Source organism: Sinohyriopsis cumingii, chromosome 5, assembly GCF_028554795.1.
Source record: "Sinohyriopsis cumingii isolate HCF-2022 chromosome 5, ASM2855479v2, whole genome shotgun sequence".
In the NCBI taxonomy this organism is placed as follows: Eukaryota; Metazoa; Mollusca; class Bivalvia; order Unionida; family Unionidae; genus Sinohyriopsis; species Sinohyriopsis cumingii.
In genome coordinates, this window is record NC_142965.1 from 37,384,209 (window position 1) to 37,528,387 (window position 144,179).

Below are 144,179 nucleotides of genomic sequence, written 5' to 3' on the forward strand. Positions count from 1 at the left end.
ACCATCAGCGACGGTCTTCGCCCACGCGTTAATTTTATTCAGCCTCAACTGGGTCAAACCAGATCCACGTCGAGCGTTTTTCATGTGTTCGATTACGCGCTCGGCCACGCAGTTTATCATCGGTGATTCTTTCATCGCAGGTAGATTTTTCACGTCCGGATTGTTATTTAGCCGATAAATTCCATAAACAACTGCACTAGATGGATATGCCCTGGCGTAATAAGGGCCATCGATTCCCAATAACAATCCAGGCTTAGAGTTATTATCGAGAATAACGTTTTTCTTACCGCCGCGCACTGGATCTCGTTTATCGCGAATAATCCAGGTATCATCGGGCATTTGTGCGATAAATTTTATTCCAAAGATAAATCGCTCTTCTTTATGCTCGGTTTTTATGTGCTCGATTATTTTCTTAGCTCGCTCCAGATTCATCGTAGCATCGACAGAGTTCGTTTTCCAGGTTGACCAAGTGTGAACAGCTCCATCGTCGAAAAATTCTCTCTTCGCTCGGTCAACTTCAGGTATAATATATTCTGCCTCATCAAGATCAAATGCATCCATTATTATATTTTAGACAAATGTTTAAATTATAATGAATCAATGCAAATGGATATTGATCGGCTCAACAAAATTCTGTGACAAATCCTGTAGAGGCGATTATTGCGGCGCTCACATACACGCGATTCGGCGTGGTAGCAAAGGACCGCAGCGGTGTTTAGTTTGTCAAGTTGGCACTCGAGGAAAGACTCGATTGTGTTTGGCTTGTGGAGGAAAAATTTATCGAGAGTTGCGACGATATTACGAAAAAAGATCCTCGTCGGTGATAACCTGCGAAGAAGATTATATTAATTGATTTCAAGCCAATAACGATTTAGACAAATAGATTATCATATATGAATCCAAAATCAACGATTACATGCGAGTTCAAATCTCATCCAACCATCGATGGATATGAGGCGTCGTCCGATGGTGTCGTTAGGCATATCAAAACGAAGAATAATGTCGGTAATGTTAATAAATTTGGCTATCTCAGATTTACCGTCAACAAAAATAATAAAAGAAGATCCGCAAAATATTTCAATCACAAGTTTGTATTCGAATGTTACAACGGACCTACCAAGGACGGCCTTGTCATCGACCATATCGATGGAAATAAAATTAACAACAAACTATTCAATCTTCGCGCGGTATCTCAGAGTGAAAATTGCATATCCGGCAATACCGGTGGTGTACGATCAGCTAAGGGGGTTAAATCGATAAATAAAAAAACAAACAATGAACTTATATTTACGTCGATGAATGCCGCCGCAAGGTATTTCGGTATTAATTCTCCCTCGGTACGATATGCGGCAGAAAAAATAATCAACGCGACGTTTTTCTATGAATTTAACGCGTGGATCGAGTTTTACTATATTCCGATAATTTCAGACTCAGAAAGTAAAGTCGAAGATTTTTGAAAATTAATTGAATATTACAAATTTGTATAATGAACGAGGAAAACGTAAATAACATCATCGAAGCCATCGAAGATTTAAAAAATAAAAATGTAAACTTATCTTCGGATTTGGACACAGGTAAAATCCGGTCCGAATTTGAGACGATTGTTCAGGGAAAACTCGAATACAGATACACACTGCCATCTGAATACAAGTTTATAAAGAAAATCCAGATTGCCATGTACCAATCGCTTGCGACTGTCAGCGATGATCAAATCGAGAATTTTGTTAAATTATCGACGCTGGTAGAAAAAGTTAGGTCGAGTTTGTCCGACGAGTATGAGTCGAGAAAAATTACAAGCTCACGCGTCAGGCAGTTGAAAAAGCTTGTCGATGAAAGCAGAATTAAGGAATCTTCCGATTCTTGAAGATTCTGAAGATTTTATCACAAAAAAAAAACAAATTTTTTTTTTTTTTTAATATTTTACTGAAATTGTACAATTTTCTTAATTTTGACGGGTATTTACCCCATCAAAAACATAAAATTATATAAATTGCTCAATTTGATGGGTATTTACCCCATCAAAAACATAAAATTATATAAATTGCTCAATTTGACGGGTATTTACCCCATCAAAATTAAAAAAATCTATTAATTTTGAAAAATCTACTGGTTTTTATTTATTTTTTGGCCCGTTTTTTTCTGGCGGACAGATTAAAAAATCTTCGATTTTCACGATCTCACTAACAAATTAATACTTAGTGTTTCTCCGCGTATATCAAGCAAATGTCCATTTTGATCCGTTAGTTTGAAATTTATCCTCGATAATAATCGATCGTGACATCGCAGATAAAACGGATTCACTGGTTCTTTTATTATCAAAAAACCCGGAGAGGCGCTAGGTGAAAACGAATATAAGATAAATCCCTGCTGTGCCTACTCTGACACAGACGAATCCACGTTGTAGCTACCTTCAACGACGTCCGCGTGAAGATAAATCGCGATAAGCTCCGTTATGTTAACGATACCTGGCGAGATATGCCGCCCTTGCCCGGCAGGATCATTATTGTGTTTGAGAATCGATTCTGATTGTATTTTTTTTAGTCCACGCGGCATGTAATTTCGGAAATAAATCATCGATGGTATCAACGACGGATTTTCTCATTTTATCAACATCATAATCGGGAAATTTGAAATTTGGTAGCGTTTCCTCCGTTAATCCAAATACTCTCATGAATTTTTGTTTTTCTCCTGAATTTTTGATCAACTCGAATTTGCTAATAGGAAGAACATAATCGGCAATTGATATATCGTCGATTATCGCCCGAATGAACATACCATGATAATATTCAACATCATTCGCGAGTTGATTTAAAATCTTCACGCGTCCGATAATTTCGCTACATGAACCTGATTTATTTAAGATGCATTCATGAAAGGATTCCCGCAATAAATTTAATTGTAATTTATGTTCTTGAATAAATTCGTCGAGGGTTTTTCTTACCAAGATACCGTCTATGGGAAATATTGTCCTGTTAATATTGGTAGCGTCGAAGATTTTCACGCCGGGGGGAATTTTAGGAAGAGGCAACCACGAGAGAATTCTTTCGTCCCTAAAAGTAAAAGCGAACATTACCAGGTTAAATTTGTGGTTATTCATGAGGTTGATGGCGCTGTGGATCAGAGGCTTGTGTTTGATATCTCCGTACCATCCTTCGTCGGTGGTAAAATCTGATTTTTTTGGCTCCGGTAGCTCTGGAGGAGCTTCTTCGTGCCAACCTGGAATAATAAAATCAGATTTTTCTGGTTTTGCCAGAGCCAACCTAGAACTGTCCTAATCGATGACTGGTAAATATCAACGATATATGGCGATTTTACCTCGATTATTGACGACAACGTTGGATCGTGCGAGGATATTTTTATTCCTGGATTAGCATCGCCAGTTATATTCGATATTCTACTGGTAAGTTCCTTATCTAGTTGCTCAATTTCGTAACTGCCTGTTGGTATGCCAACGACGATCCAATCGGGAGTTTTATCGGGGCGGTTTTTATTGGCAAAAACAAGCGAATTATTCGATGATAATCTACCAAATGATTTCGATCTAACATTGGGCCAGCTATTATAGACGCGTAACTGTGACAGCGCAATTTCCTTGACGCTAATTGGTATTGGAAAATCGATACTAAATTCCGGCCTGGTTGAGCTTGCCGATATCAGCGTCGTTATCGGTGGTGTCGTGTTTGTCACGATTTGAGTTAGTTCGGACATTATTGATATTCATTTGTTCAATCTCGGAGTAGATATTTACCATCACAGAAAATTCTAGATCGGATATAACGCCGTCGTTGAGACTCTCAGAAAGCAACGACGATAATTTCGAATACGCTTCGTTGACCTGGGATAGTTTACTCGTGTATAGAGACAATTTTTCATTCGTGCACGAGGATATTTTTTTCGCGATGATATTGAGAACACCGGCGATTGTCGTTGTCGACGAGATTATTATCGTTGCTGCGATCGGCGCGATTGTTGTCACCGCGGATAAGATTATACCTGCACCGGCAATTATTGCACTTACCGCGTACACGGCGACATCGATGGCAATTAATCTGCGTTGATATTTTTTTATTTTTACCTGATACTCGTCGAGGAGCTTTTTTAGCGAATCCTGCCATAAACGCGCCTGATTGTATCGGTAGTCCGATGCTGTCATTTATTAGTTAGTTATCTCAACAATTATCCAGTCGGTTTGACATTACCTATCTCAACAATTGTAGTTGGTACGGATTTATCATTTGCAAATGGTTTGGGTTGACCAACTGTGGTCCATACCGATAAATATTCGAAAATTACAAAATAGGGGATTGGTCCTGTGGTGGTTCTATCTGGTGGTTCTAGTTCGACTAATGTATCGCTATCTTCACTTAGTGAAATAATAAAAAATCCAGGATAAAATTCATGGATTTTACGATTCTGTCTTGGTTGTGCCTTAAATTTTATCTCCGAGATAATATATACTCGATATACGCCAGTAATTGGCGCGATGAAAAGAAATCCATTACTCAAGGGTGTCCAAGTAAAATTATATGTCCTTAACACAAATGGCACATGGCAAGGAATATTTTCTGTTTCTACTTCCGCTGGTATCGAAATACGCGCTAATCTTCCAAGATTCATTGATGATATTTTTGTGTTAATATCGCTAATTTTTGTAGTTGCGTCAAGAAGTTTCGCTCTTAAATCTCTAATTTCTCCGTCGTACACCGATGTATCGACTTTTTGAAGCGCCAATCCATGCACTATGTTAAGATCCCTGTCAATGTTGTCAATATTCTCGTTAATTCTTTTTATTTCCTTGTTGATATCATCGTGCGATGTTTTATCGCTTTTCTGACTCATTACGATATTTATTTCGGTAATATCGGCGAGAATATTAGTAATATCCTCGTTGATTTTTCTTACTCTCTCGTTGAGATCATCGTGCGATGCTTGATCGGCTTTTTTCTTTGCTAGTTCGTTTGCGGCGGAGGAAGTATCGCTGGATGTTTTTATATCTTCCTCGATTTTTTTACTAAATTTAGCTAAATTATCGTCGAGTTTTTTAAGATCGTTATTTAGCCTGCTAAGTCTCTTTGTCAATCTGTCCTGAAGTTCGTCGTGTGATGCTTTATCAGCCTCCAGAAGCAACATTGCTGATAGCTCGTTGTCTTTTTTTCCCACATCAGCGATATTGGCCTTCAAGGGTAACTTCGCTATAATATCGGCGATATCAGCGATGGATTTTGATACCGAATCTGACAGGCTAGTAAATTGATTAATGCGATCGTTATATTCGTCTCGCTTGATTATATCAGTTATTTTGACGTTGCTTGTTTGTAATCTCCCTTCGCGGCTCTGAAAAATAGCAACTTCGCCAGGATCCACTTCTGACAGCGATAGAAGATTGTTAATATCATCCCTTGTGGCGAACTTTGATAGATCGACGTCAGTCACTTCTGCTTCCTTCTTCCTGTAGATAAATCTACCGTAAATATCAACCATGATATTTATCTACGGCGTATTTAAATACGATCTTGTGATACGGATCGGATGATTTTGAAATTGCATCGAGGACGTTAATTGATTCAGGACCGCATATCGGTGGATCCATTAACGTCTGCGTCGGAAGTGTCGAATACCAAATTGGAATATTTAACTTTGACACGTAATTGATAAATTCCTTTGAAGGTGCTAGTCCGTATGAGTCAAAGTAAACAACTTCGCGAGGATTAATCGCGTAGGCGACCCAATGTGTGCCAGGGCCGGTATTTGAATCGAGATTTATTATTCCTGTCTCGGTAGGGTTTGGTTTTTCTGGTAGTTGATCCCGCATAAATACGCCTCTGAAAAATTTTATTTTTTTATTCTTTGCTTCGTTGAATAAATCTAAATTTGAGGCTGGTAGGCTAATTTCAGACCGGATCCGTACGGGGGTCGTCTTAGATAAAGGCCGGATCCGTACATGGGAGGTCGTCTTAGATAGAGGCCGCTTCCCTTTTTTTTACCGTATCGCCCTCCCATTACTTTATGCGCTAATTTAGCACCTGCGGCTCCAACCGCACCTAACCCTAACGCTTTTGCACCTGCTATTAACGCGGGAATAGCGGCTAGCAGAGGGAAAATTCCGCCCGTTTTGACCATGTCTCTGATGGCACCTATACTAAGATTCACATGAACGCCGGAATTCGCTGATTTTGCTTTGGTGAATCGTTCACGCTGATTTTTAGTTAGCGACAGTTTGTTAGGTCCGCCCTGAATTTGATCATTTTTCAGGGTTAATTTCGTACCGCATCGCTTTGCTGTTGCTGTTTGGAGTTTTTTCATCTGACCCGGGGTCAGAGTTACGCTGACGTGTTCGTATGGCATATTAATAATCGTTTAATCTAAATTTAGAAATCTTCGATTTTGTCACATTTTCTCAACAGGAGCATCGATGATTCTCATTCTACCGCTGATGCCTTCCAAGATCATTGTTCTATCGCTGAGAATCACCGCGAATGCCCTTGCTGGTCCACCTGTGTTAATTCTGGCCTTGAAATGGATATCGACAACGGATTGTTTTACCAAATCGAGATGTTCCAGGGAAAAGTAGTAGATAGGATAGCGAGTATTAAAATCTAGCTGTGATATTTGCAATCCGGTATCGATATTTTGATCGCGACCCATAAAACTTAGCAAGCGATGATATGCGCGTGCCGTCGAGTAATTTTCAAAATCAATCGATATTTCCTCTGATGGTTCTTGTTGGCCGTTTATTCTCAGTGATACGTTTGTTGCTGCGAAATTATCGAATATCATGTGACTGAGAGTTTGTTCGTATCTATCTGCAGATTGAAGAGCAACAAAGATATGTCTAGGTGCCGAGACGCCTTGCTGTGACGCAATTCGCCAGGTAAATATTCCGTTAATATTAACGTCGAAGGAGTCGGTCATGGTTGTCAGCCAGGACATAACGGACTTTCCGCCTTGATTCATGAATGACAATAATTTTTCCTCCTCAAGTATCGATGGGACTATCGCTGGCATCCACAAGGTAAATTTGTCAAGGACCACCTTACCGATATTAACATCATCCGCGATTACGTCTCGCCAGATGGCTCTGGTATTACCTTCGGTGTCTCGAATAAAAACGACCGTGTGTTTTGCTCCGTATATAACTTTCCTGAAATGCCTGCAAAATCCAAAAATGTGAGATAGCGGAATTGCACAGGAGAATTTTCGTTCATTTCCTTTTAACATAGCTTTCCGCGTGGCAAATCCAAGGTTGTAATCGATATTGGGGCCAACTACCAAGTTTTCGATGGCGGCAGCAACGGGAGGAACAGCGCGATTGTTAGGTTGTCTGATTTCATACGGGGAAGGATCAGCGAAATTGGAGTTATCTTTGGCAAACATCATACTAGGACCGGCTGACCTGGTAAAATCATCCGAGTATCTAGCTAGGCCTATAATCGTTGCTATATCAACGTTGTTCGTGATCGATTCGATTTCTCTTCCGTCGATCATGTAAGTGGCGCTCTTGAATAACGCCATGATACCGTTGTTGACGAACCCAACATTAAAATTTGCATCATAGTTGGTATCATTTGTCCTCACAATTTTACCAACAACTTCGATATACGCCTCAGATGGAAGAAAATATCTCGTTGTATCGTGAACTTGAATTTCAATACGACCAATCGCATTTGGTATCACTGCGTCGTACGAAAAATACTGGAAATCACGCACGGATGTGTCTCTACCTACAGGCTCGTCCATGTCGAACACTTCGTTTGACACTTGTGCGAACATTTATTAATAAGAATTTCATCTAAAACGAAGACCGCTACCTGAAATAAAACTTGTATTCGCGACTTCCTGTGCTAGATTTGTGTTAGCAACTTCCTGTGCTAGATCATTTATTTTTTTATTTGCTGCGTCGTTTATAGCTTTACTGATTTCGGGGGGCATTTCACTGGTGCTAGGTAATTTGACGGGTTGTTTTTTACGCGTTAAATTTGATATTCTACCTCTGACAAAATCGAATCCTTTAGTTGCCAGATTACCAATACCAGAGATGACAGTCTCGCCAATCTTTCCTATTGCCTTTGATGCGATTTGCTTAGCTGCGGGTCCTATTTTAGGGACTATCCGCGTAACGAAACTTTTGACGATGTCGCCAAGTCCATTGCCGTGAATATATTTGTATACAGGCAATCGAGAGTTAACTATGCGGACCTGTCTAGGTCTGCGCTGATGTTTGTGAACAATCATGTTATTTCAATTATGTTGTTTTAATCGATGAGTTCATCAATGAGCTCCTTGTAAATGTAGGAGTCGATGACGCCACCGCGGAATAATCGTTGACAAATATCTGAGGCTTCGTTGATTATTTCATGAGAATTATTTCCGGCTCGTTTTCCTCCGATTAATATTTCGAGGCGAGACACATCGTTAACGACGCTGTCAGGGCAAACGGTATATCCTCTTCCTGTCTTTGGTTCTGATGGTGTTGATGGCTCACTAAACCACTCCGACAATACATCTTCCTCCTCTTCTTCTTTTTGTTTTATTCTTTCTTCTTCTATTTCTTTCTCTCTTCGTTTTACTTTTTCTAAATATTCTATATATTTAGAATCTGATTCGTGAGGGTAGGGTTTTGTTGCAAAATACACCCAATCGATCCATTTTAATTTGTCGATATTTTTTTTTTGTGAAGTTCTTTTATTAAATATTCGTTCTTTTTATCATAATTTGCGGCAATATCGACTAATTTATCCTCGTCTTTGAGTTTTTCAAGAGCATCTTCGGTAAAATAACTACTAATATGAAATTCAGGTTTTTCAACTTTGGATGTTGTTTCCGGTAATTTTTCTTTTACTTTAGGAGAAAATCCTGAAGATGTATCTATCTTTATTTTTTTCATCCTAGGATCCTTTCTGTTACGCGCAGATATCCGAAATTTAATATACCTCGCCTCATTGGTGTTTATCCTGGATATTCCAAATTTAGCCCGATATATCGTTTTATACCATTTATCTCGCCCACTAATTTTTTTTAGTCCCTCCTTCGTTAAATATTTTATTCCTCTATCGGTGAAAGAATCTTCCGCAAATTCACCAATTTCATTGATATCATCCTTTTTATCAAGTTCAATTTCTAACGCGGCCCAGCCTCCAGGGGTAAAATATTCCATTAATTTACCGATAGGATCTTTCTCCTCCTCTTCTTCCTCCTCTTTTTCCAATAATTCTTCTTCTTTTTGTAATAATTGTTCTTGCAACTCTCGTTCTTGTGCTTGTACTTGCTGCAATTGTTCTTGCCGCGCTTGTGCTTGTACTTGTGCTTGGTGAATTTGATCCAGTCTATCTGGCACCACTCGAGTATGTGTCTCAATATCTCTCGTCATGGGAACAATTCCGAGTTTCCTGAGTTCCTTTTTTGTCACCATATGCGACTCTCTCGACTGTTTCGGTGACTGGCTTTAGCCATTTCGACGATATCTCGGTAATTCCATATTGCGTATCTTCGTGCTCACGAACTTTTTTCTTATATAATTCTTTTGCCGGGATAAGTTTCTTTAGTGACGCTAATTGCTCTCGCGCTAATCTAGCAGAATGAGGCTCTCCAACTGTGCTAGTTTTCCGACTCATATTATTTTCAAGTATATTATTTTAATGCGACGTAAAAGCAGCCCCCAAAGACAACAAAAAAATTAACACAAAAATACTATCCCGGTAATTTATTTTTCCTGTCCTGGACGCTATATTTACTAACACACCGGCGCGACCAACCGATGCATCCGGTCTGAAATGCACGAAAATTAGCTTCCGTAGAAGGCCGTAAAAGTGAAATCTGAGGCTTCTACGGAGAAAGTTCGCGTAGGAAGCTTTATTTTGTCTGTTCACGATGGTCTGTTAAACTTCCCTGCTGCTACATTGCAAAGAAAAGTCTATTCTCAACAGAAAGATATCAGCCCATAAAAATCGCAACCGCATTTGCTGATTTTGATAACACTTCAGGTTACTTAATGATAAACGTTTTCTAGTAAATTTCTCTGCCACACTTATATCATCTGCTTCAGCCAACAATTAAATCCCAGCTTGCCACGCATGAGGGCTTGACAATAATAGTGTAGTTCTACGTTAAGCTTGCTAAGCTATGTACATCTTTTGAAATCCCAACAGAAAGCCAAGGATAGGTATGTCAATCAGACTCCTACGTCAGATCACCCTGCTGCTAAGCAACACAAGAAATTTGACAATCCTTATATTACATCAAAATCTAGCCGAATTCTAATAAAGACAGGTTTGATATCGCTGTCAGATAATATATTTCAGGTGATATCGAAGAAAATAGATGAGTACACTACATCTGGTTCTGGCTGTAAATTTGATAAAATAACAGAGCTACTGTTCCACACTATAAAATATATTTCATTGCGGATTGTCTTCCCTGTTTCTGAATATCTGATTCAAAAAGTAAAATAAGCAGCTTTTAACAGGCGGTATTAATGTATTTAGTATCGATGATAAACAAAATATATATCCCAGATACATCAGCGATCTTGCATCACAACAAACAGTAAATTTACTATTTTATAAAGATCATTATGCGTGGATAAAATATTTAACGGGCTAGTCAGAGGTCAGTATAACAAGCATAAGAAAAGAAATATTTCTGTGTCAGGTGTTTGCACGGATGTAAATCTTAACATGTACTTGATAAACATCTCCAATACTGCTCCAATGTACGGAAAATATCTATGCCTGGCAAAGATGAAAAATATTACAATTTACAAGTTACAGTCAAAATATGCAAGTGCCTTTAATAGTACACGCAGATTTCGAATATAATGTATTTCCAGTGCAAGGAACAGAAAAAAAAATCCTGATAAATCTTCGACAAGAAAAATAAAAGAGCATATTCCTTGCGGAGCAGCGTATGAGGTCGTTTGTGCTGTTGATAAATCTTTATCAAAACCAGTAAAGATTTATCGTTGAGCGAATTCTTTTGTCTGGTTGCTAAGGAACCTTATCGACGAGACAAATGCTATTACGATGTTACTCGCTAGGACATAAAAAATGAAACCACTAACAGTAAAACAAGAAGCTGATTTAATATAACATAAATATGCTATATTTGCGAGGGGGTGCTTTTGCCTCAAGATAGATTAAAAGATCACTGCCATATTACTCGAAAGTATCGTGGTCCATCACATGATAAATGGAATTTAAAATATACCGCACTGAACTTCGTTCCTGTTGTCTTTCACATTTTCAGAGGATATGATTCTCATCTCATAGTTCAAGTATTCAATAATAAAGATACAATAAACCGCCTAAGAATTAATAACAACAATAAATTAAAGTACATCCCAAATAACATTGAAAAGTACAAGTCACTCATACTAGGCAAGTTAAGATTTATTGATAGTCTGTAGTTTATGGCAGCATCGCTAGACGAGCTAGAAAAAGGCTGCAGTAAACTTAATAATTTGATTGAACATTTCGGTGATAGATCAAGCCTGCTGACACGAAAAGGTATCTTTTCCTACAGGTATCTTGATAATTAGGATTAATTTAATGTAATGTGTCTACCTGACAATGATTAGTTTTATTCTAGGTTCAATCTTGAAAGTGTTAGTGATGATAATTACGCTTATGTTCGATCGATTTGGGTGTAAAAACTTAGGAGATCATCATGATTTATATCTTATCACATACGTTCTGTTGCTCGCAGATATATTTGAAAATGTCAGAGTTGTCAGCGCTGATAACTACGGACTCAACCGAGCTTGATACTATTCGGCATCCGGACTAAGCTGGTATCCATTACTCAAGCACAGTAAAATAAAACTAGAACTGTTAACAGACCCAGATATGTTCAACTCTATAGAACATGGAATCCAAGGCGGAATAAGCGTCATAACAAAAAATATACCCAAGCTAATAATAAATATCTACCCGACTATGATAGTACAGTTCCATCAAGTTGTATAGCGTATCTAGATGACAATAATTTATATGACTCTGGAATGTCCGACTCTATGCCATATGGTCCGTTTAGTTGGATCAGCAAAGAACAGTTTCTTAAAGAAACTGATAAAATCGTAACACACGACGATGTTAGTTATCTCACAGAAGTTTACATTTGCCATCCTTTTGAGTGTCATAATAAGCATAATGATTACCCATTTTGTTCAGATATAATGCTGATCGATTACAGTTTATTATCTGATGAACAGCGAAATTTTTCAAGTGAGTCATGAGATTAACTTTCTACCTCTTGTGAGGGTGGCCTTGGTTTCGGTTGTCCTGGGCTAGCTCGCCAAAGAACAGCTGCTTTGGGGTTTTGTTTTGATCCATGCAGATGGCATGGCCAGTCCAATGAATCTGGGCCTGGATTAGTTTGGCTTTGATGCTTGTTGTGTTGGCTCTACCAAGGACTTCCTGGTTGGTGATTCAGTCCTGCCACTTGATCTGCGTGATGGATCTCAGGGAGCACTGGTGGAATTGTTCCAGCTGACTGATATGCATTCGGTAGACAGTCCAAGTCTCACAGCCATACAAGAGAGATGTGAGGACAACTGTATTGTACACTTTCATCTTTGTTGACAGGCATATGTCCTTGTACTACAAGATCTTGGTCAGGAGTCGTCCGAGTGCTTGGTTGGCTTTTTGGATCCTCGCAGTGATCATTGTCCAGGAACCATCACTGGATATTGTGCTGCCAAGGTATTTGAAACAATCCACATTCTTCAGCTGCGTGTCACCTGATGCAGGGTTGTGATGGGACAGTGTTTGGGGCGGGCTGGAAAAGGACTTCTGTCTTTCCCAAGCTAACTGTGAGTCCAAACAGACTGGAGGCTTTCGAGAACCTGTCCACGATTGTCTGTAGGCAAGTCTCTTCATGGGCCATGAGGGCACAGTCATCTGGTGTACGACTACTAGAGACTTTAAACGCAAAAAGGTGTACGAATGAGAGCTTTCATCATATTTAAAAGTGGCAGCTTAAGCTTAAAGCACTTTAAAGATGAAGCGGTCATATCATGATGTCACCCAAATGTCACCCAAAACTTGTCACAGGTGTATGGCATTGTCCAATAAAATCTGATTGTTCCACTGTAAGATGTTTCTAATATATTACAAGAAGTTTCCAAGTGTGATATTTGATAAAAGAGCAACAGATATGTTATATTTATTGTTTGTTTGTTCATATATGACTATATATAAATTATAATGTATGATCCTGATATAAGCTAGTAATTACTTCATTTATTGACTTTAATTCACATATGAATAAGCTCACTCAGACATCACCTACTAAGACAGAATCACATGACCTGAATGCAGACATATGATTTACAGTTTCGATCTTGTCTGTCTGCCACTGGTGGAAATTAGCAGTTATAAATATTGGAAGCAGGTAATAATAATTAGGTATACAAAAAGAGGAGACAAAATACAACGATAACTTTAGTCTTTCTGTTCTCTTACATTTTCTGACTCTCGTGTTAAATATTTGGATAGTGGTTTTAGATGTCCCGCTCAAAGAGTAACAATCCAAACTTCTACCTTAGGATGAGAAAGCTTAGATGAATATATAATAAATCATTCTTGACTTTTTCTCTCAAGTTTATTTGCCCTCAAAACCATGTCAGCCTCAAAAATAAGCTTCTCAAACATTTAATGCACATGATTTGCTCTATGCTTTGTTTTCCTGGACACAAATCCGTCTGTACAATAGGTATTGCAAGGTACAAGTTACTACATCTGATAATATGCATCTTTTGGGAAAATAACATACATAGTTTTCAAGGAGAAACAAAATATATCATCGATAAAGCATACCCACTGGTATGGTGTAACTTCAACTGATGCTAAAATTTAACCCTCCAGTTTTCCCATAAATATATTAGCATACAAAGAGGCCATTTTTGTACCCACTGCATGCAGTTCCATTGATTTGGAGTTAGTTTTCTTCATTAAATTTAAAGTTATTTAGTTTTAGGACAAGCTCCAGGAATTGGACTAAGATGATTTCATATCAAAGGCAAACAACTTCCATCCTTCAATAAAATTCATGGCAGAAGTCTCCATCTCAAGGCTGATTTCATATCAAAGGCAAACAACACTGCATTAGGAACACCCCATATAGCCAGGCACTGAAGATACACAGAATTTGCTCCGACAATGATACATTCCTAAAAAGGTCTGAAGAGCTATCTAAACATTTAATTTACTGAGGCTATGAACAAAACCTGATTACAGAAGCAACCCAATGGGCTAAATAAACAAACATCGATGACCTACTAAAATATGGAAAGAAGGAAAAGGCTGATAGGATACCATTTATCCTGACCTACCATCCAGACAACCCCAAAGTAGGTAAAATCATCAGGAAACACTGGCCCATCGTGGAATCGTCGGATGTACTAAAGTTAATCCTCCCAAACAAACCTGTAGTAGCCTACTAAAGCTAACGCCAATCACTAATCAAGACCATCCTAGTCAATCTGGCCCCTGTGGTGATAAAAGGTGCAAAAACCTGTCAACATATGATAGAGACTAGGACATTTTCTAGCACAGTGACTAAAGAAAAACTAAACATCCATGTTCCAAACAAAACATACAAAACAGAGAATGTAATTTATCTCATCACATGTAAGATCTGTAGCCTTCAGTATGTCGGAGAAACTCAAAAGCTGTACAAAAGGATCAACCTTGAAGTTCAATGATCTGATCGGATGACAAAGAAGCTGTACAGAATACAGAACAGCTCTCCTCCCCTGGCCACACTTTCAGTGATATAACACTTATTGAAATTGCTCACAACCCGAATTGGAATTCTGAAATCAGGAAAGAAAAGGAATCTTACTGGACACGCCACCTTAGAACATTGAAGCTAATTGGTTTAAACCAAGAAGACTAGAGAAAAAAAACAGCCATGCACAAATAAAATTATCTTTGCAGCCGACACATTTTCTTTTAAATAATTTTCTAAATTTACTTAATAACCTATAATTGCTATTATAACCATGAAATATCCAGGATATAATTTGCACTTACATAAATTTACAAAAAACAACAGATGTCATTATGGCTGACATCAATTTCTAGGTCAAAAAATATTTTCTGGCATATGCAGCAAGTTGAAATAAACTAGCTGAAACATGATCAACTAAATGGACAGCCCCTTACACAGCTCACAAAGCTTACATATTGCCTTTCTGGCATTATTTGCTTTGAGATTTGGCAACTGACAGTTTATACCATGATAAACTCAGTAAAAACAACATTAAACTCTTTCATATTTTCATGTCAGAACTTGCCAACTTGTTGCCTAGGATTGGAATGGAAAGAATAAATAGTATTTTTACCTTAGGGAAATGGGAAATGCTTTCCATGAATCTCTGATTCTTTTTCCACTCTTGCTGCCACTTTTTATGGTTGTACACTGGCTTACAATCAATAACTCTATACAACATGGCTAGATTCTCTTCTGTTACCCTACTTAAATAACGTTGTCGTTTCTCTCTATTTAAACTGCAAAGAGAACATTTTATTTTATTTGGTTATTTTCAAATTTTAATAAACTATAAATATATAAGTAGGTAATATCATGGAACAACCCAAACCAAGTTACCAATGAAAATTATATTGCTCTTTAACTTGGACAATATTTTTAAAATAAAGGAATAAATGTTTTATATTATGGATTAAACTTTGATTACCATTATTCAGCTGGACATTACATTTTCTATAAACAAATATGAAGACGTATTTATATAAGTTGCACTTTTATATCTACATGTATGTACAAGAAAAAGAAGAAGCAGAAACCCACGTCAGTAAGGGACAATTGACTGGTTTACAATGGCCTTAAATGGTTTATAGTGGTATGATCCCTGTTAAGACTTCATGAAAATTGACCCAACAGCAATTGGGGAACAGTTGTTTTAAATGTGTTTTAATTCTTCCTTAATTTCAATGGGACCATTTTTAAAATGGCAGATTAGCATCACTGATACAAATCTGAATGGCCTTCATTTTTATCAGGATGTCTATAACAGTGAATATTTGATGGCAGACATGTATGAACTGTATGAATATAGAAGGCTTTAAATGTCAGACTGGTAATAAACTGTATGGATAAAGAAGGCTTGAAATCTCAGAGTGGTATCAACTGTATGGATATAGAAGGCTTTAATTCTCCAATTGGTATCAAATGTATGGATATGGAAAGCTAGCAATCTTAGATTGGTATCAACTGTATGGATATCAAAGACTTGAAGTCTCAGACTGGTATAAACTGTGTTGATATGGAAGGCTTGCAATCTCAGATTGGTATCAACTGTATGGATATGAAAGGCTTTAAATCTCACATTGGTATAAACTGTATTGATATGGAAGGCTTGCAATCTCAGATTGGTATCAACTGTATGGATATGAAAGGCTTTAAATCTCACATTGGTATAAACTGTATTGATATGGAAGGCTTGCAATCTCAGATTGGTATCAACTGTATGGATATGAAAGGCTTTAAATCTCACATTGGTATAAACTGTATTGATATGGAAGGCTTGCAATCTCAGATTGGTATCAACTGTATGGATATGGAAGGCTTTAAATCTCAGATTGGTACAGACTGTATGGATATGGAAGGCTTTAAATCTCAGATTGGTATCAACTGTATGGATATGAAAGGCTTTAAATCTCAGACTGGTATAAACTGTGTTGATATGGAAGGCTTTAAATCTCAGATTGGCATAAACTGTATTGATATTGAAGGCTTGCAATCTCAGATTGGTATCAACTGTATGGATATGGAAGGCTTTAAATCTCACATTGGTATAAACTGTATTGATATGGAAGGCTTGCAATCTCAGATTGGTATCAACTGTATGGATATGGAAGGCTTTAAATCTCAGATTGGTATAAACTGTATAGATATGAAAGGCTTTAAATCTCAGATTAGTATAAACTGTATTGATATGGAAAGTTTTAAATCTCAGATTGGTATCAACTGTATTGATATGGAAGGCTTGCAATCTCAGATTGGTATTAACTGTATGGATATGGAAGGCTTTAAATCTCACATTGGTATAAACTGTATTGATATGGAAGGCTTGCAATCTCAGACTGGTATCAACTGTATTGATATGGAAGGCTTGCAATCTCAGATTGGTATCAACTGTATGGATATGGAAGGCTTGCAATCTTAGATTGGTATCAACTCTATTTATATGGAAGGCTTTAAATCTCACATTGGTATAAACTGTATTGATATGGAAGGCTTGCAATCTCAGATTGGTATAAACTGTATTGATATGGAAGGATTTAAATCTCAGATTGGTATCAATTGTATGGATATGGAAGGCTTTAAATCTCTAACTGGTTTTAACTGTATGGATATGGAAAGCTGGCAATCTTAGATTGGTATCAACTTTATGGATATCGAAGACTTGAAGTTTCAAATTGGTAATAAACTGTATGGATATGGTAGGCTTTAAATCTCCAATTGGTATCAGCTGTATGGATATGGAAAGCTTTTCTCGTTAGTTTCTCACTATAATGATGTGGGAAATATACTGCATAAGTGAGATCCATTTTATTTGAAGGATGGTGCTGTTCTGGTGCATTTTATAGTGTGGATCATTATATGTAGTAGAAAATGATTTGATTTGATTTTAACCTCACTTTGTAAATCTGTAAATCTGTCAGCTACATACTATTACATCATCATTTTATACCAATTTACATCAGTTTCAACCAGACAAACATATACACACAAAAGATGATGCAAAAAAACATCATTTCAGACAATTAAAAATCATTATAAAAATAAATTGTTGTCTCATGTAGGAATTTCTAAGGTCAAAATGCTGTTGCTTTTTGTACATTTAATTATTGTATTTTTGATAACATTTTTGATAATCCCTTGAAAAAAAACTGCATTCTATTTGACGGGAAAATTCTTTTTTTCAAATGACAAACATATGTATATGTAAATTTTATACCTGAAGGAGTGTGTGTGTGTGGTTAGGATTTTAACATAGCTTTAACAATTTTTCAGTCATATTGCTACAATGTCTGCAGTGTGGCAGTTTATAGCGATGTCTAGCACTGGAGCATCATGCTGCAGACATGTAGTGTGATGTCCCCCACCCAGTCACATTATCCTGACACCAGGCTGACCAGTCCTAACACTAACCTCTTAATGCTGAGCACCAAGCGAGGCAGCTGTTAGTACCATTTTTGTAAGTCTTTGTATACCTGAAAGAATGTGTTGTTATGCATCATGGCTGACACAAATGCACACAATTCCATACACATTATATATATATATATATATATATATATATATATATATATATATATATATATATATATATATATATATATATATATATATTATATGCTCATTTTTTTTTCTCCGTTAACTTTACATTGTCAGAATCGTTCGGTATTTTACAATATTGCACACCTTCATTTTCCATTCACATGCATAAAGGAACTACTTTCTATTGTAAACAAACAATGGACGCAGATGCCAGCACTTTTGATTTGTAAACAAATCATGTACACTCGCATAGTAGGAGTTTTATGCTGTGGTTGTTTAAATTTGTTTCTGAATGAAGTAAAGCATTGTTTTGTAGATTGCCACATACCAGTTGCTTTGGCACATTCAGATGCAAGAAAGGGTCCTTACAAATAACATACAAGTGTCAAGACATAAACTGTCTTCTTTAGCTGGTGATAAGAATGGCAAAAAATACACTTACAGTTTTACATCCTGAATTTCCTCAAAATGTGCTTTCTTAGTTCTGCAAATCCGAAATACATTAGCCATGTCATAGGTTCTCAATCTTGATTACACATTTCGAAATTGTACTGTAATTTTGATGATAAGTGCAATTACATCCTCCTTACTGCACTCAAAATGAAATAAGCATTAAATTCCATAGCGTCTTTTTGATGCTTGCAATTGAAAGACTTCTTCTTTTTCCCACATTATGATTTCAAACATTCAATGACAGAAACTGAAACACATTTGCAGATGTCGACATGCTTCTCCCTCGCTTCTTCAATCCAATGTATTTCATGTGGAACTGTCACATATAAATCCAGTCCATAATCACAGAATTTCAAAGAATTAAAACAAAATATCAAACTCTATTCATTCTAGGTCAAACGGAAAAGTTGTTGCAATGTGCATTCATTCACAATATTACTCCAAATTTCAATTTTAACTAGATGTGCCATTTTCTTTTGAAAGTTATGTTGAGTGCACGACTAAGTTCAAATTTATCTGGGTGGAATTATGTGCGCAGTAATAATGTTGTTATTGTGTAATGATGAATCTGCGCTTGTGTATTTAGTTTGGAGTATGGCATACATTCAGTTATTTTGTTTCTTGTTGTGTATTTTGTTAATATAATTAAGCATTAGGTAGAATTTTAAAAAATTAGCATATAATAAAATGGTTACTGCATTTGTATAGGGAAAATATGAACTCGTTATGTCGGATGAATATACTGCACTCCCAAGGTCATGCAGTATTTACATCCGAAAAAACTCATTCATATTTTCCCATACAAATGCATATATATATATATATATATATATATATATAGGTATTATGGGATTCTGGGGAACTTAAATACTGAAATCTGATCCATAACATAGATCCTACTAAATAGAATATCTTTGATGAACACTTGCAGTTTACCATGGTAAATGAGTAGCTGAAATTTTTTACAGATGACTGATTTACTGTATATTATAAAATAAAAACAGATAAATGACAGACCTTTTAAATTCTGTATTTTTATTGCTATTGTTCTCTCCACTTCTTGTTCTCTTAACATATGATATTTTCTCCAGTAGAATTCTGTTGTGTCTTTCTAATGTTGCCAGTCTCTCTTCTTCCAGCTAAAATGACAAAGAAATATGTTTTAATTAAATATCTTGTATCCATTTAACTAATACTTATATTATCTGACTTACTGGGTCTATAAATGTATACAATATAATTGGTTTTCACTTGTTTTTTTATTTTATTTTTGGCATAGCCCTGGAAAGACCAATGAGGGGTTGCAATTTTGTTTCTTTCTTCCTTTGTTTCCTTGTGTAATTTTGTGTTTTATTGCAATACTGGCTTATATCATCAAGATCTTGGATGGATTCAGTAATGACCAAGATCCATGCATATCAATGATGTAATCTTACATAGGATTGACTGAGCTTGTTACCATTCTGGAGGGAATATTTCTCCTCTGACTTTGATCAAACTTGGAATGTATGCTAAAATTATTATGATCTCCTACAAGCTCAGTAATGAGAAAGGACTACTCTTGATAATGGGGAGATATTGCATTTGACTGACTGAACTTGCTACCCCTTGGGAAGTAACATTTCTGATCTGATTTTCATCACACTGTTATATAAGCTTGTGTCATCAAAATCTTTGAAGAGTTAGATAATGAGTGAGATTCATGGACGAGTCTGATAATGAGTGAGATCAATGGATGAGTTAGACAAAGGGTGAGAACCAAGTTAGGATAATGAATGAGATCAATGTATTAGATAATGAGTGAGATCCATGGATGAGTTAGATAATGAGTGAGATCCTTGGATGAAAGTAGATAAAGAGTGAGATCCATGAATGAGTTTAATAATGAGTGAGATCCATGGATGAAATTAGATAAAGAGTGAGATCAATGGATGAGTTAGACAAAGGGTGAGAGCCAAGTTAGGATAATGAATGAGATCAATGTATTAGGTAATGAGTGAGATCCATGGATGAGTTAGATAATGAGTGAGATCCATGGATGAAATTAGATAAAGAGTGAGACCCATGAATGAGTTTGATAATGAGTGAGATCCACAGATAAGTTTGATAATGAATGAGATCCATAGATAAGTTTGATAATGAGTCAGATCCATGGATGAGTTAGATAATGAGTGAGATCCATTCAAATGAATGATTGTGATGATCATACACCTGATCCTGTTATCATTCTGGAGGCCATAATTCTGATTTAATTTTGTTCAAACTTGGAATATATGTGTATATCATCAAGATCTCTGATGAGATAGATTCACCATACCAAAGAGGTGGTCTTACATTTGACTGGCTGAGTTGTTATCATTCTGGAGGCCATATTTCCAATACAAATTTTATTAAACTTGGAATATATGCCCTTGTACAAGTTTGATCATGAGTGAGATGCATGCATATTAATGGAATGATCTTAAATCTGATTGGTTCAGCTTATTACCACTCTGAAAGCCATATTTTTTATATGAATTTGATCAAACTTTATATGTATATATATATATATATATATATATATATATATATATATATATATATATATATATATATATATATATATATATATATATTTTATATTATTTTATAGATGGGCTCAATAATGAATGAGATCAACATGTTATATCTTTAACAGGTGTGATCTCAGAGGTCAAAAGTCAGCAGGGTGAGTGAGGATTGATAGAATTCCAAATTCCTGTGGATTACCTGAAAGTGATAATGTATAAATACATACAGATTTTAAACATTTTGTAAAATTAAGCAGGGGGTATCATCCCTCATGCCAGTTTATCTTGTGACAATAATATTACTATGGCAGGAGACCCAAAAAATAGAAATTACTTTATATTTCTTTTCATTATAAGTACATGTAGAATTACATCAAAATAACCTTTTCCCTTATAACAAGATTAGAAAAAGAACATATAGTGTGATAAATGAAGTGGTTCTCATATCATTGTTTCATGGGAGCCATGAAAGTTTATCAGGATATATGCGAGGTCAGGTTACATTTTACTGATATGCATTATATTGAATAATACAAGTCTGCTAGTACAATGGGATTCATGACTGTATGCATGGCATTCCATAAACACCATTAACTGAGTAATTTACCTGCCTAGATCTGATCAAGCAACCAGATAATTTTGCATCCCCTACCTCTGTTACTTTAAAATTTTCACTGGCTAATCCCAGTTTTATGGACTATTCTGTAAAACTAAGGACTATATTATAATGATGCACTTCATCATGAGGGACCACTGTATATCATGTGTAATACATTGCTCAGGTAATTTATAATGGGGGTACTGTATATCATATATAACGTTACTCGGGTAATTTATAGTGAGGAACAACTGCATATCATGTTTGATATTTGATTTTGTAGAACATTGTAAAGAGGCTTTTCATTATGGGGGCCAATGTATATTATATTTTCTAGTGTATAACATTATTCTGAGGAACTTTGTAGTGGGGGACAACAGTACATCATATTTACTTAAGTATAACATTATCTTGAGGTGAACAGTGTAAATTCAGATCTGCCATCACACCAACACTGTCCATGTAAACACTGCATTGACCCAAATCTGCCATCACATCTACACTGTCCATGTAAACACTGCACAGACCCAGATCTGCCATCACATCTGCACTGTCCATGTAAACACTGCACAGACCCAGATCTGCCATCACATATATACTGTCCATGTACACACTGCACAGACCCAGATCTGCCATCACATCTGCACTGTCCATGTAAACACTACACAGACCCAGATTTGCCATCACATCTGCACTGTCCATGTAAACACTGCACAGACCCAGGTCTGCCATCACATATATACTGTCCATGTACACACTGCACAGACCCAGATCTGCCATCACATCTACACTGTCCATGTACACACTGCACAGACCCAGATCTGCCATCACATCTACACTGTCCATGTATACGCTGCACAGACCCAGATCTGCCATCACATCTACACTGTCCATGTACACACTGCATAGACCCAGAACTGCCATCACATCTACACTGTCCACGTAAACACTTGCATAGACCCAGATCTGCCATCACATCTACAATATCCATGTAAACACTGCACAGACCCAGATCTGCCATCATATCTACACTGTCCATGTAAACACTGCATAGACCCAGATCTGCCATCACATCTACACTGTCCATGTACACACTGCACAGACCCAGATCTGCCATCACATCTACACTGTCCATGTAAACACTGCATAGACCCAGATCTGCCATCACATCTACACTGTCCATGTAAACACTGCACAGACCCAGATCTGCCATCACATCTGCACTGTCCATGTACACACTGCATAGACCCAGATCTGCCATCACATCTACACTGTCCATGTACACACTGCACAGACCCAGATCTGCCATCACATCTACACTGTCCATGTAAACACTGCACAGACCCAGATCTGCCATCACATCTGCACTGTCCATGTACACACTGCATAGACCCAGATCTGTCAATGCATTCACACTGTCCATGTAAGCACTGCACAGACCCAGATCTGCCATCACATCTACACTATCCATGTAAACACTGCATAGACCCAGATCTGCCATCACATCTACACTGTCCATGTACACACTGCACAGACCCAGATCTGCCATCACATCTACACTGTCCATGTAAACACTGCACAGACCCAGATCTGCCATCACATCTGCACTGTCCATGTACACACTGCATAGACCCAGATCTGTCAGTGCATTCACACTGTCCATGTTAAAACCATAGACCCAGATATGCCAATGCATTCACACTGTCCATGTTAACGGCACAGACCCAGATTTGCCATCACATCTACTCTACCAATTTTATTTGAAACTTCAACTTAACTATGTAAACCCCGAGCTGCCTGCAAATTGTGACAGCAATTATAGATCTAGGAATTTTATGTTGCATACAACTTTATGCCCAATATACATGTGTAAATAGACATTCAGGGTTTATTATAGAACAGAAAATTGAGGGAGTTAAATAATTTAAAATTGCTACTTGTCCCAGGAAAATAATGTAGTGTGACACTAGCTTTATTGTGTATAAACTGATACTCATCTTGTGGGATGTATGGTACTGTAATGTGACTCTAGCTTTGTGATGTTTAAATTGTGATTATTTCTTGTCTTTCTTTCTAAAGTGTATTCCATCTCTTAAAGCACCATTTACATTGTCTAAGCTATTAAATGTACTTAATATTAACTGTAACATTTGTTCTACAACTGATATCAAATATATATACTGAAGTCTCAATAAAATCAAATTACAAAAGTCTTTCTTTATGCATTAATTCTTTATGTTCAAATGACCATGCTGTGTAGCAATTAGTCTCCCTTTATGCACCAATTATTCCTGTTCATTGTCTATGCTGTGTAGTAATCAATCTCCCTTTATGCATTAATTCTTTATGTTCAAATGACTATGCTGTGTAGTAATTAGTCTCCCTTTATGCACCAATTATTCCTGTTCATCGACTATGATGTGTAGTAATCAATCTCCCTTTATGCATGAATTATTTATGTTCATATGACTATACTGTGTAGTAATTAGTCTCTCTTCATGGATTAATTCTTTATGTTTATATGACTATACTGTGTTGTAATTAGTCTCTATGCATTAATTCTTTATGTTCATAGGACTATACTGTTAAGTAATTAGTTTCCCTTTATGCATTAATTCTTTATGTTCATATGACTATGCTGTGTTGTAATTAGTCTCTCTTTATGCATTAATTCTTTATGTTCATATGACTATACTGTGTAGTAATTAGTCTCTCTTTATGCATTAATTCTTTATGTTCATATGACTATGCTGTGTTGTAATTAGTCTCTCTTCATGGATTAATTCTTTATGTTCAAATGACTATGCTGTGTTGTAATTAGTCTCTCTTTATACATTAATTCTTTATGTTCAAATGACTGCTGTGTAGTAATTAGTCTCACTTTATGCATTAATTCTTTATGTTCAAATGACTATGCTGTGTAGTAATTAGTCTCACTTTATGCATTAATTCTTTATGTTCAAATGACTATGCTGTGTTGTAATTAGTTTCCCTTTATGCATTAATTCTTTATGTTCAAATGACTATGCTGTTTAGTAATTAGTCTCTCTTTATCCATTAATTCTTTATGTTCATATGACTATCCTGTGTTCTAGCAAGTCACTATGCCTGAATTCTTCCTGTTCAAATAACTATTGTGTGCAGAATTTGGGGTCCATGGCTTTAGTTTTGGATGGAACTTGAAAATGTTCATCAATAAGGACTTTACACTGAAATCTAACAACTGAGAATAATGGACACTCAAAGACAAAGAATTGTCACTTCTGTACTTACAAGTAAACTTTGTATTTAAAAACACTCATAAATGGAAATACAACATGCACAGTGAGCAGTGTCCTGTTCAGTTAGGTTTCATGAGGCTATTTTTTACATTCTTACCTTCAGTTTTTTCAACTTTAAATGAACATGCATGTAAGTGGCAGGAGCTCTGGTATCCACCATGGGTTTCACCTCTCTCAACTGAAGCACATAAATAATCAAAATAAATAAATTATCACACCATAAGAAAAAAATTCTTAATGATGTAAATTGACCAAAACTAATCTTCAGTGCAGTGTTTCATTGATTTGAGAGAGCAATGTGTTATTGGAATACATTTTTGTTATATTGAGACACTTCATACTGCGAGACCACTAATTATGGATGTTATTATGAGACACTTTCATACTGCGAGACCACTAATCATGTAATATGGATGTTATAATGAGACACTTTCATACTGTGAGACCACTAATCATGTAATATGAATGTTATAATGAGACAATTTCATACTGTGGGACCACTGTAAACATGCAATTTGGATGTTATAATGAGACACTTTATATTGTTGGACCACTTTAATAATGTAATATTGATCTGAGCAATAGAATTATTTTGTCAGATAATAATGCCATATTGACTAATTGCTTATCCAAGTCAAGCAAGCTAAAAACCAAGGGATCCTAATCTGTCATCCCATATTGTACTAGCAAGTAGGGTCCACCGTGTTTGAAGTGATCATAAGTGAAACAAACTGATCTGTAGGTACATTAAGCAATGACAAATCCAAAGGTTGTTCTAGAACTGAAAGGTTGTGGGTGGGGATGGGTGGTATATCCCTCTAAATTTGAAAAGGTAGACATTTTCTAAAAAATAAAATGGATTTAATGAGAATGCAATTGTAAGTAATATGATTTTTCATGCATCTTTTTGGCACAATTTCTTTGTAATTTAGCACCACATACATCCTGCAGGTCTAGATCTGTGTTGTTTCCTAGAGGTACATGGTATTACCAGTATGCCATTTACCATTATACTGTTTCCAGTGGTATGTACCATGGTACTTTTTCACTGTACCATTATGTCAGTAGTTTACATCAGTAAGGAATGTATGGAAATTCTAAAAGAATCTTGTTATGACTTTGATGATATCAACAGGTGTTCTCGTTATTCATCAGAAACAGATTTTAAAATTATCTTTTGATTTACAAAGCAGTTGTATCTGTCACAAATTAATAGTAACAAAAATATTTCTATTAATGATCCATTAATCACATCTTTGACACCTGTCATATATGCCAACATGGTGGTGAAATGAATTTGTGATTCTGCAAAATCCAACTTTCAGAAAAATTTCAGATTTAAAAAGAAAATCCAAAAAAGAAAAAACCAAATGTCACATTTTAGTTGTTTATGTGAATGTGTAAATATATATTCCTTTCAAGGAATGAATTATATGCTATGATTTTCATAAGTGCACTTGTTTTCTGTCTGTCTATATGTCATTTCTCAAGTCCACTAAATATATTCTTGTTTGTTGAGTAAGTGTGTTTTATGTTTACTGGTCCTCTCTGATTAATATCTTGCCCAGGTATTGTCATCCTGGGCAAAGTTTCTCTGCCTAATAAGTAGCGTAGCTAGAAAATAATTGTAGGTTTCAGCATCAACACTTCTTATTTTTATTAATGGGCCCTCCAATGTCAGCATGATGTCTTTCACAGTATCAGCTATAGTGTAAGCTTAATCATCCCACTCTAGTTACAGGTTTTAGATGACAAATTACACACACTGAGAAATACTGCATTGTTCATGGTACCCATGGTACTGCACTGTTTGTAGCTGGGCTCATGTTATACACAAGTTGTTGTTGTTGTTGTTGTTGTTGTGGGGTTTAATGCCATTTTTCAGCACACGATAGACTATACATGGCGGCCAGTATTAATGGTGGAGGAAGAACCCGGGAAAACCTTGGAAAGAACCACCGACCCACGAGAAACTACTGGCAAGCTTTCTCACATACCCACATTGGCTGAATCTGAGACTCGAACCTGCGCAGACAGAGGTGAGATGGCAGTGATCCGTAACGGACAGCGCTTTAGACCACTCGGCCACTCGGGGCCCCTTATACACAAGTTATATGATGGTATTCAAAACTATTTTAAAAATTACATTGCTGTCATAAATTATAGAGCTGTTTTATTTCATTGACTGACATGTCATGTGATTAAGAATTACTCATGATGCAGCACTGTCTTGATGTCAAGCAGATGAAATTGTATTTTCAATGTACTTTGACAGAGTTTATAAACAATGGCCAAAATATAGTTTTTGTAATTTATAGGGATCATGAAGTCAAGACATTTAAAAATCATTTCCACAAAATGCATGAATGTCCTTTGATTGACAAGTCATTCGTGCAATGTGTAATTGACTTATAAGCTTCATGGCTTTATAACTATTGTGAAATATGAATTCAATCTTAAGAATCAATTGTAATTTCACAAGTTTGCATTAAATCACATAATGTAGCAATTGTATACCTCTGTTTTGTTGAAGTTGCATGAACTTGTGAACCTCTCTTATGGACCTTTGATTTGTGTCAGTCAATATGAAGTTTAATAGTACATGAAACTTTGTATCTTCTGAAACAATGGCCTATGATTGTGTATTATTTTACAAACTTCAAATGTGTCACAAGTACAGGGTAGCAGCTGCAGTATGATACAGTAGCTAGTCATGTTGTATGTAATCCAGGGCCATTAAAACAATTTACTCAAGGTTGAGTCCCTCCTTCATGAAGCAGCAGGACTTTTGGAAATTATTGACCATTCATATCCCATTGTGCATCCATAATTTTCAAAACACGTTACGGTGTTCATGTTCATTTAATCTTCTTAGTTTCAATGTCATTCACAGCGAACTTAAATGATCTCATCAAACTGTTCCCCAAGTAGTACTCTCACTTTTCTCAATGTTAGGGATTTCTCTGAGCCTGTTTGGGGCCAAAATGTCAGCCCCATTTACATTGCCAATAACTGTCCATTTTTCATGTAAATTCCCAAAAGAATCTTTAAAACATTGGATGCAATTTGCCAAGATAATTGCTATAATGCGAGTAACAAGGGATCTAAATAAACAAAGCAACAACTTAGGCTATTGAATTATTTATATTGTCAAGAATCAGCTTTATTCTCTTGTTTCTTAGTCATTCAGAAAATTCACAAAAAATTAAGGAAAATTTAGAAATGTTACACCTCGAGCTACGAAGTCAATCACTGTGATTTTAATTTATCAAATCCAATGCAAAAATGAGTTAAATAGCAATTCAATATGAGGTTGACCCATTGCTGAAATGTCTGTAAAGGGCATGGCATAATTTATAATGTAATTTCAAGCACACTTTGAAATTTTCTATTACTGTAGTCAGCAATAAAACAGGTGCCCCCTACACAGAACTGCTTATACTCAATCCTGGCTCAGGTTAAAATGGTAAAAGGTAATTGATTACATAATGTAATTTTATCAATTACATTTATCAATTACATTTGATTCTATTATATTATTTATTCATATATATTTCTGTATCTTATACATTTTAATGTGACACCAAAAAAATACTGACAGACAAAACATCTTTTGATTCCACATCTATATCACTGAGTCTAAAATAAAAGTTTGTATTATCCCCCATTCAAAGCAAAGGTGATTTTCTTTCTTAGGACAAAAGGAAAAAATATGTGTGGTTCTTGTAAAAGTGTGAACAAAAAAAGGACAGGAAGGTTAGTGTTAAGTTTTGCTTTTGTTACTTCTTTTTTAACCAGCTCATGTTAACTCATGTCACAGTATCCAGTCTAAAGTTACCAGATCAGATGTGAAAAATGAGGTATGGTTAGTGATGAAAGTTATAGGGTCAGCCAATAAATTGGGAAGGTCAGGTTGCCAGAACAAAATGTATTTTTTCTTTGCTCATATTCAACTGTAAATACAGGTTTAATTATTTTTTCTGTGTAAATATTTGGACTTGAATCTGTGATCATCATGAGCATTTTATATCCTGTGTAAATATTAGGACTTGAATCTGTGATCATCATGAGCATTTTATATCCTGTTGAACCATATTACATAATGAAATAAAAGGTGGCAAATGAGGCCAACTGCAAAACTGAAGTTATATAAGTTGTGTCTAAATTGCCAAAAATAACAAAATATAATGAATTACTTGCCACACATGCATGTCTTTTGGTTTTGAAAGAAGTTTGTTCACGAAAGTGATGTCATGCTGCAACAAAAACTAATCTTAATTACAGGATTATTACTTTCACAGCAATAACTTAAATTATTACTTGTTAAAAATTGTGATTATTACTTGTGACTACTTCAAATACTTAGATAATTAATTACCAATGATTATGATTACTGATTACAATTACCCCAGGATCTGACATACCCATATTAAGAGATGATTATAATTACCAATTACAATTATTCCTTGTCTAAAAGAGCCAGATCTGTAGATGACTTTGGCTACTGATTACAATTACTGCAGATCTGACTGACCCAGATTTGTAGATGGTTATCATTACTGACTATAATTACCCCAAGGCTAACTGACCCAGATTTGTAGATGATTATAACTACTGATTACAATTACCCCAAGACTGACAGACCCAGGTCTGTAGATGGTTATCATTGCTGATTTAACAATTACTCCAAGACTAACAGACCCATATCTATAGATGATTATGATTCCTGATAATAATTGCCCCAAGACTGACAAACCCAGATCAGGAGATGATAATGATTACTGATTATAATCACCCCAAGACTAACAGACCCAAATCTGTAGATGGTTATCATTACTGACTATAATTACCCCAAGGCTAACAGACCCAGATTTGTTGATTACAATTACTCCAAGACTAACAGACCCATATCTGTAGATGATTATGATTCCTGATAATAATTGCCCCAAGACTGACAAACCCAGATCAGGAGATGATAATGATTACTGATTATAATCACCCCAAGACTAACAGACCCAAATCTGTAGATGGTTATCATTATTGATTATCATAACCCCAAGGCCAACAGACCCAGATCCGGAGATGATTATGGTGGTGCTCTACAGTTTTGTATTTTGCACAGGGTTAGAATTTTAAAGAAAAAGAATTTCCCCAGCTTTCCTCACTGGTTATACTGGCTATTTAAAAAAGACCTTGTATATCTTAGGTAAAATTCAAAAAACCCTTAATTCCCTTTATTTAGGTGTATGATTGATGGGTGTAATATGGGTTATAGCATATACAGCTTGGCCTTACTGCAGATGCGCACCTTTCAAAAAAGTGCAAGCTCCACTTGGTCATTTTCACTTCCTGAACTTCAGAGGTAAATTGTATAAAAATGAGCTGATAGCTTTTTTACATTTTATATATTTGTAATTCATTCATTGCACTTTCAGAATCTGGTATTGTCTAGTCTGGCAAAATTCATTTTCCCTATTTTAATAGCTGCTATGGATAGTGTAAGTTAGACTAATTCAGGCTGATTTTTTAGCACAAGTGAGCAGTCATTTTAGTTAGCAGTATGCTTAGATCATGTACAATTTCCAAAAGTATAATATCCAAAGAAATATCATCCACATTACAATAGTTTAGCATAGAAGTATGCCAACATTCTCTCCACTGTGCATGTTTTAGATGCAAACAGCTTCACCTTACATACGCCACTCTCTCAAAAGTACATAATAACTGGTGAGCGCCCCCATATGATTACTAATTAAAATTACCCCAAGACTGACAGAACCAGATCTGTAGATGATTATGACTAATGATTATAATTACCCGAAGACTGTCAGATGGTTATATGATTACTGATTACAAATACCCCAAGACTGACAAACCCAGATCAGGCAATGATCATGATTACTGATTACAATTACTCCAGGACTGACAGACCCAGATCAGGTGATGATCATGATTACTGATTACAATTACTCCAGGACTGACAGACCCAGATCAGGCAGTGATCATGATTACTGATTACAATTACTCCGGGACTGACAAACCCAGATCAGGCAGTGATCATGATTACTGATTACAATTACTCCAGGACTGACAGACCCAGATCAGGAGATGATTATAATTGTTGATTACAATTACCCCAAGACTAACAGACCCATATCTGTAGATGGTTATCATTACTGATTATAATCACCCCAAGGCTATCAGACCCAGATATGGAGATGGCTATGATTACTGATTACAATTATGCAGATCTGGAGATGACTTTGGGTACTGATTACAATTACCCAAGGTCTGATACTCCCAAATATTGGAGATGATTTTGATTACTGATTAAAATTGCTCCATATGTTAGACTTTGATCTGGAGATGATTATAATTACTGATTACTATTACCCCACTTCTGAATGACCCAGACCTACCAATGCATACTTTTATTTTCTGACAGACCCAGACCTACCAATGCATACTTTGATTTTCTCTTAGATTTGTGCATCCAATGAGCAGAAAGGGAAAAATCCTGATTGCTAATTGAATGTGATCAATGTGACATGCAGGAGATGATGTGATACATATACTTTTTCTCCCAATTACAATTTGATCAATGAAAATTGGCACCATTTTCCAATGCAATGATTTGCAATGTGAAGAAATTTTCCAGTGTATTATTTGAATAATCCAAGAAGGAATCTCTAAATAGATAGATACAATTACTCCCCTAGGATAAGCTTAAGTGTGTGGAGTCACTGGAATATCATGACATATCGTTGTCAGCTTATTCACTCAGTTTTGTACTGTATTTACACAATTTAAAAATTCATGTCATATCTGACCAGCTAAAAGTCACTAAAACAAAGTAACATGGTTGTACCTGACTTGCTTTCACACTTTGATTGCTTACTCCTCAAAGCCAGTTCTACAACTTATGGCATTATAACATTTTTTCTAGACTTAGACAGTATTTAAAAAATTAGTGCCGTGGCAGTTTCGTCTGCTGCAGGAACTGTACCCATAACTCTTTATGCCATTTTTGTTATTCTTAAATGCATGCTGCTTTTGTAGAAATATTCCCCCCCACACACACCCAAATCTTGGTAAGAATAACTTAAATCTACATTTATACTTTTTAAATAATATGTTCCATCTCGACAGAAAAAATATTTCCAGTCCTGTTGAAATCATTTAGAAAGTATTGTAGTAATAAACGTAGCCATATCTTGCACAGTGAATTCTGAAGAAAAATGTTATTGCAACACATACATGAATCAATCTTGTCGCAGTCAGCTTGACAGGTAACAATTAACTTTGATGTATGGGCTAGGCCCATGATTAATCTCTTGTCTGAGATGAATGTAATGCTCATGTTTGGGAGCACAACTGATCTTTAATTTGAATCTGCTGAGAAAACAGTCAGTGGCAGAGAGAGAAATGATGATAACTTGGGGTTAAGTGGCGGGAAACGACGACACAGAGACAGTCCACAGACAATTTTGGGCCATTTGAAATAATTGTCATAAACTGAGTCTTTCCAGAAATAATTAATAATAAAGGCGGAATATAGAGAATTATTCTAACTTCAATGGGTGTATTAGATAAAGTTAATCCTGATTGGTTAAGCTAGATGTGGGGGATGGGGTGTTTCCCAGACGAAATTCAATGCTTTAAGTAATTTCTCTCACAAAATTAGTCAGTCCATTTTCATTTAAATAAATTTATAAATATTTGTTGCATGTATTCATTTTAATTTCATACATCAAGTTTCCTTGAGTTCAAAGTTGATTGTCTGCATTCATTTGTCTTGAATGTAATATGACTCATGTATTTCAAGAATGTCATACAATATTACCTTGATATGAATTTGAGAGAATTGTTTGAATTTACTCCTATGTAATAGGAATCATGTAGTCTACGAGTTTCAAGTGTTACATATGATACTGACTGTGAGAATTGTGTGGATTTATCTGTCTTAAATTATATCAATCATGTATTCTATGAACTGACTTTAATATATCTGTAAATGTTATGTCAATGAATTACTTGTTATCAAGTAATGTAGTTAGGACAAGACGTGAAGTCCATTAATTCATTCTGCATATGCTGACCGACACCTATTCCAGTTAGTCCATTATCTCCACACAGAAAAGTTGGACAAATTACAGTTACACCAACAGCATGACTGCCATACTATGTAAAGTATGAAAATTGATGTAAACTATATGCATTTGATAGTAATAAGTATAAATAATAAAATAATAATGTATAAAATAAGAAAACATACTTACTACACAGGTAGACGTAGGACAGTTTATTGTGTCTGCATTATGTCATAGTCATTTAGAAATGCAGGAATGACATTAATTTAATGGTAATAAGGTTGTGTATCAGCTTCACGTCACAAACTGATGCATATAAGTATTAGTTTTGTTGAATTACGATAAGACGATGTATTAGCCTTTGTTGTGTTGAATTACGATAATATGATATGTGGCGTAACAAGGATGGGGATTATTGTTCGACCCCAGAAGAAAATAAATAAAAACCCTGACAAATATTTAGGTTGCATATTTATGTATTTATTTTAAAGGGGAAAATAGATCCATATATGCACCACGCAGTGGCAAAATTCAGCAGACAACCAAGCTATGGTTGGTGACTCAAAGGGGCTGGAGTGATATAGAGAGGAGGAAAAAGGAACTCCGACCTGTCACCAACAATGAATTTGGAAGGACTGGAGGCAACCCAGGTATGCTGAACAAACGAGTCCGGTCATTCACTCGATTTCATGATAAAAATTTGTTTTATCTGTATAACAGAACACGTAATTTCATATCTTATAAATTTTGTAATTCTGTTTCTAAGAGAAAGTGTATCATTCAACTGTCACGTTCATTTTCATTTTGTTTATGTGATTGATTAACGCTTTAACACCCTTACATCGTGCATAGCATGACTAGATCCTTTAAACATTATCAGCGTGCCAACATTGTCTGATGCCCCCACGACACTATTCTCTCTGGTCACTCCAACGGGTGTTCATAGCTACATAGGTTTACAATCTATTTTTGGGCAGACTAAGTAAATAAAATCGTTTCACCCTAATTTCACCCTGAGTGTCTGACCAGTGTTTAGTGTCAACATAAATGGTTCTACAAACCTTTTCCTTGTGTTCCTTGCAACATTTCTGGTCCCATTTCACCCGCAGTGGTTTATTGTAGTTTGGTAAAGTTGCGTTGTCCGGCCTTGTATCTACTGAACTGGTCATCGCGAAGAGTTGGCCTAGCCTCCGTCACTTATACCTTGTTGAAATTGAAAGTGAAACTGAATTACTGAGTATTGGAGTGCATGCCGGCAACACTAGTCACGTGATCAAACGGTATCGCCATAACAACACCAGGCTTATAAATGGACAGGTAATAGGCAGAATGAAGATGTTTATACGATATGTCATATATTTTTTTATCATCCTTTCCCACCCAAATTTTACTGTTATCCCTGTATTTCATTAATAATTAATTTATGTAATAATATTTTATATATACATATCTTCCAATGCTAAATTGGGTTTTCATTTAGACTTCTAACATAGTTTAAAATATTCGTGATATTTTTTTACATCTCATGTTCTGTATATTTATCCCTCCCTCTTCTTTACTCCTTCATGTATTCAGTAGGCAGATAGTGGAAGTGTATCATTCTATAAACAATTGATAAGTAGCTTATCTACTGTGTTCGGCCATTTATTCTCTCTCTCTCTCTCTCTCTCTCTCTCTCTCTCTCTCTCTCTCTCTATATATATATATATATATATATATATATATATATATATATACATATATATATATATATATATATGCCACATGGGTTCGCTCGATAATGCTAAGTGGCGTAAGTGCCCAGATTGTTATGTTCTCTTCTATCTTTTATTTTTTTCTTCATATTTTTGTAGTTTTCTACTGCTGTATCTTTGCCAAAGGTAATACCTAAGGCTTTAACCGTCTCTTTAATTAGATGTGGGTAAGTCCCGGGTGATATCCTCGCCAGTTTTTTATTAGTAAGCTTTCTGTTTTGTCATGATTACTCCTGAACCTTGAAGTTTTCCCAAATTTTCAAATTCCCTTTTGTAAATGATTAAAGGAGTTTGAATCGGTTATAAAATTTGTACAGTCGTTATCATGTTGGAGCATTTTTAGTTCCTGTTTCGAATTCGGTATCCGAAATACTTGTGATATTTGTATTGTTTCTTATTTTGGAGCTCAGTACTTCTGTAGCTGTTATGTATAATAGCATGGACGGTGGGCAGCATTGCCTCACTGACCGTTCTGTATCGAATTCTTGAGTTTTCGCTCCATTTACACGTACTCTCGGAAAGATTTGAATGTACAGTATTTTGGTCCATTTTTGGAAATCGTGCCTGAAACCAACTTTTTCTAATACTCCATCTTGGTAGTCATGTTCAAGTCTGTCAAAAGTTTTCTCGCTTTCCGTTTTCTTTTGTCGTTTTCCGAGGTGCTTATTCTCGCAAGTTCCCCTTTATTTTCATTCGGTTTCTTTTTCCTTTCTTATCCTGAAATATATTTGTGTTATTGTTTTTAAATCTTGAATTTGAATTCCTCCCATTCTTTCCTTATGTTTCGATGCTACTTTTCCATAAAGTTGTTCAAGTCCGCTTCATTATTTCTTCATATCCTATATTAAGATGTTACTGTTCGGCTTCCACGTGCCGCCCCCCCCCCCCCTTTTTTTCCCCCGCTATTTTCCATAGTCAGATTTCAAACTATCAATGTATGGTCTGAAACGTTACAAATGATTCTTTTACGTTTTATACATATGCCATCCCATTGTCGGATATGGAAAATTTGTCTGTTGACCTGGTTATCTCCATAATGTAAGTATATTCTCTTCACATAAAAGTTTGTTTCCTATAACCGTCAGTCAGTTTATTTTTCTTTGTGAGATTTTTCATAATCTTATTTAGTAAACTGGCATTGACTGTTGAATCAGTTTTTCTGTATATTTCATCTTCTACTCAGTTCAAATCTCATATTAGAAAATTTTCCATTGTGAAGTTTTGAATGTGCACCATTATTTTTGTATAAAATATGCCAGTCGTTAATTTTGACACAGAGTAACCTTCCTCTGAAGAAGTCCCCGACTTCCATCGAGTCCCACTGCATTGGGGTGTTTGATAATTTTATAATAATTGCAACTCCTACTTTACTCACCCCCTGTTGTCATTAGTTAATACTACTGCTTTTAGTCCTTCTTCAATTAGAATTTTCATTTCATTATTCATATTATGTGTTTCTTGGAGCAGTATTAGGTCATAGTGTCGTTTTTTTAATATTAATTTGATCAATTTTACCCTCGCTTATATCATTAACATTTATGCTAGCCATAAGTAAGTTCGGTCCTTCTGTTTCTATGGTTATTGGGTGTAGTCGCGCAAAGTTTTGCTATATATTACCGTATCTGCTTATGTTTTGTCTAAATCCAATTTATATTTGTGACTCAGCCGCAACCGGCCGTGACAGTCTTTGTTACTCAGATCTGACTCCTCTGTGTCTCATCTATCAGAACTATCTGTCGAGCGTTCCACATACGTAAAAATTGTCCCATGTTCATTAGTATGGTCTTGTCTGTCGTCTTTGTTTATCGTTTCCGTGTCATCCATGTTCTGTCTTCGTAATGTTCGTTTCCATGCTCATGTTTTTGTCATCATTTGCCTGCCCCTGTTCTTTTCCCTGCTGCTCTATGCTTAATAAAGCAAAGGATTGATATGGTGGGGGAGGTATCTGTTTTTTTAGGCTTTACTTTCTCGCGGGCTGTATCACTCTTGCACCCATTCTCAAGAGTTTGACTATTTCCGTTTTCTGTCTTTGTGGATAGGAGTTGACGTCAAGAGATTCATCCCTATTAATTCTGCTGACACATCTTCAATCGTTATTTCACACTCGGTCGAGTCTTTCCTCGTCTGAGGATGAATTTTCTATATATGGTGACATATCCTGCAGAATGTAGTATTTGTTCAGCAGGAGCAGTTTTTTTTCTATCTCTGTTGGACTTAGTCCTTCTGCTTTACTTCAGCAGCAGATTTGTCACCCGCCTCGTCAAGCACAATTAGTGCTTGAATGTCATATGTTTGTTCCCCCCCCCCTTGGGGTGTCTACCAGCATTGGTTCTATACTTACTGCACTTATTGCGGGCTGTCTTATTATATCTTGAATCTTTCTTGGTTTGGAGTTTCATTTTGTCTCCTCACTTACCCATTTCCATTGCTTGTCAATTCACCCTCTTACATATCAATCTCTAATATTTCCTGTTCGGTATTCGCCTTGATAAACTTGCTGACGAATGATTGGCGTATGATGGTTTAGTTATGGGATTTGGGCAATACCTTGGTGCATGACCAGTTTCCTGGCACCTAGAGCAATTTCGTTTGTTTTCATATCGCCTATGCAATGTCTTTACAAGTAAAACTGTCGCATATAAAAAAGCAGGATATTCAACGAGTATCTTCTTTGAGTACGGTAATTATCCGTAACCGGGCTTAATGGTCTGGAACCCATATTGTCGATGAACACTGTTGCCTGACCTGAATTTATAGTTTCGTTTCCATTTTGTATGAAATCTCTTGAGTGTCAATTTCCATGAGGAGGCCAGATATACGGATATCACTTATTTTGGCCTCAACCTCTCTAATAATCGAGAGTGGGTGCTAAATGTGGAGGGCAGTGGCTCTCATTTATCACAATGGAAACGCCTGACCATCGACCTTACACTTTGTGGGAACGCGAAGGTTAGAGTTCTACGACGGTGTTGTCTGGAAGATCATCCCGATGGCCACGGCTGCCGTGTAGGTCATCGGCGGTGGAAAGGCAATAAGCAAAGGATCCCAAGATCGTGGAGCAGCTACTACTGACGGATGGCCAGTGCTACAGAAACCAAGAATATAATCAAGCGAAACCGGAAGCCAAAGTCACCAGAGAAGCCTCCACTGGTACAAAATGATGACCCCAGTGGCAGTCCACTGGACACTTTTTGATGATGACCAGTTGGGATTCGAAAAGCACCTCTCGATTCGTCAACCGACTGCAAAAAAAGTTATTTCCTACTGCTTTGATTGCCAAGAAGCCGATAAGGATCTGGTTGCCGGCTGGTCCCTGACACAAGGAAGTTGGACTATATGATGCGCACCAGCAACGAGACCAATGTACTGCTCAGTTATAACAGGGCCCCGCTGTCATTACAAACGACGAAAGCTTTTAGCCGCAGAATCCGCACCATCAGGCGCACATGCTAAGATACACGATCATCAGCTTTATCAACACGCTTCAAACATTTCCAACGAGGTTTTGTGGGCTGCAATCGACTATATCTTTATTAAACACGTGGACCTGACCCACCTGGAGGGAATCGAAGCCACCAGCAACGAGACCGATGTACTGCTCAGTTATAACAGGGCCCCGCTGTCATTACAAACGACAAAAGCTTTTAGCCGCAGAATCCGCACCATCAGGCGCACACGCTAAGATACACGAGCATCAGCTTTATCAACATGCTTCAAACATTTCCAACGAGGTTTTGTGGGCTGCAACCGACTATATCTCTTTTAAGCACGTGGACTTGACCCACCTGGAGGGAATCGAAGCCAAAACTGCTGGGAAGCCATTCTTCTCCGACTGTGCCTTTAATCAATGTATGTAAGGTTCAAGAAAACAATCTACGACTACTTACAACTTTTTTAGATCTGTCATGCTCTTTCAGTAACCTCTCGGGCTAAAGTATGTTGTCGCGAACTTTGTACCCATCAAAATTTCGACGTGCCTTCCTGACCCATGGAATGTCTGGTCTTTCGTCGACTCATGTCGATAAAGAGAGCAAATCAGTTCATCTAGAAGGCGCCAATATCAAATTACTGCAGTTTTGCGTCCTTGATAGACTCTCTCGCCATTGCTTTTAAAACCTGCTTACACTGCAACCTGGACCAACCTCAATGATCACCGTCATGTTGCTAACTAAGGCGTGTAGAAATGCTCATTATCTTGTGTGAAATATGTGCTCCCTGGTGGATCCTTGCAGAACAATACCAGCACCATCATGCTTTTCGCCGGCGTGTTTAGGTTTGTGTTAAACACGATGTCTTTCCAGTCCACCTCTATCTGGCCTTCGTTGCGTCGCTCTGCCCCGATTCTGGTATTGAACTACGCCTTGTAAAACGTAAAATATGCAAAGTCGTTTTAATCAGTTCGTTCTGTTTGATATATTCAACGTACCATGCTAATACGGTTGTAAGTCCCATAACAAAATAGTATGTACTAAGTCCCAAGAAGCATGGCATAAATATATATCTTGTCTTGGAAGTTGTTTAGGCCATGATACTTATGCTAGTCCGTGAATTAATCCCCATTTAATTCGTTACAGAAGCCCCGTAGGTAACGATGCCAAAGTATTCAACTGTTTGGCCTTGAAGGGAACACCACACCCGAAAGAGAAATATTGTTCATTTGGTAATCATGGAAAGTTCCAGCTGCAAAGAGCTCTTCGAGATTACTAACAAGCTAATGTCAAGGAACAAATCAACACCACTTCCAACTACCTTCTCTCCAGTTGACCTTCCGGACATGTTTGCAAATTTCTTCCGTGACAAAGTACAGACCATTAGACATAAGCTTGACACCACAATTTCAATTGACTCGTCGTCACCATACAGTTGTGATACAGAATTTGAGCGGCAACCATTAGCAGCATTTGAACGTGTCTCTATGGATTTCGTACGTACAATCTTGATGAAGAGTGCACCAAAGTCATGTGAACTTGATCCAATTCCAACATCACTGCTGCTTGAGTGCTTAGATCCAGTATTGCCTTCACTAACTGATGTTATTAATACCTCTCTCTCATCCGGGGAATTCCCATCATTCTTCAAAACTGCCATTTGTAAAGCCTCTGCTGAAGAAACCAACACTAGACCATGACAATTTAAAGAACTACCGTCCAGTTTCTAATCTCCTATTCATATAAAAAATCTTAGAAAAGGTTGTTCTATCCCAGCTTGTATCTCATCTAAATTCAAACAGTCTTTTTAGCAATGTACAATCTGCATATCGCCCTTGCCACAGTACTGAAACTACTCTTCTAAAAGTAGTTAAAGACATTCTCTCTGCGTTGGATAGCGGAAAGATTACAGTCCTCACCCTCCTTGATTTGTCTACAGCATTTGACACAATAGACCATGATATATTAATTCACCGTCTCCAGCATGTGTTTGGCATTCATGATACAGCCTTATTGTGGTTCAAGTCCTGCTTGGTCAACAGGACACAAATTGTATCTGCAAATGGAATACACTCCAGCCCAGTTGATCTATGTTGTGGTGTTCCACAGGGGTCTGTTCTTGGACCTGTTCTCTTCATTCTGTAAACTCAGTCGCTCTCAAGTGTCATAGATCATCATCCAGTGTCTCACCAATTGTACGCTGATGACACCCAAATATACAAATCTAGCCACCCAGCTGAAGTTAATGCTACCATCCAAGGTGTAGAGAGGTGCATTTCTGATGTGAAATCATGGATGACATGTAACAAGCTGCAGATGAATGATGATAAAACTGAGGCCATTCTGATCACAGCACAAAGACTTTCTCATTCACATACTTTACCTCAAACAATAAATATCAGTACGAAACCTAGCTGTTACTCTGGACAGTACCCTCACATTGTACCAACATGTCATGGACATACGCAAGGCTACATATCTTGAGCTGAGACGCATCAGCTTAATTCGCAAATATCTTTCAGGTGATGCCACTAAAACACTTGTGTGTTTATTAGTACTTTCAAGACTGGACTATTTTAACCCAGTTCTGTCTGGTTCATCTCAATATCTATCCAGAAACTTCAAAAAGTTCAAAACACAGCTGCTCGGATCATACTTAGAGTACCACGATCAGAGCACACCTTCCCTTCTGCTCTGTACCCTATACTGGCTATCCATTCGATCCAGAATCAAACACAAAATTTGGTCTCTGTGCTACGTTTCACTGTCGGACTCTAGTCCAACATACCTATCCGATCTCACCCATGTGTCCACACCAGCAAGATACTTACGCTCCTCTTCTGACAATCGTATGCTCATTATTCCCATTATGAAAACAAAGTCATATGGACAGCGTTCTTTTGCATACCAGGGCCCAGCAACGTGGAATGAATTGCCCACTGAACTTAGACACAATGACACAGTGATCACCTTCAAGAGGGCTCTCAAAACTCACTTATTTCGACTGCAAGAACAAACTTAAAATCCTAATAATGTTTCCTACCTGAAATATTCTCAGCATGTTTTTATTTTTCAATGTTTTTCTAATGTCATGGTGTTTGTTTTTGTAATAATATTATTATGTTTTTTATCTTATAGGTGTTGTCTAATGTTGTAAAGCGCTTAGAGCTTCTAAAGATTAGGCGCTATACAAAGTCCTCATTATTATTATTATTATTATTATTATTAAGCATGGCACCTATAAAAACTGCGCTGTATCTTTTTAAAAAATCATAATAAGCTGTGTTTTGGCCATCGAACAACACGAATCACTAAAGCAACAAAACTGTTGATACAATATCCTCTGGACTCAATGCCTACCCCTGGCGCATCTCCACCAAATGATGCCATCTATTAATAATGGGAATGGAAAAGTAGGTTTTTAAGCACATCTGAAAGAATGGTTGTCGCCTCAATTTGTGTAACATTTTTAAAGGCTCTGCACCGGACATGTCCTGTGATGTTCTCCAGAAACTGCAAATACATCGGTAGCGATATTGGTAATATCCAGTAATCTCTTAAGAATGCTAAGGAATTCGGCTAGGTACAGCTGAACACTTTTGTGAAGCAAAGACTCGTTGTCTCTAATGATGGGCATACACCCATAAAGCTAAAAGATCCCCTACAAAATTCACTGACACAGACCTTTTCATCCTTCAATGCAGCCAAAAGAGATGCCGAGGGAAAGGAATGCATTATGAAGGCAGACAGGAATACACCTTAGCACCTCATCACTGTTTGCCAGGTTGGTATGAAGGCAGACAAGAATATACTTCCATGCTTCATCACTGTTTGCCAGCTTGGTGTGAAGGCAGACAGGAATATATTTCAGCGCCTCATCACTGCTTGCCAGGTTGGTATGAAGGCAGACAGGAATATACTTCAGCGCCTCATCACTGTTAGCCAGGTTGGTATGAATGTGGATCTACACAAGATATTACAAGATGAGCTGAAGACTGTGCCAGTTGCCCTTGCAAATACAAATGACGGTTTAAGGACTGACAACCAAGCCATTTCAGCCGATGTGATGACTAAGGTGTGCCCTGTCCACAGAAGCTACCCTTGATAGAAAATGGTGCATGGTCAGGAGGGTAGTAGTTAATAGGTCTGTGCCAGTTCCCAACAACTGGACTGACTTTCTGTCCGTGCCTGCTAACAAGGCAGACATAGCACGGTTTCTCTCCAGCCATCTAACCACAAATGATCCTACACACAAAACACACTCATAGCTGTTGGTGGATTCCAAGCACAGAACGAAGTTCAGACATCCGACCCCGACTTGCACATTCAACAAGTACCAGACTATATCGTCGCTCCAAATCCTGAGTTGTGCAAGGATTGTGCATCATGTGGATGCACGAACAGATATACAACCAACAATTGCACCTGCATGGAATTGATATACCTGTTTATATTCACTCAATAATTCAAGGATCAGCAGCATATTACATCATTTTCCATAACTGTTATCAGCTGCACCTTTCTTCATAATAGTTTTCACTCATTTTAATTATTACAGCTGTATTTTGATGTGTCCAGCGTGTTATACAGCACTTTCCAGGGCCGGTGGGGGTGTGTGGTAGGGTGTCCTGGAATTCATGAACCCCGCCCACCCACCCCGCTAAAGAAACGTACACACACATAAACGTGCAATCACTTGTCATTTGAAATTTGACCATCCTTTATTCTTGTGCACGTTTATTTTATATTATGCACACTTTGAATAAATAGACACATAGGCTTTAGCTTTGGTTCATTTCGAGGAAAGTCAAGGCTCTTTTTTAAATTTTGGACACCCCCTTCCCCCGCAAACACTTGAACTGATCCAGTTTCGTTTCCATAACAGTAATATTCCTTTTTGACGCTTTTCACATTTTACTATATCTTCTTCAGTTCTGAAATGTATGACCTAAATGTTGAAGGTGTATTATCTATATTTTAGTCAGGCTTGGAGAACTGGACATAATTTATACATCATTGCAACAATTTTGGCATTGTTTAGTTTGGAAGACACCAAAAAGGATCTTAACGTATCACAGCCATTATAGCCACTCGCCGGAAACACGAATAAAAAGTTCGGAAGCAATAAGCCTAGAGAGAACCATTAAAAGTACAATTCCGATAATTCTGATGTTGTTTCATTATTTTGTACAATAAAATCACGTGGAATGTTATGCGTTAATTTTGGAATAAATAAGTATGAGATATTGTATGATCGAAATAGTTTGAACCTTCAAGAGTTGTATCTCTATTGTACTGTCAATACAGGCATGCCTATGTAAGTGACTTGTTGGTTTGGTACTGAGGAACGTTGATGCTATACTTTCTCCTGGCTTGCAAATCATATTACCATATATTCACGCTTATAAGTCAAGTCAAACTGGAAATTGCATAGACCCTCATCTTCCGTCTCATAATGCACTTACGCATCTAGGTGTACGCAGTTTGTTACGAGTAATCAACAAAAAAAAAAAAATCATAGACCCTTATCCGCCAGCACATTATGGAACAGCAGATCAGGGTTTATGTCGTTTGCAGTTGAATTCGACTTTTAAGGAAGTACATACGATAACATGCATATACTTTACCCAAAAATATTTACTGTAACAGAGGTAGTTAGTCAATATTGTGGTAAAGTATTAGGTAGAAGTTGAAGACTACATAGAACCAGTCATCTTCAGCAAAAGTATCTTATATGAACACTATGCATTATTTTATAATTGTAGGCAAAGGTATGTGTGACAATGAAATCATTATTTTATGTATACATTATTTTGTTTGAATTAATCAAGTGTCTTGGTTTCTTCATTTCTTATGTAAAATAATTATATTTATTTGAGTGAGTTTGTATCATGTACTGTCAAAAGTTGGATATCTCATCATAGCCCAAGGACACAAGTTTAAAGGGTCGTCAAAGGCGGAGTTATTCTCACATGTATCGGTATTTAGTCTGAGTTTTATTTGTGAACATTAAATATCTTTGCACAGTATTATATTTTCCCCATTTTAAAAATTCTATATTTCACTACTAGAGGTGCCGAATTTTAAAGAGAATTTTTGCCGTGTATTAATTTTGAATTTGTCTTTGATAGCTGGATACGTTTGGACATGTACATATCTGGATACAACTGGACATGTTCGTTTACATTGAAGTTTTGGTTAAAAACAAACTATTCTGATTCGGATAGTTCATGCAAGCAATACACAATGGAAGAAGTTGAATCTGAATTTGATTGGTCGGCTCGACTACCATAAATATGATTCAGCAAAAAGTACTATTTAAAAAATAAAACAACAAAATCTTAAAATTACAACGGTCTTCAAAACCATAACTATTTCAAAAGCCATTATCGCGTTAATTTTCTTTACCTTGGACACGAAAGACAAATTCATCAGTTTTCTTTCCCTGTTTCACTGTCTGCGTGTTTTCGTTAATTTCTAGAGAGTTGCTGCTCTCATGCCATTTTGTGTCAAAACTATCACTTTCAAACTTTATAAAGATTTTATGTTAATAGCACTATTGAGTCTGGGACGATACTATTTCATTTAGTTCATGCAATTTGTGTTTATTTCAAAAAAATAATTGAATTTGTAGCATCACAAAGAATCGTATTGCTACTCTTTATTTCTCATCACATAACTATTCTAAATATCACTTTAATTTGTGCTACTTAGCATATAAATACTAATCTAGATCTGTGCAGGGGCTTTGTGGAGTGTTAATGAGAAAGGGCTATTATATTTAGGCATATTAAGGGCTTTGTGGAGTGTTAATGAGAAAGGGCTATCATATTTAGACCTATTAAGTGCTTTGTGGAGTGTTAATGAGAAAGGGCTATCATATTTAGACATATTAAGGGCTTTGTGGAGTGTTAATGAGAAAGGGATATCATATTTAGACATATTAAGGGCTTTGTGGAGTGTTAATGAGAAAGGGCTATCATATTTACGCATATTCAGGGTTTTGTGGATTGTTACTGAGAAAGGTCTATCATATTTAAGCCTATTCAGGGCTTTGTGGAGTGTTAATGAGAAAGAGCTTTCAAATTTAGACCTGTTAAGGCTTTGTGGAGGGTTACTGAGAAAGGGCTATCATATTTAAGCCTATTCAGGGTTTTGTGGAGTGTTAATAAGAAAGGGATATCATATTTAGCCCTATTCAGGGCTTTGTGGAGTGTTAATGAAAAAAGGCTATCGTATTTAGGCCTATTCAGGGTTTTGTAGAGTGTTAATGAGAAAGGGCTATCATATGTAGGGCTTTGTAGAGTGGTAATGACAGAGGCCATCAGACCAAGTAACAAGACATTCTTAAATCCTACATGAAATAGTATAACCTGACTGCAATTCACTTAAAGCGGTCCTTTACTGTTACCATTCGTCACTGAATTAAATACCAAAATACATAATTCCTAAAAGCCGTATCACGGAAACATTATCCTTTCGAATTCTTATGGAGGAGTGCTGATACTTGGCAAATTTTCTCTTATGTCCCTGTTCCAGTCTAGCTGTCCATTGCATTGTCTTTTCTAACAAAATCACATGTTCGGTACCTCCTGATCACAGATGCCTCTTGCTCAATTCTTTTGTGTCTCACCGCTTCTCGCAAAGTCGATGCCGTTTGGACCAGTTTCTTTCTCCTGGCTGTGTGTGTGTGTGTGTGTGTGTGTGTGTGTGTGTGTGCAAACAGATTAATGTATCTGTAACGTCGCCTTCTTAGTAAGAGGGGTGGTTAATTGGATTTGGCTGGCGTTATCTAGAGGATGACCTCCCTCGATGTTATAGCCCGGTGGGAGTGAAAAGGAATAGAATTTTAACACAGAGAACCGAGCAAGAATATTGGGAAGAAATAAAACAATAGGAGCCCCCTTAGACAAGAAAAATAACAAATTTAATCAAAACAAATTAATAACGGCAATTCAAATTCAATTTAAATTATTTCAACAAATTGAATAGTGTCCAATTTGGATTTGTTCCATCATAATAACGAGTGGTGAAAAGAGCTCAATGTCCGCGACCGATTTGCATCACCTGCAATTACGTGGGAAATTAAAATTGCGTACCTAAATGTTGCTCTCTTGCAGAGCGTTGCGTCCTAGCACTAAACCCTGTCTTTTCTCACAAGACCGCCATCTGGTCCCTTTCTTGTTTATCGAAGAAAGCGCTATTCTCTTTAGGCTTCCCCCGTGTCAAAACTACTCCTCTCTCAGGAAATTAAGACTAAAGAATTCCGAGTAAGGTCGTCACTTTAAATTCACATTGCTTGTAAAGTGTACGCCTTAATTTATTCTGCCCAATCATGGGCAGTGGTTCCTAAATTTTCCCCAAGATAATAATTTCTTCCACCAGATTTAGACAGCATAGAACCTGTGAACTACGGGTTATATCATTTCACTTTGAAAATGATAATTTGACAAGGGTTCCTATCAAGAGGTTATGGTTGGTAGCTCAAATGTTTACATTCTCAGGTCATCGTAGCAATGCTTTTGGTCAAATCTCACTCAGTCAAAAAATTTATCCCTTAAAGTTTTAACACTAACACGGAAGGTGGGAGAAAAGAAGAAAGGTCAAAGTGACCCTTCACAAAGACTTTTCTGGCTTAAATGGGATAACATTTTAATACTTAACGCATTCAACTTTAAGGTTCAACACAATTCAAAATTCGACACTTCGCGGTATCTCAATATGGTGATCATGACCAATAAATAATGTTTTAGTAAATGAAAACCTATCGCTATGCAAAGTATTTCAACACACCTAGTGAAATAGTATTGAAATTATGAAAATAATCAACCACACAATATTGACACTATTTTCAGTCAAAGAACTATTTTATTTGCGTAAATTCAGCAATTTTCATCGCTCGCTATGTTTGAGGTACTAGCACTTCTGTTTCATGAAAAATGGTGGGTGGGGGCGAACTACTGTAATCAGATTCCTGTTTCATAGAGGGGGTAGTACTCCGGTCTTCACAGATGAAGCTTTCTTCCAAAATCCTTAAGTGTCGGATTTTTTTAAGTGATCACTAAATTATGTCAATTGTCTTTCAATGACAGAATTTGAATTCACATAATTTGGACATTATATACATGTATAGTGCCCTTCCTTTCGTGATTTAGATTTCTCTAATTTGTTAGTAATATTGGATAATTGTCATTTTTATTTCTATGTTTTTTATCTGTGCATTTGTTTATGGTCTAATGAACTTTTCAATCATAAAAGTATTTAATTTTCGTTTTGAATTTATTTTTAATGAGATAATGTAAACAGGTATGGCATTGAGTTTAAATTGATAGTTCGGAAAAAAAAGCAGTTAAAGCACCTCTGTGCCAATATTTAACCTAATTGTTTACTGGAGTTCAATTTCTAAAACATTAGCATAATACTTGGCAAATAACACAAGTAAATTAGTATGCCCTATGTTTGTACTCAAAGGCAAAATATCCCCTACACAAAGTTATGTCTCAAACCCCTCTTCTTTTTGGGTCTTCAGTTAGGCCATCACAACATATGCACCTGTTGTCACAGCAGCCTTACAAAGACGAAATTAATTTATAGCGTTTTAAATGAAACTGTAATTTATTCAGCACTCTTTGCATTCACAAAATAAACAGAAACAGATATGTTACACTCAAAACATAACAGTACCATATCACCCTTATAAACTATATACACTAGATTCAGTTAATTCCGGCAGAATGTTACCGCGTGATCAAAATTAATTGCATTTATTTCAGTACGAACAGTGAGGAGAACTACTTTTCCAACAATACCCACGTCTAAAAATAGAGTCAAGTGTACAGCAGAAGATGAACATTGCCAGTGAACGCAGACACGAAATAAGCATTTGAAGAAAAAAAAAAACATTATTAGAATATTTTTAAAATAAAATACTTGAATAAATTGAATCTGAGATAATAAAGCAACAGACATTTCTCATCTTTTATGAATAAAATCATTCCTTCTTTGTCGAAATTGTGAAAAATATTGGCATTTTGGCATCAGTTTTAAACGTTTTAATGGGCTAACAAATGCCTTGATTTTTGGACAATAAAATAATCTCGGTTACTACGTAACATCAGTAAGAACATATAGCATGTTTTGTGTACATGTATATACAGTGTTAAGTTCAATTTATGATACGATTTGCTACGGTATAAGATACAATTCACTATGGTATAAAATGCTTCAATTTAATAATGATCATTTCTTGGTCGATTTTAAAATTGTATCATAAGGTTCAAGCAATACCACGTGGAACATGTTTCATAATTTGATCTGTTTTTGTTATTTGGAGTTTCCGAAAGAGGCATCTACATTCTTGACAAAACTAGATAATGGAAAATCTGTTTTAGGTATTAACTGTCACTATTGGGAAGCAAATAAGAAAAAAGGACAAATGAATTATCAATCCCGTGGACGAAAAAAATTTTCGACAATAAACCAACATTAGAGTCGGATCGGGAGGGTGGGGTCAGGGATTGTCGGACCCTCCTGAGGCTAATAGAGACGAACACACACACGAAGGTACAGTCACTTGCCATTTTAATTTGACAATCATTTTATTATTGAGTATGCCTTTTAGGTATTGTGCATGCTTTGAGTAAAAAAAAACATAGACTTTTGCTTTGGTGTCCTTTAGAGGAAAGTCAGGGCCCGTTTGAAAGTTTGGACCCCACCCTCAACACATGACATGATCCGGTCCCGAATATATATAGTAAATTATTGGAATAAGATATAACAGAAAAATATAAATAAAAAAGGACTCAAAAAGTTTAAATAAAAGTTGATGGCATTATTGGTACGCCTGTAGTAAACCGTATCCTTAGAATATATACTGTACATGTAAACATTGTAAATAACTATTGCATTGCATATCGTATTTCACATTTTTATACACAGAATGTTTACAATGGTAATTCCCTGTAATCTAATGAATATAGTTAGAATCAAAATATCAATTATATAAGCCAGACTTATTTATATTCAAGGAATACTTGACTTGGACCCCCCCCCCCATAAAAAAAAAAATATTTGGTATCTCTGTCGGAAATGTCTATGATTTAGTTGACTTATCATTGGGACCTGGTCGCTTTGGACAGACTGATATTGAGACTTTACGGACGTCCATCCTAAATCTTACGTAAAAGTACAGAACTGTCGATACAATTTTATTGCCCATAAAATATTCTATAAATAAAAAGGTGAAAATTAAATAAATATGAATTTATTTGTTTGTTATCAAAAAGGCCAATACAATTCAGTCTATCACCTGATGTCTTAAGTCAAATGTACATGTTTATATATGGTGAGTTTAGGATAATATATACATTTATTGATAGGTAGATGCGATGGTCTGCTTGCTTTTTTAAGAGTTTAGATGCCAGAACCCTAAATATATTTACATTTGTGTTTTTCTGTACGAATTCAGACATTTTCTGTTATTTATCGCCTTCCTTGCTGAATGAAATACGTTTAAAACAAAAATCTATTTGCCTCTTCTTTCTATCCATACAAAATAGAAGAATTACTTCCTGTCATCCATCAAACCGTTTTAACCGAATCTCTAGTATACAGTTTATAAAGAGTGGATACGTTAACAAAAGTGTCTGTAGACATAGAAAGATGCTGGCAACTCTTGTAATAACCTTGACATGAGGTCGTTATTCCACAGCACTTTCAGGCCGACGCTTGTCACACACAAGCCTTCCAGCAACGAAGACAGCCACAATATTTCTATCATCACCTGAAATAGTATGTACAAATATCGATGACATTCATTTATGATAATATTTTGTCAAATGTTTGATGAACACGTTTACTATCCACATCAGAATATAATCTTAGTAAGTAATTGAAATCAAGTGATTATAATCCGATTTCAATAAACTGAAACGCTTTTCAACATGGGCTGCTAATCTTAAAGTGTTATCATTTCTGGACAGATTGACCTCCCTGCCTCTGTCGCCTAAGCGGTATTTCTGTCAGGGATAGTAATTTTCAGATATTGTCATATAGGACCACCTTTTTGACTCTATATTCTAAGCGACCACTCCTGTTGCCTACGTGTTTAGAGCGACGCCTCGGATGTGTGAGGGCGCTGGTTTGAACCCCAGTCGAGTCATACAAAAGACTTATAAAAAGGGTACCAACAGCTGCCTTAGTGGTAAAGGGGGATACTTTGGCGACAATGGAAATCCCAGTCAAAAAGGTCGTGGGAACGTTTGGCGACAAGGGAAATTTAACACGGGGAAATTTAACATGGGTGGGACTATAGAGCGACATAAAAGTATTGGGACTGTCTAGCGACAAGGGTAAAATGGAACAGGTGAGGTGACATCACGGTACTAGACATTGGCAACAATGTGGCAAGCGGCTGATCTGAATACGTGATATCTTAAGTAAACACATATATAATATTCTTCTTGTTGTTGTTGTTGTTGTGGGGTTTAACGCCATTTTTCAGCACACGATAGGCTATACATGGCGGCCAGTATTAATGGTGGAGGAAGAACCCGGGAAAACCCTAGAAAGAACCACCGACCAACCAGAAGCTACTGGCAAGCTTTCTCGCATACCCACATTGGCTGAATCCGAGACTCGAACCCACGCAGACAGAGGTGAGATGGCAGTGATCCGTAACGGAGAGCCACTTAGGGCCCCTCATATATAAGAAAACAAATCTTTTCGAGGCAATGGAGTGGCACTGAAAAGAGTCTTTGGCTTTCTTCTTCATCTTCTAGTTTCTTCTTTTCCTCATCTTCTTATTTTTGTTATCGCTGTTGTCTTCTTCTTTTATCATTTTGTCCTCTTGTTTTTCCTTCTCCTCCTCTTTCTACCTTTTATTGTATTCTTCCTTTTCTATTTTATTATTGCATTCTCTCATCCTCTTTTTGTTCTCTTCATCCCCCTTCTCCTTTTCTTGTTTAATGATATATGTTAACATATCCTTACACTTTCTCAAGGTGTTTATCTCCATCTTAACTCGATGGGGACTTTAATAATAATAATAATAATAATAATAATAATAATAATAAAAACCATCGCTTTGTTTTGTTAACATTTCCTCTATCATCCACAAATTGTCTCGAATGTCTTGTAACTTCTGCATCTTTTTAATGAAGTTAGTTGTTGAATGGCGCAAACACAACCCAAATATACTATCCACACACGGGAAGAGAAAAAAAACAAACACAAATCCACACACCTGACGAAAAAAAAGAAAATCTACTATCCACACAACGTACGCGCACGCATACAAACCCCAAATCTACTATCCACAAACGGGAAGGAGAAAAAAAAAAACCCAAAATATACTATCCACACACGGGAAGGAGGAAAAACAAACCCCAAATATACTATCGACACACGGGAAGAGGAAAAAACAAACCCCAAATATACTATCCACACAGGGGAAGAGGAAAAAAAATATATACTATCCATACACGAGAAGAGGAAAAAACAAGCCACAAAAATACTATCCACACAGCGGAAGAGGAAAATACAAACCCTAAAATATACTATCCACATAGGTGAAGGAGAAAAAAACACAACTCCAAATATATTATCCACACAGGGGAAAAGAAAAAAAAACACAAATATACTATCCACACAGGGGAAGAGGAAACAACAAGGAGATCCCAAATCTACTATCCACATACGGGAAGGAGAAAAACCAAACCCCAAAATATATTATCCACACACGGGAAGGAGGAAAAACAAACCCCAAATATACTATCCACACAACCTTTATATGGCCTTTCCACCCATCACACAACGGTACGGGTATGACGCTACCTTAGAGATCGCAGTACCGTTGTCCAGGAAGACTTCCAAAACAGGGCATAAAAAGGAACTATGTACAAGCTCGAGACTTCATTATGAATAGTATTATAAAGGTCAACGTCCAAGGCCGAAAGTTCATTGTAACTACAAAGACCAAGCTACAAGGATGAATACTTTTAAACAGACATCATTCAAGTTCGGGATTCTCAAGCGGAGTGCGATGCTGTACCTTGCGAATGCATGGATGCCGTACACTGTGACCTCAGCGATTCAGTACCACAGCACGGCAATTTTGCTATGACCACTAGTACCACTACTACTGTACCTACCAGGGAAAGTGATGATGTGCGTGTCAAACCTGACGGATACGAAAGAGATGCTTCTCGTTATCGTAGACTCTTTACTGGTTTTCATGGTGGGTGTCAACCTCCACGCGAGACCATGCGTCTACCACCCTACGGACGTCATCCAACCCTGAGCAAACTCCTGCGGATTTCACCGTACCCACATCGAAATGAGCATGTGAAAGACGAATATTTGTTCCCTGTGCGTTTGCTTGAATACTACGACATTGAAAGTCGTTTTCAAACGTTCCAAGGAAAGTGGCCTAAATATCTGGAAGGAACTACCCCTGAAGAATGAGGTTAAGCCGGATTTTTGTACTTGGACAATGGGGATAAAGTCAAGTGCCTCCGTTGCGGTGTGTTACTTGCTAGTGGAAGCAGAAAGAATCGGCTTACCTGGAACATGCTCGATGGCCTCCGCATTGTCACTACCTACCGTTAGTGGGACCCTAGTAATTCAAGTGGTATGCCATGTCGTTTAAGAAACCAGCTTGGCTAGGAGTTAAATCTATGACAGCAACTAGACAAGTATTTAAACCCAATTTATAAAATAATATTCAACAAGGATTACCAAACGAATTGTAAGAGAAGATTTACAAGAAAGTTTGGTAGGGACTTGCCAGAGCAAAATCTCATTTGGTGACTGAGGAACTTTTGTGTCGAGACATTCACAAGAGGAAATTGACAAAAGTCAACCAACTTGTCATATTGTTCTGGATCAAGTTCATCCTATTATTCCACTTTAGACCGATGTATGTTTATTGAGAAGATTTTACTACCATTCTTGACCGTTACCCTGAATAGCAGTGGACAGAAATTACTCAGTATGTCCATTACTTTTCCGCTAGGAGAAGATTTTAAATAAAATAAGGACAATTAGAAGTGACCCCAACATGGGTATAAATATGACTGACATGATCATGGAAACGTTACAAGAGAACATTCGTGGTTTGCCTCTTGAGTTGAATTGGTCAAAGTTCAACGCAAAGAACAATTGCATCCGTTATGTAACCGATGTTTAAATCAATGGTACCTGAATGATATAAGAGGACTTATTCAGATGAAACTGTTCCAGTGGTCAGACATTGATCAACTACTCACGGACAAGAATGGTTGGATTGTTAGTGATTTTATTTTACTACGACGTAGACATACTGCAACGAATTCCGAAATAGTTAGAGGATTACCAAACTCTTTTACACAACGTAACCTTAGTTCAAGAAGCAACTTCTGAATGGCGTGTGATGTGCATGTTATTGACTGAACCATTTAGATTTTCCACTCGAGTACGATCATCTCTGTGCAGAAAGTACATTTATTGCTTCTGAAAAAGAGCGTATAAAAACGTCCTACCATGCCACCACCTTTATCAGCTGTGATACAACAGATTCCGTGGAAGGTAAGCAATGAATGAGAGCATACAAACTCTGGAAGATTATCAACACTTATTAAGAGAACAATGTCCCACGAATTGGGGTCGACGTGTGGTGTATGTCTTAGTGACTTCCTTTCTGGGATTTCGTTTACAGCCAATTCCTTGTAGACTCTTCACGAACAGTACCTACCACCAAATAAAACATGAAAGCAGTCCCTTTAAATATCCACGAGAGATTCATTCTGTTAAAAGTCTGCGCTTTCATCTAGATACTTCTCGACCTCTACGGGAAAAAAAGATTCGTCAACTTTTAGCAACTGAAAATGTGGACGACGATGTGTGTAGCTTGTGACTTAGATCCTCACTGGACAAATGTGTGGGTATGTGAGAAAGCTTGCCAGTAGCTTCTCGTGGGTCGGTGGTTCTTCCCGGGGTTTTCCCGGGTTCTTCCTCCAGCATTAATACTGGCCGCCATGCATAGCCTATCGTGTGCTGAAAAATGGCGTTAAACCCCACAACAACAACAACAACTGGACATATGTACGTGACTGGAAAAGTTTGGGTTTAGAGGCTTGGACCAAATAAGTGGCCAATTATGCCCAAGAGTTGTGATCCTACATTCAAACATTCAGTGAAAAAGCACAATTTAAACCTGTGTTAGTGACAGTGTCAAAAGAACCCATCACCGAGGACAACCACTCCCTTCGGGACAGAATTGTGATGGACATTCTCAAAAGGCCATTCTGGAAGGACAGCGGTGTGACTGTACCCAATGTAAAGACTGTAAGACCATTACATACTGTCCCTAGGACACCTTTGTTACCAAAAACGTGTTGTACAGTCATTTGTTTCTATTCCACTTTGATCGCTTTAATGTGTATTAAATCGCTGTACTTAACCATTTGGCTTTATGTATTTTTGTCTTTCGTGTTGTTCCATTTTTAAGAAACAACAATAAACGTGTCCTGAAAAAGTATAAAAATTCTTGTATTGTCTGTATTCGTGTAAAAAGTAACATTCTCTACAATGGCAACCTCTGCTGTCTCTGCTCCCTCTTCCTCTACTTTCAAAGTCATCGACGAAAACTTAGATCGTGCCAGTTGGGAGGCCTTGTACCTTCGCCATCCGTTAAACATGTTAATACCGGACCTAGCGGTTCAGGCAAAACCAAATTTGTCAAATGTTTGATCAAACATAAACATCATTTGTTCGATCGTCCACCTCAATGGACCGTATGGTGTTACAAAGTATGGCAATCGGAGAACAGTCTCTGGTTAGAAAGTCTAAGCGATTCCATCGTGGTTGTGGAAGGCATTCCTGGTGAAAATGACGGTATCGTGTCTGACCACAGTCATACCCATCTGGTGATCTTCGACGACATGTTAGGAAAAGACGAAGAAGAAATTAAACTGTGGTTTACGCGCAAAGGGCATCATCGTAATTCCAGTGTCATTTCAATCACTCAAAAGTTTGTTTCAACAAATTAAAGCCCATCGCACCATCAGTGTCAATGCTCATTATGTGGTCTTGTTTAAAAGCCCTAGAGATAAATTGCAAATGTAAGTCTTAGCCAAACAGTTAGGAACGCCTTGGATGACTCATTCGTACGACGATGCCACTCAAACCCCACACGCCAATTTACTCACGAAAACAATCCAAAAATATGTGCTCGTGTCTTAGAAGCCAGTCTCAAAGAAGTCCTACGATGGCTTGTGTTGACAGCACGTCAGTTACTGCAAGACATCATTCACATTCTTCATCAAACCAAACGCTTTTTTGAGAAAAACAAAGTAGCCTTGACGCAACCTGTTGATCTCCCATCGACGCTCAAGCCAAAAAACAAAGCATTTTGAAACCTGTAAGGTAGCGGTTCTCTAGGATTTATCATCATTCGATCCCTCTTAAAATGGGACCCAATTCCCCAAAGTTCTCCCCAAGAAAAAAGCCACTCCCCCCCAAAAAAACAATCGGACCCAGAAGATAAAGAGCAGTGGTGTCAAGACCTGGTCACAGCCACATAAAAAGAAAAGCCCACAGAAAAAGAAAAAGAAAATCCCACATAAAAGACCACATAAAACAGCTTGTTTCCGCAAAAGGTCACGATCTACAGCGACGGTGACCGCGTCTCCTGTAGCCTCAGGTTCTTCCACTTCTCCGTTGCTGGTGATGCCAGCCAAACCCGATTTGACGCCCGTTCTGCCTCATTTGATGAAGCAATAGAAACCCGCGTCTCCAAGAACGTCTCCTCCAGTGATGACACCCTCCTCCTCTTTAGCTGCAATCACAAAGTACCTGCCCCAAAAATCAAAGTCAAAGAGAGACCGCGCATGTTACAGAGTTTAATGGATTGTTCCAAGGAAGAATTTACCGATATATCATCAAGTTGATATGACGTAAAGACAATCAGTGGCGACGCTTTCCAGTATAAAATAGACCTGCGGTACAGGATGGGGATCAGTTATTTTGAGCCCCTGAACGCCCAAAGATGTCCCCCCAAAGACACACCGTTATCACCATCGTTGTTCTACTGTCCTAAAAGGAAAAAAAATGGAGTCTCGTCATCCGAAAAAAATATTTAAACATCTAAGCATCGACGTCTACCCATGAAAAGACGCAGTCGTCCAAAGAAAAAGAGGAGCAACCAAAACAGAGGATTTATTCCAACATTTTCAGTCAAAAAAGATAAACGGACGCATGTCAAGCGATGGACATCAGTGTATTGTTTGCTCCTGAACAAAAATTCACTGAATTTGAAATCAAAGGACGGCCCGATGATTACATCGATCTGAATATCAGCTACTTGTACTTGAAAGTCAAAGTGAACGATACGGATGATACCAAACTAGAAGACGATGACAAAGTAGCTCCATCAACAATTTCATGCATTCTTTGTTCAGCTCAGTGGAATTGTACTTGAATAACAAATTTATCAGTAGTAGCATGGATAGGAACCCTTATCGAGCGTACCTGGAAAATCTAATGACGTACTGAAAAGAGACCAAGAACACTCATATGGATGCCTGGGTGGTATGGAAACCTGACACACTAGGCAAGTTTAAAAGCCTTGATGACCACAATAATGAGTTTAAAGACCGCAAAAAGAAAAGAAAAGCAAGCAGTAGTTTAGAACTGATGGATCGTTTGCATTTAGACATGTGGTTGCAAGAGAAGTATTTGCTGAACGGCGTGGATGTCTGTCTGAGACTGAGTCGCAGAAGTACCGCTTTCCACTTGATGTTTGAAGCTGCTGTTACCAATTACAAAACCATCATCCAAGAAGCCAGACATTACGTGCGACGCGTGGAAGTGTTACCTAAAGTGGGAAACGAAATCAGTCACACTTTGAGCAGAACGACTGCCAAGTATCCGATACGACGCGTAGAAGTTAAAACTTTCACCATACCCGCTGGACAGCCATCCATGATTGAAGATCATCTGTTGCAAGGACAGTTACACAAACGTTTATTAATTTGCATCGTCAAGAATTCATCCATCAATGGAGCCTACGAGGAAATTCTCTTCGAGTTTAATCACTCCGACGTGTCCAAGATCGAAGTCAGTCGCTATGGCAATATACTGTGTACCAGACCCTTCGAACCTGACTTTGACAAGAAAAATTACTCGAGATCGCACTTGTCCCTGTACGAAGCCATCGGACAGTTAGGGACCAACACCAGCCTCTGCATTACGTATGCTTTGTGGGCTTTTGATTTCACTCCAAACCAAGGCAGCGACGAGGGAAATCTCCATCCTATAAAATCCGGCCAGATTCGTGTGGAACTTCAGTTTAAAGCACAACTGAAAGTGACAGTGAACGTCATCCTGTATGCCGAATTTGATAATTACGATAGAAATCAACAGTTTGAGAGAAGTCATTCTAGACTATTAGAAGCAACGGAAGCCCAAATGGCCAGAACAAGAATAACTTTTAGTCTCTTGTTTTGCCTAACACCTGGCGGATACAATTAAGGAATTGATCAAGAAAGATTGCTATGGATGTCAAAAGGATCGTCCCAAATTCAACACGATAAATGTCTGATGCTGAGTCAAGAAGAAAACTTGGACGAGAATCTGACTTCAGAAGAAGCAGTGCTGCATCAGTGGTATAAAGACTAGCGTGATCATTCCTCTTCTCCACTGACTGCTCTAGAGATCCATCACATCGAAGATCTCTTGGCTCAGGGTGCGGAGACGAATAGAAGAAACGGTTACTTGTCAGAGGTTTTTAAGCAAAATGTTCGGACTGAATTGATGCTTTATCATTACCTGTTAAACAAAGCAAGAAAAAACAACAACACAAAAAATAGATACCTGGGAACTTTATTACCTTTTGAACAACAGTTCGTATATCTCTTCTTGGAATCCTGTCGTGTGTGCTAAAGATGAACTGCCTCATCGCAAACTTCACGACCATCAAGCTTATGTCATCAACACGGACGACAGTCATCTCCCAGGAACCAAATGCATAGCCGTCTACTTTACCCGTGATCGTTCTGTGGAGTATTTTGATTCGTATGGCCTGCTTTGGAAGACGATATCGTCGACTTTATGAGAAGAAATGCCCAGACGACACGATTCAATAATGTGAAATTAGAAGGCACAGATTCCATGGTGGTGGACAATATTGTGTGTATTTTCTTCATCGACGCAGTCTTGATATTCTTTAGAACATTTAGTGACTTATTTTGATCGCTACTCTTCCTTCTAGAAACGATGACAAAGTAGATCGATGGTTTTATGACCGTTATGGCTATATTTTGTCTTTAGCTAGGAAACTTAGTGTACTTCAATGGCCCACCTAATGACTTGCATTCGTGGAAATTTCACTTCACTTTGCAATGTTGTAAACCTTGTCAAAAATAATATGTTTGCTTGTTTTATTGTTAATTGTTGGTTGTTAGTTATTTTAATAAAAATGTTGAATTTTGTAAACAATTGTGTCTGTCGTTTGGTATTAAAATTGTATCAATATACATGGTCTTTGACTTCTCTATATCCCTTTCCCGACGATTAACTCTAATAATGTTCATACCCAACGAAACCATAGGGGTGTTTCCTATCGCGTCCGCGCTTGAGCCATATAAAGCAAGGCAGTATCAAGTCTGACCATATATTGTTGACTCATCTTCCAATGAAGATGTGTTCAAGACTAGCCAAGCTGAATGAAGCTTACGTGAATTTATATCGTGTCAGGCAAAACCTGATACCGAAGCCTAAAGAGACAGAGAATGCCAGAATGTTGCAAGTGACCGATGACCTGATAGAAGAGCTCTTCAGAGAGGAAATCAAGAAAGAACAAGAAGAGTGGACGGAGAAGTACAGACTTCAAAAGCACAGAAAGCAGAATGAACAGCAGCAACAGCAGGAACCATACAGAGGATTTGTTGACTGCCATGTAGACAAGAAAGAGTTCTCCTTCTCTTTCCGAAGAAGCAGACCTTTTCCTATGGGAAAGCCTGCCGCCAGACGGGGACGCAATCTCAGACGATAAAAGATTGCCATAACTCCCCGTCAACAAAAACAAAACGTTGTGTGTCTGCGCTTCACAAATATAAAGGGAAGCGTTCGTCAGTCTGGCTACACATCGTTGAATCATCAACTTTTAGAAAAAAAATAGCAGAATTGCAAAATTGATAGAACTTCAGATGCATCTGGAGTATGCCAGGCGGCTACTGGATGAGCTGGTCATGGAGGCATTACAGGAGGAACCCAAGCAAATGAAGCTAACGTTTAACATTGCAAATGAAGTCAGCGTTTAACATTGCAAATGAAGTCAACGTTTAACAATGCATGCAAATGAAGTCAACGTTTAACAACGCAAATGAAGTCAACGTTAAACAATCTAAATGCATTCAGGACACACGGTACTAATAATATGGAAAAATGGAAACCAGGCTGGAAATGGGTGAACTATATAGTATATATGGGTTTGGCTGACCAGGATTGGTTAATACTGTAAGTTATATTTTAGGAAAAAAACTCTTTTGAGAGCTTACCCTAGCTGTAAGTGAAAAAAATAGTGACATTGTTTTATTGATTGAATTTCAGTCCTTTAACAGTCTTGACTTTGGAACACTCATTACTGAAATTAGCACCTGACTCTTTGGTGCGGAATTGAAAGCACATTTTTCAAACACATGCAGGTCCAGAAAATGCCACGGCTCATATCCTTTCCTCAACAAAGAAGCTGACATCCAGGTTTTATCTATACTGATAAATATATGCTTGATCATAAGCACTCAAAAAAATCGTGGTGTTTGCATAGGTTTACTATGGGAACTTAATTAGTACCGTGAGTCCTTCAAGAACATGCACAATTTATGAGCCACAATCATCACTGATTCAAATGTTCATATTTCTTTTCGATGTCAATTTTCGATTAAATATATGTTCGTGCACATTGTGTATTCTGTGTGTTGTAAAATTGGAAAATATAAGATTTGGACGATGCATTTTGATCTTTCGCTGTTTTCCGGTGTTGTCTGTAAGATCAATTTCTAAAACACATATCAATGACATATTAAATATAATCAATGTCCTAAATCAGATAGAACTTTAGGTGACATAGTTTGTGTTAGCATTTACACAAATTTCTCACACACAGATGTACATTCCTGAAACAAATATGCTGCGTCTCTCTGATCATATGGCAAAAAATATTTTGCAGTTTAGCATGATTTGCCTTTAATAATAATAATAATAATAACAAGCATCATCGTCATCGTCATCATCATACGTAGACATACCTAAGTACATGAATTTTTCCACCATATCCTCAAATGTATCTTCTTTAAATACATCTAATGGTGATCCAACAACTTTGGCATCTATTAGCACTGCATCAAATTCCTTCCCAACCTCAAAATTGCCAACTTTGTCTTCTAAACCAAGAGCTAGAGCATAAAAATAAACCAATATAAAAATTTAACAAAAAAAGGTTCAGGTGATTATTCAATCCTTTTATTTCCTTATGCCAGTTTATCTATTGTTTGTGGCAAAGTCTACAGTATTTTCGTTCTTATATGTGTTACTTGAATCCCAATTCGACCATAAGATGACCCATCTGCAAATTCACAGTGAGACAAAATATGAGTTACGTCCCTTCACATAAATCCTACATTCTTCGAAAGAATTATAGTACTAAATTCAAGTACCAGCTAAAACAATCTAAATCAGATTTGATAACTGGAGTACAGATAGATATTTGAAACTGAACTTTCTAGTAGAAGAAATGCAGTAATGAAAACTAAAATGAACGTTCAATGTTTGTCATTATAAGTGTACTCAATGTACATTTGAGGAATGTAAAAATGTTCCGACTTATAGATATTGCCTGAGTTTTAGATTACAAATTAAGAATATAAGACCAACCCATTGCTTTTTAGATTGAATTCCATTATCGAAAATGGGACCACCGAGACGCATTCATACGTCTTTCAAGACACAATCCACAAAACGTGACGATTACAAGTGTACAAATATGCCGTATTCTTTTTTAATCAGTGACATACTGATGGTAAATGGCGTCCGGTGCGACTATGAAAGCCCATAAGGTTTTGGCGCCTCAAGAGACCTCTTGCGCTCGTGGTTTTGGCGCCCCAAGACCTCTGGCGCCAAGGGAAACCGCCCCGTCTGCCCCCTGCCCCGTTAGTACGCTGGTGGTAAACTATGATTTTCCAAATGACTTTTAGGCATGCCAGTACACTAAGGAACATAACATTAGGTGTATTTATTCTTAGGAATGGATCTACTTGTAAAATATTGATCTTGCAATCAATTTCATTTGGCATGTCTAAAACTCAAACCAGATAGCATAACATTTAAGCAGGAAATCTACAAGGAGTGTGTCCTATAAATAGTGGTTAATCATTTGGCAATATTATCGAGCACGATTTAACCCTGACCTTTGACCTTGAAATAATTTCTGCAGTTTTTCTAATCTCCAACAAGTATTAAAAGTGGCCTTGTGGCCTTCTAACTTAACAATCTCCAAAGCTGTAGAATGTCTGAAATGAACTATTATTTGCATATATTTCATAAGCAAACAAAGAAACAAAAAAAAAAAAAAAAAAAAAAAAAAAGCAAAAAAAACAACAATCCTACTGTCTAGTTTATGCTGTTTAAAAACTACAAAGACTAAACTCATCCAAAATATGAGATTGTAATAGCAAACAAAATATAAGCATTACTATTTGCTCGTGCATTATGCAGCAGAGGTACATGGTTGTTACTGGTATACCAGTTTACCACGGTATTTTTTTTCGGTGGTACATACCACGGTCCTTTTTTACTGTACAGAAACTTCGGTAGCTTCCGACAGTAAGGAAAATTGCAAAAATTCCCCAAAAATCATGTTACAGATTTAAGGATATTAACAGCATGCTACTGTTGTATATAACAAAATCATTCATAAAAGTATTAATTTTGTTTTACAACACAGTTGAAATTGTCACAAATTAATGTTAAATATTACAAATAAAAATATATATATATATATCAGTCAAAGCGCATTATTCACGTGAAACCTGTGCGCTGAATAGTGCAGTATTAGAATCTATATCGAGCTGATCACCCCCATTTCACGGCCAGTCCATGTTTTGTTGACAGAAATGTTTTCTTATGTACGCTACACGTACGTGCCATTAGATCTGTGTTATATGCAGCAGACATAACTTCCATGATGACAAAATTATTAAGACAAAAATTAAATGCTTGCCTTCGCTTCCTCCGAGTGTCGCCATCATGAATGCTTCGTTGTGGCCGATTTCTCTATACGAATCGCCGTTCTGAATTCCAAGAGTCTTGGAGACATGAATCGCGCTGCGCATTGCGTCCAGCATAGAAGTGCTATACCCACCCGAGACATCTACAAAAAGAAACGGTACTCAACTTACATGACAAAGCAACACTGATATTATCTTCATTTTCTCTCTCCGTCTTTTTAGTTATTGAGTTAGCTTTGATATACTTTTCATGTTTGACCTCAGGAAGAAGTTAAAACATTATCAGGCAGAATGGCAATAAAATGGTTAGCTATGACAGAACGAGCTGGAGAAGGCTTATAAATCTCGAAACTGTAAAACTTTTTAGGTTATCATAATGTCAGATTACTAGACTTAATTATTATTTCAGCTCATTAGAAATTTGTCAAACTATTGATTTTGATACATTCTAGCAAAAAATCTTCTAATTCACACAACATCTATATTATTCTACAACTATGGTACTATTCAATCACGAATTGATGATAATATCAAATGGAAGAGTATATTATGTTGTTTGTGGTGTTTGTATTTTAGTCTGTTTACTATTGATATTCAGCTACATAAGAATTGTAATATTTGTAATCCTTATTGATTGGTAAAGTGAAAAACGAATGAGCTCAGCTCGTCATGAAGGTTTATATGCAATCATTTCACGCGCCATCTCGTGCACATTGAGCAGCAGAGATCATATTTGACAGAAACGCTATTTAGACCCGCCCCCGCCAGCAGCAACTACTTTGGAATACACCACATCGGTAAATTCCCAAAAGTCAAATTATGAGGACAATTGCGAATGTTATATGACACAAATTAGAAAATGCAAAAGACTTTTCGAATAAATCACGAAGTCATGGATACTTTACAGAAACTAGCAAAAGATGCGATGCACAAAAACATTTGCAAAAAACACATAAATACTGTCAGGTCATTGTACATTATTCCCAACCATTTGCAAATACACATGGACCGCGTGATTTATATGACGTACCATCGATGTTGTGTTATTTGTCTAGTTATGTACTCAATACTATTATTACAAAATAAAGCAACAATTGTATGAATAATAAAACATAATTGATCGAAAATTCAACACGTTGTATAAAACGCTGCATATTAAAAGAACATTTACAAAGCACGTTTAAAAGGTCAGACTTTAGCATACGTTATATAGTTGTTGGTTTAAATTTTGAATGATCTCATCTTAATTTACTGAATATTTCATAATTTACGCAACTATCTCTAAATTCGTTGTGTATTGATTATTTCTTTCTTTAAATAATAGAAGAAATCTATGTTTATTCCTTTGTTTATTAACTTTAACTACATGTTTACTGTATCGAACAAGTGAGCCTTTTTCTTGTATTATTTAAAACCAGTTTTCTCTACTAAAAACATGTTTCTTCAATAATATTTACCCGAACATAATAACTTAGGTGAACTACAAGTACCTCGCAAATCCAACCCTCCCAGACTAACATTTTAGTTAAAGATCTAAAGGTTATCTGCCCACATATGTGGCAATTTTACAGAGTGATCTCCTCTTGATACAGGGATTGGCGCCAATTCACATGAATACTGCAGTTACTAAAAGTGTGGAAGATACGCTCTCTGTATGGATGTAACTGCGGAGAGGTTGGGTAGGTGTGTGTATATTGTGAACGAGTAAGCATTATCAAGAAAACGTATTTTACTAGGGAAAAAAATGGTTTATTCTTCAGATAGGTTACCCCGTCATAATACCTTAGAAGAATAGGCAAGAGGTGGAGGGGGTTGCATCCCCTTACCCCAGGGATGCCATCTCTTGTCCACTAAGGTATGTGCGACAGCTTCTAAATACGTCGACAGAAGAAAATACTCCATGTGATAATGAGCAACTTCGAAAGAGATTTTGTCCCTTCCAAAAATACAACGGACGTCGTGAAGCCGGGTCTTTATGAAACTGTCGAGCCACCCGCGGAATCTTAACCTACATTGCCACAGCAAACAGGTCTCGCCAGTTTGAGCTTAACCATTTGAGGTGAAATATTTAATTTTAATGCTGAATAAAGTGACCATAGTCACCGTCCGACGGCATGGATAATGTACGTTAGTGAACAGTTTCTGCTCTTGGCAACTGCCGTAACTTTGAGTGGAAATGCGTAGCAAATTCATTTGATCTGTTAGGAATTAATTTCCCAATTTGCCGGATGAATAACCCAAAGTGTCGGTGCTGGTGTGTAATCGTTTTACTCTGTGAGGGCTAAGAAAAGGCGTGATCTAACTCAAAGCACCGGCTCCGACGTTCAAAAGTTCCACTTTAGAGCTTACACTTGATCTTGTAGACAGCCACTAAGTTGAAGAGATTTCACTACAAAAGTCTGATTCCCTTTGAACGGGAGCCTGTTCTTGGCAATGAAAGCAGGGGCCGTCATGAATGATATTGATCCACTCTGGGCATAAATCTAACGCCTTTGGACTTGTGAACTCGAAATGTCGGATATCGTGAAACGTTAGCTTTTTATGATTGGCCCCTAACTGTTTCTTGTCAATGAGCCAAAGCTTTTTGTGCTTTGGCTCATTGTAGTATTGATGCGTTCAATTGCACAATGTGTTTACGCTCACACGATTCTACGAAAATTCTTCATTTCACTCGTACGCGTCAAGTAGACAGTCGTCTCTCTGGAGAGCTTCTCTCCACCACTTGATGAGAGAATTGTTCTTAAGGACGAGCAGTTTCAACAACTCTAGATTGGGATGGAAGGCCTGATGTCGAGGTTGCTCGAGCAGATGATGAAATATCTCTATTTTCCTGAACATTTCCGTCTCTAGATTGATGAGGTGTAGTTGAGCCAGAACTTTTTCCCGTTTGTGAGCGACAAAACAGGATGAGACGGCGCTCATATTCTCTTGCTTTTTGTATTATGTTCAAAAACAGGTTTGTTGAAGGGTGAGCGAATGGGAAAAGCTTTGACTGAGACCCTCGGATCCGGGACTGACGAAATCATGGTTCGGAGATTTGCACTTTCCTTCACGCCAATAGATCCACCAGTGGCTGATCCTAGTGGGCACATACACTAGTGAAAACCGAAGGATGAAGCAACCAGTCTGCTTATATTAGTTGATTCTTCTGTGACAGCTAGTCTCATAATATTTGTATTCGGAATGGAATATAGCAAACTTGTCGACGCCGTTGCATTGTTGGCAGACTGCATGAAGCATGTTGATAAACGAAAGCAGGCCCATAATTAAATATAATAGGCATTATCGGCTTCGTTACTGATCTCATACAGCCCGAGTCTGATAGCGACGGAACGGGGGATAATTGCATTACCCATAACCTTGTCAAATTTTTCATTTTGGAGCTGGATATATGATATTTATCCACGAATGACGCTCGGAAGACAGTGTCCTCTTTTTAGTGAGATCTAGATAAGACGACGGAGTATACTTCGTCGTCTCTAGGTGAACAGGGTGACGATGACGGATTCAGTAAAATCTGGGATGAAACTGATAAAGATGGTGCAGCCCACCACCATGCTCAAAAATCTACCTGACTGGGGATACAATCACTTCGCAAACGTTCCAAAATCATAAGAAGACAGGGAATCCACATCCTTTGTGTATTGGGGCACTAAACAGGGTACCAGAAGCAGCAATGAATAACCTGTGGCTGATCCATGAGTGGGTTTAGTGGCGTAAAGTAGGTAAATTAAACAAAGACCTCCCGTCGTTTGGTTTAAATGGCTAGATCGACTGTGAAAGCGGCTTGTTACTATCTAAGACAAATTTCGTTTTATACGTACAGTACCATTTTTATATTGCATGATATATATTGTGCCGTTATTTGTGTTAAGATAAATTAGAGGATATTTGATACAAAAACCCGGTCCACACAGTTGATTTTCGCGATAATATCTACTTAGACTTGTTTAATCTTGATCTCGCTCCAATATAGTCGATAAAGGCGTTCTGTCTTGTGTTTCAATGTACAATAGGCTGTGGTGGTGAGATACGATGACTTCTAAAAGAGGGATAAATAAAGGCCCCCAGTTAGTAGCATAGACTTGAGAACAAAGTGAAGCGCCATCCCTTGGTTACAGAAGCTGACAATCCTTTTCAGTGAGTGTCTTATAGCACTACGCCGGTTAGACCGATCCACACGAGTGCCTATAAGGCTTGGCTTCGGCAAACTTCTGGTGACTAACAATGGACGGTCGAATGTGGTATTGACTCGTTGCGATCAGAACATATGGTTGAGACCGGTCGAGACGGAACAGTGACATCATAGTTGGCATGACGTTTTCTAGTGCATTAGGTTAGGACAAGGTACGAGATTTTTTTTATATACGTAGCCTGTCCCTACGTTTGAAGTACAGTAACTTATGTCGTTTGTTTTTTTTGTTTTTCTTATCTTGATCGTGCTCAGTGGCAAGTGATGAAGGTTACTGAGCGCCGAACCCAAGCAATAACAGACCTATTGATTCTTCGGTGAGGGAAGAGTCGGAGCTGTCACTGACCGTTATAGTTTGGATCAATTTGTGGTTGATGAACTGTGTTGAGTATACTGATGAGTCTTCATTAATCAAGGTGCGCTTCTGCGCCTTCCCCTTTAGCAACCCTAGTACTGCAGCTCACTGACATTCGATCCACGCAGTGCACGTCTGACATACATGCGTAGACTGGCAACCGGAACAAGCTACACATGTAGAGTGGTTATAAGGACCGTATTTCTAATATTTCCATTGCTTCCACTGGTTCTAAATCTTTAAGACTAAATGGACCAGTCAATACATACAGGTATAGCGCGGCGAGCATCCTATGAACTTGGAGTGTGTGTAAAGAGCTAAACGCTGTGATAATTTACCTGTCAATTGGTGCGCGTGGCACCTGCTATGTGTGTCCATATTATTAATATTATTTTCATAATACTGATTTTAGTAAGGGTCATTTAGTTAATGACATTTTAATGCTAATATTCTATAGATAGATTGTCGCGTAAAGTGTGATGTACGATTTTATTCATAAAATTCCAAGGTCGATTTACTATATCAGTGTAAGTAAACATTACGTTATCCAACAAGGACATTGGAACTTGTAAAAGGATCAGACCGACCTAGCTCCTGATTAGCTAGAAGAAACTACATGACCCTTGTTGACTAAAATGAGTGATTTCGAAATGCGTAAAATGATTCACTTAAGTCTTGAGTTGCAATTTCAAGCAATAGCGTGTTAGCTTACTATATTATGCGAATCATTGTGCGGACTTATTTATTCTTCATATTAATACTCTAGGAAGAGATACATTGAGTGGATGTATTTATTAAATATATTATATGTTGTAACTGCAGTGCGTTAACATTTGTTCAAAATCATTTGGATATGTAAGTACAATACAGGCTTTATTCAGAATACCTTTGGAACAGTTATCATTCAAAATACCTTTGGAACGTATTAGGATTACTTGGAACTGTTATATGTGATATAATAATGAGGATTATAATAATGAGGATTGTTAGGAATTCATTAACAACTTAATGTATTTTAAAATCTTTCACTTTGAATATTAGAAAAATGAATTCTATTTTAAATTATTTAAAACATGCTTCTGATGATGCACCTGTCGTTCAGTATTTCGTGAAATAGCAACTTAAGTAAAAGAACAAATAGGTGTACGAAGTGCGATGTTAACTTTAAATGTGAACTCTTACCAAGAGTTAAAATGTCCCATCCTTTTCATACAATTATCATAAGAGAATTAATCTGTCAGGTTAGAGGAATTATCACCCATCGGTTTAAACCCGAGCAGCTTATGAAAGTTAGATGGTTTACAAGCCTTGCCTTTATATTTGCGTGCGTTATCCGCAATAGGTACACTCGTTGCTTACAATAGTTTTTCAGGTCTGAATACGGAATCTGAACAGAGATCTTGTTTGAGGACTAATCGCAACAGAAATTACAATAGCTAGAATTATAAACAGACATAGAGATAGACGAACCAAGAAGGTCATAACACTTTGTTCACGCTTGTAAATAATATTATTTTAATCAACAAACGTACTTACCTGTTCCCAGTCCGAGTTTAATACCAAGGTCCAATAGTTCTCGTACGTCTAAAAGTCCACTTTTTATTCTAAAAGTGAAGAAAGAAAAAACAGGTGAAAGTATTACTATGTTATATGAGCGGTGTTTAGAAAGGTCTGTATATCAATACGCTCTACAACATAAGTTCTGTATTAGTTCTGTATTAGTTATCTATTAGTGAACAGTGGAATAGCACAACCCTCTGTCCAACGATGCAATAACCACAATAGATAGAATTTCATTCTGTGCAAAATTACATCGCCTCTCCTCCTATCGAGCATGATATCAAAAGAAAAATCAAAGATAACACTGATCAGATTAACAGTTACTTGAACCTGAAAGTCAAAGAGCTCAAAAGCGACAAATCCAGTACATGCGTTAATGTCAGAGTGGCTTCCCTCAACAACTGCCTGTTCTTTTGTTTTTGTTCAGCGAAGTGAATTTGTACTTGAAGAACAAACTGTTCAGCATGAGCATGGATACTTCACTTTACCGAGCTGACCTTGAGAACCTCATGATGTACGGAAAGGAAGTCAAGAACTCACTTATCGTTGCATCATTGGTGTGGAGACCGGCACACCATGAATGTAACCGGCACAGAGTTGACAGAAAAGATGATCCTCACAATAATGTATTTACAACCCCTCCTCCCAAAAAAGCAAGATCAATCAAAGACGAAATTTCGAAATGATGGATCGCTACACATGGCCATGTGGTTGCACGACAGGTGTGGATGTACTGCTGACATTGATGGCAAATGCTAACGAGTACAAAATCAACATTGAAGAAGCAAGAATTTACGCGCGTCTCAGAACAAGAGAGTGTTGAGGTACATTTAATTAGTTCAGTTTGAAGACGCCCTGAAGCATTGAATGACCTTTTTCATTTCTTTAGATTCGTTGGTGTGTGGATAATGTTGTATATGCATTTTCTGTCATCAACATAGTGTCGGATTCTCATTAAAATATGTACTGTCTTCAATATGATTTTTCATGAAACGATACAATAAAATAAATGTTTATTGATCACTATGGATATCTGTTTTCTTCAGCTCAGAAACGTAGTATAAATAGATGGCAAAATGACACTGTACTTGATGGAAGAAACTCTTGGTCTTCTCTTAAAATTGTAAAAACGTTCTTGTTAAACGTGGCTTTTCTTTTGTATTTATCAGTTCTTCATGGAGAGGGAGGGACTGGACCAAATCTTTACTTGTTTATAATTGAGTTAGCTGGTATTATTATTCTTGGTCAATTTTTCTTAACAAACTTTGCTTTTGACTTCTTTACTTTCTTTAACTGTCCAACTTTGAATTTGTTTTTAATAGGATGTTTTATTCATGTCCGTATCTACACATTGAAGAATATTTACTTCACGTCCGTGGTTAAAGAATATAAAGTGGTACATCCATCGGTCTTGATATTCAGCATGTACTCGTCGAGGAAAATGAGAGAGAACCAGCAAAAATAGGCAACTTAAGTGAAGCTATGTGCTTGTTTAACAGAGTACAGCACCTCCTGGGAACAACATTCTCAACTCCTCACTCAACGATGGGAGACGGTACAGTAGCGGTTGATACAGAGATGGTGAAGTAGAAGAAAGCAGAGACGAGAAGAACAGAGGGAGGAATTTTCAGTCCCCATAACATACGATTGGGAAACGGAGGCAGATGTGACTATTTTAGGATGTCAGTCTCCGGCAACTAACATGTCCAGATGTACCCCTAATGTCGAACCTGGTATGGAAGATGCAGTTACCCTGGGTATTGATAACATACGACATCCGGGATAAAATCCAACGACCCTGTTGTTTTTAGAAACAGAGATAATACTCAAGTATTGATAATGATTGGAATTTTTTTAAATGTTATACGTGTCTTTCACAGCTTAAACTTAAATCCACGCTCCATTATTATCTCTTGTGATGATAGTGTGATAATTTGTTTGAGTCTATAGTGTGTGAGACCATATACCCTTTTTATGGGTGATGCTATGTTTTTGTGTGAGCATTCTTACCCCACCCATGGATGGCAGTGTGTGCATTTGTGAGTACACCTACCCTTTCCGTTAGTTAATAAGTGTGGATACTGATCATTTAGGCGGCGTATTGGATAGTAGGTATGCCTGTGTGAACTTTCCTACCTTTCTCAGGGGTGATAGTATGCTTGTGTGTAATTGTACTCCTTTGCTTTTCGTCTGTTAGGATGTGCGGGTGCTGGTCAGTAGAGTAGATAACAGTGTAATGATCAGTGAAAATGATGTGGTGGTTAATCAGTGTTGTTTTAACATCACATGTTCCCTTATATCCAGATGCCATGTTTTACTGAAGATCAAAAAACCATTTGTATATACAAAGGGAAATGTCACATTCAATTTTAACAATACATTTCCGCTTGTACCGCAGGCGCCTTATTAATGTTGAACCTGTATAGTTTTAACATTACGAAAGCGCCGTTGAACCTATGTACATTTCTTTTAACATTACCGTTCTCTCATATTCTTTTAATCAGTGTCAGACTGTTAGTCAGACAGATTATTGTTAAATTCCCCTTGTGCCCAGACTCCCACTGTAATGGTGCAAACGTTCGTAGAAATAAATTAACTGTCCATTCTGTCGCAATCAGCGTGACATGTAACCATTAGGTTTTATGTATGGGCTGGACTCTCAATCTTTTGCTGACTGCAAGGTATGGAACTGGCTCTGTTTGGGGAATGAACTGACTTTTAATTAGGGTCCGTTAGATAATGGTCAGAGACATGGAAGACGTCAGTGTGAACGCAAGTTCAATAGCGGAAAATGGCAACTGTTGAGACAAATCAAGAAATATTTTAGGAAGTTTGGCGATTTGAATAAGTGTTAAAAAATGATATTTTCCAGCAAAGTTATTAATACGGCGGAATAGAGGATTATACTGACTTCAATGGGAGTTATACAATTGCTGGCGGGTAAAGAAAAAGTAATTCTGATTGGCTAATCTAAACGAGATTATGTTTTCCCAGACGGAGTTCAGGCTTTTAAGAAATTCTCCCGGAGAAAGTAGTCAGTCTAAGTTCTGAGGTAAACCAGAATTTAAGCTCCGGAAAATAATAATTATTTTTCGTTAGATTGTCTAGGGGAGGCGAGTTGGAAAGTGAGGGATACGAAAAGAGAGAGGTTCGGCTTCATAAAAAGTGTGCGAGCCTCGATAACGCATAAGGTTTGTCTCAATTGCATACAATATATGTCCATTGATATAAGTTTGTAATTATTCGTTGAATTATCCATTTAAAATGATAAATCAATGTTTTTCTTTGAGTTCAAAAGTAATTGTTTGCAAATTCAAATGTTATATGTACGACTCATTCATTATATGAATGAGTTCGGATATAGTTGTTTTGTATGTAATGGAAATCATGTATCATAAAGGTTTCATGCATTGCTGGTGAGAAGTAAATTGTATCTCTTAAATGATTTATATAATGTATGCTGAGAATTGATTTTTCTATGTCAGGAAACGTATGTCAATTTATCGCTAATTAGTAAAGTAACGTAGTTATGATAAGGAGTGAAGTCCATTGATTCGTTGTGTAATTAAGTTGTGAATTCTTTCAAACCGGGAATCGAGGTTGTAAACATTAGGAGTGTGTATCGACATGCATAGCTCAGCTGGTACTTTTTAGCTACCGCGGGATAGTACTGGTTACCCGAGAGTTCTAATTATGTCGTAGTTCCAATTAAGAATGCAATGAGCGGCTGGAAAAGTTATAAATTCACATTAACATGTTTGTGCGTGTGTGTGTGTATTATGTTGCAAACTGACCATAGCTTAGTTCTGTTGAATTACGATAGAAGATATCTGACGTAAAGAGTATGAATATTGTTGATCAAAGGAAGAGGAAAAACCCGACACGTATTTAGGTTGGGTATTATATTTTATATTTGAAGCGAAAATAGCTTCATAATGTATTGCACGGTCGAAAAGAATACAGTCTAAAGAAATGGCAGTTGGTGACCCGAAGAGGCGAGAGAGAGAGAGAGAGAGAGAGAGAGAGAGAGAGAGAAGAAGAAGATGATGATGATGATGATGATGAAATACGGCAAGGCCGACCTATCACCACTGGGATTTGGAAAAGATAGGAAGCACCAGGCGATGCTGACATGCCCGCAATTTCAGTTCGATCAGTCATTCGAATATATGATGAAATTTCTTCTATCAGTATAACATAACGGCTAATTGAATTTCGCATAAATGTTTTAACTCTCTTTCTAAGAGAAAGGTAGTCAGTCACATGTCATATTCAATTTCATTTTGCTAATGTAATTAATAAAATTGTTACATTTCAAATACTGGGCCTAATGTTATTCTATTCTATATCTCTGCTCAGATCTCTGTTATTCCATTCATTAATTTCATATTCTAATGTATTGCTTACTCCATCTAGCCAATAACACCGTGGTCGATCATCTCATAGATTACGATAGCCAAAACCCATAAGGAATGGGTGATATCACACATTATCATTATACCCCCGACACCAACTCACATGTTAAATCTGTGGGCATTTCGACATAGAATTTCCGCTGGACCCTGATTCTCATCATTCCAAGATGTTTGCCCAATGTTAGTTTCCCTTGTACCGATACTCATCTTTTTCGTACCCTTAGTAATTCTCTTAACTTCAGCGGTTCGCCTTCTCCGACATTTTTACATCACTGTCATTTCCCTATGTTAGGTCAAACACATTTCTCTTCTGGTGTGCGGTTTGCTGCACGTGCAACTGCAGATAGTTTTAGAGAGGTATTTTGGCTTTCAATCGGCATTAGATTTATTGATAGGATGAAAGAAACAAAACAGCTATACAAATAGTAAGAACTTTTCAAATACTCATCGAATCCTACATTAAACACCATTGCAACTAGAATTTATGACTGAGCTGCACTCGCAATTTCAAATGCGTACAAAATGTAATATTATATTTATCAAATAGCAGATATTCAATGAAACCGTGTAACACTGCAGCGAAGTACATTCGGATGTCTTCGATGTTATGCTTTATTGCCTTTAACTCGTCCTTTTGTCCTTCCCTATGCTCATGGGAATGTTCTTCCACGTGGTTAGTATGTAAACAATATATGTGTTTATTTAGCTTAAAAAGACAGTAGCAAAGTGAGAAAAAATACTTTCTAGTTCAGATCTAAAGTAATGGGGATTTTTTTCTCAAATTGCAATTATTTTTCACTTAATTAACGTTGCACTCAAATGATCAAAGTAATATGACTGATTACAATTTTTGTGTTGGTAATTCTGGTACGATATTTTTGTTGCATGTTATGTTAATGTATAGTGCACAAGTATTTGCGAAACGTAGAGACCCTTACACGGCAAATATAGTATGCAGTATTATTATGTGTGTGAGTGTGTGGGTTTTGGATTGTCAACGTAGTTGTAACAGTTTTTCAGTCATATCGCTACGATGTCTGCAGGGTGGCAGTTTATAGTGATGTCTAGCACTGGGGCGTACTGCTGCAGACATGTAGCATCATGTCCCGCCCATTCATATGATCCTGACACCAGGCCGACCAGTCCTAACACAAACTCCTTAATGCTGAGCGCCTAGCGAGGCAGCTGTTAGAACCATTTTTATAAGTCTTTGATATGACTTGGCCGGGGTTCGAACCAGCGACCACTCTAACCACTAGACCATCGAGTCTCTCTCTCTCTCTCTCTCTCTCTCTCTCTCTCTCTATTTGATTGCAGAACTCGCATGCTTCTATTGCAGTCACGGACAAGTACCAGTTCCCCAACCTCCTAACTACCGGTATTTATAATTAAAAATTGCGCGAATCTTTACATGGCAAAATAATACTACCAGGCAAGAACGACACAGACAGACGAACAGACACACAATACCAATTTAAGATGCTCCCGCTGCGATTTCATAGGGAATTTGTTATGGAATTGATATTCTTGTCACTGCTATCAAAGGCTTTCAGTTTGTTATGGAATTGATATTCTTGCCATTGCTATCAAATTCTTTCAGTTTATTATGGAATTGAAATTCTTGCCATTGTTATCAAAGCTTTCAGTTTGTTATGGAATTGATATTCTTGCCATTGTTATCAAAGGCTTTCAGTTTGTTATGGATTTGATATTCTTGCCATTGCTATCAAAGGCTTTCAGTTTGTTATGGAATTGATATTTTTGCCATTGCTATCAAATGCCTTCAGTTTATTATGAAATTGAAATTCTTGCCATTGTTATCAAAGGCTTTCAGTTTTTTATGGAATTGATAGTCTTGCCATTGCTATCGAAGGCTTTCAGTTTGTTATGGAATTGATAGTCTTGCCATTGCTATCAAAGGCTTTCAGTTTGTTATGGAATTGATAGTCTTGCCATTGCTATCGAAGGCTTTCAGTTTGTTATGGAATTGGTATTCTTGCCATTACTATCAAAGGCTTTCAGTTTGTTATGCAATTGATATTCTTGCCATTACTATTAAAGGCTTTCAGTTGGTTATGGAATTGATATTTTTGCCATTGCTATCAAAGGTTTTCCGTTTTGAGTTTTGAAATTCTTGCCATTGTTATCGAAGGCTATCAGTTTGTTATGGAACTGATATTCTTGCCATTGCTATCAAAGGCTTTCAGTTTGTTATGGAATTGATATTCTTGCCATTACTATCAAAGGCTTTCAGTTTGTTATGGAATTTATATTCTTGCCATTACTATCAAAGGCTTTCAGTTTGTTATGGAATTGATATTCTTGCCATTGCTATCAAAGGCTTTCAGTTTGTTATGGAATTGATATTCTTGCCAATGCTATCAAAGGCTTTCAATCAAAAGCTGAGGTTTTGTTTACCTTAGAGATGATATGACATAAAGCTACGTGAAAGGTTAGAGATATGGAAAATGAGATGAACAAATGTCACGTGAAAGAGTCAGTGATGAGGAAAATTACATGAACTAAGGTCATGTGATTAAGTCAAATATAGGGAAAATTACATGAATTAAGGTCGAGCGAAAGAGTCAGAGATGATGCAAATTATATGAATTAAGCTGAAGTGAAAGAATCAGAGCTGTGACAATAGAGACTTACGAAATATTCGAATTGGGACAGTGCGACAACGAAGTTCCCATGGCTTTGATCAAAGAAAGTTCTTCTAAGGATAAGAATACGCCATGCGCCAAAACAGTCTGAAACAGATAAGTATATATAAGTATGTAGTGTGTCTGTGCGTGTGTGGGTGTGGGTGTGTGTGTGTGTGTGTGTGCGCGAGAGACAGAGAGAGGGAGAGCAAAGTTAAGAATACAATCCAAGTTCTTGTTGTCGTCCTCGTCCTCGTTCCTCTCGCCTTTCAAAACAATTTAAAAACATATCTTAAAACAAGTGATTCAAAATATGATTATACAATACGCTATGTATATTTTACAGTTTCGTGAATATTGCCAACAATTCAAGTCCATAGCCTCTCTTTAAACCAGTTTCTTGAATACTGACACCAGGCCGACCAGTCCTAACACTAACCTCTTAATGCTAAGCGCCAAGCGAGGCAGCTGGTAGTACCATTTTTATAAGCCTTTGGTATGACTCTGCCGGTGTTCAAAGTTGCGACCTCCCGCATCCGAGGCGGACACTCTAAGCACTAGGCTACCAGAGTGGTCAGCTCTATGAGTATAGGAAAACAAAGACATTTTGTGTTTAAGATAAACAAATAGGATCATATATTAGTGTCTGGAAAAAATAATAAAACTAGGATTATATATTTAATTAAATCCTTAACGACGAGTTATGATGCGCTCCTTTCTCTCCGAACGATCAATTAATGTACTAATTTGTACTTTAAAGTACACAAGCAGTACGCATCAACACATGCGCATTATACATATAGTGTAAAGAACTTACTCTGTTTGTTAGAAGTCCGGCAGTATAGTAGGTGTCGGTGTAGTTTTTGCTTTCCGGAAAAAGTTCATGTACAAGTTCAACTTCCCTTTTATTCTCACTTATGTGCGTCTGAAATAATAATAATAATAATAATAATAATAATAATGCAAATATTATTTTTTTCAAGAATAAAGTATGACCAATAACTATAGGTTACTGCATTTGTATGGGAAAATACGATCTTGGGAGTGCAGTATATCCATCCAATAAAACGAGTTCATATTTTGCCCATACAAATGCAATAACCTTTTATTTATATGCTCATTTTCTTATTCTACCTAAGGCTTAATTATACCAACAAAAATACACTACAAGAAACAAAGTAACTGAATGTATGCCGTATTCCAAACTAAATACACACGCGCAAATTCATCATTACACAACAACAACAACATTATTAATGCGCACATAATTCCGCCCAGATAAATTTGAATTTAGTCGCGCGCTAGACATAAGGTTCGAAAGAAAATTGCGTTTTGGTCTACTTCAAATTTAAATTTGAAGTCATATTGTGAATGAATGCGCATTGCAACAACTTTTCCATTTGATCTGGAATGAATAGATTTTGGTACTGTTGTCGTTTCTACAAAAATCTGTGATTATGCACTGGTTGTATCTATACCAATTCTACATGAAGTACATCGGATTTAAGCGGCGACGGAGCAGCGTGTTGACATCTGCAAGTGTGTTTCTGTTCTGTCATTGAATGTTAAAATCATAATATGGGGAAAATATGAAGTCTTTCAATTGCAATTATCAAAAGGACGCTATAGAATATAATTTTTATTCCATTTTTAGTGCAGTAAGGAGGATGTAATTTCACTTGGAATAAAGTCGAAATTACAATACAAATTTGAAATGTGTAATCAAGCTTGAGAACCCATGACATGGCTCATGTAATTCGGATTTGCAGAGCTAAGAGAATACTTTTTGAGGAAATTCAGGTTGTAAAACTGTAAGTATATTTTATGCCATTCTTATTATCAGCTAAAAAAGACAGTTTATGCCTTGTCACTTGCATGTTATTTGTAGGAACCCAGCAATTTTATGAAATCTGGCGTCTATCGCCCGCCTAAATCCGAAACATTGCATCAAAAGGTAACGCGGAATGTAGCAAAGCAGCTGCTATGTGGCAATCCACGAATCATCTGCTTTAGTTCATTCAGAAACAAATCTGATCAACCAAAAATGTAAACCGCCAGGTACGAGAGTGTACATGATTTGTTTAGAAATAAAAAGTGCTAGCGTCTGCGTCAATTGTTTGTTTAGAATAGAAAGTATTTTCTTTATGAGTGCAATATGAAGTTGAGCGCGAGTTCAGTATCGTACAATACTGACCGATTCTGACAATGCAATGTTAACGGAGAAAACAAATGAGCATATAATAATAGCGTCTAACTATATATTGAACTATCTCTCTGTCTACTTAGCTAGAGAATTACCTATAGGTCTGTCTCTCTCCCTGCACACACACACACACACACACACACACACACACACACACTGATGTTCATTACAAAATTAAGCCACATTAATCATGCTGTGCACACGCATATGTGTGTTTTGTGTGTATGAAAAAAAGTCTACCTACCTGTATAGGCACCTTGTATTTTTTCGCCAAGTCTCCCAACTGCTTAAGTAGTTTGCTGTCACAAGAAACGCTGAATCGAGGGGTGATTACTGGCGTTATCAGTGGATACTACAAATAAATGAAGCAACTACTAAATATTTCAGAGCTTTTATTTCTTTTAGAACTGTAAAAATATTTGTGAGTCATGCTTTATCATCATACGTTACAACCAGTATCTTCGGTCGAGTTTGCACATGTTAGTGCACACAAACACAAAGTCATGTGCCGTATATTTGCAAGCTTATGCCGAGATGAAATAGTTCCGATGTTCGGCTGCATGAGTTTGCTTCACTATCAATAAATTAAGATGTAGAGCCAATAAATGTATTATATATCCTGACATGCAGAATGTGTCATCCGATATATTGGTGAACCAGCTGTTTTTAGAAAAAGAATAAAACACCACAGAAGTCAAATTCGCAATAAAATCAACTCGCCAACCACCAATATTTAAGTGGTACATTCAGCATAGTCCCTTGAGATGCTACCGATAGAGTGTGACTCACGGTAGACGACACAGAATGCATACGTCAGGGAACGTCACTAAATGCAGCAACAAAGAACTTGTGGTGAAACGAGATATTCCAAATGCAGTCTTTTAAAAAAAATCATTTAGGTGTCAGATTATGACTCGTATGCAGGTATTTACGACAATATTTACATACGTAAGTATTCGTTAACTTATTACATGCATTTATATTATTATTATTATTATTATTATTATTATTATTATTATTTGTTTTTCGGTATTCCGCTACAATATTTTCATGACAGATTCCCTTTACCACCATCTCGAAGCCTAGCATTACTTGGATGCATAACCTTTGGTACGTAACCTTTGGTACATTACCGTTGGTACATTACCACTGGTACATAACCTTTGATATATATTTCAGTACCTGGTCTTCCGTTTTTTATCCATAGCCTCGATTCAGGTCCAAATAATTTGGTACTCCGCCAAATTTGCAAATACAATTTTATTATTTTCAAAACGAAACACAATATAGATAATTTGTTGACTCATTTTCAAACAGTTTTCATCTTTTTTGTTGCTGTTTTTGCCTCATCGATTAAATCTCTTTTGTCTATATTCCCTTTTTCATTTAAATGTGTAACACGCCTTCCTCTCGGTTTTTGTGTGAAGTGTCTTCATTGATGCAAGTTTTTTCCCCCCTAACGAAGAGCTCTGTTAACTCTAATCATTGGGATAAACACAAGTAACTGTGTCGTCCAATATTCCTCAGTAAGGTTCTATATATAGAAATATATAATAAATAAAAGGTAATATATAGTGTATGTAATTTTCGTTGATCGCTATATGGATTTCATTGATCGCTATATGGATTTCATTGATCGCTATATGGATTTCATTGATCGCTATATGGATTTCATTTTCAGGAAAACATCCGTTTTTGGCTACCAGATGCTCACTTCAGAAGTAAAACAGGCTGTCTGATTTTTAAAAAATTCAAGAGGAAGAAATTAAAACTTCGAAAAATCACATACAACTAAAAGAGACCAGATACAGACGCGAGACATGCCAATTTTCGCAAGGACATGTAAGTACGCACATACCGACAGACACAGTTATGAGGATGCATCCAACATTTTGCCGACATGTCTCTGATTATTTGCTTATAAAACAAAAATTTTCTCCTTTCTCCACATAATGACGAGTTTATTTATTACGAACATGAAATCCTTGATCATTAAAAAAATGACAATACCCTCCAGTTCCTTCCCATAATAAGTCCTTACTAATACAATGTGTTTCTGTATAAAACTTGATTGTAGTACCTTCTTTTCCAGGACACTTTCTATATAGCTGGAAAAAGAAGAACAGGAAAGGCAAGTTACAAAGTTAGGAAACAATAAAACATGGGCTAAAACCAGCATTTCTTTGATTAAAAACACCGTTTTTTATTACATAATATGAAATCTGAAAGATATCACATAAAATACCCATTTACAGGAAATAAACTAATATAGTCAAAACGTATTGCTCCTTAGATGTTTATATAATTCATGCTAATTCGATTAATATAATATAATGTTCTTTTGTTAATTTTTACTGTTTATCTGTTTAAGTTGAAATTCAAAAGAATTTCAAATTGAGTTTACAAAAAAAAGATAATATCTATTTATCTATCTATCACTTGGATTCATTCACTTATTCCTTCATTTACCGTTCTGTTTCCTGTATGGATTCTTCTGCGTTTTCTCTGTAGAAGTCAGGGGAATTCCTGTTCATATTCACCTTTCCAACCAGTGCTCGTTGACCAGTCTTGTCTGTGTGTAAAGACCCAAATGTCAATATATATATATATATATATATATATATATATATATATATATATATATATATATATATATATATATATATATATATAAATAAGTATGCTATCATCGAAGATATTTCGTATTCCTCATTTCATTTTGTAAACTGTTTAGAATCATATTGTTTAGGCAACATATCTATTTAGAAATAAATTGGATAGACTAGAGATCTGTTTTCGTATTGTGTGCATTGCAACGAAATAAAAGGCAGTCCTTGTCAGTGGAAGTCAATAGTTTTTTCTTCTTTCTAAGTAGGTGTAAAACTTGCACTAATATAGGAAAGGAATGGTTTGACATTTACTGTTTGTAAAACTTCGACAGCATTTATATATTATTTAAACAAAAATCCTTAAGCGGTTTAAAATCTGATTTCCGGCATTTCATTTATGAACTTATATATGTATCAGGTTTATTCCACATATCGCCTCGATACTGTATTGTAAAAATATCAAGACAATAAATTAACGACAGTAAATTAAACCGATTACCTGTAATCTAAAATGGTTGTCAGGGTGAAAATAATATGCATTTTTTCAGAGTAAAAAATGAATTATTAAATTGTCTAAGAGGCGTCACAGTTTAAAAGTAGTGGATGTATGGAGTGCGCGGGAGGGATGTACAATTGTTTGAAACATTTTGTTGTTCAGACAAGTACTTACGAATGATGTCACACAGAAGAAGTGTTGCGTCGGTGTGTATTGTGGCGAAATAACAGGCAGTCGTTGTCCCATTTTGTATCACTCTGTCCTAGAAAGTAAACATAATTAGCACAAGGTTTCAAGTAAGTAGACATCACCTTTACTTAAAGTCTATCAGATCTGGTATGCTAATTCGTTTATTCTATAAGATATATTCACGTGTTTGTCAAATGTGTAATTCTGTACATCATGCCTACAAATATTGTGACACGAGTTACAAGATAATCTAACTTAATTACTGTCCGTTTAAAGGAGTCACGGTACTAATTCAACTGCCATAGTAAACATATGGAAACACTATCATATTCAAAATTCAATAACTTAAAATTTCTGGGTGCTGATGATCAGACTTATATTTCTCCATGCACAACTACCCTTGGTGCAAGCTTCTGTGTGGAGAACACCATATGACCCGCAGCATTTTCTTAATCTACATGTGCATGAAACACATGTTATTGATTCTGCACCAATAAATCGGGTGCTACTTTCATTAATGAGTACTCCTAAGTCAAGCCTGTAAAAATACTAAAATTGCATCAATAGAATTTTGTCTATATTTTTTTTTAAATTACAGATAGGATAAGCTCTCAAAAGATATTATTACCAAAAATTTCCATTTTCATTATTAACCAATTATGGACCACCAAACCCGTATATACTCTATTATTTGTTCACCCATTTCTAGACTGGTTTACAGTTCTTCCTTATGATTAGTAAAGTGTGTCCTAAAGAGAAGGAGGTAACCCTTGAAGACCCTTGGCTGCATCCTTTCTATTTATTTAATACAAATGAAACTTTTAATATTTGAGTAAATATCGATTAGGTATGTATGATCTTTTCTATAAAACTAGTCAAAACCTCTCTTGTCAAAGACAAACATCAAGGGAAACTAACTGAACTTGTTGGTTGTATAGCTTGATAAAAACATCGCAATTACATAATACTTATCATAATTATTTTTCTGTTGAAACTTCATCATATTTGTTAAACAAATTTCAAAGATTACACCAAAATGGTAATTTCTCCACCTCCCCAAACCCCATTTTTAAATTTAGCTGCTAGAGTCATTGTCTGTGAAGAGGGTCAGTGACCCCCAATAAGGACTCCTTTAATAATAATAATAATAATATTAATAATAATACTAATAATGAGGACTTTAACATTAAACAACACCTATAAGATAAAAAACATATAATAATATTATTACAAAAACAAACACAATGAAATCAGAAAAACATTAAAAAATAAAAAACATGCTGAGAATATTTCAGTTAGGAAACATTATTAGGTTTTTAAGTTTGTTCTTGCAGTCGAAATAAGTGAGTTTTGAGAGCCCTCTTGAATGTGATCACTGTCTTTGTGTCTAAGTTCAGTAGGCAATTCATTCCACGTTGCTGGGCTCTGGTATGCAAAAGAACGCTGTCCATATGACTTTGTTTTCATAGTGGGAATAATGAGTATACGATTGTCAGAAGAGGAGCGTAAGTATCTTGCTGGTGTGCACACATGGGTGAGATCGGGTAGGCATGTTGGACTAGAGTCCGACAGTGAAAAGTAGCACAGAGAACAAATTTTATGTTTGATTCTGGATCAAATGGATAGCCAGTGTAGGGTACAGAGCAGCGGGGAGGTGTGCTCTGATCGTGGTACTATAAGTATGATCCGAGCAGCTGTGTTTTGAATTTTTTGAAGTTTCTGGAGTAGATATTGAGATGAACCAGACAGAATTGAGTTACAATAGTCCAGTCTTGAAAGTACTAATGAACACACAAGTGTTTTAGTGGCATCGACTGAAAGATATTTGCGAATTGAGCTGATGCGTCTCAGCTCAAGATATGTAGCTTTGGATATGTTCATAACATGTTGGTGCAATGTGAGAGTACTGTCCAGAGTAACACCTAGGTTTCGTACTGATTGTGTGAATTTAATGTTGGTGTTGCTGATATTTATTGTTTGAGGTAAAGGATGTGAATGAGAAAGTCTTTGTGTTGTGATCAGAATGGCCTCAGTTTTATCATCATTCATCTGCAGCTTGTTACATATCATCCATGATTTTACATCAGTAATGCACCTCTCTACACCTCGGATGGTAGCATCAACTTAAGTTGGGTGGCTAGATTTGTATATTTGGGTGTCATCAGCGTACAATTGGTGAGACACTGGATGATGATCTATGACACTTGAGAGCGACTGAGTGTACAGAATGAAGAGAACAGGTCCAAGAACAGACCCCTGTGGAACATCACAAATAGATTAACTGTATTCCATTTGCAGATACAATTTGTGTCCTGTTGACCAAGTAGGACTTGAACCACAGTAAGGCTGTATCATGAATGCCAAATACATGCTGGAGACGGTGAAGTAATATATCATGGTCTATTGTGTCAAATGCTGCAGACAAATCAAGGAGGGAGAGGGCTGTAATCTTTCCGCTATCCAACGCAGAGAGAATGTCATTAACTACTTTTAGAAGAGTAGTTTCAGTATTGTGGCAAGGGCGATATGCAGATTGTACATTGCTTAAAAGACTGTTTGAATTTAGGTGAGATACAAGTTGGGATAGAACAACCTTTCCTAAGATTTTTTATATGAATGGGAGATTAGAAACTGGGCGGTAGTTCTTTAAATCGTTATGGTCTAGTGTTGGTTTCTTCAGCAGAGGTTTTACAAAGGCAGTTTTGAAAAATGATAGGAATTCCCCGGATGAGAGAGAGGTATTAATAACATCAGTTAGTGAAGGCAATACTGGATCTAAGCACTCAAGCAACAGTGATGTTGGAATTGGATCAAGTTCACATGACTTTGGTGCACTCTTCATCAGGATTGTACGTACGAAATCCATAGAGACAGGTTCAAATGCTGCTAATGGTTGCCGCTCAAATTCTGTATTCCAACTGTATGGTGACGACGAGTCAATTGAAATTGTGGTGTCAAGCTTATCTCTAATGGTTTGTACTTTGTCATGGAAGAAATTTGCAAACATGTCCGGAAGGTCGACTGGAGATAACGTAGTTGGAAGTGGTGTTGATTTGTTTCTTGACATTAGCTTGTTAGTAATCTCGAAGAGCTCTTTGCAGCTGGAACTTTCCATGATCTTAGTAGTGTAGTGGGCTGATTTCGTTGCATGGACTATATCTGTGACATTCTTCTTAGCGGCTTCATAGATTTGCTTATGAATAGTGAGTCTGATGGAAAGCCAGAGCCTCTCAGCTTTACGGCGGTCTCTTTTAGCAGTGCGAAGCTGGTCCCTAACACTGCTATACCATGGAGAACACTTTTGAATTGATACTCTGCACTTGGTAGCTCGGGCATGTTTGTCAAGCAATGAACGCAGACAGTTATCGAGTTGTTCTGCGGTAGGAGGTAAGCAAGTTGTTATGTTAGCTTGGATATCGTGCATTAGTAGTTTGGTTCTATTTATCATACGGAGGTTTCTCTTAGTAGCAGATAAAGGTGGAGGGTTAGGGACTGATACGTCCAGATGGCATATAATGCAGAGGGGATCTGATGCAAGGTCATGGGATACCAGGGAGGACCGTAGAATGTTATCATCAGGTCTATGAAGAATCCAGTCTAAAATGTGACCATGTTTATTGGTGGATTGGTTAACTGACTGTTAGAGGATGAAAACATTAATGGAATCTATGAGTTTTGATGTATCTGAGTTTCCGGGACAGTCAAAGTGAAAGTTGAAATCTCCAAGAATAATCAGGTTGCCACCTATCGAATTTCCAAGGTCCAAGAAATTCGGAAACTGCTCCAAAAAGAGAGAGTCAGCCAGCTTGTTTTTTCTACTAGGAGGAGGGCAGTATAGGCAGAAAAAAATGGACTGACCTTTGCTCCAGTGTGAGTGTGGTTTGGACTAGTTCAAACGATGTGTGGTCGAAATTGAATGTTGTGGTGTAGTTAAGACGTTTTATCATGGAGTTCTTTGTGATGACAGCAATTCCACCTCCGCGAGAATTACGGGGGAACGACTTGATGGAGTAACCAGTGGGTGTTAGATCCGCACACTTGGGCTCATCGCCTGATGTTTTTAGCCATGTTTCTATCAGGAAAAATATGTCAACATTTTGGTCGTCGATAAAATTAACTATTTCTGTGTGCTTTTCCGGTGGTCCTACTGACTGGACATTGAATAATGCAATGCGCATAGGTATTTCTTGGACAGTTGACACAAAGGTTGACGAATTAATAGGGATTTGAATTAGGTTATCTAAATTAACGGTCGAATTTTTTTTTTACTGGTTGTGCCGAAATAAGGGAGATAACTGGGATTCTTCTTCCTGTTCTACGCCGGCCAGCTTTGAAACAACGTTTAAATCATCAACTTTGTACGGGTAAGAACCCTACTTTCGATTTGTTACAATTTCGGTTTTCGGAAAATATACCCACCGTCGCTAATTAAATTAAAACCCGTCATCATTATCTGAATTATATGGGATATATTTTTAAAGGGATGCCAAATGTATTTAAACACATTATGATCTATATTTCTTGATGAACTGATGAAGGACACCTGTTTAAAACTAGTCATTATCATTCATGTCAAAAAGCCAATTAGGAAATAAAAAGAGAGTAAACCACCTCTTTTCACGAACTAATTACGTAATTTGTATATTAAATTATGAATTATTGAGATAAGTACGTGCCAAGACAGTTTGATTAAATCAGATCTCCAAAAACCTACGTTATATATAGAAAGAGGCTGACATAAGAGGTTATGATCTGATTACAGCTCGTGAACCAATTACTTACATAACATAGAAGTATACTGACCATTTGGAAAGTCTTTTCATCGGCTTTAGCCCTTGTTATTTGGTTTACGGGGAAACCTACACCGATTGACAATATGTTGTTGAATACCTAGAATGACATTCTGAATCTTGAAAGCTTCAGGGTTATTGACCATAAGGTCATTATAATATGACTCCTGATAGGGACGGTAAGATCTTCCAATAACATTGGTCCGAGGAGATCCAACTGTAATCAGATTTGGGTGAGAATACACTTATCTATGTTAATAAATAATTTCTATCATTTCCCTGGCTATGCAGCTGATATGCAATGGCGGCCGTTATTTTCTTTAAGACTGCTCTTAAGTATACAAAATAAGGAGGTTTAACTTGAAATTAGTGTTCTCAGAATTATGGAAATACACCTTTCATCTTAGACTGATCTGATATGCGTTGCTCTGATTTGAAATTAGAGACCTGAACAAAAGCTGTAGTAAAGAACCCCGAGGGCTTACCACGACTATGTCGTAGGCGTTGTTGGCAAAAGTCAGATCCTTGTAACGAGCCTCCGTTGGAAACGTGTATTTCTCTAACCAGTCTAGGAGCTGAAGGTCAAGGCCCTTTCCAGCATTAGGGTATTGGGATGCATGTATATGGGTATCTACGAAGCCAGGAAGTATGAATTGCCTGGGGGGAAAATATCAGTTGTATCATAGCTAGCTAACTGAATAGACTATAGACTACATATATATATATATATATATATATATATATATATATATATATATATATATATATATATATATATATATATATATATATATATATATATATATATACGTACGTATGTATGTATCTATCGATCTGTCTAAAGTATCAAATAAACCTTTTACGCAGTATATTACATCTGCCAAGACTTAAATTTATCATAAAGATTGGTTGGGTTGTTGCTTTTTAAGTAAATAATTGATCTAGAGATATTCAGGTTAATCTGTTATGATCTGTCGGGTTTGGAGCTAGATTGCAAAACCATTCCGGCCGATCGATTAATGACATTTGCTCATAAGTATGTCCGGTGTCAAGACTTAAAGTTTGTGTTGAGGTCATTTTTTTTTAATGGTAAATAGGGGTTTTTGTTATGGGTTTAATGGCATTTTCCAGCACATGATAGGCTATACACGGCGGAGGAAGAACCCAGAAAAATCCACGGAAGAACCAATGACCCAATGGAAGCAAAACTTTCTCATATACAAATGTTGGCTGAGCCTGAGACTCGTATCTATGCAGAGATGAGACATCTGTAATCTGTAAGGGCGAGTGCCTTAGACCACTCGGCCGCCTAGGCCCCTTTACAGTAAGTAATGACTACAAAAATGTATTGTGGCGAGTAAAAGGAGCGTGCACTTCTCTTAAATGTAACCTCCTCTGAGTTGCATTAAAGATAAAACGAAGTGTAGATAAAACCTATATTATACGAGCTGCCTGGACTGTTCATATTTTATTACTTCAAGATATTATGTAACTTACATAGTCTGTATCACATTTGTTTTATTACACGGTTCTTTATCCACGGCTAAATCGTACGTTTTCGTTTAATTCTGGCGAACGTGGGTGACATCATTGGTGCCAAAATGCAACGTTTAATCATGGTATATTATTGCTGCAATAAAGGTCACCAGTCCAGTATGATCGATTCAGTTATTCTAATCGACTCAGGAAGTAAGGAGAAATCTTGTTAACTTTCTTCATTTTGTTTGGAGGCGGGGAGGGGAATGGGGTTTGAGAAAGGCGTGAATTGTGCTATGTATAAGTGATTTGGAGAGCATTTCGTACAATCCAAGTATTCAAACTAGTAACGCAGTAACCCCTACATTCTTTCTCGGCCTATTCAGATTTCAGTCGAGGCCAAATTATCGTAGCTATATATGTGCCAGGTTGTCGAGAACCTTTGGAGGGTAAATTCCCATTTCTGCATCCTGCCTGACATCGGTAATTTTTCCCTAGATATTTAAATTGGCATGTCATTTTATATTAGAATTTACTCGTGTAAACTGAATTTCTTTATGGCACATGGAGATTTCAGATTAGATTGAATCGTTGCTGGCCTAAACAAGTTTTTAAATAATTAGTAATATAATCAAGTACGTATGTATGTATGTATGTATGTATGTATGTCCTCATTCTGTCATTTTCAGATGATCGTAATGTAAAACGAAAACTTTAATTGCGTCTTAAACTAACCATGTCAGTAAACACGTATAAATATATACTGACTCAACAGACATCCGCATTTAAAATCAAAGATCATATTTTTCAGTCTAGATTTATTTTGCATGATACCCAGTATGTACCAAACATGGATATGCTGGAGTATTTGTTTGATCTTAAAAATATTTTTAAGAACATGCAAGAATTTTTATATAAATTTACCGCATACTATAAAATATACAGAGCATAAAATGTCGTTAACATATTGATTACTACTTACGATTTGTAAGAATGCTGGGTAATGTCTAAATGTGTACTTACTCGTGGTCATTTTCAGTGTGAACCCGTATTTGAGTGCAGAACTCGGTCATTGTATATAACATGTAACGTCTCATTCAAGCTAACTCTTGCATAACATCAAAGAAGGGTTTAGAATGTATTGAAACAAGAACGTACACTGTTTGAGAAGAAAAAAAACTAATCTAGCCAAAGCAAATTATATTTAAAAAAACAGCAAACATTTATTGACCAATGGAACGACGTGATTGTCAGGCAATCACATTAACTTGATGTACGAGATGAAAGTCGATAATGGAGACTTCGTAATATCAGAGAATCTGAAGAGGGAAAAATTGTGTTTAACGCAAAATGAAAATGTATATTCTAATTCTCCATTTCATTCATGTACAAAATAAAATAGTTTTACTTTAATATAAAGAATAATATCCTTTATATTCAAATATAGTTTTCTAGACGTACTACACATTCCGAAGCACGCTACTAAAAAGTTGTATAAGAAGGTGTGTGTGTGTGTGTGTGTGATCTGGATTTTTAATGTAGCTTTAACAATTTTTCAGTCATATCGCTATGATGTCTGCAGTGTGGCAGTTTATAGTGATGTCGAGCACTGGGGCATCATGCCACAGGCATGTAGCAAGATGTCCCACCCAGTCACATTATCCTGACACCAGGACGACCGGTCCTAACACCAACTTCTTAATGCTGAGCGCCTAACAAGGCAGCTATTAGTATCATTGTTGTAAGACTTTGGTATGACTCGGCCGGGGATCGAACCCATGACCAACCGCATCCGAGGCGGACGCTCCAACCACTAGGCCACCGGAGCGGTCGCCTAAGAAGGATATTACCGATCTGCATAAAATACATTTTTCTTACTAAGCCCAAAACAAATATTACAAACTAGAGCAAACATGCTCTCCTTTGTATGCTAGTGTAAAATGCATTTTCAAAGAGTGAGAAAATACCAAGTATAGAGAATTACAAAATTTTAATGAGATAGACTCAGCTTCTAGACAGCAAACTGATAGCAATGAACGACCTAGATAAATAGATGTAATAACATACGACAATCTCTTGTCGATTACTACTACTACTATCTATCTATCTGTGTCTGTGTGTGTTTATTCACTAGAAAATAACAGAGAACGACTCTGTTGTGCAGACAAATTTCGTGTTAAGTTACTGCTTAACAAAACGACAATAAAATGGGTTTAACACAACAAAACAAGTAAGTGTTGCATCGATATATTTTCAAAACTTCTTTTTGTCGCCTAATTGGCCAAAATGACCAACCATTTTTTTCCAAACCGTGTATTTCAATGCAAAGGACTAAATGGCAAAGGTTGAATGTATGCCCAGATTTTAAAGTATGTAAGTTCATAGCGTTCTATTTGCATTTGATGTCCTGCAAGTAAGTTGACATTAAAGTATAATAGTATAGGTTGAGATAAGAAGGGTAAAGTACTTAGTAAAGAGTGGTATCAACGACGTAACGTTAAAGTATAATAGTATAGGTTGAGATAAGAAGGGTAAAATACTTAGTAAAGAGTGGTATCAACGACGTAACGTTAAAATGTAATAGCATAGGTTGAGATAAGAAGGGTAAAGTACTTAGTAAAGAGTGGTACCAATGACGTAACGTTAAAATGTAATAGTATAGGTTGAGATAAGAAGGGTAAAGTACTTAGTAAAGAGTGGTATCAACGACGTAACGTTAAAATATAATAGTATAGGTTGAGATAAGAAGGGTAAAGTACTTAGTAAAGAGTGGTATCAACGACGTAACGTTAAAATATAATAGTATAGGTTGAGATAAGAAGGGTAAAGTACTTAGTAAAGAGTGGTACCAACGACGTAACGTTAAAGTATAATAGTATAGGTTGAGATAAGAAGGGTAAAGTACTTAGTAAAGAGTGGTATCAACGACGTAACGTTAAAATATAATAGTATAGGTTGAGATAAGAAGGGTAAAATACGTAGTAAAGAGTGGTGCCAACGACGTAACGTTAAAATATAATAGTATAGGTTGAGATAAGAAGGATAAAGTACTTAGTAAAGAGTGGTACCAACGACGTAACGTTCAGAAAGTAACTCCACTTACATTTACCGAAAGTCACTTGTCTTTTCTTCGTGGAGTAGGAGGTAGCTATTTAAAACCGCAATTTTTGGTTTAATAAACCAAACAACCAATTGGATTTGTTTAATAAGATAATTTGAATGGTACTTTATCGCAGACTTTATTTTCCTAAAATATGACATTTAAGTTTTACGATATTTAAATGCAAATAACTCGTTATGAATACGTATCATTTAGAGTATTAAAGTGTTGGACAGATTTAGGTTACCGTTACCGATGCTTCACACTCAGTGACATGCTTCATAATTAAAATTTATCTCAGTTTCTCAGACACTACTGCCTGTAGAATTACGTACTTTGATATGTATATGCTTCATGTAAAGTACTACACTGTCGAACAATTAGGTCACTGTTACTTTGTCTGTCAGTACGATACGGTTTGTTTTTCCTAGAATATACTGTTTACAAAGTCATCCTGTTTGATATATGTTTCATAAAGAACATTACAATGTTCAGGTAATATTTGTCGAAGGAAATTGATATAAAACGCTTTGTGTATATATTTGTGATAGACTTAATTTCTTAATGCTTTGAAATTTGGACAATCTACATGTAACCCGTTTTTGTAATGTTCCTTCGGACGTAGCTGAAGCATTTTGACTGGAGAAATCCATGTCCTATAAAGATAGGTCTCGTTATTGTGGTTGTTGTTTCTGTCACCTGTTACATATATCTGATTTAATTCATATTTATTTTAATTTAATTGTATGTCAATTTTAAATTTTTTATTGTATTATATGCTATTATAATGTAAATTTATTCATGGAGATGATATTTTTCCAGAAAATCAGTTGACCTGCATCATTTTTTTTTTTTTTTTGTAAACACCAGGTGTTTATCTAAATCCTGACCTTGTTTCAGGATTTGCAGCAACTTTCGTAAACAAGTTCTATTTTATTTTAAAATGATTGGTTTTCATCAGGGTCATTTTTGGAATACGTGACATAAACACGACCTCTCCCTTTCGATTTCGCATATCCGGTTTTTCCATTACTGCGCATTTGTTAGTTTTAATAGAGATTGTAGAGAGAGAGAGAGATTTCTCAGTTTTGGGCTTTTTACACTGCTGTCAGGTTATTTTGTTGTAGCCAGATTCTGAGTTATAATTTTCTTCAGATCAGTTGGATTTCAAAATGGATTAATTCTTTTTTCTCTGGAAATATTTTGAGGAGTGCTCACACAGAAATCTTGGAAAGACATTGCTTACAAATTTAATTTGGATTTCCAACACTGGAGTGTCATTATTTGTATTTCTACAAGGAATTGTAGACTTCAACAATACAGATTGTAGCATATGTCATCGTCTTCCATCTTGGATTCTTCGTCGAGATTCGAACGTGAAATCAGTAGAACATTTTGTTATTAGGACTACTAAAGTTTTATTATCGGACTATTTTTGAATCCTTTTTGGATCTGATTCTATAAAACCGTAAGTTCATATTATTTTTTATTTTTATAGAATTTTGCCAGGAAAATAAATTATTTGTTAAATTTTAAAAAGGTTGTTGTTTTCACTCTTTCTGTGTTACTGTTTATTCGAGCCTAAAAACGTCGGAATACGTATTGCTGTTGTTATGAGCACGACCACACGTACTGATTTTCTTCACGTTGCGTGATTTTAGTTATTGATTTAGATCTCCGAATGGATAATGCAAAAACACGGAATTATTTTTTTGAAACATAAAATTAACTCTGTTAATCGGGCCCCATTCTTGTTAACTCCTACCATTGGTTGGTTTTCATTTTTATTGGCTGTGTTATTAGAATATTTTATAGGCTTGGTAGATGATATCATTAAAGTGATCTATGCCTCTTGTTTGGCTGGTTTTGTTTTTAAAATAGAGATCTGGGTTCATGTGTACAATGCCATCGCAAGCCCAAGTCGGCTGCATGCCTTCATTTGGCATGGGGGAAAAAACTATTCTCCAGTTTCCTACATATGATTAAGCAGAGATAGGTTAAAAGCGCCCTCTTAAAATCACATATCCATCTAACCAACCAAATTTAAATGTTGATTTTATTACTTAGTTCTGGCTATGTTTTAAATGAAAAGAATGTTGTAATAATCCACGTGGTCACTCTGCGTCGCTCTTTTTCTCTAAGCTGGCACGTGCATTGGCATTTTTATATTTTTAAAAAACTGCCACTTAGATGAATGACTAAGTTAGTAATTATAAAAGGAGCGTCCGTTTATCTATTAACTACTCAATCAAAACAGTCATGTTTCATTATTCAGCTTTATGACTGTGCCCAAAATGACTGATATTTCAGTACCACATGCGAAGTAGAGTTAATAGGGTTGAAACAAATCTTTTATTTTCCTTTATCACTGTAACGCTATTGTTGACAATAAAATATGTTTAAAAGCAAACACTGGCATAAATGGGTCAACGTGTGTTTTAATTTAGGAGCACTGTTTTACCACTCTACCACTTGGTCGTTTTGTATAACTGGTTGGTTGGTTCGTGCGATAAATATTTGATTGATTGTGTGTGGGGGGGGGGGTGGTTTGGATTTTTAACGTAGTTTTAAAATTTTTTCAGTCATATCGCTACGGTGTCTGCAGTGTGACAGTTTATAGTGATGTCTAGCACTGGGGCATCATGCCGCAGACATGTAGCATGATGTCCCACCCAGTCACATTATTCTGACACCAGGCCGACCAGTCCTAACACTAACCTCTTAATGCTGAGCGCCAAGCGAGGCAGCTGCTGTTAGTACCATTTTTGTAAGTCTTTGGTATGACTCGGCCGGGGATCGAACCCACGACCTCCCGCATCCAAGGCGGACGCTCTAACCACTACGCCACCGGAGCGGTTAATGGTTGATTATAGAGATATCAAAATTTTATCCATATGTTTAATTTCAGAGACATTGATTTTGTGAGAAATCGGTCTCCTGATAATCTACCTTTCATCCAGTAAACAACTATTTGGAATACGTCACTGGACTACTCCAGGAACGAGTGCATTTTTTTCCTTCATAATATTCAGTTACATTATAGACGTAATTTTCGCACATTACACATTTCTCGCTCATGATTACATTTCTACTTCACTGTGAGTTCAATCTATTATTGGATGTGCCAAGTGTAATCCCCTAGATTATCAAACAATTAATTTAAAGGTGTCAACCACGTTAATTTTCAATTCCAATACCTATTTATGTGGGGGCCCCGAGTGGCTGAGTGGTCTAAAGTACTCACCAATACGAATTGCTGCCATCTCACCTCTGCGTGGGTTTGAGTCTCGGGTTCGGCCAATGCGGGTATGTGAGACAGCTTGCCAGTGGCTTCTCGTGGGTCGGTGGTTCTTTCCGGCGTTTTCCCGCGTTCTTCCTCCACCACTAATACTTTCTGCCATGTATAGCCTATCATGTGCTGAAAATGGCCTTAAACCCTACCACAACAAGTTCAACAACCTATTTATGTATTCTTATGGGTCACCGCATTCATGATAGGAACAGTCGTAAAACTAACTCATTAAATAATGTTAATTCGTAAAGAAACATAACCAAGTTTAGGCCAACGTGCAAGTCTCTAAAGTTGTCCTTTCATAAAAGTTCTAATTATTTCCCCCAATATTCGGAGAATCACATAGAAATCTAGAGAGACCACTTTGTCCAAACAGAAATGAAAATGGAATTGGGATTTCCTGTAAATTACCCTTCCTTTAGATTGGTCACATTTTCCTTTGGTATCAAGAATTCTTCTAATCTGGCCTCGAGTGTCTCCATCTTCTCAAAGAAAACGATCTGAATCAAAACATATATGATTTGTTGGAATATGTGACGTTTATTGTCTAATCATGTGATGTTTGATATACACTGTACAATACATGTCCTAAATATACAATGCACAACACGTTTCCTAAATATATCACGTACAACACGTTGTCTAAATAAACACTGTACAAATAAAAATATACAACGTACAACACATTTTCTAATTATACATTGTACATGTCTTAAATATACAATATATAACACGTTTTCTAAATGTACACTATATATGTTCTAAACATAGTATGTACATGTTTTCTAATTACACACAGTACAATACATGTCCTAAACATACAATGCACAACACGTTTTCTTTAATATACATTTTGCAATAAGTGTCTTAAATGATTGTCTCCACTCGAATTAAGAAAATGCGAGTATCACCTAGCAGTCCTTACTTACGTAAGAGGTTGTGGGAAAGCACATTATCATGCAACCTTTTCATGTTTGGACTGCAGATGTTTAGACACAGTTTGGGAAACCCGGTATGTTAGCATAACCATGCAAGTAACATGATTTTTACACTCCACTACTCGACTACAGGATGTGTGTGTGTTGTGATTTTGATTTTTAACGTAGCTTTAACAATTTTTCAGTCATATCGCTACGATGTCTGCAATGTGGCAGTTTATAGTGATGTCTAGCACTGGGGCATCATGCCGCAGACATGTAGCATGAAGTCCCACCCATTCACATTATCCTGACACCGGACCGACCAGTCCTAACACTAACCTCTTAATGCTGAGCGCCAAGCGAGGCAGCTGTTAGTACCATTTTTGTAAGTCTTTGGTATGACTCGGCCGGGGATCGAACCGACGACCTCCCGCATCCGAGGCGGACGCTCTAACCACTAGGCCACCGGAGCGGTCGACTACAGGAACAAATCTATTCGATAATTTTGTTGAGAAATTTTGAGGTACTAAAAATTGCCTTGTTTCGTATATTCATGTATCCAAACATATAATTTGAGTTCCGTTTATAAAAGATTTCCTGTTTACACATCTCAATCTCTCTCTCTCTCTCTCTCTCTCTCTCTCTCTCTCAACCATTAACAATATACGACAATCAAGGAATTCATACGTGCATGTAAGTAAAAGTCCCTGGAAAATCAATACAACATAAAAGCAACACAATGTATCTACATTACCTTGCCATCCACAACTCCAAGACAAAATTTCTCTAGAATAACCAAAGGTACCTCTTTAGTTGCATGGACAAAATTTCCACAAAATGCAAGTCTATTTTGACCTTCCCCGCGACAATCCATGATCGGAATAATTTTACCTTTCTATGCCTATACGGTATATGGATCATAGCCCTACCGCTTTGGAACCCACACACCATACATATACATACGATTCTTAGGCTTATGTCAACGGTCAAATGAAGGTCAACTTCGAATTAAACTAGTGGTATGATTAGGCCACATACTAGTATATCGGTCACATGCAAGAAACTCATACATATTTTGTCCAATCGTATCATTAGCGCACCTTCACGTTGTTATTTCCCGTGATTAATCTTTGGGCGAGAAGACATGACATCACCGTATACAATAAAATATACAGAGCATAAAATGTCGTTATCACATTGATTACTGCTTTAGATTTGTAAGAATACTGGGTAATATCTAACTGTGTGACTTTTCGTGGTCATTTTTAGTGTGAACCCGTATTTTATGGAAGGGGATTACCGCCATAAATGTATGCATGTATTTTCTATTTTTCCTCGATGCATTATCGTACATGACTGCTTGCAAGTGCTACTTTCATAATTCTATCCATGTATATTGTATTCTTCATTGGTGCAAACTGTATGTGACAGTTTACAAATGCTACTTTCCTTCTGCATTATTGTAAATGGCTGCTTGCAATATATTGTATTCTTCACACAGGGGCTCGCATCGTTGCTTACAATCGACCGGTCATACATGTACTATATAATAAATACAAGGCAGGACACTTCTCTCCTTTCTCGCGCAACCTATTTAAGAATAAACGCTGTTATTTCAAGCCACATTTCGCGTAGCGTAATAAATTTGGTACCGATATTTAGCTCGCTTAACATTCAAGAATAACGCGCTGAATGGAATACTGCACTCTCATTGGCCAACCGAATATAACGCATGATGGCTTAGATTTTTAATTTTAATTTTTTGATTGGCTGAAATAAATTGACATATGGCGGGTGTTTTCACTGGGATCGTAGTGTTGCTGATGCTGGCACGCGTTTGCATGATGGAAGATATCGTACACGCCGCAATTTCAGGTCACAATATCATGATATTAGGGCAGGCTGGCATTGGTAAAAGCTTCCTAGTTAACAATTTTAGCAAAAGACTGAAAGAAATGGGAAAAACAGTTTACTTGACAGCCAGTACAGGTATAGCTGCCTCTCAGTTGCACGGAATGACAATACACAAGTTTTCGGGCATTCAGGACGGTCGTTTCCCCGATGATTTTTTGATAGATAAGATTAAAAATGATGATGATATGATAGATATTAAAAGAAGAATTTATGAATGTTGACACGCTTTTTATTGATGAAATCTCCATGCTATCTCTGAAATTCTTTCTGCAAATAGAGAAGGTGTTCAGAACAGTAATTGAAAGCAATTTCCCATTTGGTGTCATTCAGATCATTGTTTCTGGTGATTTCTTTCAACTGAAGCCTGTGCCAGATGATGTGTACCATGATAGAGGAGAACTCATTTATGAAAAGATTCACAGCCTGATTCCACATCATTATGTTCTGTCACAAGTACACAGACTGTCACAAGTACACAGACTGTCACAAGTACACAGACAAACAGAAGGTAATTTAAACATTATATTTTAATAACAATAGACCTCGTGTGAAAAAAGACGAAAAGATAAAACAAAACAATCTTCCTTCTCTTTGAAAATCTTTTATTTCTGTCTTTCTATCATTTTCACCAATATTTGGATGTATATGTGTAAAAAGTTAAACACACACACATACACACACACACACACACACACACATAGAGAGACAGACAGACAGACAGAGACAGAGAGAGGAGCTACCTAAACATACTAAGTTCTCAGACAGTAATACATGTAGTCCTGAAATCCCTAAATTTGTAACATTTTGCATCATGTTGGGCAGTCAATGAATAGTCATGATCACTCGGTTTTTCTTTGAGATACCATCCATAGGAATGATATTATCAGTTTATCACCAGTGACAATACCATTTTTCTTTGAACACATTGGTAACAATAAACTATAAAAAAGAATTTATATGCACACTCCTGTTTAAAGATACTTGGAATAGACAACACAAGTTTTTATCAGTAATTTCATCTTTATTTCATACCATACTTTTACTTTCTCTGATTTTCACACCAGGAATTCAGTGTCTTACACCAAGATATCCACAACTCAGACACAGTTCAGAAGAGAACTTATACATGTGTGTGAGTGTGAGAGAGACAGAGAGAGGGGATGGATGCAAATTAATATATATGCATAAACATTCACACATATTATGATTTATGTAGTTGGTTACAGATATGATCAAAATGGGTTAGTACAGATTTGCATAAGAGGTGTCATATATAATGCTTATTATACAAACCTCATCATGACAATGAAATCCACATCATATAACCATATATAGAATTTATGGCCATTTAGAGACAAATAAAAACATGCAGATGACTTGTACGAATAGGTCAGTGTCTATACCCAAGGATCATATCCCTTATGTCAGAACTTATAAACTATTGAGATTCACACTATGTTACCATATATAAAATGACTGATCATTGAGAACAAATGTATGCATGCAATGAAATTGACCAAGGGGTTACATTCTTATTCTACCCCCCATAATATCTTAATAACTGTTAAGATCACACACACACACACACACACACACACACACACATATATATGGGCATGCCAAGATGAAGTCACACATCCAGCTCTTTATCCTTTAAGGACCTGCTCAAGAGGCAGTAGGTTCAAACTTGGGACTTTGGGATGAAGGTCAGAGCAGTTAAGCATGGGAACACATGCATACAAACACAACCTTTTCTAAATACATTTGCAGCAAAATTTTCACATTGCTATTTTTACACAGGTGACATGTTTAAATTTGCCTGTGAAATAAATAAACAAAATATTTGTGAAATAAATAAACAAACAAAATACAGAGTTCACACATACTTGTTTTCTAAACACCTTACAGGAGACTTAATCAAAGCTGTACATGAACTAAGTGAGGGTGTACCGTTATCTAAAGACACAGAAAGTCTGCTACAAAGATTGGAACATCCACTACCACCTGGTGATCAGCCCATCAAATTGTTTGCCCTAAATTATGATGTTGAAAAGTGCAACTCAGACAGTTTACTGGACATGGAAGGTAAATGCAGATCCCTTATTAACTTACAATGTCAATTGCTCGTAGTAACTTTTTATCGTCCCCGTCATAAATTTCAACTTTTTGGAAAGACTGCTGCCATACATGGACTGTTCCGTAAATATGCTTTTCTCTATATCTATTTATGGACTCCAACTTTCCATATGCCACTGAAATCAGGTCTGAGTAACACTAAATTCTTCGTTAAGTTCTCAATTAAAGTCAGGCCACTGCTGTTATACTATCACTGTAGCATCAAGAATAATTTCTTGAAAATGTTTTCTACATCAGTCTTGACTGCTCCAGTGGCCTAGTGGATAGAGCATCTGCCTCAGAAGTGGTAGGTTGCTGGTTCGAACCCTGACTGAGTCATACCAAAGACTTATAAAAATGGTACTTACATCTTTCTCACTCAGCGCTCTGCATTAAGAGATCAGTGTTAGGACTAGTCAACCTGGTGTCAGGATAATGCGACTGGGTGAGACTTAATATGTACTACATGTCTGCGGTGTGATGCCCCAGTGCTAGATATCACTATAAACTGGTATTTTCTAGCAGTTCTATTGTACTGTTAAGGTGTGATCCATCCGGTAAGCTTGCCTGATAACTCTTCATCAGGAACAGAGCATTAGAATCCAACATTTCTTCTGCCAGATGATTTCGCATCTTCTCTGCTGAATTTGGGTACAAGTGAGCATCTGAAACTTTATGATGTATTGGTCTGCTGTGGACCTCCCAATCCCAGTGAACTGCACTGATCCAGTGTTTCCACAAAATGTACTTTCCATTCAGTTTCAGCTTCCTTGTATGAAGACCCTTTATGTCACCACTTTTCATTACACCATTTCTGATTTTTTTCATATTATGCGAAAAGTCCTGGGACATTGCAACTGATTTAGTTGGAGTCACTAAGTTTACAGCCATGTATTTACTGTCTAATGGATTCCTATTGAAATGAGATTTTATAAATTGCCTGTTTTCTTCACCACCATCCTGTAAGATGTAAACTACAGAAAATCCCCAATCCTGCAACCTAGCAATGACATCCCATATCATGATGTGCAGTTCAGAAGCTTTCACCCTACATGTTGGATAATGATAAACTGGGAATCTGAAGCCAGTGTATCCCAAGAAATATATCTATATTACAGTGTTTCCCTTTACACACATTTGTGCGTCAGGGACGCACGCTGGAGAAAATTGACGCACACATTTTGTTACCGTGCGTTTTTTTGACGCAAAGGATTTTCATAATATGATCAGGATTTATTTAATACCCAATGCATTGGACGATGGATGGCATTGTATATACTTCGCATATAGGCATTGACTGGTTCCCCGCTTTGTTTCCTCCCTGCCTTGCGCTCCTATTCGTATAGCAAAGTGCAATGCAGGGAACATATAAAACAATGAACCAGACTAGCATAGGCAATGTTATGACGGAGTAGCTTCCCCTAATATCGCGAGCTTCTCGCGATTTCCATCGAGCTCAGCAAACTGTTCTAGATATTTAACATCAAAGCTCATTGCACTAGAAAGTGATCGCCAGATTAAAACGTCATGCACTAAAAAGCATTAGCGAAGAAAGTGAACGAAGCAGAACACAAAAGAGTAACTGTGGATCTGACTTTAATGAAAAATGGAGAAAATTATTCCCTTGACTGGAATATTCATTTTGATTACCAGTGTGACTTCTGATCGTGTGATTGCAAAGACTGCAAAAGTGAATAATCCTTTCCTGACAGGAATTTAGAATTTTAAAAAATAGGCCCTGGTTCGCCATAAGATATCTGGAGAACACATTATAACCTAAGACATTATTCCACAACATAGAAATCAGTAAACTTGCAGAGACAAATGTGTTATTTGGATTACAAAGTCAGCGGGTCATTGCAGATTTTGTTGGTTTTTAACTTTTACTGTAATAAAAGAAAGATCTTAAAGTTCAAGTGTAACTTATTAGAAAGAAGATGAGTCAGTATCCTCCTTGATATTTGGATAAATGTGTTCTAGGACAAAGTACAATGAAACCTTTGATAGTACACATTTGATGAAAGGCAGTAAATTAACTCCCATTTGGTTAAAAAGATTTATTTGGCTTTTTGTATTGGCTTATATGTAATGTGTTGGGCTATAATATTGTTGAGGAGACTGTTAAAAGTACAACTTTAAAATAAAAAGTGAGTTTATAAAATTATTCTTTGAATGGACAATGCATTTGTTTGTTAATTGTGCATGTTGGTGTATTTGTATGTTTAGAGAAAAACAGAGAGAGAGAGAGAAAGAGTATGTTGTGCAAGTTGCAGTATCCTATTTCAAGCTGAAAAAGTCGTATGAAAATTTCTCAGTACATTTTTGACCCCCACATTTTTTATTTGACCCCCAGTTTTGACACCTGGGGTTTTTTGTACCCTCAATTGTACACCCCTGGGGGATACACTGGTATTACTGATGTTGCTAGCTTTTGTTCAACTTTTTTCCCTGTTCTACAGTTCTCAGATCATTGCCTTCATCCCCAGTGTCAACCCATCCAACTAAATGAGGTTTGCCACCTCTCATATCCAGTACAAGATCCTGTTGAATTTTTGTTTCATCATGAATCAAACCACTAGCCCATCCCTCTTCAGGAACATTTGCATCTTTTGCAGCCTGGTACATCCACAGAAAAACTTCATCCTGTGGTCCTGCTTCTTGTGGAACTCTGTTTTTGTACCTTCTTAAATGCCGACCTGTTGGAAGGATCATCATGGTACTGTCTACTATATCCTGGTATGTTCGTGGGCTCCTTACCCATAGTGCCAGGCAAATGCTAATCACTCTCTTATTCCATCATCTTCCATTTGGAATATTTGCCTTTAGAGCAGCAGATTGAGACTTAAGTAAAAGTTTCATATCCTCAGGTGCATTGGGAAAGCACTGTTTTAAACATTTCTCAAGGTCTTTGCTATCTTCATCACTTTGTTCATCTGTCTCCACTTTGTCATTATCATGTGTGCTTGGCTCTTTCAGTGTGCTGTGACTCTGACAGCGTCGACAATATTTGGTTAATCCCCACGGAACAATCTGATGACAAAATCTGAAATGCAGCACCCATATATAATTATCTGAATTGTGCTGTTTCACCTTTTCAGTTACTGTCAGTGAAGTTTCCGGTATAGAGGAGTCCAGTTTTGACACACCACTGCATACAGACATCTTCTTGACAATGTCTATGATCCTCTGCAGACATCTTTGTGTACATGAAAATTCATTGCTAATACCTAATTTACTCAGGTCAACAGTTTTGTTTCTTACAGTAAGTGTCCACCTTGTTTCTGATATATTGATTGTTTTCATCGTAATGCTGCCATTGACATTAACTGAAGATACGACATCAGTTATCAAATCTTTCATTGAGGGTAGAATTGTCACATCTCTAGGAATACAGGTTCTTAGTTTATCAAAAGTTATCTTCACATCATTCGGATAATTCTCTTTTGAGATGTAAGAAAGTCCCTCATAAAATACTTCCTTCTTGCCTGAATTGCGTCATTTGACCTTCTTTATATGAGGGAAAAGTTTTAATAAAAGTGTTGAAAGTGCCTTTGATGTTACACCTTTACAGTCTTTCATTAGGTCACTAAATATTATAGTCCCCTCTTGATCTTCTTGGAGTCTTTCTATCAACCTACAGTAAGAAGAATGTCCTGACATACATGAGTGATATAAACCAGAATATCTTTAAATAAGTGGACATACATCCAAAAATTGTGTATTACCCCAAAAATAATGGATCACTTGAATAATTCCAATGAATATTTCTGATAAATAATTCCTCTTTGATTATATTATTTGATTAGAACAACACAACTGTAAAATCGGATTATTAAAATAAATTCCTTTATATACTGATTATTAGAAAAGAATGAGTTGGTGTTTACCATTTAACGAACTACCTATATATAAACACAATCACCTGATAATATTCTAAAAAGAAAATGCATACTTGACATGTCAGTAATTCTAATGGAAAAACCACTCTAATTGTAAATAAAAGCAACCCTGACATCCAATTGTATGTAAACTAATTGTATACAGTTACAAATTATAGTTATGGATAAAAGTTAGGCATGTTTTCCAAAAAATTTTAAGCATGACTTGTACATAACACTGTTATTAAATATATATTTATATACATTTCAGTCTTCATATAGTGTAAGTGGAAAATGTCTTTTCAGATACAGTAAAACATTCTTTAAAGTATGTACATAATATCAAAGTGTGTGTATGTCAAAACTTTTCTTCTTTTATCCAGGTGAAGTCAAGGTATATCACAGTGCAAATGAAGGTGATACAGCAGCATTATTGTCTTGTCGAACTGTGAAGCATTTGTACCTTAAAGTAGGAGCTCCTATAATTCTGAATGTGAATTTGTCAGATGAACTTGTAAATGGACTCAAAGGAATTGTTGTTGAGATGCATAAGGACAGTGCTACAGTGAAGTTTCATAGATTTGATAAGACAACTGAAATACAATGATACATTTTTACAGTCTATAAACCCGAGGAAGGAAAAACTATTGCCTGTAGGAAACAGTTGCCTCTTCAGCTTGCATTTGCATTAACAGTGCATAAAGCACAAGGAATGACAATAGATAGACTTGAAATTGATTGCAGAAACATGACAATGCCTGGACAAATTGGGGTGGCTGTTGGCAGGGCAAAATCAACGAAGGGACTGAGAGTGAAGAACTTCAGATTCTGTCTAGTCAGAAGTCAACCTCAGTTTATTAAGAAATTTTATGAGTCTCGATTTTGTCCAGTTGATGAAACATGCTGTAGTAAGCTTATTTCTGTAGACCATTCAAACTGTCCTGAGAATAAACAGGAGTGTACCAGAGATGCTGACAACAGTGATGATACAGATGATGTGGAAGAGAAAGATATTGAAAATGACAGTGATGAAGATGAAGAGGTGATAAAAACAATGGATATACTTGAAAGTACTTTCAAACAAACTTCTGATAGTCCAATGCCTGCAGCAATAAATATAGATGAACTGCTAGATATGATTACTTATAAGATCCCACGTCCTCAGGAACAGAATGACTTGAATACAGAAATACATGGTATTAAAGCCAACAAGCATGTCTCTGAGTCTTTTGCCAGAAATATTTACTTCAAGCTCAAATGCTTATTTCAAGACACTGTGTCAGAAGGTAACATCAGGAACCAAACATTGACTTCATTTTAAGCTGCAGTCACAAAGTTTATCAGTACAGAAGAGTACAGAAGTTATGTAAGGCAGCTTTTTTGTGCAGATCTCAGATGTATCCATTATAAAGTTGCTTTTAAGATATTAATGAAGCTGAGAGCAAAACTTGTGGCTGATATCTCTGATCCATTAAAAGCAAAAGCAATAGAACAGTCACAGAAAGAAGGAAAAGTCTTTGAAGATACAAGCAGTGGAAGAGCAAAATTGAGATATATAGCAGGTTGGTGTGTTGCATCACTCAGACATAGAAAAAGAAGTGCTGTGAGAAAAAACTTGTACAGCAATAATTCCAGAGATTATGTGAACCAGTTGTACTACCAAGCAACAATGTTAGATACACTCATCCAATATGAAAGTGACCTAATGGAAACATCAGAAGATAAGGTTTCCATGATTGAGATACAGAGAAAGCAAAATGTAAGGAGTGGTCTGTGCTGTGTAAGTGATAAAACCTTTCATTTCTTCCAAGAGTTAGACAAAGTCATCAGAAAACTTGAAACAGTACAAATTGTAAATTTGTATGGCAAAAGCTTTTATAACTTTGTAACATCAAGGGTTCTGCTAAATGAGACACTGAACCAACAATATTTCTCTGTACAAGTTCAGAAGTTAAAAGAGGAGGTAGTAAGTATTTGTTAATGTCATCAGCACAGTTTAGACGAGAATTCAAGAGAAAAGTTAAGACTGGGAAGGAAGAAGCACACAGGAAGCAAATTCAAATGAGAAGAGACAGTAAAGTAAAAGCGTCTTCTTCAGAAGCACAAGTAAGCTCTAAGCAAAGCCAATTGAGGAAAGACAGATCAGATGATTCTTCCACCTCCGAACCGCAAGGAAGCCTGGATAAACTAGTAAAAAGGAAAGCAGTAAAGAAAAAGATGGGAAAGGGAAAAGGGAAACGATCAAAGACAGCTAAGTGGCCATGTGGAAGATGTCAGGAGGACTGTATAGTTGATAGTGTTTGTTACGACATGTGTCATAATGGCATCATTATAAGTGCATTGGTTTGCTCAGAGATGAACAGGAGCTTTGTGAGGAGGAATGGATATGTCCAGACTGTAGACTTTCAGGTGACGTCATAAAGGAATAATATTGGCAATGTCATTATTTATTAGTTCCAGTACTACCAATAAGTGCACTAGAATTTTCAATATTTCTCATAATTGCAAATCCCTGTGCTTCCCAGCTATGTCAATGGGTGTAACTTCATGCTATGGAAATATGTATATAGTGTTTGGATCAGTGTTATATTTATGACCTACATGCATTCAGTATCTTACAGTATGGAGTTAATTAGAACTTGCAACATTATGAATGTAGGAGAAAAATGTATTTGCACATTGTTCATGGTCCAATGGATTTATCCTAAAATCCATTATATAGGTAATATAATGGCTCTCAATTATGACGCATACAAATTTGAAGATACTGAAAAACAGTGTCTTATCCACTTTTCTCCACATAAGAGATAATATCAAATTCTAAAACTTTTATGAACATTTCTGATGAACATCAATCATATTCGATAGTGTCATGCCATTATATTCAGCAGTGTTAGAGGATATTCAGTACATTTATTAATAGAATGATGGATTGACAGAATGGTACATGGGCTGTGACAGTATCTTCTCCCCCTGTGTAATCTTTAAAAAAAAAACTATAATAATATATTTTCTTCAAAACAGAGATTGAGTTGTGATCATGCACCCAAGACCCTCATGAAATGCCTCAGTGACAATTGAACTTTGGCAATCTAGTGTACTAAGGGAATAATTTATAAACAATGTAAAGATATTATGCTTAAAATCCTAACATTTTAGACATGCAGTTAGTAGGAAAGCATTTCTAACACTGCCCCAGTCAAGCTGGAATACATATAGGAAATGCTAAATTTCTCAAACAGATTAACCACCCTACATTTGGTACCAAATAATTACAATCTTAGAAATCTGTAAAATACATGTTGTAAATGTTCTCATATAATTAGTTAATGATATATTGAAGCCCAACACTGCAGTATCTGTTTCAGAATGCATGGATATTTTTGTTGCATTCTGCAAACAAATGCTGAAAACATTCACATAATTTATAACAGAAATGATTAGGACTAAACTGATGAATGTCACTGTATTTAGAGGAAAGGAAGGGTATTCTCATGATGAATTTTCATATACAGTGATACATGTATCAATGCATGCTTTAAATCTCAAGTCTGAAAGGGTGCTTTAGGCAAGCTGCAGAGATTTTTCAGAAATGGAGAGGTTTTCTTTTATTTACATTTTCTATTATTGACAGATATTTATGACAACAATCATATATCACTTTCATGAGGATTATATATATATATATATATATATATATATATATATATATATATATATATATATATATATATATATATATATATATATTTGCAAACAGTTATGATGTTTATTGTTTAATAAATTTAAAGCAAAAGATGATCTTCACATTTTGATCATTCTTACCATGAAACAATGTGTGATTCCGTCATGTGTTTTTTTTTTGGTCTGCTTCTTCTGGACAATTGAGCCATTTAAATCTCCCGGAATAACTTATAAATAGGCGCGTACGTCATTTTCGGTTGGCCAATGAGAGTGCAGTATTCCATTCAGCGCGTTATTCTTGAATATTAAGCGGGTGCGATCAGGTACATGTCGAGCGGTACCGTGGGAAAATGATTTGGCATTCCTTAAAGGTATGATATTTAGTCAAACTTTTGAAGGGATACACAGTCGAATGCCTGAGCTAAATATCGGTACCAAATTTATTACGCTACGCGAAATGTGGCTTGAAATAACAGCGTTTATTCTTAAATGGGTTGCGCGAGAAAGGAATGAAGTGTCCTCCCTTGTATTTATTATATAGTACATGTATAACTGGTCGATTGTAAGCAACGATACGAGCCCCTGTGCTGTATATGCTGCTAGCCAAACAAAATTAGTGCCGTAAAGCAATCTAACTTCCCGTGAGGAGCATTCATTATTTCATTGAGGAAAAAATATGGAAATTTAGAGCGCCATCTGTTGTCATGAAGCCATGCTAATACTGTAGTATCCCATTATGACAACAGATGGCGATACGAGTTGGACAAGAAAGACGATACTGACAAAATTAGATTGTCGCAAGGCCAAATCTAAATGAAATCAGGAGTTGGAATGGTGTAATTTGTAATATGGCACGTTTATCAACAGAATATAAAACTTGTAATAACTGACATAACATTTGCCATTCGACAAATTACAGAACGAATTCAGCGTTTAGCAAAAAGCAAGATACAATGACGTAGGAGAGTAGATCTAAGCACTTGCAACTAGCCCTTTACAGTTTGCACCAATGAAGAATACAATATACATGGATAGAATTAAGAATGTAGCACTTGCAAGCAGCCATTTACAATAATGCAGAAGGAAAGTAGCACTTGCAAACTGCCACAAACAGTTTGCACTAATGAAGAATACAATATACATGGATAGAATTATGAAAGTAGCACTTGCAAGCAGTCATTTACAATAATGCATCAAGGAAAAACAGAAAATACATGCAAAGAATTATGGCGGTAATAGACCTCCATAGTATTTGAGTGCAGAACTCGGTCATTGTATTTAAGATGTAACGTCTCATTCAAGCTAATTTTTGCATAACATCAAAGGATTTAGAATGTATTGAAACAAGAACGCATACTGTTTGAAAAAGAAAGTAATCCAGCCAAAGCAAATTATATAAAAGAACAGCAAACATTTATTAACCAATGGAACGACGTGATTGTCAGTCTATTACTTTAACCTGAGATACAAGATGGAAGTCGATAATGAAGACTTCGTTAAGTTATTCAATAGCAGAGTATCTGAAGAGAAAAAATACCCATGTGTTTAACGCAAAATGAAAATTTATTTACTAATTCTCTAATTCATTCATGTACAAAATAAAATAATTTTAGTTTAATATCAAGACTAGTATTCTTTATATTCAAAAATAGTTTTCTAAACGTACTATACATTCCAAGGCACACTATATTCCGAGTTTCCTCTGAACCATGCCACCACATTTTTGATATTTGGACATTTATGTTGGGGTGTAGGGTCAGAATTCCCTATCGAAACGTTGGAATTCGCCGACAACATTTGGTGTCGGCATGGGGTAGCCGCTTACTAGCCGGCCCAATAAACTTGAAAGACCTTTCATCAAGAGATACCTGCATGAAATCGATAGGAATATGATTTATTTTCTTAGAAATTGTGATCATAGATTTCGTCATGTCCTTAATCCGCTGACAGTCGAGAAGAAAGTACATCGTTTCTGAAATTTTACCTGGATCTGGCCCTTTGCATTCCTAGTCGCGTGACTACACAACTCTTGCAACCAACATGTCAGTGACATCAGAGGTCATACAGTCGCGTGATGTCAACAATAGACCATTTCTAGTGTTACTGCATGAAAACAAATGGAACAAATAAATAAAAGGCGCGTAATTTTTATATAAAAATGAAAAAAAAAACTTATCAAAATATTTTTTCTGAAAAAAAAACGGCCGAAATTCTGTAAATGTTGCAGCAACTTGAAGAAAACCAGATTCACTATGCAGAGAACACATGTCAATGTGGTAGTCAAGTGACACCAACAAAAACATTACTGACACGTGCTCGGTACTGCTTTAAAACGGTTATCTCTGCCCTGCTGCGATACCGACAGGTTTCTGGTCGTTGTTCTCAGATTAAATATGTTGATAATTAAGTGTGCATTATATTTATTTACAAACATTAAGTGACCTATATAATATGTCCAAATTCTAAGTACAACAACTTTGGAAATTTGTTTGTTGTTGATATCACGTGACTATTTGACCTCTGATGTCAATAGACATGTAGAATGCAAGATTAGTATAGTCATGTGACTCAAAATGCAAATGGTTAGATCCAGGTTTTTCCATATCGGGGATCCACAACGCCTCAAGAAATTTTCTTCTTAAACAGATTTGCCAGTTTTTGGCAACTTCTATCAATTTTCGTCTGTTGTCGTCTTCATCATGCTTGTCCTGTAAGGTAGGAGGCAAGAATAAGCAGCAGCAGAGAGGACGAACAGCCTCTAATTGATTTACCCTGGAATTGTAAAAAAAAAAAGGGATCGGTGATTGGGTGCCAAATTGGAGCTGCCTTTCTCTGCTGCTTAACTGACTTACCCTGGAATTGGGATCGCGGTGATTGTGTACCAAATTGGAGGTGGCCCTCTCTGCTGCTGTAAATTAAATCATTATGTTATATCAAAATAATGGCAAATATCGGAGAAGCATATACCACTAGATTAGCTCGAGAGCGACTAGAAGCAATAAAGAAATTTCTTCCCGTACGAGATAGTGTCAGACAAAAATTACAAGCGCAAGAATCTCAGGTTGAATTTAGAGAGGGTACAGAACAATTATTTAAACCAATTGTTGAACCAACCAAAGAAATTGCTGCAGCTACAACAACATCACAGAAGGTTATCACGGAATTACCAAAACAAATTACTGAAGCCATGGAGTCTGCTGACAAACACGTGCTGAAATCGGGGATGTTAAAAATATTGTCGAGTATTTATCTAAACCAGAATTAAAAACTAAATATTTTACTCAGCAGGGTTATGCAGAAGTTATGGCTGATCCTGTTAAGGTTGCTGCAGCGGGATATCAAATTCGACATCAGTTTCTAAAGCCAGAATTTTATAACACTCCAGAACACGAGTGGAATGCTAAAGTATTTCGTGAATACAATGGTATTTCACAAATCAGTAAAAAATATAGCGCGAATATGAAGATTTTGTTGAAAAAGTTAATGAAATAAAAAAGGGTGTTTCAACGCCAACAAAGCGTCGATTTCGACCACGGAGACAACCATCACCTGAAGGTGTAACCGGAAGTGGTTTTACTGGAAATGGTCTTATCACTTGTCCTGATAATATTCTCAATGATGTATCACGGTTAGAAGTTCTCATGGGAGGAAAACGAGCTGGAAATAACTCACCAGAAATAACCAGTGAAGCAGCTGATATCTGTCGACGATTATTTCAAGGCGGTATCATGGACATTAATGTTTATCGGGGGTTCATTGATGAACTCGTTGATGATTACAGTGATCAGTTGTTAAATAAATAAATAATTATATAAAATGATCGTACACAGTTCTCATCGTGGACCCGTACCGGTCAGGGTGATAAACTCGCGATTACCAGTATAGAAAGTAACTTATGGAGATGGATTTGGTGATACTGTTCAAGGATTATTTACAAGATTATCTCAAAAAGTAACACCTATTGCAAAACGATTATCGATGAAAGCAGTAGATATTATTCGCGATAAAGCTCCTGCTGCTATTGGTAACGTTGCCAGTAAAATGTTCTTATCAATCAAGGACAGATTAGCACGATTAATACGCAGACCGCAACAACCAGTAAAATTACCAAGTACTGAAGTGATGCCCGCGGATGTCAGTAAAGTAATAAATCAAGCAGCAAATCAAAAATTAGCAACGATGATGAATCAAGGAGATGAACAAATAAATACAAGTCTGATATCGGGAAGTAGTCTTCGTTTTAGGAGATAACAATTTATAATAAAATGTTTCAAAGTACATCTGACCCAGCGTTTGACATGGATGTACCAGTACTCAAGGATGAGTCCGTGCGTGATTATCAATATTATTCTTATGAAGCGATATCGCCAAATCAACGTGGACGAATTGAATTACGAGTTCAAGATACAAGTAGATATTTCTTACCCGCTGAAGCATTTATCGAAGTCGCAGGCAAACTTCTAAAAGCAGATAATATAGCATATGGAGCTAATGAAAATGCTGGTTTTGTTAATAATGGTATCATGGCGTTATTCAAAAGTGCCGCATATATGATTGATGGAAGAGAAATTGAGACAATCCAGAATGATGTTGACGTTGCTACAACGATTATAGGCCTAGCAAGATATTCAGATGATTATACAAGATCAGCTGGTCCATCAATGATGTTCGCTAAAGATAATACTGTCCATCCTGATGTGAGACAGTATACTATAAGACGACCAAGAAATAATGCCAATAACGCTGACGCAGATATGGAATCGGTGGTTATTAATGCTAATCCAAATTTTAATTTCGGATTTAGAACACGTAAAATGATGGTAACTGATGATGGATTATTTTCATGTGCAATTCCACAATCTGATATTTTTGGATTTTGTAGAAATGTCAGAAAGGTTATTTTTGGAGCCAAACATACAGTTGTTCTTCATCGAAAGGAAGATAATGATGCTATCTGGCGAGAAAATGGTGTTGCTGCTGGTAAAGTAATATTATCTAAACTATCATTGTGGATGCCGGTAATGACTCCATCGCTCGCTGAAGAACAACGGTTACTTTATTTTATGGACACAGGCGGTAAATCAATATTATCATGGTTAACAGTAACCACAGATAGTACTGAAAATACCGTCGATAAAATATTTACTTGGCATATAGCATCGCAGCAAGGTGTTTCTGCACCAAGACATATCTTCGTTGCTTTTCAAAATTCTGCACGATTAAGCAATCAAGAAAGAAATCCAATGGTATTTGACCAATTTGATGTTACTGAAGTATATTTAAGAATAAACGGACATCAAGAACCAACCGAGGATATATCTTGAAATTTGGTGAATATAATGTAGCACGTGCATATCATCGTTTGATGACATTTATGGGACGTGATCAAAATATTGATACTGGTTTTCAAATATCACAGTTAGATTTTATATCGTTGTATCCAATCTATTTTCGTTGGAACATCTTGATTTAGTTAAGCAATCTGTTGTTGATATACACTTTCGAGCTAGCATGAATACAAATATTCGTTTCAAAGCAATTGCTGTTATACTCAGCAATAAATCAATGTTACTTGAAGATGTTGGTGGACGAATGAGGGTCATTGATGCACCAGTATAAAAACATGTAGATAATTAGACCAACCTTGTTATTATAAGAATGTCATACAATCACGTTAATGCTACTCTGACTCCTGGTCAGGTGAAAAAAATTACAATCGAAAAAAGCGAGCGCATGCGGGACAAAAATAACACTAAAGAGAGATCAAATTGCTAGTGGTGGTCCAAACAAATTATCGTTGACTAAAACTCAACTAAAACATTTCAATAAAGCGCAGCAAGCAAAAACCGGAGTTCAACTTGATTTCGCTCCAAGTGCCATCAAAGACATGATTAAAACAGGTGGTATATTTCCACTTCTCGCAGCAATACCAGCGTTAATAGCTACTGCTTGTCCAGCTGTCGCAAAATCAGCCGCGTTAGGCGCTGTTGGAACCGCTGCTGGAATGGCATTAAAGAATACAACTGGGAAGGAAATTTTACACAAGGAAAACCTAAAAAAGGATCATCACGGATACAAAAACCAACAAGGCGTCCAAAAAAATAAAATATGCCTCAGCCGGGTCGTCTAAGATTACCAGTGGAACAATACGGAAAAGGTCTAAGATTATCAGGAACTCCACCCTCATGGTACCCAAAACGGTTTTGAAAACACAAAGTGTTTTACCGATGTCAAATTTTGATTTGCTGGACGCTGCTAAACAACTAAAAATAAAATCCTTCAGAATTTTTTTTATGCCAGATCAGGTACCGGGTGAACCGAATAATCCAGAAACTGGAATTATTAATCTTGATAATAGCGATGGTCCAGGGACTCACTGGGTTGCTTACGCGATTGATCCACGTGGAATTATTTATTTCGATTCGTATGGGTTAGCACCGCCAGTTGAATTTCTAAAATATGTATATAACACTTCCATTCCAGTTTGGTATTCAACGTTACCAACACAAACATTAAGTGATCCTCCGATATGTGGCCGTGAAGTAATTAATGTACTTGACGCGTTATCAAAATCAACCAAACCACCTCACAAAGTCGTGCACGAGTATACCGCGGATAAATTAAATAAATCCCTTCTGTGTATAATGTTTGATATTTACGGAAGATCTCTCAGCACGAGTAAATGTAAAAAAAAAAAAACGCGACGATGTGGATTTATCAAAATATGCAACCAAAGATGAAATCGATAATTTTTTAACGTTGTCCGGGATAGACCCAGATGACTTTGTTATTTTTCAGGACCGATACAGAAAACTAAAAACTAGTGATATCAGATGGTATCAAATAATTCGTAGGGTTATTGGAGCTATTCCGGGTAACATTCCTGTTTTCACTGACAGCGGAAAAATCAGAGACTCAAGTATATCGTTTACAACCATCAGAGATGAAATTGCAGCAAGTGCTGCTAATCGTTTGAGAAATACCGGCGACACAATGACGGGAGAACTCAGCATGAACGGGAATAAGATAGTAGTTTTCAGAGATCCAACATCCGACGAAGATGCTGCAACGAAAAAATACGTTGACGTTAACTACAACACCGTAGATGGTAAACTATCCACGTTGCGGGACGAGTATGATAATCACGTAAACGAGTTTATGAATCTCCGCAGAAACTTTAGACAAAATAACGATACCGCAAAGGAATTCTTTGGTGATCCGCTCACCGTTGACATAAAACTCGTTGATATCAAAACTAACATCGACACGATCAAACAAACACAAAAAACATCGACACAATCAAGAAAATACAAGAAAACATCGTAGCGGGAATTCCTGAGATCGTCAACAAAGTTGGTCTGATTAAAATTCCACCCGAAGTAACTCCCGGTCATATTACCAACATCGTATACATATTATCATCTGGATTTGCAACATGGTCAAAGCAAAATAAAACTATCAAATATACCGCAACAGTCACTGGCGTGTACAGGCTGTCTGTGTTCAGTACTGCACAATTTGAGATATTTACAACGTATCCATGGCGTCATTCCACCGACAAGTTTTCCGTGGCTGTGACTGTCATATTAAATAAAGGAACCAAAGAAATATTTATTTTGGAAGCAACCGATGAGAAATTAACCGCGGCATCTTACTGGTGGTGTTTGGAGTTTGTAGCTGAAACACCTCAATTGTTTACTGCGTAAAATAATAATGTCAACAGATGTCCAGCATGATGTTGTAACACAACATTACAGATACAATCAAGTACGTGAATGGCAGTCAGAGCTAAAAGTCATCATCGACAAATACACAACAAAAGTAAAAAAATACCGGCGACGAACAGTTGTTCTTGACGTTGCAATACACTCAGTATCTGCGTTAGTTGTATCCACTGGAGTAGTATTATCAGCGCTGACACCAGTAACAACGGCAATCACAGTAACAATATGTGTTTCATCATCAGCGGCACTTGCAAGTATTTTTAATATAATCGTGAAAAAATATCAACGTGCACGAACACAAAACTCAACGATTATGTCACGCTGCTAAACACAGCCACGAACGTGTATTCGAAATTATCGTGGCTGATATCATCAAGCCTCAACGACGAAACAATATCAGATTCCGAATTCGCGTCAATGGTTGAGACATACAAACAAATTCACGTTTTAAAGGAAAATAAAATAAATAACAATGACAGAGCTACTTAAGCAGATAGCCGCAAATACAACTCCAGCACGAACCACAATGACAACTGTGAGCTCAACCAAACCTGAATTCAATATTAATTTTCCAACTGCGATTCCGGTAAGCGAGATCGCGCTGGCACAGCTACGAGTATATCACAGATGGCCCAATATCAGATCAAAATCATTTGGTGGATTACCAGCAAATAATTCGTTTGTGTTTGCAAATAAAAACCAACCCGATGCTACACCCGACTGGAACGTTGTTGGAATGCCAACCGGGTCTTATGAAATCGAAGAAATCAATGAGGGATTACAACGTCGAATAAAAAATATCACCGGAAAAGAATCTAAAATAACAAGAACAGTCCATGAACCAACGCTGTCTTCTGCAATCGAGATAAACTCTCCCGACTACGCCGTAGATATATATCAGAGTTCGATCAGAACAGTGTTAGGATGGCCTGAAATTGCTCCAGATGCGCCTCCACCGTTACCAGAACCAAAAAAGTCTGATTATGTCACGGACAAACAATCATATCATGATGTTGAACCATCATACAAACAACATTTACTTGAGATAAAAAGCGCAACGTTGGGTAGTAATTTTATCTTTGACTATATTCGGTGGATTTTTGTTGTTGATATAATTCCCGAAGGAAGATAAGGAAAAATGAGGAGAAAAGTTACAGCTATTTATTTAAGTCAAATTATTGAATATTTTAGAGAAATTAATAAAGAACATAAAACACATCTATATCGACTACGGCAGCACTTCCAGGAACATCTTTTTGACATAACTTTACGCAGAGAAATCATCAAACACATTAAAATACTAAATCAGCTCGTATTCAACATGGAATATATTAAACAGCGGTTAATTCAGGTAATAAATATTGAAAAGTCAGACAACAAACAAAAGTTTTTAACAGAATACAAAATAACAGAAGCATCGCTGCCAAATTATAAATTTTCGGGATATAGTGCATCCGAATTAAAAGAATCAGTCAATGATTTAATCAATGAAAACTTCTCTAAAATACTTGCACAGTACAAAGAAACACTTCCACCGGCAACTATCCTCAGACATAATGATGATCCAGCAGGGCAAGGACGACATGTATCTCCGGAAATCGTAAATGTAACCCCTTGTGTGTGATGTAATCGATAACAGCTACAGCACGGACACAACAATATCAAATCAAGCTCAGCAATGATTTATTCTTTATTCGTTCACGCCAAAAGAACCACCTGGATTTTTGATTGTGCAAGAGCCGATCAATCCGATCTATCTACGATGTCATAATCGTCTATTATCAAGAATAAATTTCAAACTAACAGACCAATTAGGCCACTTATTGGATTTGAGAAATGACACGATAAATATTAATTTACTTGTAAAATTCTAAGGATTTTTAATCGTGAAACTGTTTTAAATCTACGATTCAAGAAAAATAATTTTCCTGAGAGTCAAGGTGAATATTTTTTTTTACTGACTGACTGTCGCTCAGATTTCAGTAAAATATTATAAAAAATGTATTTTTTACTGAAAATCTGTCAAATTTCTTAATTCTGATAGGTATTTACTAGTAAAAATCGTGTGCGACGACTGATTTCTCAATTCTGATAGGGTGTTTACTAGTAAAATCGTGCAAATCATTCGATTTGCTAATTCTAATAGGGTATTTACTAGTAAAAATCATACAAATCCAATATTTTTCAGTGAAAAACAAAAAAAATATAATATTTTCAGTGAAAATTTTAAAAAATATTGTAATCAGAAATTTATTTTTTACTTTCAATTTTATTTCCACGTACTTACTTGATAAAATCAACGAGTTTAACGTTCGATTTCAATCGCTTCACAATCTGACATAATTTTTCTTAGTTGTCTCACACGAGTATTAATTTTTTCCTTCATATTCGTGAGATAATTCCGACCTAATTTTTTCGATTGCACGAGAGTGACTGACAAATTCTTTCATCCGTGTTTGTTCTACCGCGATAGACACATAGCCGTCTGAATCTTCTTTATAAATCTGTATTCAGTTGGCAGAATATATCTCCCTTCATGTTTAGCTTCTTGCAATGTTTCAAAATCAGAAATGATTTTTTCAGGATTTAATTCATCAGCTATATTTATACCGTCATTTTTTAATTTTTTAATAGCAACAATTACATCATTGATATTTTCATGGTTCATTATATAGTATATACCGAATATTATATATTTAAAAGAAAAATAAGTAGGGTCATTGCTGACCCTTTTTAGTTTTGAAGCACATTTTACAGCATTGTAGAAGCATATTTACAGCATTGTAGCAGCATGTTTACAGCATTGTAGAAGCATATTTACAGCATTGTATTTACATATTTACAAGTATTTACATATTTACAATTATTTGATTGTAATACATTTTCTTCCCAACGTTGAACATTAGATAACCAGTACTGACAACAATACCAACTGGTCTTTTCAACCGACAGTTTCTAATCACACCATCACGATTTGGTTCGTAATTCTTGATGATAGGATGTCTGACAAACTCCATTTGATGCATTTTATTATAATATCATTTGTCTAAATCATAATTTGCCTAAATCATAATTTGTCTGAGAACTTATTTAGATAGTCCTCTACGGATTTTATAGCTCCATCCACAGGGTCATTGACATTATTTTTTTATCATAATATCTTTTAAGTTCTCGATATTTTTTTCACTGTCACGTGCACACAACTGTGTTTATCCTCGTACTCCAACACCACATCGCAGGCAAGGTGTTGGTCCTAGACTTCCACCACGAATGTTTTGCATGTGTTGTCCGCAGAATTCCTTTTTACAAGGTTTATTAGAATGAACTAATGAACCGATCATCAACCATTTACATTGAGATATTGTATACATAGTATTCTAATTTAAAGATTTGTCTTAATTATAATATGGACGGATTCTCCAACAAGCCTTTATTCGATCTTGATAATATAGCTCCAACAACTGAGACACACGATCAAGATCAGATTGATATTATCAAAGATGCCAAAAAAGAATTTCGTGATGATGGAGCATCTCACGTATGGTCTACATTTAAAATTATACACGATGACTCTGTCAATGACTCTGTCATTGATGCTTCAATGAATGATACACGAGCGAAAGTTATTATCAATTATGTTCATCAGAAATACGTTTTCAGAATAAAATACACTGTGCAAGCAGGAGATTCCGATACGTGGACTATCCGTAACAAACGTGATCCTGTACTTGCTAATGGAAAAACTGCTGTATTAAGTAAAGATTCCAAGCCAGGAATGTTAACCGGGATTGACAGACCATATTAAGCTCGATCGTATCCTGTAACTGCGGTTGTTTATGGAATTTACCAACTAAATGATAAACCCAGCATCAATGATCTTACCCCGGTGAAATTTTCATCGTTGAGTTGTGTAGCCAAACGAGTAATGGAATATTTTACAAATGCGAAGCGTGGAAATGGTTTAACCGATCTACGACGTGAAAACATAGCGAAATGGGCTGAATCGGTCAAGGATACAGGAGCGTCAATAAACGATGTTGCTGAGTTATCAAGTAAATTAAAATTTCCAGTGGTAGTAAACACATTATCGGAAGAGGTTTTATATGAATCAGTGAATAAATCGAAAGGGACACCAATTGAAATTACTGATCATAATGCCCACGCGTGGACCTCCGAGGTAACAATATTTCCACGAGATCGTGTTGTGAGATTTTATGATGATAATATATTTGATTTTATTAAACAGATAAGTAAAACGATCCCGTGTCAGTATGGTTGTTTAAGAGCTCAGAAGATGAAGAATATGATCAATTTGTAAGACCTAACGGTGATTTATACCGTAAAGAATCCCTACACGGAGAAATGAAAAAACTCGCAGAGAGATATTCAGAAAATACTGAGCAATTATTAACTAATTGTTTTACAGTTCCGTCAGTTGCTGATCACGCCGCGAGAGAGAAATATTCATGGAAACCAACACGTGCTGAATTCCTCGAAGATATTCAGGCGAGTTGTATTGAATATGGACATGGTGGTTTGTGGAATACTAAGTAAAATTACAACGAGATGATATCCATAGATATGGTCGCGTGTTGTCCAGGAAGTTTTCTTGGAATGGGCCAGTGTGCTGGATACTTTACACGGTTTGGACATCCTACAAACGAAATGACACGAGTGACGATTAATGGAACATTACCCGATTTTGACCTGACAGGATTTGCTAGTGTAGTGTCGTTTGAATTTGCTAGGAATCTTCATCCGTGCTGTTATGTTTGGTTTGATAGACATTTCTCGGAGCGACGCTGGGTACCAATAGTATTTTTACGATATGTGATTGACAATCGCGTATTAATATCGTTGACGGTTAGTGAAGCAATTATATTATATCATGCACAAACTTCGGTTTGGTTACCAACACCAGAGCGTATCAACATAGATGAGGTTATTGAGGAATACGCGCGGGAATGTCCAAACACTCCTGTTGATATCATCGTCGATGATGCTCCTAATATTCTCAGGATTAAACTCAACAACAGTCAAAAAACCGCAAAAGATCTCGGTAGAAAAATAATCGGTAAATTTACTCAGGGTGGTGCATATGATCATAAACGATATTATTCACGATTGATTATCGATGATGTTGAATTAGATTTTATAATTGCTGATACCGCTGCGAGAAATATATTTTGTAGTCGGGAAAACATTTGTCTGACGGAAAAAAATTAGGCACAATTGTTAGTTACATTGATGGAGATTCCCCTCAGTATACACATTTAAGATCTTCAATGCTCGCTTATGTTTCAATAAATTTACTATCGATGATAAATAGATTTCCTGAAACAGCAGTTAGAGTTGCAACGGATTCATTTTATATCGATAAAAAATATTCAGAATTACTGGTTCGTTTTACAAGCACTGATGAATCATGGGGTTCGTGGAGAATAAAAAAGGAAATATTACATTGTTATTGCGAATCCGCGGATGTTGCGGTTAAGGATAATTATTATCGCGATCAGATATCAGAATTATCGTCGGAGCCATACGTATATGATCCAGTATCCAGACACAGAATGGTTTATTTGAACGGACCGGGAAGTTCTGGTAAGACAACTCGGGTAATCGAACTATTTCAGAATTCAGATATGGTTATGTTAACACCAACACACAGACTCGCGCGAGAGATGAAACAACGAGGGGTTAATTCCTGTACTTATCACGGATTTTTCAAATACAGCGGTGGCACATGGACTCCATATCGAATGGGAGAGAAATATATTCCGAGGATCATTATTTGGGATGAAATATGTACAGTGTCGTTGGAAACATTAAAAACATTTCTTGATTGGTTATTAACAAGAAATACTGCTGTGATAATGTGCGGCGATCATGGTCAACCACCACCTATAGTTGGACCATCTCCACATGATTGGCTGAGAAATTCCGTTGATTATTACGAAGAAATAAATGATGATTATAGAGCATTTGATGAAGAATTAAAGGAATTTAAAAAATTAATCAGACTACAACCAAATAAAATTCAATGTGAAATTATACGCAAGGTGATTTTGGAAACTTCAATGAACGTTTTTTTGGAAACGTGGAGACCAAACGATTTGATTGTGGCATGTAGAAAGATAGTTCGTGATACACTTCAGCAGCGGTTGTTTCAATTACAACGAGAAACGTTTCCAACGTTGCCAGTTCCGTTATGTTATCGACCAGCAGATACACGGCAGCAGAATATTGACGTTGATATACCAGGCAGACCGAGAAACAAAATATTGTATTGAATGATATTGTTTTGGTTGATATCAGTGTTGTTGAGGATGTGTTATCGTTGGATAGATCACCATGGACGCTAGGATATGCAATGACGATCCATTCATCTCAGGGATTAACTATTGCTGATACTCGAGTTTGGATCGTTGATGATCGTATCGAATGGTCAAACTTAGTTTATCTTGCAGTATCCAGAGTCAGAAGAATATCTCAGCTACGAAGAATCATCATGGATTCGTCAGTGATCAATGATGATATTGATAATGATACGATAAGAAAAAAATTAGCTGGTTATAAACGAAATGACAACAACAAAAAAAAACGCGATTTTGATCTTGACGTTGAATTTATCAATACATTGAAACAACAGCAGAATAATCATTGTGTAAGTTATAATTGTATAATGTTATGGAAGTATTCGAGTAATAATCCAAGACAATTTACCGTAGATAGAAAAGATAATCGTCGCGGTCATACACGAGAAAATGTGATGTTGACCTGTCTTGAGTGTAATCGATGCAGAGGTGCTAGTTAAGTGATTTAGGTGGTAATTGTGTATCCTCGGGAATTATTTGTAATTGTTCACGTGTAAATCCACGTTGAGGAGCAGTTGAATCCAGTCTGTAGATTGCAGGTCTACCCGAAGATCTTGTTATGGTAGATATCTTTTGTGTCGTAATACCCCAAATAGGATCAGTCGCTCTTTTTTTACCACCTTCAGGTTCACCGGGTTCATATAAATATCTCACAGTAGCATTACCTAGCACTGGCTGTGTTGAATCACGTCGTTGTATTGGTATATGTTTTTTTGTAATTGCATTAATGGGTTCATGTTGATTGTTCGAGTAATCTCATTATTTAATGCGGATATCACACTTGGTAATCTTGATACCCATTCGCGTGATCTTTCATCTTGAATAAATTCCCTCGCGTATTGATATCCAAATAACCGCTCAGCAAGTGTTCGATTAAATCGTTCAGCAATTGCCTGATCACGATGAATTGCAGTATGTCCACGTCGTATTTTGACATTATGTCGCTTCATCAACGATGATACTGGACCAAGAAATTCTTTGCCAGGATCAACCTGTAATAGTTGTGGCCATCGCAGACCACTTCGTCGATAAATTCGTTCAAACACATCTGCTACTTCAGTTGCTGTCTTTGTTGATAATGGTTCTGCTTCTTTATATCTACTTGCAACATCAACAACTGTTAGCGCGTACTTGTATGTTATTTGACGTCTTTGGATTTTAACGGTATAATGTGGTAAAAATAATATATCAGCTTGATGAATTTCATTATGAACACTAACATCGAAATTCGAGTACTGAATTCGTTTCGGTGATGGTAGATAAATTTGCCATATCGCTTGCTTGGATAACCATTTTTTAGCAGTGACACGTGTAACTGATGCTGCATCAGCGAGTTTACTAATTGCTGTTTTACCCCTCCAGTATCCTCTTGGAGAATAATAAATCGATTCCATTTATATATTACCAGCCCCTAGTGCTAATTTACTTTTCATCGCGGATCTTATTAACCAGTTAGCCAATGATTCCTTGAAGGATTTATTTTTTATGGAATTTAACGCATGAATCAACTTCACATCTGCAATATGTCTGTCTTGTAGGTTTTTGCTTTTATATGCTATTTCATGAACATGGCAAGCTTTATCAATAGCGTTTATCGGATACTCACCTGGTTTTGCATGGTCTTGGTTGTCAAGTCTGATATCAAGTCGGGTTCCAGGACAACAGTAATTATATCCTGGAAGATGTTTTTCTCCTGGGTACTTGGCCCACGGAGTCCCTGGTAATTTTCCTAATTTTGCTGTAATATCACCTCCTCGTTTTTTTTTTTAACGCTGACTTTGTCACCGACTTATCACCCGGAATAAATTTAATAGTTTTTGTACCGCATCGTTCACACTTACCCGTAACCGCTGATCTGTTATTTTTTGTTGTAACCGTTAATAGATCACCTGTTGGGGTAATTGTCCTGCATTTCACACAATATAGATCCATGTATTTATATAATATGGATATAATTGATTTCTCAGCGGCAAGAAAACGAGAACCAGTCAAGCATCATCCCGCGTTACCGAATTCCATCAGAATGATAACAATAGGGCCATCTGGAAGCGGAAAGACACAGTTGTTGCTTAATTTGATAACTAGATGGTTAAAATGGGATAAGTTGTATCTGGTAGCACCATCAGTTGATGATCAACGATGTTATGATGTACTTAAAGATTTTAATGAAAACGCAAGATTGTTGAATGACGATGTTATCGAGTTTATAACCGATATTAATGAAGCAACGTCAGTTGATTCCATAGACGGATTTATTAATAATTTAGTTGTATACGATGATGTGATGCTAGACAAATAATCAAATCCAGCTAGAATATTTTCTCGAGGTAGACATAAAAACACTGATGTGATCTATGTTACTCAACGATACACACAAATACCAAAAGTAATCAGAGACAACTGTAATATTTTAGTTGTGTTTAATGGAGTCGATACTCATACGTTGCGAAATATTCATCAAACTTGGTGTGGTGGTGACATGGATATAATTAAATTTAGAAACTTCTTTTCACGAGCGCAAGATACTCCACATGGATTTAAAACAATAAATCTACATGATCCTAGAACAAGATATCGTGTGGGGCTTGGTAAAATATTCGGTTAAATTCATAGCAGCAGAGAGGGCGCGACTCCAATTTGGCACCGACACGATCGTGTATTTTCCTTCGATATATCACGATCAGCGATAGGCGGGTAAATCAATTTATCGTTGACAAGGGTCTATTTTGACGAAATACGGCGGTTTTTTTTTTTTGTTGTGATTTTCCAGAAGGGTCTATTTTGACGAAATACGGGTGGACCAATTAGAGACTGTTCGCCCTCTCTGCTGCTTAAGCTTTTCTCCCATCTCTGGCACATCTCCCAATCTCTTGCCAATAGCTCAGAATGCTCTTTGGGCATCCCCAGTGCATAACGATATCTACATCGCTGATTTGGATCTCCATTCCGAATGTTACCGTAGCAACGAGACAGCGAATTATGCTTTCGGTTCTTCGAAATTCAACACCAATATAAATCGAGGTTGGGGAAGAGCAGAGTATAACTATAACGATTAGAAACATGCAGCCAGTCTAAACAAGAACACAAAAGGTTTATAGCAAATACAGAACAGTATACCAACACACACCTATAGCACACATTGGACAATAGATCCACGGCAAGGATCACTAGAAATATTACTTTCAAACATGGCAAGGAAACCAGCCGAAAGGTGTAATACCTAAGGAGGGGAGTACTAGCCAAAATAAAACAACTTTAAGTATGCAATTATCAAAAAAGAAAAAAATCAACCGTAATCAAAAACAAAACAAATAAATTTTCTTCAAATTCTTTTTGAATTTTAATGCAATACTCACAACAACAGGCGATGGTGGAAAAGTTACAGATATAAAATCCTTTAATTTTAGAACAAAAGGAGTTGGTTCAAAGGCCTCTTAGCTTAACGTAGCTAGAAGTCCCCGAGACGATCACATATAAGAGAGAGAGAGAGAGAGAGAGAGAGAGAGAGAGAGAGAGAGAGAGAGAGAGAGATGGGGGAGGGTAAATATCTATCTGGTGAAACTGCGATTGTGATTGTTCTACTTGGGGAGAACAAAAGATACTTAAAAATATCTTCTTTCACTTTTGAGATAGCTGTAGCTGTGAGTGCAATCCAAGGACAATCAGTGAAACTTCTCAGGACTGAAATCTCTCGAAATTCTGGTCTGAAATTGTCACGGCTACAATGATGACAAGTGTTTTTAGCCGCGAAATGATAAGATATGAATTTATATACTACGTATATGTGTGTGTGTGTGTGTGTGTGTGTGTGTGTGTGAGAGAGAGAGAGAGAGAGAGAGATACAATTGGTGATGTAACGAATACTTGCAATAATCGAAGATCGGTTGAAAGGAGAACACTAGCAAAAAACAAAACAAAAAGAAACAAAAACAACAGCAACAGCACTCAACATGAACAGCAACAATACCAAAAAGCATTATCCAATGTGTTCTTAAAAACGAATTAACTATAAGATATGTATACATGTAGCATCAGCAAATTTTGCCACAACGTGACACCTACATACATACATGCATGCATACATGCATACATACATACATACATACATACATGCATGCATGCCTGCATGCATGCATGCATACATACATACATACATACACACACACACACATACATACATACATACATACATACATACATATATACATAAAAAGAGAGACAGACAGACTGACATACAGAAATTGAGAGAAACAAATGGAATTATCATAGATAAAATGTATCAGTCAATAACTTCCATCGACTTCTAAATAAATCTATATTCCTTTTTGTCTTTATATTTAGGTATTATTTAAGGCCGACAAACCACAGTATTCTAGCAGCAATCATAACACTGAACTTTCAAAGTTTACCCGCCACCATAACGGCAAAATTTAGGCAAACTCAGCGATATTGTAACCTTGTACTGAATTGTTCTGGCACATCTCTTCATAAGCATATATTCAATTCTCATTGATATATTCGTCATTCCATTATAATATTCATATTTTTGTGTTTCTTTGGCTATATGACATTCCATCCTTTTTAACAAACTTAGGATCTTTTATTGATGAATGAGAAATCATCTGGTGATTGCGTGCGCCTCTACAGCGATAAAGAAGTGACCTATTTTGTTGATCAATATGGATGGATAAAACAATATACATACAAGTAAAGCCGGCTCTAGAGATTTCATTAAACGTACAAGTAAGTACCTTTGGAAAAATTCAGTTCTTCTTTGCAATATCATATTTGCTTTCGTAAAATACTGTTAAAGAAGCCGTAGCCGCAGCAGTAACTTTCCAGGAGTCGCCATCGTCGAGAAGAGTTTTTTATATTCTAAAAAATAGGTTCTTCATGTGTATGTATTTCCTAAGCCCCTTGAAAGATTCCCCGTATAGCTGATATGGCAGATTATGAAGCTTAGACAATTAACTCTTTGACACGCGTGCTAGCCCATTTCAATTTGGAATTATCGACGGCACGATCATATAAAATAAACATTCAAGGTAAGGGGGGGGGGGCGGAGTCAGCCACTTATTTAGGCTTCTTCCCAAGATTTGGATTTGAATATATTTGCTTAACATTATTATACATGACGCGAATCATTATGAAGCTAGGTAAGACAATGTATTCAATAACACTTGTGCTTACTCAGTTCCCCTTGGGATAGAAACCACACACACAGAAAATATACATTAAAGGTCATACATGGATAGATGACGAAATCAACAGTAATCATGTTCAAAGTGAAGAAACTGAAACGAATGAAGCTGATACACCAAGGGTTACAGCTAAATCGAGCCGGAAAATCGTAACTATTACTGGAAAAAAAATACGAAAATACGTTGCATTACAACTCAGAATCGAGATCTCGGCGTATTTTCTGACTCTTATGTTATTTAAGCCACTAAGAGAAAATAAATACACCAGATCCCAATTTTTAGAAGAGAAGTAAACTGAACTTTTTTCAAAGTGACCATGGGTTCCCATAAATACACCAGTTCCCAATTGTCGAAAAAATAAACTGCAGTTCTGTGCAATGGACTATGGGTTCCCATCCCCTTTTAAATATAACCCTTTTTATTCTACTCTAAGACATTGTTTGCTGTGTCATACTTTTATATATATATATATATATATATATATATATATATATATATATATATATATATATATATATATATATATATGGTCTCTCTAACGTTCATAACACACCTTGAGACAATACAAAAAATGTACACACACACACACACACACACACACATCAGAGTGGTTAGTTCATCAGTGCTATAGCTGTTTCACATGATTTCTACGTAGCGTATGATTACACTCATAATAATGTCACGTTGTATGAGAAAATTTGCTAACAATTTCTGCCTCATGTTTACATGTCTTCTGATAGAACTCGTAATTCAAAGTACTTTGGCTAAGGTCAATACGTGTTATATAATACTACGACTTCAGACCGAATCTGAAACAAAGAAACTACCTGTCCACGACTTAGCTATTACGTCACAGTCAAGTTCACGGTTAATTCAAAGAGAACCTTGCCTCGTATGTGAGAGACTGTTTTGCAATCAGCTATCGATGTCACCAATCGGCTTAGGCTTAGAATCCGGAAAACCCGACATTATAAAATATCAGTGCTACTACCCCAGACAGTTTCAATGAGACCACTGGTATCCAGTCAGAACTAAGATAGTTAAAATTTTGGGACGGTTTCTCACGCAGCCATACGTTGTCCTGTTACATTCATTTTCAAGGATTAGTACATGTTTGACGTGACTTAATAGAATAGTATTCCGAGAGCATATTGTGCACTCGTAAAAAAGAGCGGGAAAAATGAGTTCTAGAAAATTCGGACAAGATTTGAAACAAAGGCTTCGGAGGTAAGATATCCTGGCCCGAATCTGTCTCACTTTCCTAACTAGGTGTCGTAAGATTTATGCGTTATGATGATCTCATTTAGTAATATAGCGTATTAATATTCACGATTAATGTATGTAGTAATTATGATAGGGTCGAAGTGAATGGTGTGATCTGCTAGGATGTTGCATCGTGGTGCATAACTCAATTTAATAGTGATTTGTGTTAGAATTTGTACTTGTTTACATTTGAATATATAGTGTGGATTATGCAGAGTTATACAATGTTGGCCTTGTGTACGTATAATTAGGCACTTTATATTTGTATGTGTCTTTATAATTTGTAACGTAGGAAATATAGTAGGAATTTTGTTGATGTTTATAGTTTACTATATCGAGAATTAAGGATATGTGTGTATACATCAGAAGTCGTGTTATTTTTGTTGTTGTTATAGTCTTAATAATAGAACAAGCGTGTATGGAACATTTAGATGTGAGTGTATGTGTTGACCTAATGATTTGATTGCCGTTTTGCTGATGAAAGATCCGTGAGAGTGTGTTAATTCTCGTGTTTTGAAGCAAGGAGACAAAATTGTACGACCCTTCTAATCCACAGGAAGCTTTCTGTGTGTGATAAGGCGCCACCAGAAGATTAGTTAGAGAAGAGAAGGTGGAGAGCACGGAGAATACGCAGTTGTGGAATGCGCAGGGCCGGGATAATAAGCAATTGTGTGAAGGCGCAGTGCCAGGAGCATATGCGGTTGTAAGAAAGCGCAGTGCCGGAGAACGGAAACAAGGGTACCGGAAGTACCGAATCCGGATGCAAGGCGGAAGTCGCAGATGAGTAACGTAGAAGGGACACGGGAAGGAAACCCTCTCACCTTTAATTTCGCGTGATAACTGGCATTTGGAATAGGTCTTTGTAATGATTGAAAGAAAACAATTCCTGTATTTTTTTAATACCGTGATATTGTTTATCAAATTGTTATACCTTTCACCTTACTATTTTTATTCTTTTTAGACCTAGACCGTCGGCTTTGCTGAATGGGGGTCTCGAAGCTTTTTAATTTTTTAATTGTCCTTCCTTCTCCGGTATTGGTAACTATTCCGTAGGGGGCACGTGAGAAATAGTAACACTTGACTTATTTCCAGGATAGAAAATAATATATGTCCAAGAACGTAATGAAATAGAATTCTACTCACAGTGCTACACACTTATAACTGTTTACCCAATATTGTACTGCACATATGTACCGTTGAATACCATAGCACATATTCCAAATTAGAACCGATAAAATTTGAAATTTAATATTATAAAATATATTAATTACGTATTTTTTTATATGACAGCCATCGACTAAATGTAATAATACAAGAATAATATGTTTTTATTGTAATAAATTTGGAGTATGCGCATTTGTTTATAACGTTATGTTTTAGAGATTTCTTAGATGTTTGTGATTACTTGTTTAATTATGGGAAGTCGGTACTGAGAATATATTCCTCAACCTAAAATAATTAGCCATTTACTAGGAGCAAACGTCAGTGAGTGAAGTGTTAGTGAGTTACCATAATGCCACGAAATGCTGACGGTACGTTACGGAAAGTTAATGAAGAGAAACGATGCAGATGTGCGGTTGATAGACAATTGGGAAGTTATGATAACTGTGGTCTTGTATTAATTAGAGTATAATTATTTATAGAATGGACACGTTGGGGTTTCTAGTTCACAACAGTAGTTGTTTGGAAGTCTTTGGAATTATGTGAAACTTCTGACTGACTTCTAGCGGAATCGCACCAGGGTTTGACTCGCACGGTCAAGAACAAGTAAAACCCCTGGATTGTTACACTATTTGCTCATGCTTGTACAGGTCACCCCATTGCCCTCATTAATATATTTATATTAATGTGCGGTATTTATAAACATAGTATATTGTTATAATTGCTCACTTTGTAATACTTCAACGTATAACAATTTTATCTTTTTCTTTATTTATTTCGTATTTTCTAAGATCAGTGTATTTAGCCTGATTCTACTTAGATAATGATTAATATTTTCATAATTTTCATAAAAGAGTACAAGACCTGATGACTTTTATATAAAGTTGGAGGTATTAATAGTACCTCATGAATATGTGTTTAACTATATTTAAAAATGCAGCGTTATTTTAATTTAATTTAAAGAATTGGGCGAGAAAAATAATCTATGTCCCAATCGCGGAGTTGCAATATTTGTCTCCAGCACGATGCCCTGCCGGGTGGGGAGAAATTACTGTAGTTCCTTGATTGGGATTTCATTGTCTCTGTGAAAACCCCAACATAGATTAGTGACGGTTGTCGTGTTCTTGAATGGCATCACACATAACAGCAAAGGATCTTTACTCAAATGGAGGAGGTAATTGCAGACCGTAATTTTTGACGACTATTACACTTCATTAATTTTACAAGTATATTCATGTAATTAGACTGGAGTAAATCTGACTGTTAACTTTAAATTCTAACAAATCTTGTATAATATGTTTGATTTATAGTTTTGTTTAATGTTTTTTTTTTTTTCTTTTTCATTTGCTTATATTTCCCAAACTTCTTTATGGATTTCGTCCATTCTTGGACTGAATCATAATAAAGCTAAGACAATTTAATCTGTGATCTGTATGCATGCCCGTTTGACTTTGGATTCCATGTAACAATCAGAATTTGCTAAGGTATCGGTTTAAGCTTTTTTAATTGTTTTTATGTTTTATGCCGCTGGATGGGTTTTCCGTATATGGCTGGATGACCTAAATTCACTAATGAGGCACAAATCAACGTCGCTGGCACGTTAAGTTATTATATACGTTTCTTTCTTTAATGCATACCTTTTTGCTATATCAATATAAGTCTATCATTCCCAAAAAATGAATGCAAACAATAAATAAAGCTTGTATCTGAAAATATCGCAACTTACTGTCGCTAGTGTAATTATGAGATAAAGATGAAAAATAAAAATGAAGATTGAATTAAAAATTTATTTCCTTGGAAGAAACAAGGTAAAAATGAAAACAAATGGAACTTAGGGTTTTAAGAATATATTCCTAAAATAATTCAAGAATAATCCAAGAATTAAAAATTAGAAGTCCTAATAATATAATGTTCTAGAGAAATTTGAGTATAGTGCTGTTGAGTCTACAGTCTTTGTTACTCCACGTACAATAATATTCCGGTGTTTGAATTCAGAATAAAATTCAAAGAAGTGTTTTGGTCCAAGAATTTTGTATGAGCACTAAAATATTTCCAGGAAAACGAATTACTCTTTTAGAATCCAAATAATATGAATAAAAATTAAAATGTAACTCCAAACTGGTCACAACAAACCGAACACCTTGACATCAAATGTTTTAAAGCCCAAACTCACTAAATTCTCTATAAACATCGGTATTAAACATGACTAATGCGCAATTCAGGTAAAACCAGAATTTCGAAATAGAGGCTGTTTATATCTAAAGTCACGTATTCCCAGTATAGCCTTAAAAAAGCCAATCATTTTACTCTAAGAATAAGATAAAAATAGAAAGTTGTTTACTTGACTCAGTGGTTTCTGAATCAAGGTCAGGAACTGGATCAGCTTTAGGTGTTTACGAAATAACATTTAGGTCATACTAATTTCTGGAAAATGCAAAATTCCATTAAACCAAATTACATTACTTTAACATGTAATAATTGTTTTTAAAACTTACAGACAATTTCAATTAAATCATATATAAATTAAAGCAAATATACATAACACTTGTTTATTTTAGAATGGCCAAAACAAGAAAGGAAATACAAAAGGTCTACAGGGAACGCCAGAAGACTAAAGGTCCAGAGTTCCTCCAAAAAGAGAGAGCTAGGCAAAGGCAATATTATGTGCCTTCGTCACAAGTAAGTAAGAAGAAAAAGGAGGAGACAAATATGAAAAATAAATTAAGAAACAGACTTTCACGGCTGAGAAAAAAGAAAGAGAAGATAGCAACGAAAACATAAGTGAACATACTAGTGGATATGACAGTGATATTGTACCAAGAATGAAGAGCTGAATGATCACCTGATAGTAAGGATACCATTTATTACTAAAAGTAACACAGGAAATGGTTTGCAGATGATCAAGCGTTGGGCTCTTTCGCGTTCCCACAAAAAAATAGGCATTCTGAAATCTGACGTTTCAAACCTGAGACGTAAGATAAAGACAAATAAAAATGAGAAAATTGAGCGACTAAGTAAAACCTCAGGCTGTTGACAGCACCTAAGGAATTGACACAAAGTAAACAAGCCGTTGCAGATGTTGAAAATTTATCTGACCCCAAGGAGATGGAATCTTGTAAGAAGAAAACTCCTTGTATGCAATGCAGTTTTGTCTGAAATAAAGGCGTCAAAACAGTTGTTTGAACTTTAAAATATTTCCATGATTTACACTACAACACATACGTTACCATTCTACCTCACAATTGTTTTTATAAAATACATTGTTTTGTTTTATGTAAAAACAAGCGTGAATTCACTATATTATGCATAAAAATTTGAATCATTTTATCTTCCTATAAATTATAAAATAAACCATAATGATTATATCAGATCTATGATCATGCGAATAATGATGATGTAATTATTATTATTATTATTATTATTATTATTATTAAATATTTTCGTCAAAGTGACATGCATGTACAAAGAAGCCAATTAATATATCTTTCATCTCACCTCGCAATGATACTTATCTATTCTATTATATTCTACTATGATGTACTTTCATGACCCCAGATTTCAAGTGCATGTTTCCGGACCCCAATTTCGGGTACGAGAAGTTATCACCTGATCAATGACTTCCGTGTTTTTCAGTTTCCAGGGTTACTGTCAAGATTATGAGGAATAACTATATCATAAAGTACAAATAGTGTCTTTAAAGTAAAGTGTATCTAATCTCAGAAGGCCAGTTTTTGTAACATTTGACAGCATTTTGCAGACATCACAATCAGACACATGGGACTTCAGTTTCAGCTATTTTTTTTTACAAAGACCCCACCTTGACATTAAACACGTGTGTGTGTGTATGTGTGTGTGTGTGTGTGTGTGTGTGTCCCTTTTCATGCCTGATAGTACGTTAGTATGTGCTTTAGGATTCCTACTCTTCTTTGGTTAGGAGGTGTGGGTGTTGGTGCTATCACTTGATTCCTTTAGAAGAATGCTTGATAATAGTAGGCAGAATTAATATTTTAATACAAATAAAACAAGTTCAAGAATTTTTAATTCGTACTCTACGGAAATTCGAATCCAGGTCCGCAGGCAAACGGCACCCATCGCCTTGCCTGCACACACGAGCCCATATATATATATGTGTGTGTGTGTGTGTGTGTGTGTGTGTGTGTGTGTGTGTGTATATATATATATATATATATATATATATATATATATATATATATATATGTGTGTGTGTGTGTGTGTCTATATATGTGTATATACTTATATATGTGTACATATATGTGTATGTGTACATATATGTCTATATATATGTGTGTGCGTGTATAAATATGTGTACATATGTGTGTGTATAAATATGTGTATATATCTGTGTATATATATGTGCGTATATATGCGTATATATGTGTGTGTGTATATATATATATATATATATATATATATATATATATATATATATATATGTGTGTGTGTGTGTGTGTGTGTGTGTGTGTGTGTGTGTGTGTGTGGAGTGTGTATATATATGTATATAATGTATATATGCGTGCATATATGTGTATAATATATGTGTTTGTTTTATGCTAAGCAGTGAATTACTCGATTTTCTAATTAAAATAATATTGATATTTCACTGCAGTGAAAACAACAATATTTTTTCACTACAGGAACTCCTTTTTTTGGTCAGAACATACTTACCTCCCTTTGATTTTCTGTCAGTGAACTACTTTTAACTTATGTACATGTCATTGTCATTATTAATAATCCCTGTCTGTTATCCTTGAAACTTGTAGTTTGTTAGTCTGGAAATATCAGTTAATTTTTATCACTCTGATGTAGAACTAATTTTGTGCGCAGGTACACATAGCACAGCAGAACATGTACGGTAAACAGCTGACATTACCGTAAGAAATCTGCTAATTTACTATGTCACAAACTTTAGGTAGCCAACTTACGTGAGCATAAAATAAAAAGAATATTTGCTTGAAACGAGTGAATAACGGATACATTTCATCTCGTGGGTGAAAAACTCTAGTATTTTCACTCGTGGCTTCGCCACTCGTGAAAATACTGAGTTTTTCATCCACTCGATGAAATATATCCGTTATTCACTCGTTTCAAGCAAATAACCTCTCTGTATATATGGTAATATAGATCTATATATATAAATATGTGCGCATACATATGTATGCACGTATATATATATATATATATATATATATATATATATATATATATATATATATATATATATATATATATATATACATGCATGTGTTGGGGTAGTTTTCGTTGTGTGTGATTTGTTATGCTAGCTTTATTCATTTGATTTTTGCAAAAGACCCATCTTTGCTATAAAAGACACCAACATTTCGACTACGATAACACTTTAGTGTGAGTTTCCTTTGTGCAGTATTGTGAATGTTAGCGTCTGTCATGTACATTTAATTTTTAACCGTTTGTTGGCTTTTCTCCATGATTATGTGTTATGTGTGTCTATTTTGTAAATGACCTCTGTTCAAAATCGATTTAAGGCTCTACCTGAATTTGTCATTTTTTTGTGAACAACATAATACATATCTAATATCTCTTTGATTATAGATTAAATTTGTAAATCATTATTAATGGAGTTAAGTATGTGAACTTGCATCTGAGCGTAAGACAACAGTTTTTCTCTTTGTAATTCCTAATCTTGTTCACAACTTAGGAAAATATGTCATTTATTCGGAACACCACGGTAATTTATTTAGAATTTTATACATTAGAACTTGTGAAATAAAATTTAGGACTATTTGGGATTTAATACGCAATACTGTAAGTACTTTTAAAATTTTCGCGTTGTATTCTAAGGAAATAAATTATTTGTTGAATTTTATAAAACTTGTTGGTTTTCACTCTTTTGGAATCGTACCGCTTCAGAGAAGCGCGCTGTGTAATCGTTTGTTATCTTCTGGTCATATTTGTTATAATTTGTGTCATGTATGATTGTACTTATGACAATAAGCTTACATCCATACATTTTTTTAAAAATCATTTGGTCCTTGATATTTATTCTTAGATATTGACGTTCAAAGTTACTTTCTAATTGAACTAAAAGATAGGATTCGTTGTCTAAGTGCCTAGGGGTTTTGCAGTTAATTAGGTCTTTCGATAATTCGCATCTGGCCTGTAATTCTCAGGTGTGTCAAACTGGTTGATGGAGAAGCGGTAAGGTGAATTAGAACAGAGCTAGATCTTTATACATATTTGAGTCATATTTAGTGGGCCAGCTTTGAAGGCACTGCAGAAAATGTTCTAGCATACTTAAGGAACGTGTAAAAGTTACAAATATGTCTAATATTACATCAGTGAAAGTACGGTTAATTTCTTGACTGAGAAATAATTTAAACTAGAATATGAATAATCCTCCAACGAAACTCACCAGTACTGCAACCGATAGGGATAGTTTCAATATAGTATGAGACACCAGTACTGCAAGTGAAACCGATAGGGATAGTTTCAGTATAGTATGAGACACCAGAACTGCTGTATACGAAGTCCCATCACAGAAACGCTGTAGTTGACAGACTCGTCAGATTGATACCTGTGTTTAACGTAAAAGCGGGTTTTGATATAAAATCATTGCTTAGATGAAAGTATGAAAGGCCGTAGGATAATGAGATATCACAAAAAAGTTGAAACAAAAATTGCAGAAAATATAGTGAAGATTGAAGAACGACGCTTTTACACAAGGTGCACATGGTTATACATGTAATCAATTCAAAATAATTGTAACGGATGGATAATCTGTTAAATTGCATCAATAATATGTTATGTAGAATACCTGATTCGAGCATTCGCATTGTTAAATATGGGAAATGTAAACGTAGTTGTTTTTAAGAGGGCTGTAAAAGTTGTGAAAGAGTGTCTTCCAGGGTGCAGTGCTATAGTTATCGAATATTAAAATGCAGTGTGTAACAATATATTTATTATTATGCTGGGCCTGCAAAAGATATTTTGATAAGACTACTCCTTAAATTAAAGTAGAGAACTTCGAAATGAAAAGGTTTATCTCAGAATAGATATAATCAATTCAATTGTCAAATTCCAGTAATTATGGCTATAATTATATCATTCTGATGTCAATATGCAGAAATGTATGAATTTGCCAGTTGGTGCAATTTCTTAGATGTGACGGTGATAATATTATGAGCCAGTTAAAAGACACGCGGGTCAAAGCTAGAAGTGGAAGGTACGAACGGATTTTGTTCGATATGAAGCAAGCAGTCACGATAGCTGCTGACCATATAATAATAATAATGAGGACTTTGTATAGCGCATAATCTTTAGAAGCTTTAAGTGCTTTACAACATTAAACAACACCTATAACATAAAAAACATATATAATGATATGATCACAAAAACAAACACCATGAAATTAGAAAACATTAAAAAAACATACTGAGAATATTTAAGGTAGGAAACATTATTAGGTCTTTAAGTTTGTTCTTGCAGTCGAAATGAGTTTGAAGAGCACTCTTGAATGGGATCACTGTGTCTTTGTGTCTAAGTTCAGTGGGCAATTCATTCCACGTTGCTGGGCCCTGGTATGCAAAAGAACGCTGTCCATATGATTTTGTTTTCATAGCGGGAATAATGAGTATACGATTGTCAGAAGAGGGGCGTAAGTATCTTGCTGGTGTGTACACATGGGTGAGGTCGGATAGGTATGTTGTACTGTATAACATCAGAAACTTAAAATTTGGTCATTGAACTCAAACTACCTATGGAACGCTTCACATTTCAGCCAGACAACACATATGTAAATGGGTATGACATGGAAAAAACTCTTTCATTGGTTATCGCGAACCGCAGAAATGGATATTGTCATGTACCCTGGCATTTACTTTCGTCACAAGTAGTGTAATAAGGAAACCAATTAATAGAAGTATATTTTACCTGTAAGCCTCATGACATTGATTTATACAATTTTCTAACGTTTTCGTCATGAAATTTGTGTATACATCTGAAAATTGCTTAAGCAGCTTTATTGCTGACGGTAACACTGTTTCATCACATGGCAGCGGGTGATGTGATGTCATCGTCATTCATATTCCATTGTAGCTTTTAACAACAATAGCTAGATACAATTATGATAAATATTAGAAGCATGACTTACATGATCCTTTCTCTTTGCTTAAATTCCTTGGTCCGTCTACACTTTTACGGGTTAGTAATGATATTGGAAAGCTTAAATATATGAGAAAGCACATCTTATGCGATAGTATCTTATCAGCCTATAAAATGGCCACCTTTTACGCGCTGTTAGCTTTCATCATATGTTTTATTCTTGATGAAGTTTGTTGTATCCTAAAAGGACAAACCTTTGAGCTGTATAAGTAACAGGTTTGTCCGTAATGGACTTCAAACTCCTGGAACGCATCATTGTCATATTTTTCTGGGTTGAAGGTTTTCCTCCTATAGAAAAAAGCATTGGGAGTTGGAAAGATACCTTTTCCAGTGTCTGGACACAGCAGTAAGGTACGATATTCCTTCCTAAAAGGAGGATCCAGAATTCCATTTTACCGTATCAAAGAACTGCAATTACACTCTCATACCAAAACTGTAAACTATCAGAAAAGTTGTTATGTACATGTAATTTAATTGTTTGTTTGTTAGATTTGAATTCATTTTTATAACCATTACATGCTAATGTAATGTAATATTGTTTACTGAATTTGATCTTGTCCAGAATAGAGTTCAGTTCTGTTTAACCTGACGGACGTTTCATTTTTATTTTCGATGTCAACAACTAATAATGGAACATTGTATCTAGTTGCTGACCTTATTCCAAACTCAGTGACAGTTTTAGTAAACAACGTTTTTTTTTATATCTGTCTCTGAGTAAGAATCTTTGAGTTGAGTCAAGGTCATACGTGGTCCACGTGACGTTAAGCATACTTCAATTGACAAACTTCTTTTTTTCCCCAAAAGGATGAACTCTTGACCCTCATCCGGGAATCTGTTTTGCGTTTCAGTTAGTCTTATAACTGCTGTTATGAAAAAAATTATTAATCAGTTATGCCTTAACACTTGAGACGTCAAGTTGCTTTATGCTGTGTCCAGTTTGAGCTGAATCTTTATTTCCTTCAAATTATTGAATTGCAAGTGATTATTTTACGGTTCCCTGGTAATTATACAGAATTCAAAAACTGGGATAGTATTTTCTGTGATTCAACAAGAGAATGTTGACACATCAGTACAACTCTGACTATTACAGACGTCATCGCCTTCCATTTTGGATTTTCATCAAGATTTGAACTGTAATTCACTTCGGGCTTTTCATTGATAGGACTTGTGTTTTTAAATTCTTAGATTAGTTTTGGATTTAATTAGTAAAACCGTAAATTCTTTTTTTTTTGGTTACTTTTCACTTTTATTCTAAGGAAATAAATTATCTGTTAAATTTTACAAAGCTTGTTGTCTTCACTCTTTTCTGTTACATTTTTAAGACCACAGACTCGTAACAAAATCAAGTGCTCTACTTGTCCCAAAACGGATATGTGAAACACAAGATTTTGTCGTATTTCTGATTTCAGAAAGAGAATTATATCAAGCAAATTGACAGGATCAGAAAGATATATGAGTTGGGAAGACTCCCTAATTGTAAGGCACCATATAGCCAATATGGATATCTAACTAGCAATAATGCAGAAGTAGCGGCATATTATGTTTATCGCTATCTTTGCAAATCTGAACCTGATAATCTGAAATGTGCCCATGTCAATCTCATTAATGCTATGTTCAGAGTTAAATCCCAATCTGCCCTCCTGCTAAAGGCTTTGGAACATAGGCATGTCTTCAAACACAGAAACTAGGTGCACACTTCAGTTTTAAATTGATCTAAACATTCCTCAATATATCAATACAAAATCTTGTGCAGAACTTTATAACAATTATAACAGAAAAGTAATCTGGATGGGTTAGATGATCAAAATATAAATACATTTTATTCAAATAGTACTAGCGGCCTTAGCGAGGTGCCAAAGGTGTGATCGGTAGGGGGAGACACTTTTGGAGTTTGCTTGAAACAGATTTAATACAATTAAAGCAGATTATTTAAAAATACATTTTTAAAAAGAAAAACATGCATTTTTCTATGAATATTTCACAATCGTTCTTCAGTGATATAGATATTAGATTTTGGTGGTCCGTTGTGATCATTTCGAACCTAGTCCGCACAGCTTCAAGACCGCCGTTGCAAATAATATTGGTGACTACTTTAAAGGGATAAAATTGATGTAGTTAATTTCTTTTTTATCTTGTTCCTGTTATAAAATATGTACTCCACAAGAAATGTACGGGAATCTTAACATCAGTTTGCGCAGATATATATAAAATAATATGACTTAAGATATAAAAAAAATAAAGCAAGAAACAGCTATTGGTTAGGAGAATCTTTTCACTTTTTCGGGATTCCTTGGAGAATCCTTGATCACCTACAGCCGCCACCTCGCCTCCTTGATCACCAGCGTTGAGGCCACGCTCATGAAGATATAGCTAAGCTGGGGTGGGCACGTGTCCAGGATGGAGGATCATTACCTGACAAAGATCGCACTGTATGGTGAGATGTCCACTGGCCACCGTGATAGAGGAGCATCTCGAAAGAGATATAAAGACTCCTTGATAAAGACCCTCGCCACCTGTGGCATCGATCACCGTCAATGGGCATCATAAGTTGCTGACAGTGAAAGTTGGAGCCGTACAGTTCACCCGGCCACTGCCACTTTTGAACAAAACAGACGAGCCATCTTGACAGAAAAAAGATGGCGAAGAAAAATCCAAGAACCATCAGCAGCACCCACCACAACCCAGACAATCTCCTGCAGCCACTGTGCATGGACATATCTGTCACGTATTGGGCTCGTCAGCCACCAGCACGCGTGCAATAAAACCGTGGACATCCACCTTCCTAAATCTTCGCAAGCGAAGTCAAGCCAACATTTAAGTCTTCCACGTGTAAGTGAGGAAGTTCTTCACTAACAATATTTGCAGAGTCTTCTAACTCGGACACGGACATCTTCAATAAAGGATCGGCCCGGTTGCTTATTGATTTGAGCATCCGCCTATAATGCAGGAGATCGCACGTTCGAACCCCAGTCCACTTATACCAAAGACTTATAAAAAAGGTGCTAGCAGTTCCCTCGCTTGGGGCTTTGCATTAAGTGAATAGTGTTAGGACTGGTCCTTTTGGTTTCCGGATAATGTGACTGGGTGAGACATCATTCTACATGTCTGCGGCATGATGACCCAGTGCTAGACATCACTAAAAACTGCTACACTGCAGACATTGTAGCTATACGACTGAAAAATTGTTAAATCTATTTTAAAAATTGAACACACACACACACACACATAAACACAAACACACACAGGCACACATCTTCAATAAAGATGTAATGTATTCATACCAGTTTTGTGGGAGATATATTCCACTTCATGTTGAGAACAATGCGTTTCCCGTTTCAAAATATGCCAAAATTGTCGAGGGTTTCCCCTCGCTTGAGTTAATTTATTCATCTTGGATTATCTGGTGTATCTGTCCTTGAGTTCAATTATTTATTTAAACGCTGAATTATGTTCCCCATAAAACTTAGTTTCAGTATTTAAGAACCTTAAGCGTCGTAGCCAGTAATTTTTATTATTGTTTGCCTTATCGCATTCTTTTTCTCACCATTTATTGGGAATAGGGAAATTGTCTTAAAGCCAGCCCTCTATAGAATCACCTAGTTGTCTTGTCGATATTAAATTTATTAGACATCACACTCCATACTGGCAACTGATCAACAACAACAATACTTCTTATATAATGTAAAATAATGATAGCGTCATTATTTCCAGTTAAAGTATCAACATTTGTGACAATATCACGCGACGACAAGCAAGCCTAAAACCATAAGAGTCAATCGAGGCAATAACACTCAATGTGAACCCAATTTTCGATACATCTTGTGCAATGTAGAGTTGTAGTAATGCACATTGAGATCACTGAGCGGTTTCCTTGTAGAAATCAATATTGCATCCTAACTTATGAAAATACATATGAGTCGTACAATTTGAAACCACAACGCCGGTATCTTGTCGCCATTGCTGTCAGCGTTGATGTAGTTAACACCACCATCGTCCTCGTCATCTTTGTCTTCGTCGACGTCATTATCACAGACGTCTTCTCGTCATCATTTTGCTATTGCTGCACGCATCTGTTATTGTTGGATTGGTCAATAATACTATAGCACTAATACTATTAATAGTAATATTGTTTAGTGGTAGAATATTCTTATAATTAGTATTATCACTATTGTCATCGTCGTCATTATTAGCAACTGAAGCAGCAACAGGATCAATGTAAACTAAATCAGTATTTATTTCATATTCCTGAATTTCCCCGTGTCTTTTTCTGTTCTTTTTGTTGTTGTTGGGATTGGGGTCAGAACTGTCAATTATAAAGGTATCCAGTTAGTATATATGCCCATACGATGAATGCAATTACTAAATACTTTTTAACTACACATGCGTGAGACAACTCAATTCATAGACTACATATCGTGATGCACGTGCTGTCTGTTCCATAGTGAAAGTTATAAGAGAAGGAAAGCAGCACGAGCATTGGTGTTTGGGACCCACAGTGATTTCGTGGCGCATCAATTTGTGAGTAAAAGTATTTTTTTAAACCATATACCTCCAATATATTTATTTAAATAGATAAGATGATAATCGTTATTGTTTTTAGATCTAATTTAGGGCTACTGTATTACTCCTGACGTGGCGTCGCACTGGCATTTATATACTTCATCATCTGTATATCCGCACCCTTGTGGTATATCGACATTTTTTTTCTGCCATGTCCAATGCAACATTTTGGATGGGTTTCATGGCACAACCAAGTAAAGAGGAGTCAATGGGTTAACTGAAAACAATGCAACTATTTGTAATGTGTGTGAATTTAGTTTGGAAGTATTTTATTACTCTGTACACTGTATTCGGCATTTAGTAATGAAAGTAGGTGAATGGGTATATCTCGATGTGTACTAAACCAACGCTATGGCGCCTCGCTTGGCGCTCAGCATTAAGAGGTTAATGTTAGGACTGGTCGGCCTGGTGTCAGGATAATGTGACTGTGTGGGACATCATGCTACATGTTTGCGGCATGATTCCGCAGTGATAGGCATCACTATAAACTACCACACTGCAGACATCGTAGCGATATCACTGAAGAAGTATTAAAGCTACGTTAAAAATCCAAAAAACACACACACACACACCCCCCCCCCACAGCTATGAAAGATTTCCTTGACCCATATGTCACGCTTTACTGGCCTTCGTTACGGTGTACTATTCATTTTTTGTCATTACATCGTGTAATCTTGGCCTTGCGACTTCAAAATGAGCACATCAGAAACTATATATTGCAATTGATTGTAACTGACCTGAGTAGCTAGATTACACTATGGTAATTGCTAACACTGGACAACAAATTTTTACAAAAGTCATGTTACTGAAATAAAATTAGTCAATTTTTATCAATTTTTATGTGCTGAACACGAATATGACAGTCAAATTGCAAAATTGGCTCTAGTTTTTTTGTAATCTGCAAGAAATTAATGTTTACATAACGAAATGCATTCCAATAGTAAAAGGTCAACTGTAATAGCCTACCTATAAAAAATCAAGTCATTGACTACATCTTAGATTTCTTCGCCTGTCTCTTGTACAGCTGTTCGGGAGCATCTCTGAGGAGTGTCCAGCAGTAGTCAGCCAGCATTGTAGTGGACCATTTTCCCTGGTATCTTTGTTCCATTGTTGCGATATCTTGATGAAAACGTTCGCCGTGTTCATCACTAACAATACCACAGTTGCTAGGAAAGAAATCCAAATGGGAATGAAGGAAGTGAATCTTTAGAGACATATTGCAGCCAAGTTTCTTATACTTCATCAACATGTCTTCTACTAGTTCCTTGTAGTTTTCTGCCCTAACATTTCCGAGGAAGTTTGTAGAAACTAGGCAAAAAGCATTCCATGCTTGTTTCGCGTCACCTTCCAGCAAGTTGTTGAACCGGTCATCTTTGAAAAGCTCTCGAATCTGAGGACCCACAAAAACTCCCTCTTTAATCTTTGCTTCGCTGAGTCGAGGGAATTTTTCATGCAGGTATCGGAATGCTGGCAAAGTCCGGTCAATGGCTTTCACGAAGTTCTTCATCAAACCTAGTTTGATGTGAAGGGGTGGTAGCAAGATTTTCTGAGCCTCAACCAGAGCTGGGTGTTGGATATTCTTCTCTCCAATGGCTACATTCTGCCTGTGAGTCCATTCCTTCCTCATGTAGTGCATTTCCCTTGCTCGGCTATCCCACTCGCATAAGAAACACATGTATTTTGTATATCCTTGCTGCAGTCCCATTAAAAGGGCAACTACCTTCAAATCACCACAGAGGTGCCAGCTGTACTTGTTATACTCAATGGAATTCAGTAGCTGCCTTAAGTTATCGTATGTCTCTTTCATGTGGACAGCATACGCTACTGGAATAGATGGAAGAATGTTTCCATTGTGCAAAAGCACAGCCTTGAGACTCAGTTTCGAAGAGTCCACAAATAGTCTCCATTCTTGTGGGTCATGAGTGATTTTTAAAGCATTCATGAGGCCCTCAATATCGGAACAGAATATCAGATTACTTTCCTTTCTGAAGAAAGGCTCCAATTGCTGGTGGCGCTTTCGATATGCAGTAATTGTGACATCTTCTTCTAGAAGATTCCATTGTTGGAGTCTTGATCCTAGCAATTCTGCCTTGTTCTTTGATAAGTCCAAATCACGAATCAGGTCATTTAGTTCTTCCTGTGTTATTCTGTGTGGGGTTGATGATGCACCACAGTGAAAATCTGGATCACTGCATGCTGATGGACCAGGAGAAGAACAGGTCGACTCACCTTTGTCTTCGTCAGATGAATCAAGAGAATATTCTGCTGGAGGTTCTGGAATAGGAAGTCCCTCACCATGTGGAACTGGTCTCAATGCAGACGGAATGTTTGGGTAGACTATTCTCGACTTCTTTCGCTTCGTTATTCCGCCGGAAAGAGGAGGAACCAAGCAGAAGTAACAGTCATTTAGGTGGTTGCTTGGCTCTCTCCACACCATTGGGACTGCAAACGGCATTGATGACCTTTTGCAATTCAACCACTGTGAAAGCTGTGTTGTACATGTAGCACAGCATATATGCGGAGCCCAAGGCTTGTCTTGGTCACCAACCTTGCATCCGAAGTAAAGATGATATGCCTTCTTCACTTGAGAATTTCTTCTGGTTGGCAAATGTCACTTCCCCACAAATATAGCAAAAATTGTCCGCGGTATTAACACACTTTCGAGGCATTACTGTTCTTTATTGTACGTAAATGGATAAAATAATAAGTTTTATGTAACAGTAGCTTGAACTGTCTCGCACAACGTCTAAAATATTTTAAATGCTGTACCTATCTGATTGGGCTTTATATAGTACACTGCTTACGTCAGCTTCAGCAGCCACCTGGCATTAGTATAATAGGCCTACACATGTATAGTACACTGCTGACGTCAACTTACTTCAGCAGCCGCATGGCATTAGTATTGCATTGCATCAGAAAATGATGCAATCAACTGTGGATGATGTGAGCATGATGGTATTATGCAATGTTACATCATTATTCCGGATGTTGCTGCAGTCCTACTGGAGAAATTTACACAGTGAAACATAGAAAATGAGGTATATGAATATCTTCAAAACGAGAGCCAATACAAATTTTTCACGGTTATATTCGTGTTCGGCACACCAAAATACTACAGATTAGGGCCTTTTCAAGTCAGTAATGATTTCACTGTTGACCAGTGTAATGGGTAAAAATGTGTATTAAA

The 144,179-nt window shown here is 36.5% G+C and overlaps 3 protein-coding genes and 1 long non-coding RNA gene across 4 annotated transcripts in view; 2 read left to right on the forward strand and 2 right to left on the reverse strand.

Annotated features, from left to right (window-relative positions):
* Positions 1-13,574: 13,574 nt before the first annotated feature.
* LOC149798954 (uncharacterized protein CFAP97D2-like) lies at positions 13,575-34,632 on the reverse strand. The gene is made up of 5 exons (XM_089957874.1): positions 34,336-34,632; positions 25,282-25,362; positions 19,774-19,895; positions 15,341-15,506; positions 13,575-14,809 (listed from the first exon to the last, which is right to left on the reverse strand). The coding sequence occupies exons 1-5, from the start codon at positions 34,441-34,443 to the stop codon at positions 14,777-14,779; spliced, it is 510 nt and encodes a 169-aa protein (XP_089814000.1). The 5' UTR covers positions 34,444-34,632; the 3' UTR covers positions 13,575-14,776.
* Positions 34,633-49,564: 14,932 nt separating this feature from the next.
* On the reverse strand, positions 49,565-96,021 carry LOC149798955 (guanine deaminase-like). The gene is made up of 13 exons (XM_089957875.1): positions 95,716-96,021; positions 94,453-94,541; positions 86,659-86,830; positions 81,369-81,456; positions 80,559-80,661; positions 80,170-80,197; positions 78,334-78,441; positions 76,704-76,811; positions 75,897-75,994; positions 68,803-68,870; positions 62,713-62,862; positions 60,743-60,889; positions 49,565-50,238 (listed from the first exon to the last, which is right to left on the reverse strand). The coding sequence occupies exons 1-13, from the start codon at positions 95,833-95,835 to the stop codon at positions 50,156-50,158; spliced, it is 1,362 nt and encodes a 453-aa protein (XP_089814001.1). The 5' UTR covers positions 95,836-96,021; the 3' UTR covers positions 49,565-50,155.
* A 4,420-nt stretch (positions 96,022-100,441) lies between these two features.
* Positions 100,442-105,583, forward strand: LOC149798956 (uncharacterized). Its single transcript, XM_089957007.1, has 2 exons — positions 100,442-100,680; positions 103,252-105,583. Exon 2 carries the CDS (start codon positions 103,581-103,583, stop codon positions 104,187-104,189), a length of 609 nt encoding a protein of 202 aa, XP_089813133.1. The 5' UTR covers positions 100,442-100,680; positions 103,252-103,580; the 3' UTR covers positions 104,190-105,583.
* Positions 105,584-140,819: 35,236 nt separating this feature from the next.
* Positions 140,820-144,179, forward strand: part of LOC149798957 (uncharacterized) — an 11,436-nt gene continuing 8,076 nt past the window's right edge. The window contains exon 1 of the long non-coding RNA XR_016420852.1: positions 140,820-140,950. This is a non-coding gene — a long non-coding RNA (uncharacterized LOC149798957). The remainder of the gene's footprint in view (positions 140,951-144,179) is intronic.

Coding starts and splice junctions, on each gene's coding strand:
- LOC149798956 (XM_089957007.1), top strand. CDS start 103,581: ATGACAATAGATAGACTTGAAATTGATTGCAGAAACATGACAATGCCT.
- LOC149798954 (XM_089957874.1), bottom strand. CDS start 34,443: ATGACCAGTTCAGTAGATACAAGGCCGGACAACGCAACTTTACCAAAC. Junction 15,507..19,773: donor AAAAATACAGAATTTAAAAG/GTCTGTCATTTA, acceptor TTCTCTTTGCAG/TTTAAATAGAGAGAAACGAC. Junction 14,810..15,340: donor GCATTTCCCATTTCCCTAAG/GTAAAAATACTA, acceptor TCCTGATTTCAG/AATTCCAATTCGGGTTGTGA.
- LOC149798955 (XM_089957875.1), bottom strand. CDS start 95,835: ATGGATTGTCGCGGGGAAGGTCAAAATAGACTTGCATTTTGTGGAAAT. Junction 80,198..80,558: donor TCCATACAGGAAACAGAACG/GTAAATGAAGGA, acceptor TTCTTTTTCCAG/CTATATAGAAAGTGTCCTGG. Junction 75,995..76,703: donor CCGGACTTCTAACAAACAGA/GTAAGTTCTTTA, acceptor TATCTGTTTCAG/ACTGTTTTGGCGCATGGCGT.